Source organism: Cervus elaphus, chromosome 5, assembly GCF_910594005.1.
Source record: "Cervus elaphus chromosome 5, mCerEla1.1, whole genome shotgun sequence".
In the NCBI taxonomy this organism is placed as follows: domain Eukaryota; kingdom Metazoa; phylum Chordata; class Mammalia; order Artiodactyla; family Cervidae; genus Cervus; species Cervus elaphus.
The window spans coordinates 108,720,073-108,860,852 of record NC_057819.1 but is presented as its reverse complement, the minus strand read 5'-3'; the positions used below and the strand labels follow the sequence as shown (position 1 = coordinate 108,860,852).

General features: G+C 50.4%; 4 protein-coding genes across 8 annotated transcripts; 2 read left to right on the top strand and 2 right to left on the bottom strand.

Moving 5' to 3' along the window:
• Positions 1–51,261: 51,261 nt before the first annotated feature.
• On the top strand, positions 51,262–81,317 carry ITGA3 (integrin subunit alpha 3). 2 transcript variants are annotated; one of them, XM_043904221.1, is made up of 27 exons: positions 51,262–51,441; positions 51,858–52,086; positions 59,365–59,492; positions 59,817–59,893; positions 61,627–61,876; positions 63,398–63,484; positions 63,833–64,040; positions 64,500–64,696; positions 66,354–66,442; positions 66,568–66,704; positions 66,868–66,954; positions 67,848–67,915; positions 67,990–68,126; positions 68,702–68,851; positions 68,944–69,041; positions 69,319–69,466; positions 69,725–69,793; positions 70,374–70,453; positions 70,559–70,636; positions 71,142–71,244; positions 71,352–71,534; positions 71,681–71,803; positions 72,476–72,589; positions 73,510–73,608; positions 76,628–76,753; positions 77,089–77,230; positions 77,980–81,317. In XM_043904221.1, the coding sequence occupies exons 2-26, from the start codon at positions 51,881–51,883 to the stop codon at positions 77,197–77,199; spliced, it is 3,153 nt and encodes a 1,050-aa protein (XP_043760156.1). In that variant the 5' UTR covers positions 51,262–51,441; positions 51,858–51,880; the 3' UTR covers positions 77,200–77,230; positions 77,980–81,317. The 2 variants fall into 2 exon arrangements, with proteins under 2 accessions (XP_043760156.1, XP_043760157.1); XM_043904222.1 differs by lacking the exon at positions 51,262–51,441 and adding an exon at positions 51,481–51,593.
• A 2,283-nt stretch (positions 81,318–83,600) lies between these two features.
• PDK2 (pyruvate dehydrogenase kinase 2) lies at positions 83,601–99,497 on the top strand. Of its 2 annotated transcripts, XM_043904229.1 has the most exons (12): positions 84,087–84,255; positions 85,049–85,106; positions 85,677–85,818; positions 93,043–93,114; positions 93,448–93,632; positions 94,107–94,196; positions 94,399–94,476; positions 96,597–96,673; positions 96,765–96,863; positions 97,032–97,139; positions 97,815–97,928; positions 98,484–99,497. In XM_043904229.1, exons 2-12 carry the CDS (start codon positions 85,052–85,054, stop codon positions 98,622–98,624), a joined length of 1,161 nt encoding a protein of 386 aa, XP_043760164.1. In that variant the 5' UTR covers positions 84,087–84,255; positions 85,049–85,051; the 3' UTR covers positions 98,625–99,497. The 2 variants fall into 2 exon arrangements, with proteins under 2 accessions (XP_043760163.1, XP_043760164.1); XM_043904228.1 differs by lacking the exons at positions 84,087–84,255; positions 85,049–85,106 and adding an exon at positions 83,601–83,874.
• A 234-nt stretch (positions 99,498–99,731) lies between these two features.
• On the bottom strand, positions 99,732–117,830 carry SAMD14 (sterile alpha motif domain containing 14). 3 transcript variants are annotated; one of them, XM_043904226.1, is made up of 10 exons: positions 117,114–117,830; positions 113,423–113,477; positions 106,086–106,252; positions 105,370–105,658; positions 104,436–104,523; positions 104,280–104,354; positions 104,015–104,190; positions 102,454–102,573; positions 102,216–102,371; positions 99,732–101,345 (listed from the first exon to the last, which is right to left on the bottom strand). In XM_043904226.1, the coding sequence occupies exons 2-10, from the start codon at positions 113,432–113,434 to the stop codon at positions 101,193–101,195; spliced, it is 1,236 nt and encodes a 411-aa protein (XP_043760161.1). In that variant the 5' UTR covers positions 113,435–113,477; positions 117,114–117,830; the 3' UTR covers positions 99,732–101,192. The 3 variants fall into 3 exon arrangements, with proteins under 3 accessions (XP_043760161.1, XP_043760162.1, XP_043760159.1); XM_043904227.1 differs by having other exon boundaries at positions 104,015–104,174; positions 106,091–106,252; positions 117,114–117,828; XM_043904224.1 differs by having other exon boundaries at positions 104,015–104,174; positions 117,114–117,816.
• Positions 117,831–120,804: 2,974 nt separating this feature from the next.
• PPP1R9B (protein phosphatase 1 regulatory subunit 9B) lies at positions 120,805–137,273 on the bottom strand. Its single transcript, XM_043904223.1, has 10 exons — positions 135,283–137,273; positions 131,338–131,470; positions 129,948–130,068; positions 127,985–128,089; positions 126,827–126,962; positions 126,092–126,244; positions 125,928–125,981; positions 122,996–123,225; positions 122,569–122,665; positions 120,805–122,411 (listed from the first exon to the last, which is right to left on the bottom strand). Exons 1-10 carry the CDS (start codon positions 136,651–136,653, stop codon positions 122,358–122,360), a joined length of 2,454 nt encoding a protein of 817 aa, XP_043760158.1. The 5' UTR covers positions 136,654–137,273; the 3' UTR covers positions 120,805–122,357.
• Positions 137,274–140,780: the final 3,507 nt, after the last annotated feature.

The following is a 140,780-nucleotide window of genomic DNA, read 5'->3' as shown; positions in this document are numbered from 1 at the left end:
GTGTAAAACAGATATTCAGTTCAGTTCAGTCGCTCAGTCGTGTCCAACTCTTTGCGACCCCATGGACTGCAGCATGCCAGGCTTCCCTGTCCATCACCAACTCTCAGAGCTTGATCAAACTCATGTCTATTGAGTCAGTGATACCATCCAACCATCTCATCTTCTGTCGTCCCCTTCTCCTCCTGCCTTCAATCTTTCCCAGCATCAGGGTTTTTATGAGCTGGCTCTTTGCCACTAGATGCAAAGAGCCAGCTCATTAGAAAAGAGCTTTAGCTCAGTATTGGAGCTTTAGCTCAGTCCTTCCAATGAATATTCAGGACTGATTTCCGTTAGGATTTGCTAGTTGGATCTCTTTCCAGTCCAAGGGACTCTCAAGAGTCTTCTCCAACGCCACAGTTCAAAAGCATCAATTCTCTGCACTCAGTTTTGTTTATAGTTCAATTCTCATATCCATACACAACTACTGGAAAAACCATAGCTCTGACTAGATAGACCCTTGTCGGCAAGATAATGTCTGGGCTTTTTAATATGCTGTCTAGTTTGGTCATAGCTTTTCTTCCAAGGAGCAGATAGCCAATGAGAATTTGCCGTGTGACCCAGGGAACCCAAACCAGGCTCTATAACAACACAGGGGGGTGGGATGGGGAGGGATGTGGGAGAGAGGCTCATGAGGGAGGGAACATATGTGTACCTATGGCTGATTCGTGTTGGCAGAAACCAACATAATTCTGTAAAGCATTTATCCTTAAATTAAAAAATAAAAAATAGTCCAGGTTCGATGCATGAGACTTGAGTGCTCAGGGCTGGTGCACTGGGATGACCCAGAGGGATGGGATGGGGAGGGAGGTGGAAGAGGGGTTCAGGATGGGGAACACGTGTACACCCATGGCGGATCCATGTCAGCATATGACAAAACCACTACAATTGTACTGTAGTGTATTGTAAAGTAATTAGCCTCTAATTAAAATAAATAAATTTATATTTAAAAAATAAATAAAAAATAGAATGGAGAAAGGTAAGCATGCCAATATTAATCAAAAGAAAGCTACAGTAGCTATATTAATTTCAGACAAAGCAGACTTTAGAACAAGAAAAGTTATCAGGGATAAAGAGGAGTATTACATAGTGATAAAGCCGTTAATTTTCTAAGAAGACATAACAATCTTTGATGTGTATGCACCTAACAGGTGTCAAAATATTTGAGGCTGTAAGGAGAAATAGACAAATTCACTATTACATTGATGTTGAAGACTTCAACACACCTATATTAGTAGCTGAGAATGAATTACTAATGGGTTTGAAGAACAGCAGGCCCTGGTGGCTTAGATGGTAAAGAATCTGCCTGCAATGCAAGAGACCTTGGCTCAATCCTGGTTTGGGAAGATCCCCTGGAGAAGGCAGTGGCTACCCACTCCAGCATTCCTGCCTGGAGAATTCTATGGACAGAGAAGCCTGGTGGGTTACGGTCCATGGGGTCACAAAGAGTCAGACATGACGGAGTGACTAACACTTTCACTTTTCTTTTGAAGAACAACAGGGAGACCAGTGTGACAGGAGAAGGAATGAGGGAAAATGCTAGCAGATGAAGTCAGAGAGGTGATGTAGTAGAGATGGTGGGATTATGAAAGACATCACAGGATATTGAATTTTACTCTAAGTGAGATGATGGGCCATTGCAGAATTTTGAGCAGATGAGTGAAACAATTTGTCTTGTTTTTTGTTACAATGTGTCTCAGTTTGGATCTTTTCAAGTTTATCATACTTGGAATTCTTTGAGCTTCTTGGATGTGTAGATGCATGTCTTTCATAAAGTTTGGGATATTTTTGGATGCTGTTTCTTCAAACATGCTTTCTGTACCCATTCTATTCCTAGAACTTCCATAATGTTGGTATGCTTTGATGGTGGCTCAATGTCTCTTAGGCTCTGTTCACTTTTCTTCATTTTTTCTTTCTGTCCTTCAGCCTGGATAATTTCAATGGACTTTTATTCCTTGACTTTTTTTCTTGCTCAGAAATACTCTTGAGCCCCTCTAGTCAGTTATTCATTTCAGGTGTTGTATTTTTCAGCTCCAGATTTTCTATTTGGTTCCGTTTTGTAATTTCTGTCTCTTTATTGATACTCTCTGTTTGTTCATACTCCATTCTCTTGGTTTCCTTCAGTTCTTTATTCATGCTTTTGTTTAGCTCTTTGACTGTATTTTAAAACAGTTGATTTAAAGTCTTCGTCTAGTAAGTCTAATATCTACTTCCTTAAGATAAGTAAGTTTAAGTGAAAGTCGCTCAGTCGCGTCTGACTCTTTGCAACCCCATGGACTATACAGTCCATGGAATTCTCTAGGCCAGAATACTGGAGTGGGTAGCTTTTCCCTTCAGTTTCTGTCAGTTTCTTTTCCTGTGACTGGGTCATGTTTTCTGTTTCTTTGTATGCTGTGTTGTTGAAAAGTAAACATTTTTAATTTTATAATGTGGTAACTTTAGAAATCAGGTTTTTTCTCCTCCCCAGAGTTTGCTGTTGTTGCTCATTGAGGAATATAGTCATCCATTTGCTTAGCGACTTTTCCAAACTATTTTTGCAAAGATGATATTACTCATCATGTATTGTCACTGACATTTCTGTTCTAATATCTTAGTGATAAGTCAGTGACTTGATCTTAAATACCAACATCAGCAGCTCCTTTCTTTTTTATGCACTCCTCTGGTATCTGTATGTTTTTCACTAGATTCAGGTTCCAAAAAAGTTGATTCTGTCAATTGCCACTGGTTGCTTCAGTGGAAGAGCTGATTTTTGGAGCTCCCAACTCTACCATTTGCCATGATATAATCCCCTAACTGCAATTTGAATCTTACTCTCTCCAAGATACATTGTTAAGTAAAAAAAATAAAGATGGAGAGAAATGTGTATAGTATGCTGCTGCTGCTGCTGCTAAGTCACTTCAGTCGTGTTTGGCTCTGTGCGACCCCATAGACAGCAGCCCACCAGGCTCCTCTGTCCCTGGGATTCTCCAGGCAAGAACACTGGAGTGGGTTGCCATTGCCTTCTCCAATGTATGCATGCATGCTAAGGCGCTTCAGTTGTGTAGAACTCTGTATGACCCCATGGACAGCAGCCCACCAGGCTCCTCTGTCCACAGGATTCTCCAGGCAAGAACACTGGAGTGGGTTGCCATTGCCTTCTCCAGTATAGTATGCTACCAGTTACCTAAAAATAGGGGGTATATTTGCTTATAAACAGTGAAAAGACAGGCTATAAGATTAAAAAAGTATAGTTTTAAAATGAATTCTTAATGAATATAGGTACAAAAATCTTTATCAAAATATTAGCAAATAGAATTCAGCATTGGGCCTCTCTGATGGCTCAGTGGTAAAGAATCTGCTTGCCAATGCAGGAGACATGGGTTCAATCACTGGCCCAGGAAGCTCCTCATGCTGTGAAGCAACTAAGCCCATGTGTCACAACTACTGATCCCATGCTCTAGAGCCCAGGAATTGCAATTACCGAGCCCATGCACTGCAACTATTGAAGCCCGCATGCCCTAGAGTCTGCTCAGCAGCAAGAGAAGCCACCACAATGAAAAGCCCATGCACTGCAACAAAGAATAGCCCTTGCTTGCTGCAAGTAGAGAAAGGCCTGTGTAGCAACAAAGACCCTACACATAAATAAATAAATAAAATTATTTTTAAAATGTAAAATAAGAAGTATTATTGAAAAAAACTTTTAAAAAAGAATTCAGTATTATATAAAAAGAATTATACACCATATCTAGGTGGTACTTATTCCAAGAATGGAAAGATAATTCAATATTTAAAAATTAATCAATATAACCTACTATATTTACAGGTTAAAGAAGAAAAATCACATGATGATCATATCAATTAAAGCAGAAAAAAGCATTAAAAAAAATTAAACACCCATTCAGATGAAAATTCTAAGTGACCTAGGAGTAAAGGAATCTCCTAAACCTACTAAAGAATATCTAAAAAAAAAAAACTGTAGTTAATATCATATTTAATGATGAAAGGCTGAATGTCTTATCCCTAAGATAAGGAACCAAGTAAGGATGTGCACTCCATCAATGCTACTTAACATAATGCTGGAAATTCTAGCCACCTCAGTAAGGCAAGAAAAGAAATTAAAAATAAATACAGATCAGGGCTTCCCTGGTGGCTCAGTGGTAAAGAATCTGCCTGCCAATGCAGGAGACATGATTTTGATCCCTGATCCAGGAAGATCCCACATGCCTGCATGCCCTAGAGCCTATGTTCCACAACAAGAGAAGCCAGCACACCACAATGAAGAGTAGCCCCCACTCACTGCAGCTAGAGAAAAGCCTGTGTGCAACAATGAAGACCCAGCAGAGCCAAAAATAAATAAATAAAAGAAAATGCCTTTGTGTAGAAAGAAAGGATTAAAAAGTTATTTCAAAAAAATGGCCATACTATTCAAAGCAAGCTGCAAATTTAATGCAATCCCTATCAAACTACCCATGACATTTTGCACAGAGCTGGAATAATAAAAGTTTATATGGAACCACAAAAGACCCAGAGTTGTCAAAGCAATTCTGAGGGGAAAAAAAAAGCTGGAGGTATAACCTTCCCAGACTTCAGACAATAATACAAAGCTACAGTAACCAAAACAGCATGGTACTGGCACAAAAACAGACATATAGACCGATGGAACAAAATACAGAAACAAACCCATACACTTATGTTCAATTATTCTTTAACAAAGAAGGCAAGAATATGCAATGGAGAAAAGACAGTCTCTTCAGCAAGTGGTATTTGGAAAGCCAGACAGCCTTATGTAAGTCAATGGAATTAGAACACTCCCTGACACCATAACAAGCTCAAAATGGTTTAAAGACCTAAATATAAGACATGACACCATAAAACTTTTAGAAGAGAACATAGGCAAAATAGCCTGACATTGTTGTTATTGTTCAGTCGCTAAGTCATGTCTGACTCTTTGTGACTCCATGGACTGCAACATGCCAGGCTCCCCTGTCCTTCACTGTCTCCCAGAGTTTGCTCGAATTCTTGTCCCTTGAGCTGGTCATGCTATCTAACATAAATCTTTGACATATTCTCTGACATAAATCATAGCAATAATTTCTTAGATAAGTCTCCCCTCCCTAAGATAAAAGAAATAAAGGCAAAGATAAACAAAAATAATCTAATCAAACCAAAAACTTTAGCATAGCAAAGAAAACAGTCAACAAAATGAAAAAACAACCAAAGATTGAGAGAAAATATTTGCAAACCATGCAACCAACAAGGGGTTAATTTCCAAAATATACAAAGAGCTCAGAGAGCTCAATATAAAAATAAAAACTGGGCACAATACCTACATAGACATTTCTCCAAAGAGAGCACACAGGTGGTCAAAGACACATAAAAAGATATTCAATATCACTGATTGTTAGAGAAATGCAAAACAAAACCACAATGAGGTATCTTACCTCATATTCAGTAAGAATGGCTATCATCAAAAAGTCTACAAATTATAAATGCTGGAGAGGGTGTGGAGAAAAGGGAAATCTCCTACACTTTTGGTGGGAATGTAGTTATGCAACTACTATGGAAAATAGTATGGAGGTTCCTTAAAAAACTAAAAATGGAGCTACCATATGATCCAGCAACCCCACACCTGGGTATAAACCCAAAAGAGACAAAAACTCTAATTCTAAAAGATATATGTTCTCCAATGCTCATAGCAGCACTATTTACAATAGTCAAGACCTGGAAGCAATCAGTCTATCAACAGAAAATGGATAAAGAAAACATATATATATAATTATTAGATATAGTATTTAATATATTATATATATTTATAAATATAAATATATATTTATATCTATATTTATAAATATATAATTTATATTATATTATAATAATTATTATATATAACATATAAATTATATAAATATTATATAAATATATATTATAATATAATATATAATATATGTTTTATATATTATATATTACATAATATAAATTATATATAAATATATAATATATAATGAATATATATTATATATTTTATATTCATTATATATATTATAATACAATATATTATAATATATATTATAATATATTTATATTTATTATATATAAATATATATTATAGGTTTATATATATCATAATATATAAAATATATGTAATATAAATATATAATATATTGCTATATTAATTATTATATTATTAAATATTATATTAATACACATTATATTTTATATATGTATATATTAAATCTATATTATACATATTTATATGTATATATTATATATTATCATATATTATATTATATATATTGTAATTATTGTTATATATATAATATAATATATAATATATGTGTATAAGCCCATCCATGTTGCTTCAAATGGCAATATTTCATTCTTTTTTATGGCTTAGTGACATTCCATTATATATATAATATCTATATATATTATATATGATGTATAATATATAATATATACATATAATATATATAATATATTATATCATACTATATACTATATAATTGTGTATTATATAGTATATAATATTATATATAATTATGTATATAATATATAATTATATATAATATATAATTATGTATATTTATATATAATTATATATATAATATATATATAAGCCCATCCATGTTGCTTCAAATGGCAATATTTCATTCTTTTTTATGGCTTAGTGACATTCCATTATATATATATAATATGTGTATATATAGATAGATATATAATATATATAATAATTATATATATCTTATATATATAGTTAATATATAATTATCATATTATATATATTATTGGTATAATAATTATATATTTATATCTTATATGTTTATAAGATATAATTAATATATAATATATAATTATATATAATATAATCATACATATTTAATTATATATAATTATATGTTATATAATTAATATATAATATAATCATATATAATTATATGTTATATAATTAATATATAATATAATCATATGTATAATTATATATTAATTATATATTATAGTATAATTATATATATATTATATAAAATATATATAATTATTATATATACTATATCTCTATATATAGAGAGATATAATATATATATAATGGAATGTCACTAAGCCATAAAAAAGAATGAAATACTGCCATTTGAAGCAACATGGATGGGCCTAGAAGTTACCATTTTAAGTAAATAAGACTGACAAATATTATATAGTATCATTTATATGTGAAATCTAAAAAATAGTGCAAATGAATCTATTGATATTTACAAAGCAGACTCACAGACATAGAAAATCAACTTGTAGTTACCAAAGGGGAATGGAAGAGGTGGGAGGGATAAATTAGGAGTATGGGATAAACAGATACACATCACTATATAAAAAATAGATAAACAACAAAGATTTATTATATAACACAGGGAACTAGATTCAACATCTTGTAATAATTTAGAGTGGAAAATAATCTGAAATATATATGTATATAGATATGCATATATATATCTATCTGAACTACTTTGATTTGCACTTAAAACTCACTATTTATTATAAATCAATTATACTTCAATTAAATAGATACATATATACATGCAGGTCAGAAAGTAAGAAATAGAGCTCTTCATTTTTGCAGGTAACATGTGTTACAAAGAAAATCCCAAGTAATCTACTAAAATAACTCCTAGAGCTAGTGAGTGAATTCAGCAAGATCACAGGATGTAAGATGAATATATACACATCAATTGTACTTCTATAGAATAGGAATGAAAATATAAAAACTGAAAGTAAAAATACAATACCATTTACAGTTGCTAAAAAAGGAAATGCAATAGGTGTAGATCTAACCCAGAAAAAAATTAGATATAAATTTAGCTAATGTTGTGTTGTCAGCTGTGATTTGTGGTTCATGCTAAAGCATCATCGCCATAACATCACTGCGAATGATGGCATGGAAGCATGTAACTTAAGTGACTTTAACAGTTCGCCTTTGACTTGACCTGTGGATTGAGATGAGATAGCGATAGTCTAATTTTTAACATTGTGAATATTGTGACCATGTATTTTAAGAGTTCAGATAATAATTACAATACAATACCAACGACATCACCAGGGGAAAAAGGCTAAAGGACCGTGTTTTATTCTAATTAGTTTTTCAATTGAAGTATAGTTAACTTACAACATTACGGTAGTTTCAGGGGGACAGCAGATTTGGTTATACATATATATGTGTGCATGTGTGTGTGCTAAGTTGCTTCAGTCATGGCTGAGTCTTTATGATTCTGTGGACTGTAGGCCGCTAGGCTCCTCTGTCCATGGAATTCTCCAGGCAAGAATACTGAAGCGGGTAGCCATGTCCTTCTCCAAGGGATCTTCCTGACCCAAGGATTGAACCCGAGTCTCCTTCGGCTTCTGCATTGCAGGCAGATTCTTTATTGCTGGGCCACCGGGAAAGCCCATATAAATGTATATATCTATATTATTTTTAAAATTCTTTTTCATTATAGATTGTCACAAGATATTGAATATACGACTATATACAATAGTGCTATATAATAACTCTTTTTGCTTATGTATTCTATGTACAGTAGTTTGTGTCTGTTAGTCCCATACTTCTAATTTATCCCTCCCCATCCCTTCTGCTTTAGTAACCATGTTTGTTTTCTTTTTTAAAATTTACTTTTACTGAATAATAATTGGATTACAATGTTGTGTGATTACTACTGTATGGCAAAGTGATTCAATTGTACATATATATACACTCTTTTTCATATTCTTTCCCATTAAGGCTTTCACAGGATATTGAATGTAGTTCCATGTGCTATACAGTAGGACCTTGCTTATCCATTCTATGCATACTAGTTTGCATCCACTAATCCAAACTCCCAGTCCAGCCCTCTCCCATCTCCTTCCCCCTTGGCAACCACCTGTCTGTTCTCTGTGTCCCTGATTCTGTTTCTGTTTCATAGATACATTCATTTGTGTCATATTTTAGATGCCACATAGCAGTGATATCATATGGTATTTGTCTTTTTTTCTGACTTACTTCACTTAGTATGATAATCTCTAGGCCCATCCAGGTTGCTGCAAATGGCACTATTTCGTTCTGTTTTTTAGTTGAGTAGTATTCCATTGTATACCTTTATACAAGTCCATTATGTATCCTTATGCACATCTTCTTTTTTTAAAATTAATTTATTTATTACAATTAGAGGCTAATTACTTTACAATATTGTGGTGGCTTTTACCATACATTGACATGAATCAGTCACGGGTGTACATGTGTCCCCCAAAGCTGAACCCCCGCCCCACCTCCCTCCCCATCCCATCCTTCTGGGTTGTCCCAGCGCACCAGCTGTGAGTGCCCTGTTTCATGCATCGAACTTAGACTGGTCATTTATTTCACATATGTTAGTATACATGTTTCAACGCTATTCTTTCAAATCATCCCACCCTCACCTTCTCCCACAGAGTCCAAAAGTCTGTTCTTTATATCTGTGTCTATTTTGCTGTCTTGCATATAGGGTCATTGTTACCATCTTTCTAAATTCCATATATATGCGTTAATATACTGTATTGGTGTTTTCTTTCTGACTTACTTCTTTCTTTCTGTATAATAGGCTCCAGTTTCATCTATCTCATTAGAACTGACTCAAATGCTGAGTAATATTCCATTGCGTATATGTACCACAACTTTCTCATCCATTCGTCTGGCGATGGACGGCTAGATTGCTTCCATGTCCTGGCTATTGTAAACAGTGCTGCGATGAACATTGGGGTATAAGTGTCTCTTTCAATTCTGCTTCCTCGGTGTGTATGCCCAGCAGTGGGATTGCTGGGTCATATGGCAGTTCTATTTCCAGTTTTTTAAGGAATCTCCACACTGTTCTCCATAGTGGCTGCACTAGTTTGCATTCCCACCAACAGCATAAGAGTGTTCCCTTTTCTCCATACCCTCTCCAGCATTTATTGCTTGTAGACTTTTTGACAGCAGCCCTTCTGACCAGTGTGAAATGGTAACTCATTGTGGTTTTGATTTGCATTTCTCTGATAATGAGTGATGTTGAGCATCTTTTTATGTGTTTGTTAGCCATCTGTATGTCTTCTTTGGAAAAATGTCTGTTTAGCTCTTTGGCCCATTTTTTGATTGGGTCATTTATTTTTCTGTTATTGAGTTGCATGAGCTGCTTGTATATTTTGGAGATTAATTCTTTGTCAGTTGCTTCATTTGCTATTATTTTCTCCCATTCTGAAGGCTGTCTTTTCACCGTGCTTATAGTTTCCTTTGTTGTGCAAAAGCTTTTAAGTTTAATTAGGTGCATTTGTTTATTTTTGCTTTTATTTCCATTACTCTGGGAGGTGGGTCATAGAGGATCTTGTTGTGATTTATATCAGAGAATGTTCTGCTTATATTTTCCTCTAGGAGTTTTATAGTTTCTGGTTTTACATGTAGATCTTTAATACATTTTGAGTTTATTTTTTATACACATCTTTGTCCATTCATCTGTCGATGGACATTTAGGTTGATTCCATGCCTTGGCTCTTGTGAATAGTGCTGCTATGAACATAGGGATTCATGTGTCTTTTTGAATTACAGTTTTGTCTGGATCTGTGCCCAGGAGTGGGATTGCTGGATCATATGCTAACTCCAGATATTCGATCTGGATTTAGAAAAGGCAGAGGAACCAGAGATCAAATTGCCAACATCTGTTGGATCATGGAAAAAGCAAGAGAATTCCAGAAAAAAACATCTACTTCTGCTTCATTGACTACACAAAAGCCTTTGACTGTGTTGATCACAACAAACTGTGGAAAATTCTTAAAGAGGTAGAAATACCAGGCTACCTCACCTGTCTCCTGAGGAACCTGTATGCCTGTCAAGAAGCAACAGTTAGTACTGGACATGGAACAGCAGACTGGTTCCAAGTTGGGAAAGGAGTACATCAAGACTGTATATTGTCACCCTGCTTATTTAACTTATATGCAGAGTACATCATGTGAAATGCCAGGCTGGATGAAGCACAAGCTAGAATCAAGATTACTGGGAGAGATATCAATAACTTCAGATATGCAGATGATATCACCATTATGGCAGAAAATGAAGAGGAACTAAAGAGCCTCTTGATGAAGTTAGGAGAGTGAAAAAGTTGGCTTAAAACTCAACATTCAGACAACTAAGATCATGGCATCTGGTCCCATCACTTCATGGCAAATAGATGAGGGAAAAATGGAAACAGTAACAGACTTTATTGTCTTGGGCTCCAAAATCACTGTAGATGGTAACTGCAGCCATGAAATTAGAAGATGCTTGCTTCTTGGAAGGAAAGCTATGACCAACCTAGACAGCATATTAAAAAGCAGAGACGTTACTTTGCCAACAAAAGTCCACATAGTCAAAGCTATGGTTTTTCCAGTAGTCATGTATGGATGTGAGAGTTGGACCATAAAGAAAGCTGAGCGCTGAAGAATTGATGCTTTTGAACTGTGGTGTTGGAGAAGACTCTTGAGAGACCCTTAGACTGCAAGGAGATCAAAGCAGTCAATACTAAAGGAAATCAGTCCTGAATATTCATTGGGAGGACTGATCCTGAAGCTGAACCACCAATACTTTGGCCACCTGATGCAAAGAGCTGATTCAATAGAAAAGACTCTGATGCTGGGAAAGATTGAAGGCATGGGGAAAAGGGGACGACAGAGGATGAGGTGGTTGGATGGCATCACTGACTCAATTGACATGAGTTTGAGCAAGCTCTGGGAGATGGTGAAGGACAGGAAAGCCTGGCATGCTTCAGTCCATGGGGTCGCAAAGAGTCGGACACGACGGAGGGACTGAACAACAGCAACAGTGGTAGTTCTAGTTTTAGTTTTCTGAGGAATCTCCATACTGTTTTCCACAGTGACTGCACCAACTTACATTCCTACTAGCAGCAGAGGAGTGTTCCCCTTTCTCCACACCCTCTTCAGCATTCATTTGTAGACTTAAATGATGCCCATTCTGACCAGCATGAGATGGTAGCTTGCTGTAGTTTTGATTTACGTTTTTCTAATAATTAGTGATGTTGAGCATCTTTTCACGTGCCTATTGGCCATCTGTATTTCTTCTTTGGAGAAATGTCTCTTTAGGTCTTATGCCCATTTTTCAATTGGGTTGTTTTTATTGTTGAGTTTGTGTGAGCTATTTGTATATTTTGGAAATTAACCCCTTGTTGGTTGCATTGTTTGCAAATATTTTCTCCCATTCTGTAGATTGTTCTTTTTAAAACTAGGGTCTTTTTTTATAGGTTTTTTTTTTTTTTAAAGATTTATTTGGCTGCCCCATGGCTTAGTTGCAGCATGTGGGATCTAGTTCTCTGACCAGGGATTGAACCTAGGCCCCTGCATTGGGAGCACACAGTCTTAACCGCTGGACTACCAGGGAAGTCCCTCTTTTTGTTTTGTTTATAGTTTCCTTTGCTGGGCAAAAGTTTTAAGTTTTATTAGGTCCCACTGGTTTATTTTTATTTCTATTGCCTTGGGAGATCTGACCTAAGAAAACATTGGTACAATTTTTGCCTATGTTCTCTTCTATGAGTTTTATGATGTTGCATGTTATGTTTAAGGCTATAAGCCGTTTTGAGTTTATTTTTGTGTATGATGAGAGGGTATGTTCTAATTTTACTGTGCTGTCCAACTTTCCCAACACCACTTGCTGAAGAGACTTTTTCCCATTGTATATTATTGTCTCCTTTGTTGAAAATTAATTGATCATAGGCACATGAGTTTATTTTTGGGCTTTCTATTATGCTCCATTGATCCATATGGCTGTTTTGTTCCAATACCATGCTGTTTTGATTACTGTAGCTTTGTAATATTGTCTAAAATCAGAAATGGTTATGCCTCCTGCTTTGTTCTTTTTCTTCAGGATTGCTTTGTTAATTATGGGTCTTCTATGCTCCACATGACTTTCAGGATTATTTGTTCTAGTTCTCTGAAAGAGGCCATGGGTAATTTGACAGAGGTAACACTACATTTGTAGATTGCTTTGGGCAGTATGGCCGTTTTAACAATGTTAATTCCATAAGTTTGTTTTCTATGTCTGTGAGTCTGTTTTTGCTTTATTCATTTGTACAACTTTTTAGATTCCACATAGAAATGATACCATATAATATTTGTCTTTCTCTGAATAACTGTGATATTTTGATGACAGACAGACACATACAACTGGATCAGGGAGGTAAATAATTAAAACAGAGGACTGCACAATATGCAGAAAAGAATTTGGGCTTGAAGAAGGGGCCATGACGCATACAGGGAGACTTGCATAGATGGAATCTCACAAATTTGGGATGAGTCACGCAAGTAATTATAAATCGATCAAAAGTTTTTCATCTCCTAAAAGACACCAATCCTCAGTCACAAATAGTGGCTCAGGCATCCCACACGAATGATCAAGCATCCTTATATTGTTTCCTTGATGGCTCTGTGAAACTGAGTGAAGTTACATTTCCTGATTCAGAGGGTGCAACTAAATGTCCCATGGAAGAGCAAAAGGAGATGTTTCAATAACTTGGCCTCCGAGAGTGGAGAACTGATTTTTCAGATCTCACTAACAGTCATGCTGTGTATATCAAGTCTGAATCATGGCAATGAAAAGATGTTTCCCCCAGGTCTTAGGTACTTTATTTTGAAAAACAGTTTCAAACGGTCATCTTGATTTCTATGAAGATTTTAACACATTCACGGAAAACACAAAACTAAAGGTTGTTGATATCCTATCCAAATGCAAGCTAATCTTACTCCTCTATCTTGGATACTCAGCAGACAGGCAAATGTAAACTTTAGCAAATTCCATTCAGTCTGTAAACTTCTCACTGAAAAATAGAAAAGATCTAATCTGCCAAATGTCACGAACCTCCGCCCACAGTTCATCAGGCACTCTATCAGATCTAGTCCCTTAAATCTATTTCTCACTTCCACTGTATAATCATTAGGGATTTGATTTAGGTCATACCTGAATGGTCTAGTGGTTTTCCCTACTTTCTTCAATTTAAGTCTGAATTTGGCAATAAGGAGTTCATGGTCTGAGCCACAGTCAGCTCCCGGTCTTGTTTTTGCTGACTGTATAGAGCTTCTCTATCTTTGGCTGCAAAGAATATAATCAATCTGATTTATGTGTTGACCATCTGGTGATGTCAAAGAATGCTCAAACTACTGCACAATTGCACTCATCTCACATGCTAGCAAAGTAATGCTCAAAATTCTCCAAGCTGGGCTTCAGCAATACGTGAACCATGAACTTCCAGATGTTCAAGCTAGTTTTAGAAAAGGCAGAGGAACCAGAGAAAATTGCCAACATCCGCTGGATCATCAAAAAAGCAAGATAGAAAAACATCTATTTCTACTTTATTGACTATGCCAAAGTCTTTGACTGTGTGGATCACAATAAACTGGAAAATTCTGAAAGAGATGGAAATACTAGACCACCTGACCTGCCTCTTGAGAAACTTGTATGCAGGTCAGGATATAACAGTTAAAACTGGACATGTAACAACAGACTGGTTCCAAATAGGAAAAGGAGTACGTCAAGGCTGTATATTGTCACCCTGGTTATTTAACTTATATGCAGAGTACATCATGAGAAATGCTGGACTGGAGGAAGCACAAGCTGCAATCAAGATTGCCAGGAGAAATATCAATAACCTCAGATATGCAGATGACACCACCCTTATGGCAGAAAGTGAAGAGGAATTAAAGAGCCTCTTGATGAAAGTGAAAGAGGAGAGTGAAAAAGTTGGCTTGAAGCTCAACATTCGGACAACTAAGATCATGGCCTCTGGTCTCATCACTTCATGGCAAATAGATGGGGAAACAATGATAGACTTTACTTTTTTGGGCTCTAAAATCACTGCAGATGGTGACTGCAGCCATGAAATTAAAACACACTTACTCCTTGGAAGAAAAGTTATGACCAACCTAGACAGCACGTTAAAAAGCAGAGATATTACTTTGCCAACAAAGGTCTGTCTAGTCAAGTCTATGGTTTTTCCAGGAGTCATGTATGGATATGAGAGTTGGACCATAAAGTAAACTGAGCACCAAAGAATTGATGCTTTTGAACCATGGTGTTGGAGAAGGCTCTTGAGAGTCCCTTGGACTGCAAGGAGATCCAACCAGTCCATCCTAAAGGAGATCAGTCCTGGGTGTTCATTGGAAGGACTGATGCTGAAGCTGAAACTTCAATAATTTGGCCACCCGATGCAAAGAACTGACTCACTGGAAAAGACCCTGATGCTGGGAAAGATTGAAGGCAGGAGAAGAAGGGGATGACAGAGGATGAGGTGTTTGGATGGCATCACTGACTCAATGGACATGAGTTTGAGTAAACTCCAGGAGTTGGTGATGGACAGGGAGGCCTGGTGTGCTGCGGTCCATGGGGTTGCAAAGAGTTGGACACGACTGAGTAAATGAGCTGAACTGAACTGAATCTGCCAAATTGCCTGCACATCCTGTGCACAGTGCTGCTAAAAGGGTGTGATTTACTTACCTGTGATACTGAGGTTTTCACAACGAATTCTTTCAGTCACTTTTTAGTTTCCTCAAAATGTGCAGAAGCTCTTAATAAGTGTATTGACCTTGTATAAATGGAAGGAGATCGCTCCCTCAGACAAGTGCCCACAGGACAGCTATCAAGATTGCTGTCCATGGCAGAGATGTTAGAGTGTTGACCTGTTGTAAATTCATATTTTTAAAGAATGAATTTGGAAGTACATTAAAGATGAGAATGGAGAAAGGGATTAGAGTAAAACAAATGTTTATGCTATTTCTCCAAAACTGTTTGATGACCTTTACAGAGGCCATGAGGAGCCTAGAAAAGGATGAACCAACCACATCTGAGTTGTTCAATGTTATTTGTAGCTCGTGACAAAAACTCATACAGAAAAAAAAAATCTCATACTTTGGAAATAAGGCTGCTTCAAGACTTTCTTAATTTCTCTACTAAAACTTGAACTGATTTGAAATCTGTTAGTCTGGGTTCTGCAGACAAACAGAACCAATAGGACATTACATAGACACTGGGCTTCCCAGGTGGCGCTAGTGGTAAAGAATCCACCAGCAAATGCAGGAGACGCAGGAAACACGGGTTCAATCCCTGGGTTGAGAAGATCCCCTGGAGTAGGAAATGGCAACCCACTCCAGTATTCTTGCCTGGAAAGTTCCATGGACAGGCTATAGTCCATGAGGTCGCAGAGAGTCAGACACAACTGACCATGTTGTACTACATAGAAAGATATAGATAGATATGGGTGACCAGATCTGTCCATCTATATCTACATGTATATAGATACACACTTATTCATTTTAAGAATTGGCTTATGTGGTTTTGGTGGTTGAGAAGACTTCTGTATCTACGGTCAGCAAGCTGAAGACCCAAGGGAGCTGACAGTGTGGTTCCTGTCCATGTCCCAAAACCTGAGACCCAGGAGAGCCAATGGTATAAGTTGTAGTCTCAGTCTGGCACTCAGGCTTTCAAAGGAGTGGATGAGGTCCCCCATGTAGGAGAGAGCAACCTACAGACTCAAGTGTATTCAGTCTACTGATTCCAAGGCTAATCTCATTCAGAAACACCCTCACAGACACATCCAGAAAAATGTTTAACCAAATATCTGGGCACCCCAGTGACCTAATCCAGCTGACACCTAAAAGAAACCTTCACAGAAATCAACTTCGATTTCACAAATTCAAATTACCTCTGTGCTCTAAACCATTTTCCCGAAGAAAGAAGTTAAGCTTCTGATGACATCTGAGTATTTAAAAATTATGGACATTTTAGATACGGACAGTCTATATGATGAATTCATAGATGCAAAAGACTGGATTGATAAACAGCTGGTTGACCAAAACAGGTCTGTAGATAAAAGTGGACGGACATTTCTCAAGAGCTGTGAACTGATTTCCACAATCTGAAAATGCTGAAATGTTTTTGTTGAGAGGATTTTTAGTTCGTCATCATGTTGGACTGACACAAGGAATCAGTATAATGTGGGCTTGATATGAGCAGAACTGTAGGTCCAAGTGAATTTTACATTTGCCTGTCTGAAGTTGCACTATTACATAAAAGACAAGAAGGCCATCCTAAATAAAGACCTCAGGCAGTTCAGTTACTGGAAAAGAAAACAGAAAGAGTCAAATTGCCCTACCATGCCACAGGACAGGAAGAGAGATGTTAGTGCTCTTTTTAAAATTAAATACGGATAATATCTATTTCATTTGTCCTATTATATTTCTGTTCTCCTTTTAAAAGACTCTTATTTATGTATCTTAAGAATACACAGTAATATAGCCCACAGAATTTTAATTTCAATAAGGAGTTTCCAAGAATTAAAATAAATTTATAAAATTATATGAGGACAAAAAAAAAGATGTTATAAAAATATTGTTATATTTGTTTGGTCCTACTATCAATGAGTGCTAATCTCCTCTTTTAACTAATCCTATTGTTTTGTTTACATAACAGCATTTATGGACCAGAAAAGCAAATAATAGAGAATAACATATAATTTCAAATAGATAACTATTTTCATATATTAATGTTAAAGTCATAGAGCATGGATATACTATATATGATATTATTATGCTCTTATATGTTTTTCTGGTATGACTGTGTCCCAGGTTAACTTTAAAAAATCGGTCACGCATGTATGAAGTGATTCGCTGCCTTTGAAAGGCAGGGTCCGGACAGAACTCGGTTCACCGAGCTCAAATGATGTCACCAGTCCACTCTATCTCTCTGTTTGCTTTCCGTGTCCCCCCCTCCCAGCCTGCTCTTACATTATCCCCAACAGTCCAAACCAGGAAAGTGCTTCCCAGGATGCAGTCCTGGGATTGGGTTTCAGCGGGTGCCCTGAACCCCTTGCGTGGCCTCCAAAGGGAGTTGCCAGCTCCCACACACACAGGTTACAAGAGTGGAGAAGTGCTTCCCTAAAGGGAAATTGAGGGGCTCTTACCAGAAGGGGGAATAGATGCTGTGTGGGCAGAAGCATCCTCAGCTGTCCATTACCCGGCCAGCCAGGAGCCAGAGTGCTTTCTGCTAAATCGCTTTTGTCCAGATCCCTGGAGCCAAACAAACACACATTTATTTGATCACTTACCATATTTACTGAGATGATCTATCGATGTGTCTCTCTTACCGATTGGACAGTGAGTTTCCCAAGGTCAGGGACCATGTCTGATTCCTGCTCTGTCCTCAACGCCTCCCACTCAGCCAGGTGCTCAGGTCGCAGATGCTCAGTAATGTCCCTGGGATCCTGTTCTTGCATCTGTTCTCAGCTGTCACTTCACACAGGCCTTGCACAGTCTCTTCCACTTCTCTGGCCTTTCAATCTGCAGCTCCGGCACAGGCTGTTCCCCCCAAGTCCAGAACTGGGCAGATACTCTCTTCTGGACACTGTAACTGGGGCATCCCAAAGGCAGCTCAAACACCATCTGTTGGAAACGGAATCTTCCATCACCATCCTAAACCTTTTCCTTCACTGCTCCCCTTCTCGGCAACAGCAGCATGTCACTCAGTGACTACGCTCCCACCTGCCACAGTCACTCCCCGAGAGTTACTGAGCCAGTCTCCAAAATACCTGTCAGTTTTCCTGCCGTGTTCACCCCACTGCCCTGCCTCCCCACACAACCCAGGCCTCCCTCCCCTGACGTCCTACCCCAGGCCTCTCTCAACCCGGCTCTCATCGGTAACAGGAAGTGCAGCTCAAAGCCCTTGGGAGCATCATCTTCACCTTCAGGCCCACCCAGCAGCACTTCAGCCCTGCAGACTCCAGCCCTGCCAAGAGCCCTGCATTCCCTCGGGGCCAGCTGGGAGCATGTGCCCCTCTCCGAGTCCGTCTTCCTTTAGGTGCTAACCCCTTCTTGTCCTTGGAGACCAAGCTTACCTCCACGAAGCCCCCCATGAGCCACAGCCCAGTCCCTCAGCTCAAAGCCCCACCCCGGGCTCCTAGGACCTCTGTACTTCTCTCTTCTCTACCTTGTCTGTCTACTATTGTACTAGACAGCAATCTGGTTTCCTACGGTAAAACCTCTGTGGTTAGCAGGTGGTTTCTCTTCTACCAGTCTCTCCCTCTAGACTGTGAGTGCCAAGGGGGCAGGATGACACCCTTAACCTTGGACCTCAGTCAGAATTTATCACATAGTAAGTGCTCATCAGTCGTGACATGAGTGATCTGTGGACCAGTGACGGCAGGGTTTGGCAAACTTTGTAAAGGGCCAGATAGGAAATATTTCAGCCTTTGCAGGTCCTGTGGTCTCTGTTACAAGAAAGCAGCCACAGTCAACAGTAAGTAACACTGTATTTGCAAAATCAGGCTGGATTTATTCTGTGGACTGCAGTTTGCCAGCTCCTGCACTATATGGATGAACTCCCTCAGCGCTTGGGGCCAACTTCCGCCCAACTTTCAATGCTCAGTGAGACCTGGGCCTGCTTGCTGCTCTGACCAGCCTCCCTTCTCAGCCTGCCCAAAAGGCCCTTCCCCCATCCCCTTCTCTCACCGTCCCACCCCATTCCACTCTAAGCGCCTCATCACCCCCTTCAGGCTCCCAGCTACCTATGACTCAAGAGTTCAGCTTTCTTTCCCTGGGGCTCCTCCCGCCCAGCCACACGGACTCCCCATCATTCCCACCTTGACACAATGACTGGCCCTTTGGACAAAGGAATGACAAGCAGATATTTACCATGAATAGCATTTCCTTGGCTGATCAGAAGCACTTTCCTTCGCAAAGCAGTTTACCTGTGGTTTTCCATTCTTGTCAGCCCCTGCCTCTTACCTTTAGCTGGGTTCCCTGAGGATTTTCCCCTAAAGACTCAGCCCTCCTGGCCCCTACCCTGCCATTGTGTGGCAATCAGCAGTCTGAGCTGAGCAGCATCCTGGCACCCAAGGGCTGGAAGTTTGGGGAGCACTGGAAGAAAGCACCCTGGGAAGAACCCTGGTATTTCCCCCAGAGTACCATCAAGTCCCCTTGGAGTGGTTTTGTGGGCAAAATAGCTCAGCTGGGGGACTGGAGTGGCAGAGGAGGGCCAGCATGGGTGCAGCGGAACCACTGCTTGGGGACAGGTTTGCACTTATTCCTGGGCTTCCCCTTCGGGGACTCCAGAGATCCCTGGTGCCCCCAGTAAAAGTGGGGTCTCTGACTAAAAAGCAAGAAAAGAATGGATGTCAGGGATGGGAAACCAATGATCTCACCACAATGGGATGCTTCCTTACAAGTACAGAAAAGAAGGGAACATCCGAGAAGTCATGTTTGTTCTACAACTGGCCCTGAGGATGAAGAGCAGGACAGGGGATGGAGAGGGTGGAGGCAGTTATGGAAACTGGACCAATGGAGGGAGGGAAGATGTGGGCATCAGCCAGGTGTGGAGAGGCAGAGGCACCCCAATTATACAGATGGGGAAGCAAAGGCCCAGAGAGGGGCCGTGACCTGCCCACAGTCACACAGCCATGTCTCCCATCTCCAGGCTGGGCATTTCTCCAGGTTAGAGCTGTCAAGTTCATCACAGACCTGGTGGGTCTCCACAGTGTCCTGCTCGGTGAGGTGGACGGGCAGTGTGTCTCTGGGCCTGGGTGTCCATCAGGGATTTCCAGACCCCCACCCAGAGCAACCTGGAATCTGCCTTTCTTCCTCGAAGGAGAAAGAGGCCAAGTTTTCTCATATGAATGGAGAGGGAGGGGCCAAAAACCCACCCTGGCACAAACCAGCCAGCTCAATATGTTTAGAAGTAGAAGGAGAAACAGGCAGACAGACAGAATTCCTGCCAGTCCTTGGCCCCGCCCCTCCTGCCTCTCATCCTCTTAGTCTTTCTCTGTCTTGAAAAGAAGAGGTCAGACCATATGAGCAAAGGTGAGGGAGAAATCTCTTTCCTTGGAGATTTTAAAAAATAACACTGCCTAAGCGTGCTGGAAAAGACGGTCGTGACCTGGAGGCAGGAGGAGGGTCAAGGTCACCCTTGGATGAGTCTTTTTTTTTTTCCTTGAATGAGTCTTAATGGTCGCAATCCAGGCCTCGGAGATTGGAGAAGGGTGATGCCGGGCCCTGATCGCCGGCTGCAGTAAGCGAAATCGCCACCAGGTGGCAGGCCTGCCTATTTCTAACAGATGAGGACTCTGGCTGCTGGGAACTCAAATTGGTTGCCGTATTTGTTTACTCATCCGTCATTTATTCATTCACGGTTTTTATTCCCCAAGCACTTTGGACTCCTCATATATGCCAGCGGGCATTGTGCTAGGTGTAAGGAGGAAACAAAAGTGGCCGAGACAAGGGCTGTGTTAGAGGCACCTCTCACAGCTCCTCTCTGCTTAGCAGCCGGTCCCACACGCAGAGGAGGGTCCATGGGGCGGCCAGGTGTCTGTGGGTCACGTCTGCTGCCTAGGTTGGTTCCTACTGCAGCCACGTGGGATGGAGCCCCTTGCCTATGATCTGCAGAGAGAGCCAACGGGCTGTGGGCCCTGAGTGAGGTTTGGATGGCATCCCATCCCGGTGTCAGATCGCCCACAGCAGGTCTCAGGTGTAGCCGCACAGTGGTCCCTGGGGCTGAGGTTTTCTCCATCTCTGTTCCTCCTCCAGCCAGGACCAACCTCAAACCACCAGCCTCTCCCCCCGCCCTTCCTCCCTTCAACCGCTATGTTCTGGCAGCTTTCCTTAGAAATATCCATCCAGAGAGCCCAGAGTGGGCCCCTGGAGCAGACCCAGGGCCTGGATGCCCTGGGGCCACTGTGCACCATCTGCCTTCCTCAAGCCTGGCTCCTACCCCACCCCTGCTCTGGGCACCCAGGGCCAGTGTTCACCTCCAGAGCACTGGTCTCCCATGTGCTGGAAGCATCGTGTCTTGACTCCTCACTCCATCCCCACCTGAGGTACAGTCTCAGAAGGCCAGGGATCTCGACTTGCTCCCCATAGATGCCCCAGGACCTTGCACAGTGTCCAACAACAAATGTGGGCTGAATCACTCACTGGAGGTGAGGGAATGCAGCTATGCAAAAGCTTCGAGGTCTTCAGGGGAGGCCCCATGGATCCACAGGAAGGCAAGGTGGACAAGGGTAAGCTTGGATGCTAAGAACACACCTGAGACTTCCCAAGTAGCCGCCTTGAATTGAATTAGAGGAACCCCTGGACCAACCTCAGTGAGGACCACCAGAGCCCCAGTCTTCTCCTTATGCACCCGAACTCCAGACCCAGCAGAGTTGGGGTAGCATCCCCTGGGGTCACTCTTTAAACAGGGCCCCCAGATAGCTTCCTCAGCCAGCAGCCACAGAACCCTGTCCTCTGGAAGAGTGCCAGCCGCTGTTGTGCCTTGCTTCCTTCTCCCTCTCTTCCTGCCCCAGCTTCCCTGGCAACTGGGAACCCCCTTGCTCAACCCAGCCCTGTGCCTTCTGACTCACGGTGCAGCTCAGCTAGAAAGCATCTGGCCATGCCCATGGCTCTGGCATCTGGCTCATTGCCCTACATGAGGAACACCCCTCCCTCACATCCTCCATGTGTTTCCTCCATTAGAATTATGTCCACTGAAAACTTCCCCACTCCCCAGAAACCCTCTCTGATAAGTGGGGATGGGGCAAAGCACCCCAGCCCCAGTACTGGGTGCCAGGTGGAGTGGGAGTCCTGATCTTATCAGCTCATCACATTCCGAACATTCCCGGTGGGCAGGGGAGGAGGGAGGCCAGGAGAGGAGAGTGCTGCTTGACTGCAACATCCTGTGTCTCTGTTTGCTCCTGTTCTCCCCCCACCCCCACCCCAGCCCAAGCCCCAAGTCCCCTCTATGTGCCTCGCAAGCCCTCCTTGGACCCCATGTCTGGTTCCTTCCTCATCCTTTTCTAGTCTCTTCTGAGAGTTCCCCCAAAGCCCCCTCCCAAACTGTGCAGGACCAGAAGTGAAGGCCAGCTCCTCCACCCACCTCCCACATGCACCAGCCTTGGGCCCCCTTCCTCTCTTGCTGGAGGAGGGGCTGCCTGATCACATTTTTTACACAATGTCTGTGGATATTCAGACAAAGTTGTCCTTTTCCTAAACACTTGAACCCACATCCCTCTGCCTTCTGGCCACCTCCTAATTTCTAACCAGAGAGCAGTGACTGAAGGGGGAGCTGGGAGCCAGGAACCTAAAGTTCTAATTCTGGCTCCTGCCACTAACTTACTGACATGAGGCTTGTCACCACCCTGCTCTGAGCCTCAGCTTCCCTCAAGAATGACAAGGATGGACTGGTGGTCTCATGTTGTTCAGTCTAAGGGGAACACTCGGTGATTCCTTAGACTAAAATCTTGGTGGAGGACATGGAAGGGAGTCGTCAGGGAGGTGCTCCCTCTTTGGAGACAACTCCATTTTAGTTTTCTGGCGAGGAGCAGGCCATTCCTAGGGGTGCTGCTCCCCCAAGTGTTCCCCACCCCAGGTCCTCTTCTCTCATCAGAAAAATGTTTCCAACAAAGAAGTACCATAAAGACTATCACCAAGCGCGTGTGTGCACACACACACACACACTCACACATACACAGAGCCAACATCAAGCTTCATGGTGAATTACTGAAAACTCTTCTACTGAGGTTAGGAACCAGATAAGGTTCTCACTCACTATCACCACTCTGACCAGCACTACACTTGGAAGTCCCAGACAGGGCAATGAAGCAAAACATAAAAGCTATTTAAAAAAAAAAAAAAAGCTATAAGAACTGAAAAGGAAAAAATAAAACTAACAACATTTTTTGGGGGAAGAGTGAATCATATATCTTATTTTTTTCACTGTATGAAAGATTCTTTAAATTCTGTAGTGCTTTACAATTTTCAAAAGTTTCACACACATGATTTCATATAATCCCATGGTAATTTTTCCCCCTACCCCTATATTGCCTCTTCCCATTTCCCTCTCCCCATTGGTAACCACTAGTTTGTACTCTGTTTCTGTGAATTTGCTTCCATTTTGTTTTATTCATTAGTTTGTGGTCTTTTTTAGACTTCACATGTAAGTAATATCATGCAGCATTTGTCTTCGACTTATTTCATTTAGCATAATGCCCTCCAAGTCCAACCTTTGCTACAAATAGCAAAATTTCATTCTTTTTTTTATGACAGAGTAGTATTCCAGTGTGTGTGTGTACCACATCTTCTTTATCCATTTATCCATTGATGAACATTTAGGTTGCTTTCCTACCTTGGCAATTGTAAATAATGCTTCTACAAACGGGAAAACTGATGGTGCTAGTGGTAAAGAACCCGCTTGCCAATGCAGGACACATAAAAAACTCAGTTTCGATCTCTGGGTTGGGAAGATCCCCTGGAGGAGGAAATGGCAACCCACTCCAGTATTCTTGCTTGGAGAATACCATAGACTGAAGAGACTGGTGGGCTACAGTCCCTAAGGTCACAAAGAGTTGGGCATGACTCAAGTGACTTAGCATGCACACACCAATATTTAGATGCATATGGTACACAGAGAAAATCCAAAAAATATATAAACTATTAGAATAAATAAGTGGATTTAGCAAGGTCATTGGATATAAAATCAGTATAAGAAATTAAATGTTTTCCAATATATTACCAATGTACAATTAAGGAAAGGAATTTATTTGAAAACACCATTTATACACCATAAAATTATCAAATACCTGTATGCTAAGTCACTTCAGTCATGTTCAACTCCTTGTGACCCCATGGACTCTAGCCTGCCAGGCTCCTCCGTCCATGGGATTCTCCAGGCAAGAATAATGGAATGGATTGCCATTTCCTCCTACAGGGGATCTTTTGGACCCAGGGATCTAACCTGGATCTCTACGCCCCTTGCGTTGGCAGGTGGGTTCTTTACCACTTAGCACCACCTGGGAAGCCACAAACTAATCTCAGTGCAACCCAGATAGGACTCGAACCCACAATCCCCAGCTCTGGAGGCTGATGCCTTATCCATTAGGCCACTGGGTCAACACATCAAATACCTACCTAGAAGTGAAAGTGAAAGTGAAAGTTGCTCAATTGTGTTCGACTCTTCGCAACCCCATGGACTATACAGTCCATGGAATTCTCCGGGCCAGAATACTGGAGTGGGTAGCTGTTCCCTTCTCCAGGGGATCTTCCCAACCCAGGGATCAAACCCAGGTATCCTGCATTTGCAGGCAGATTCTTTACCAGCTGAGGGAAGCCCAAGAAATAAATCTAACCAAAACAGTGCAAGAATAATCAATATACAGAAAATCACAAAATGTAACTGAGAAATACTTTAAAATACCTAAATTAATGGAGGGATATACTATGTTCATGAATTGGAAGACTGAATATTGTAAAGGTGTTCATCCTCCACAAATAAAACTCAATGCAAACTCAATGCAAACAAATTCAATGAACTCTCAATCAAAATCCTAGTGGGAATGTGTATGTGTGTGAGTTTGTGTATGTAAATTGACATGCTGATTCTAAAATTTATGTAGAAATGCGAAAGACCAAGAAATGCCAAGACACCTTAGTAGAAGAGTAAAGCAAAAGAATTCCAATACCACATATATTAAGACAGTTTGGTATTCGTGCAAGAACAGACCAGATAGAACAAAATACAGAGCCCCAAAACAGACCCATACAAATGTGGCCACTTGATTTTTGACACAGATGATACAGCTATGCTATACTGGGAAAAGAAAGGTCTTTTCAGACTGGTGCTGGGTCAATTGGATATCCATTTGGAAGAAAAGTATCTTTTGAAAATTGAACTAGAATTGATATACAACATTATATTAGTCTCAGGTGTATAACATAATGATTCTTCTTTTGTATACCTTGCAAAATGATCACCACAGTAAGTCTAGTTATTATCTGGAAAAAATATATTTTGACCCTTGTTTCACACCACATCAAAAATAGATTCAGGATAAGTTTAGATCTAGATATAAAAGGTAAGGCGACTGGAAGAAAGCATAGAATCTTCATGTCTTTGGGGTGGGGAAATATTTCTTAAAGAGGGCACACAAAGTGCTAACCATAAAGGATAAAATTTTATAAATTATTCTACATTAAAATTAAGGACTTCTATTTATCACAAGTCACCATTAAGAAAGTGGAAACATAAGCTACAGAGTTGGAGACAGTATTTGTAATGCAAAGGGCTTGTATCCAGAAAATAGAAAGAACTCTTACAGATTAATAGGAAGAAGATGGACAACTCAATAGAAAACGGGCCAGAGGCTCGAACAGGAACTTCACAAACAAGGCTTTGGAAATGGCCTGTCAACATATGGGAAGATGCTCAATATTATCAGTCACCAGGGAAGCATATATACCATACAGAGCTAAAATGAAAAAGACTGACACTGTAAAGTATTGGTGGGATGTGAAACATATAGCACTCTTGTACCCAGCTGGTGGGAGTAAGTTGGTGCAACCACTTTGGAAAATTTATAGCAGCATCAACTAAAGATGAACTTATCCAGCCCCTGGTGGTGGTTTAGGTGGTTTAGTCACTCAGTCATTTCTGACTCTTGTGACCCCATGGACTGGGGCCCACCAGACTCCTCTGTCCATGGAATTTTCCAGGCAAGAATACTGGAGTTAGTTGCCATTTCCTTCTCCAGGGAATCTTCCTGACCCAGGGATTGAACCCAGGTCTCTTATATCTCCTGCATTGCAGGTGGATTCTTTACCAACTGAGCCACGAAGGAAGCCCAACTCCTATGGCCTAACAATATCCCATCTGGGTGTATATCCAACGGAAAAGCATACATTATGCCCCAAAAGATAGGTGCAAGAATATTCACCACAGCACTATTGTCAGCAGCCATGAATTTTAAAAGTTGGATGTCCATCAGCAGAATAGACAAATAAAAAGTGATGTGTTCATATGATGGCGTATTTACTTTACAGCAAAGCAAAGGAACAAACTACAGCTATAAGAAACAATGTGGAGGATCTAACAAGCTTAATGTTGAACAACAACAACAAAAAAGCCAGACACAGAAGAACATACATTGTTTGATGCTGTTGATCAGCTCAGTTCAGTTCAGTCACTCAGTCGCGTCTGACTCTTTGCGACTCCATGAACCACAGCACGCCAGGCCTCCGTGTCCATCACCAACCCCCAGAGTTTACCCAAACTCATGTCCATCAAGTTGGTGATGCCATCCAGCCATCTTATCCTCTGTCGTCCCCTTCTCCTCCTGCCCTCAATCTTTCCCAGCATTAGGGTCTTTTCAAACGAGTCAGCTCTTCGTATCAGGTGGCCAAAGTATTGGAGTTTCAGCTTCAACATCAGTCCTTCCAATGAACACCCAGGACTAATCTCCTCTAGGATGGACTGGTTGGATCTCCTTGCAGTCCAAGGAACTCTCAAGAGTCTTCTCCAACACCATGGTTCAAAAATGTCAATTCTTCTGTGCTCAGCTTTCTTTATAGTCCAACTCTCACATCCATACATGACTACTGGAAAAACCATAGCCTTGACTAGATGGACCTTTGTTGACAAAGCAATTTCTCTACTTTTTAATATGTTGTCTAGGTTGGTTATAACTTTCCTTCCAAGGAGTAAGGGTCTTTTAATTTCATGGCTGAAATCACCATCTGCAGTGATTTTGGAGCCCCCCAAAATAAAGCCAGTCACTGTTTCCACGGTTTCCCCATCTATTTGCCATGAAGTGATGGGACCAGAGGCCATGATCTTAGTTGTCTGAGTGTTGAGCTTCAAGCCAACTTTTTCACTCTCCTCTTTCATTTTCATCAAGAGGCTCTTTAGTTCCTCTTCACTTTCTGCCATAAGGGTGGTGTCATCTGCATATCTGAGGTTATTGATATTTCTCCCTGCAGTCTTGGTTCCAGCTTGTGCTTCTTCCAGCCAAGTGTTTCTCATGATGTACTCTGCATGTAAGTTAAATAAGCAGGGTGACAATATACAGCCTTGACGTACTCCTTTTCCCATTTGGAACCAGTCTATTGTTCCATGTCCAGTTCTAACTGTTGTTTCCTGACCTGCATACAGGTTTCTCAAGAGGCAGGTCAGGTGGGCTAGTATTCCCATCTCTTTCAGAATTTCCCACAGTTTATTGCGATCCAGAGTCAAAGACTTTGGCATAGTCAACAAAGCAGAAATAGATGTTTTTCTGGAACTCTCTTGCTTTTTCAATGATCCAGCGGATGTTGGCAATTTGATCTCTGGTTCCTTGGATGCTGTTGATAGAAAGTCCAAAACCAGGTAAAAGCACTCTGAGGCACTAGAAGTCAAGGTGGTGATTATCTTTGGGGAAGCAAAAATTAGCAGGAAGAAAGAGGAGTTTGGGGCAATGCTGGAATTAATCTATTTTCTAATCTTCATTCTGGTTACATATTGTGTTCATTTTGTGAAAATCTGTTTCACAAAAAAGAGCCCTTTTCTATCTGTGTGTTACACTTCAATAAAACATTCACGTTACAATAAAATTAAATGGTGGCTCAGAGAGACCAGTGAACTTGCTCAGGATCACACAGCTCTGAGACGGCCAGTTAGAAGTTCTAGGTTTCTACTCCTGCTTTGTTCTCTGACCTGGAAGGTCCTGGACAATTTTCTTTCTATTCTGGGGTTCAGTTTCCCCATCTATATGGAGTGGGAAGAAAACAAAACCACAGTTGCTATTATAAAAGCTGGCAGCAGAATTCCCCTGAGAGGAGACTCTGCCTGGGAAATAACTTGCTGGACTCTCCCTGGGCATGAAAGAAAGAGTGGTGAGGCCCCAGCTAATAGCCTTTGGCTCTCTGGGTTTCAGGGGAGAGTTCTTGAGGAGAGATGTGGGTGAGGCGGAAGGAGACAGAGGGAGGCGGAAAACCAGCCAGGTAACAAGATGGCGGGCGACGAGGGTGAGGTGGAAACGTGGCAGCTGGCCGTGAAAGGAGAGGACAGCTGTGGGGCTTAAAGACCAGACACTCACCTCTTGCTCCAGCACCCTCGCCCTGAAGGAATTTTTCCCCACCCTCACTGCCTTGAGTGACTAGAATTCAAGGAGGAATTAAGAAGGGGGGCGGCGCTGCATTCCATACCTGGGCTAACAAAGTGCAGAGCCAACAGCCCACAGGTGAGAGGCAGAGAAGTGGAGAATTCAGCAGAAGCTGGGACCCTCAGGGTAGGGGCTCATGTTGCTTCAGTATGATTTTTTTAATGCGAGAGGGGAAAGGTGAACCTGGAAGTTTGGAGCACTCGAGTTCCTTTGGTGACTGACCCTTGGTTTCCATGTGAACCAGACCGGGAGACTGGATATGGCTTAGGGCCCACTGCACTCAGCTAACTTCCCCCAAGCCCCTTCCTGCACTGGTATAGGGCTGCAGAAGGTCAGACCCTTTCAGCCAGATGTTACACAGACACACAGACACCGTGGAGAATGTCAGTGGCCAAACGCCAAGATGGCTGGAGGAAGCCATGGAGATGCACCCTGCTGACATCACATCCAAGAGCTTGAAGTAGCCCCCTTCCCAACCCATCTCCACCCTGTCCTGTCCAGGTCTGTCCTTGGGTAGAAGGACCCTGACACTCCCAAAGGAAGAGTCAGCAGCCCTGAGGAGCTGAGACTGAAGGATGGGGTGAGATGGGGGGTACCTTCAGCTCCTCCCAGGGTGAGCAGGAGGATGAGTGGGGTGACGCTTACCACAGCACCTCCATTGCCTCTCACAGTTGGGAAACCCCAGTCCTCTGCAATAGGTGCAGGGCCTCACCTCTCACAGACCTGTCACCCATCACCCCGGGTGAGGTGCAGAAGGGCAAGAAGCATGCTTTGCTTCTGGGGATAAAGGAGGTTCTAGGTCAGGTGGGAGTGAGGGGGTAGCAAGGGTGAAACAAAACCTCCTCATTAAGGCCTGACTCTGAAGGTCACCACCTCCAGCAGACCTTCCCAAATGTCCTCATTAAAGAAGCTGTCCCCACCCTCATCCCCAACTCCTACCTCTCAGAACATAGGCATGCCAGCTTCCCACTCCAGTGGGGGTCTGCTCTGGCTATCCCCCCACCACCGCTGACCGACTTCTGAACAGCTGGGGCTAGGGCTAGGGCTCCTCTGGGTCTCCCCCAGGCTGCCAAGGTGTGCTTTGCACACAGCAGGTGTTCACCAGTACTTCACCAGCATGTGTTCACACATGCCACCTGGAAGACTTACTGAGGGAGGGATCGAAGGAGGGAGCCCAGGAGGACCTTCCAGAGTTTAGGGGAGAAGTGGAGGGCTCAGATATCCTGGGATAGCCACTGCCCACTGAACCCTGATTCTAGGGCAGACATGCCCTTGCTGCCCTCGCTGGGGCCCCCAAAAGGCATGGAAGGACCAGCCCACCCCATAATCAGTCCCAGGTGTGGAAGCCCAGGTCTGGGAAGGAGAGGCCATAACTGGGCAGAGGGCTCGTCTTTTCCTGCAGCCTTGGCCCCACAGGGTCTGGAGTCTCTCAGGCCAACAGCCCCTCCCAACAGGGGTCAGGGCAGAATGAGGCTCCCCAGGAGGCAGGGTGGCTCCCCTCACTGTTCTCAGGGGTGTTTGCAGGCAAAGGGTGGCCTTCAGGGAAGAGGAGCAGGTGTTTACCTGGTTGGGAGAGGCTTGGCTGAAGTTCAAGTTGAGCTACTTTACCACGCCCTGGGGGAAGGATATGCTGTTTGCTCCTATGTTGCTGCCCTAAACCTCCTAGGGAAGGGTGGGGTTGGATGGGACAGAGAAGCTGAGTGTCTCTGTCGCGGCCGTGGAGATCCACAGCTACTTCTCCTAGCCTGGCCCCTCCTCCCACCAGACCTCTCTTGGGTGGGCGGATACTTGTTCCAGCATGTCTGGTAGAGATGAGAGATGAGGAGAGAAGGGACAGAGAGACAGAGGAAGACAGGAAGGACTCAGGGCAGCGATAGGGTGATAAGGGCAGAGGAGGGGGCAAGGGAGAAGGCTCCAGAAGGCACTTGGGCAGAGGCCCGGGGAGTGGGGCAGGGCTGCCCGTTTTCCTGGACCAGAGAGAAGGAGCCACACAGGGCTGGCCCCTGTACACTACCCAGAAGCGGCATCTTAGCTTTCCGGGGGCCCACGCGTGCCTCTAGTTCTAAGGGTGTGTCTGAGGGCTGTGGCGCATGATGGGATGGTGTGCTCTGGGAGGGGACTGCTTGTCAGCAAATCCCCCCTGCCCCCCTACCCCCTACTCCTGTCAAGCTCCTTGATTATTTTTTCCTGTCAGCTCTGTCTCCAGGGACCGCCTCCCGCCCAGGATGTAAGGCAGGCAGCAGCTTGTCTGATTCAGCCTGGCTCTGGGGAGTCCCTGCTCTTAGGGGGCTGAATAATCTGAGGGAGCGAGACAAGAGAGACTCTTCCACCGCCATTCTGGGAGCCAGGGAGGCCCCCCTCCCTGCCCCAGCTCTCTAACCTCTCCTCAGAGAGCAGGCCATGAGCCTTTGGGATGCAGCCAGATTCCTGCTGGCGGGTGGGCTGTGGGAGGATCAGCAGACAGGCTACTGTTCTCTGCATCTCCCATCCCCCTTGCAGGGTGAGCCAGGCTCCTGCCTCCTCCAGCTTCCCCTCCCTGTGTCCAGGGCCTGCTTGTCGGAGTGAGACAAGAGAAATGGAGGCAGTCAGGGCCTGACCCAAGGGCCTTGGCTCTGGGCCCAGTGCTAGGAACACAGTCCGTAAATATTTGGGGAGTGAATGGTGCCTGCCCCTCCCCACACAGCTGACTCCTGCAGCCACAGAAGGCCTGCCTCTGATCTGGGAGCAGCATCAAATATCTTGGGGTTCAGCCTGCTGGGCCTTCGACCAGGTCTGTCCATAAACAGAAAGCATCTTCTTCATTCATTACGAAGGGCGATGTCATGTCAGCCACGCTCCTGCTTCTAGGTTGGCCATAGGGTCAAGTGCAGCCTGGAGACCCCAAGCCTTCTCTCCTGGGTACAGAATGCCTTGCTGATGGATGCTTTTCTGAAATCCAGCTTCTGCCCTTCAGAGGCCCCTTTACTTGGTATTGGGGTGGACGTGAACCCGGTCTGAGCTTTGGAAAGTTAACTGAGGTCCTCAGCCTTCTCTACTGTGCCCCTCCTGGAGAGTTGTCTGCCTGCTGTCACCCTGTCTGGAAGGGCTCAGCCCTGGGTGGATGCCCCCAAACTCCTTGGGGGTCCCCTTGCTTGTCCTACTGTGACCCTGGAGGGGAACATGCAGCCCTCAACTCCCCCCTCTCCCATGGCCTTAGATCAAGACAACAGAAATGTCTTTTGAAGGAAGTCTCTGGACAGTTCCCGTGCCGGGCCGCTGGGAATTGGAGAGAACCACCGGCCACCTGCAGGGGGATGACTGAAGCAGTCTCAGGCTGCACCCCGCATGCACTTCTAGGGCCTTGGGACAGGCCGTGAAGCAGGAAAGCTGGAGTCAGGGAAGAGGGTGCTCGTGTGAGCTTTTCCAACTTTGCTCCCTTGGTCTACCCTCACTTCGTGACACTCCCTTGGCCCACTGTCTTGTCATGTAACATTGGGCAAGTGATCGTAAGCCTCCAAGGCTTAGTCTCCTTGTGTGTGAAATGGGGTTCATAACAGTATCTACTCCAGAGGATTGTGGTAAGGATCAGATGGAATAATGCATGTAGGGCACTTAGCATGGGATAGAGAATACAATAAATATTCAATAAATATTAACCATTATGACTAAGACTTTTAAGACTCAAAGGCCAAGTTTTCCACTTCCTTCAGCCCTGAGCTCTGGATGTGCTTCTCATGGCCTGGGGGAAGGAAGGCTGTGGAGGAAATAATGTATTTGGGGACTGGATGGACCCCTGCCCCAACCTGCCTGCCCTGAGCAGGCCGACCTGCTCCCATCCATGGTTGCCCTCCCCACTGGGTTCTCGTGGGACCCCAGATCTGCTACCTTCCCCCACACTCCTCCCACCTTACCAGCCTGGTGCCCACCCCATATCCAGGAAGAAGGACATAAACACAGCCAGGATGGATTAGAGCTCCCAGCATCCTCTCCGGAAGCACCAGGACGGTTGGGGCTCCAGGGAGGCCTGGGAATCCCTAGGGTTAGGGAGCCCAGAGGGTGCGGAGGAAGCACCCTTTCAGGAGCTTAGGAGAGAAGGAGCTAGGTGGTCCCAACTTATGGTGGTGTTCAGACCCTTGCCACCTCAGCCTGCATACATAGTGGGTATGAAGTAGTATCTCCTTGTGGTTTTCATTTGCATTTCCCTGATGACTAATGATGTTGAGTCTAGTGCTTATTGGTCATTTGTTTATTTTCTTTGAGGAAATGTCTATTCAAATGCTTTTAAACCACCTTGCTGGCAGCAAGTCACTGGTTTGTCCTGCCTACGCCCATTCTCCCCACAGCAGCCTGTCCTCTGCTAAGCGAGGTTCTCGCCAGGCCCTTCCTTGCTTAAATCCTTAATGGCTCCCCATTGCTTGCTGCTGAACTTGCCAAACTGTGTTCTGTGAAAAGTGTTTTGGGAGAGGTCAGGAGAGGTTCCTTTGAAGATAGTTCCACGGTCAAGTTATGGTCATAGTTTTGGGAAATGTTATCTTCTCTCACCCACGCCAGGAGTTTGCCAACATATGTTGGCCCAGAGAAGTCCCAAAGCACACACTGCCCCTCCTTAATCCAACATTTCCCAAATGAATTTGATAATAAATTCATACTCCCCTCACCTTTTATTTTCTTTTTGACAGATTTATTGAGATATAACTCACATATCACACAACCAACTCACTTAAAGGGTGCAATTGAAAGGTTTTAGTGTAGTCACAGAGACATACTGCTGCTGCTAGGTCCCTTCAGTCCTCGCTGAAGGTCGCTAACTTTCTGATCCTATGGACTGTAGCCCACCAGGCTCCTCTGTCCTTGAGATTCTCCAGGCAAGAATACTGGAATGGGTTGCTGTGCCCTCCTCCAGGGGATCTTCCCAATCCAGGGATCAAACCCATGTCTCTTATGTCTCTTGCATTGGCAGGCAGGTTCTTTACCACTAGCACCACCCAATGTGCATCCATCACTAGTATCAATTTTGGAACATTTTCATCATCCCCAAAAGAAATTCCATATGCCAACCTGCCCTCCTCATTCCTTCCTCTCAACCCTGGAAAAACTACTAATCTACTTTCTATTTCAATATTTGCCTGTTTTGGACATTTCATAGCAATGGACTCATACTGGATGCAGCCTTTTGTGACTGACTTCTTTTCACTCAGCAAAATGTTTTCATGATTCACCCACATTGTAATGTGTATCAGCACTTCATTCCTTTTTGTGGCCAAATAACTGTCCGTAGTGTGGATAAGCTACATTTTGTTTATTCACTCATCAGTTGATGGACATTAGTGTTGTTTTTACTTTGGAGCTATTTTGAATAATGCTGCTATGAACATTCATGCACAAGTTTCTGTGGGAACATGTGTTTTCATTTCTTTTGGAGTACATACTTGGGAGTGGAATTGCTGGGTCAAACTGTAACTCTCTGTTTAACTATTTGAGGAAATTCCAGACTATTTTGAAGCAATTGCATCATTTTACATTCTTATCAGCAGTGTATGAGAGCTCCAGTTTCTCCACAACTTTGCCAACACTTATTTGACTTTTTGGATCTAGCCATCCCAGCAGCTTCCCTGGTAGCTCAGTGGTAAAGAACCCACTTGCAATGCAGAAGACGTAGGTTTGACCCCTGGATTGGGAAGATCTCCTGGAGAAGGAAATGGCAACACACTCCAATATTCTTGCCTGGGAAATCTCACTGACAGAGGAGCCTGGCAAGCTACATTCCATGGGGTTGCAAAAGAGTCGGACACCACTTAGAGACTAAAACCAAAACAAAACAGAAAAGCCCTATAGGTGTGAAGGGATATTTCACTGCGGTTTGATTTGTATTTCCCTAATAATTAGAAATGTTGAACATTTTTCCTGTGCTTGTTGTCTATTTGGATATCTTCTTTGGAGAAATGTCTATTCAGTTCCTTTGTCCATTTTCAAACTGGGTTACTTGTCTTTTTATTACGGAATTGTAAATGTTATTTATATATACCAGATACAAATCCCTCATCAGATATATGATTTATAAATATTTCATTTCATTCTATGTGTTACCTTTTTGCTTTCTTAAAGGTATCTTTTTATTTATTTTTACTTTACTTATCTTGGCCATCCCATGTGGCATGCACAATGCTAGTTTCCTGACCAGGGATTGAATGCATGCCCCCTGCAGTGGAAGCATGGATTCTTAACCACTGTATTACCAGGGAAGTCCTGAAACAGGTCCTTTAAAGCACAATTTCGATTAAGTTCAGTGTCTCAATCTATTCAGTCTGCTATAATGAAATACCTCAGGCTTGGCAGCCTCTAAGCAGCAGAAGTTTATGTCTTACAGTTCTAGAGGCTGGAAGTCCAAGACCAGGGTGTCAGCATGGTCAAGTGAGGGCCTCTTTTGGGTCGCAGACTTCTTGTTACAACCTCACATGACAGAAGGGGCTAGGCAGCTCTGTGGGCCTCTTTTATAAGGATACTAATCCCAGTCATGAGGGCAAATCCTTCATGACCTTATAACCTCTCAGAAGCCCCACTTCCTAAAATCATTATCTTGGGAATTAGGATTTCAACATATGAATTTGGGGGAGGAGGACACACATCTAGATCAGAGCATTCAATTTATCTATTTTTCTTTTGTTGTTTGTGTTTTTGGTGTTCTATATAAGAATCCATTGCCAAGGAGAAGACCACAAGGACTAACCCCTATGTTTCCTTCTAAGAGTTGTATAGGTTTACTTTTTATATTTAGGTCTTTGATCCATTTTGAGTTAAGTTTTGCATATGATCTGAGGTAGCAATCCAACTTCATTCTTCTGCATGTGAATATCCAGTCCTCCCCTGGGCCTCCCTTGTATATTTACAAAACATCCAGTAGCATCTCATGGAAACCTGGTGCTTCAGGGAACAGCAACTGGGAACTGCCGACCTACGTGATTAGGTCCAAGTTTCTTAGCCTAGTCAAAGCCTCTCACCATCTGTCCTCAGCTGGCCTCTTGCTGTTCCTTAGACTTTCACTGGGTTTTTCTGCCTCCACAGCTTAGTATATGCTGTTCTAACACTTCCCCCAACACTAACACTATCACATTCACATGCACCGCTTATCTTTTTCTACTAAAATTCACTCATCCTTGTTGAGGTGAAGGGGCTTGCATAGCTCAATGAAGCTACGAGCCATGCCGTGCAGGGCTACCCAAGACAGATAGGTCATAGTAAACAGTTCTGACAAAATATGATCCACTGGAGGAGGAAATGGCAAACCACCCCAGTATTCTTGCTGTGAGAACTCCATGGACAGTATGAAAAGGCAAAAAAGATATGTCACTGGAAGATGAGCCCCACAGATCAGAAGGTATCCAATCTACTACTGGGGACGAGCAGAGGGCAATTACTAACAGCTCCAGAAAGAATGAAGTGGCTGGACTAAAGTGGAAATGACACTCAGTTGTGGATGTGTCTGGTGGTGAAAGTAGTCTGATGTTGTAAACAACAATATTGCACGGGAACCTGAAATGTTAGGTCCATGAATCAAGGTAAATTGGAAGTGGTCAAGCAGGAGATGGCAAGAGTGAACATCAACATCTTAGGAATCAATGAACTAAAAGGGATAGGAATGGGCAAGATGACCATTCATCTGATCATTAATTCAGACGACCATTATATCTACTACCGTGGGCAAGAATCCCTTAGAAGAAATGGAGTAGCCAACATAATCAACAAAAGAGTATGAAATGCAGTACTTGGGTGCAACCTCAAAAAACAAACAGAATGATCTCGGTTTGTTTCCAAGGCAAACCATTGAACATCACAGTAATCCAAGTCTATGCCCCAACCACTGATGCCGAAGAAGATGAAGCTGACCAGTTCTATGAAGACCTACAACACCTTCTAGAGCTAACACCAAAAAAAGATATCCTTTTCATCATAGGGGATTGAAATGCAAAATAAGAAAGTCAAGAGATACTTGGAGTAACAGGTAAGCTTGGCCTTGGAGTACAAAATGAAGAAGGGCAAAGGTGAACAGAGTTTTGTTAAGAGAACATGCTGGACATAGCAGACACCCTCTTCCAATGACACAAGAGATGACTCTACACATGTACATCACCAGATGGTCAATACCAAAATCAGATTGATATTCTTGCTCAGTCGTGCCCGACTCTTTGTGACCCCATGGACTGCAGTTCACCAGGCTCCTCTGTCCAAGAGATTTTCCAGGCAAGGATACTGGAGTGGGTTGCCATTTCCTTCTCCAGGGGATCTTCCCAACCCAGGGATCGAACCCCGGTCTCCTGCACTGCAGGCAGATTCTTTACCAACTGAGCTACAAGAGAAGCCCAGATTGACATTCTTTGTAGCCAAAGATGGAGCAGCTCTATCAGTCAGCAAACACAAGACCTGGAGCTGACTGTGGCCCAGATCACAAGTCCTATTGCAAAATTTAGGTTTCGATTGAAGAAAATAGAGAAAACCACTAGGCCATTCAGGTATAACTTAAACCAAATTCTTATGATTATACAGTGGAGGTGATGAATAGACTCAAGGGATTAGATCTGGTAGACAGAGTGCCTGAAGAACTGTGGAAGGAAGTTCATAACATTGTACAGGAGGCAGTGACCAAAACCATCAGAGAAAGAAACGTAAGAAGGCAAAGTGGTTGTCTGAGGAGGCTTTACAAATTGCTGAGGCAAGAAGAGAAGCAAAAAGCAATGGAGAAAGGGAAAAATATATGCAACTGAATGTAGAGTTCCAGAGAATAGCAAGGAGAGATAAGGCCTTCTTAATAGAATAATGCAAAGAAATAGAGGAAAACAATAGGGTGGGAAAGACTAGAGATTTCTTCAAGAAAATTGGAGATATCAAGGGAACATTTCATGCAAAGATGGGCACAATTAAGGACAGAAATGTTAAGGACCTAACAGAAGCAGAAGAGATTAAGAAGAGGTGGCAAGAACACACTAAAGAACTGTATAAGAAAGGTCTTAATGACTCGATAACCATGATGGTGTGGTCACTCACCTAGAGCCAGACATCCTGGAATGTGAAGTCAAGTGGGCCATAGGAAGCATCATTAGAAACAAAGCTAGTGGAGGTGATGGAATTCCTGCTGAGCTATTTAAAATCTTAAAAGATGATGTTGTTAACGTTCTGTACTCAATGTGTCAACAAATTTAGAAAACTCAGCAGTGGTCATAGGACTGGAAAAGGTCAGTTTTCATTCCAGTCCCAAAGAAGCACAATGCCAAAGAATGTTCAAACTAATGTAGAATTGTGTTCATTTCACATGCTAGTAAGGTTATGCTCAAAATCCTTCAAGCTAGACTTCAGCAGTATGTGAACCAAGAACTTCCAGATGTACAAGCTGGGTTTAGAAAAGGCAAAGGAACCAGAGATCGAATTGCCAACATTTGTTGGATCATAGAGAAAGCAAGGGAATTCCAGAAAAACATCTACTTCTGTTTTATTGACTACACTAAAGCCTTTGACTGTGCAGATCACGACAAACTATGGAAAATTCTTAAAGAGATGGGAATATGTCTCCTGAGAAACCTGTATGCAGGTCAAGAAGGAACAGTTAGAACTGGACATGGAACAACAGACTGGTTCAAAATTGGGAAAGAAGTATGACAAGGCTGCATATTGGCACTTTGCTTATTTAACTTCCATGCATAGTACATCATGCAAAATGCTGGGCTGGATAAATCACAAACTAGAATCAAGATTGGTGGGAGAAATGGCAACAACCTCAGATATGCAGATGATACCACTCTAACGGCAGAAAGTCAAGAGGAACTGGAGAGTCTCTTGCTGAGGATGAAAGAAAGGAGTGAAAAAGCTGGCTTGAAACTCAACATTCAAAAAACTAAGATCATGGCATCTGGTTCTATCACTTCATGACAAACGGAAGGGGGAAAAAGAAGAAGCAGTGACAGATTTCATTTTCTTGGGCTCCAAAATCACTGTGGACAGTGACTGTAGCCACTAAATTAAAAGATGCTTGCTCCTTGGAAGAAAAGCTATGACAAACCTGTGTTAGTCGCTGAGTCGTGTCTGACTCTTTGTGGCCCCATGGACTGTAGACCACCATGCTCCTCTGTCCATGGAATTCTCCAGGTAAGGATACTGGAGGGGGTTGCCCCCAGGGGATCTTCCCAATGCAAGGATTGAACCCGGGTCTCCTGCATTGCAGGCAGATTCTTTATCTACTGAGCCACCAGGGACAGTATGTAGAGAATGACAAACCTAGACAGTGTATTGAAAAGCAGAGACATCATTTTGCTGACAAAGGTCCATATAGTCAAAGCTATGGTTTTTCCAGTAATCATGTATGGATATGAGAGTTGGACCATAATGAAGGCTGAGTTCCAAGGTATTGATGCTTTTGAACTGTGGTGTTGAAGAAGACTCTTGAGAGTCCCTTGGACTGCAAGGAGATCAAACCAGTCAATCCTAAAGGAAACCAGTCCGAATATTCTTTGGAAGGACTGATGCTAAAGCTCCAATACTTTGGCCACCGATGCAAAGAACCTACTCATTGGAAAAGATCCTGATTCTGGGAAAGATTGAAGACAAAAGAAGAAGGGGGCGGCAGAGGATGAGATGGTTAGATAGCACCACTGACTTGATGGTCATGAATCTGAGCAAACTCTGGGAGATAGTGGAGGACAGAGGAGCCTGGCATGCAGCAGTCCATGGGGTCTAAAGAGTGGGACACGACTCAGCAACTGAACATCAACAACAATGCATTTTGTTGAAATACCAAGTTATCTAATGGGTAAAAGAATTAATAGAACTGCACTGACAGAGCTGGAAGGACCGCAGGCTTCCTGGAATGTGTGGTACATTTGAGGATAACAACCCAATCTGATGGACAGGGAAGCTCTATGACATACCCAGGGTCACAAGGTAGGGCAGAAACCAGGTCAGGACCAGGTCTCTTCCCCTCCTGCCAGTAGCTCTGACACCATGCCTGCTGTTTCTCCAACCAACACACATTTACTGAGTTCCTTCTCTGTGCCAGGCCCTAGTCTGAGCCCCATCTGAGGCAAAGAGGACAAGACCCCTGGGACCTTGTCCTGCCTCTCTGCTGGACACAGTGGGGCTTAGGGCTGGCGGGGCTCCTTCAGGGTTTCAAGGGCCATCCCCTGGGCTCCAACTCAGCTTTCCCTGCTCCTTTGGAGGAAGCACTGAGAATGGGGGTGTGACAGGCCGTCAAAGGCACAGGGCTGGCCAGGAGGAAGGGCCCCAGGTCCAGGTCATTTCCTGGCACCCTTGTTTGCCGTGTGCCCTTGACTTCCGGTGGCTGTTTCCGCCCCGCCCATAGCGTCCCTGGCTGAGTGGGCAGATGGCTTTGGGACTGGAATTCTCCCGCCATCCTCAGTTTGAGCTGTCTCTCAGCTGGGCAGTCCCCCAAAGCCCAATAGAGCCAGATGAGAATCCCGCTCTCTCCTCCAGCTGCATGACCTTGGACCTGTCACTTTGCTAGGCTGGGCCTTTGCTTCCTCTTCTGGAAAAGGGGATGATGAGACTGACCTCACAGGTTTATCATGAAGAATAAAGGATATACTATACATAAGGGGACTGGCATAGTGAGACTTCCAGTACAAAATGTTGTCCCTTTTCTCAGTCTAGCTGTCCCCAATTTTCTCCTCCAGGAAGACTTCCAGGATCCTCCCTTCCCCCTGTCTCCTCATCCCTGTGTTGGGGTCCCAGTCTGAGCCCTGGGGAAAGCCAACTGGGCTCCTCCATGATGGAGGTGCTATGATGGGATTCCCCAGATGCTGATACCTCCACAAGCTCTCGAGTGTCCATTTCACTCACACTGATGTGTCCACGTACCGTAAGGAATGGGGCTGAAAGGGACCCACAGGGAATTTCATGAGTTTTTCAATGTACCCGTTCAATTCAATGCACATTATTGATCTCCACTCCAAGCAGAGTATTGTGGTAAGAGCTTTTGGCAGGGTGGAAAGAGAGGGAGTCTGAGCTTGACTTTTCCTGGAGGACTGAGCTGTAGAGGGAGAGATAGCCACTGCCTCCCCACTCCCATCCCAATAAAAAAATAATATTTATTGAGCTATTACTATGTGATAGGCACTGTACAAGTTCTCTTTTACTCTCCATAATGACGCTATGTTTAGGGTGCAATTTGTAATTCAATCTTACAAATACAGAAATTGAGGCACAAAGAGCTTAAGCAACTTCACTCAAGTGAGTAAGTGGCATTTGGCCAAATGTGACAAACACTGGATCAGAGGCAGAAACAGGGTTATGCTGGAGCAGAAAGCATCCAGTGAGCTCCAGGGAGCTTGGGAAGACAATGGTTTTCAGTCAGTTTTGAAGGAAGGGGAACTGTCTACGGGCAGGAGGAGGCTGGAGCACCGCCTGTAGGCAAAGGCCTCAAGAAGGGGGTGAGCAGGCATTTGGGAGATGCAGATCTGCCTGGCAGCTGGGGCTGTGTGGGGAGGACAGGCGTGTGGAGGACAAGAGCAGAAGATAAGCAGGACAGTCATGGGGGACCTCAAGACCCTGCTGAGGACCTGGGCTTTGGGTTTGGTTCTGCAAGGCATCTAAGGTAGGGTTTTGAGTGGGGTCAGATCAGAGGAGAGGTGGAGGGCCTCCTGGGGCTAGGTGATGGTTGTCTAGGAAGAGAGAAGGGAAAGGCATGGTGGGTGGCCCACTGTCAGCTGCTCCCCATGTATGATCATTTACCCTTCCAACAGTCCCTAGAGTTGGGCATGATCATCACCCCTTTGCAAATAAATTGAGGCTCGGAGCTGTCCAGAGGTGGGTTAGAGGTGAATAACATTGGGGTAGGGGTAGGGGCCCCCTCCCTGGGGTGGGGCCAGGGCCCAAACCATGTTTCCCCACTAGTGGCAAGGGTGGGTGCGTAGTGCTCTGAGGTCTTCTCAGGGTGTCTGTGGGTACAGAGAGAAAGGTGATCATGGAATGAATGAAGTAGGGCCCCTGGGATTACAACTGGGATCACCAAGAGAGCTAGAACCCAGGGGGCTGGAAGGAAGGAAGGACAGAGCTGAGGGGCTGGAGCCCAGGGTGCAGATGATGAGAGACCTAGGGGATTAGGACCCCAGGGACTACCTTCAGTGAGCTTGCTATGGGCCCAGGCTAACCATGTGGAACCAGGCTGACATGGCCTGATCAACAGCAAAGCTCAGGCTGGTGCTCTTGAGGAAAGGCGCCAGAGAACTTTCCTCTGCAAATCTTGGTGTCACTTCTGGACTCTGGTCTTCTTGTCTATCTCTAGCCCTGCCCTGGGGCCTTGGGCAGGTTGCCAGCCAGACCTGACCTGCACCTCCACTTAGGAGGCCCTAGAGGTCCCCCAGACTCACTGGTTGTCCTTGTTGTGGATCCCGCCCATGACCCCTGCCTCCCACAGCCACCAGCCCACACTCCTTGCCCAAACATCTCACAAATCTACAGTGAGGCAGCTCCTCACCCCTTATCATTTCCAACCCCACATCCGCCCACAGATGGGTCTCCCTGACTCCTAACCAGAGGAAGCTTTTGAATCCACAAAGCCTGTCAGCTTACTCCAAAGCCTGAACCCGTCATTTCCCTTCAGTTCCAAGGCGGGCAAGCTGAAGCCCAAACTCCAGGCTCTAGTGCTTTCCTGGGCGTGTCCCTTACAGCCAGCTGTGCTTGTGGTTGCTGCCCACTGCCCTACCTACTGCATCTCCATGCCCCCTCCCCGCCACATTTCTGGCTCTTCCCTCCCCACCCCCACCCTCAAGTTCCCTTCTTCCTTCCTGCAGTGGGCTGTGGTCTCATCCTACCTCAGAGCTACACCTGTCAGCGGCGAGGCCCAGGGCAGCTCTGTCACTGAGGGAGTGGCCTTGACATCCCCCAAGCCCCGTCAGTTTCCTTCCCTCAGATGAGCCGCTGACATCCAGGACAATCCTCCAGAGGCAGAAGGCTATGCCTCTCAGGAAGTGTTTTACAGCAAAGTAAAATCTCCTTCATTGTTGACCTCATCATGCCAACACTTAACTGAAGAGGGCAGCGTCAGGGCCTGTCTGGAACCCTGCCTGCCCCGCCTGCCCCCACTAAATCATTCTTTGTCCCAACTCTTCCCTCAGCACCCTTTCCTCCCTCCCCCCACCCTCATGGCTGCCTGAGTCATTTATAACCCAGGGCCCTGGTTTTTGTGGGCAATGCTGTAATATCCTGCCTTATCCCTGCCAGAGAGCCCGCCAGCTCCCCTGCCAGGTAGGACTCCCTGTATTTCAACAGGAACCTTCAGGAAATAGGCCTTAAGCCACAGGTGGGTTGCCCAAGAGTGAGAATTTCTGTGATCTTGGCAGGGAAAGAGAGGGCCATGAGGAGGAGGAGGAAATTCTGCTGCCTCTCAGATCAGACTCCAGACAGGCGCCCTGCCTTGCACATCGGACTCTGAGTCCTGAGAGCAGGCTTGTGTCTCCCCCCTCAGTCTACCCTGTAATCTACTTTTTAGCTCGCTGAAACTTGCAAGCACTCACCAGCCCCACAGACCTTCTTGTCACTGCTGGCCGCTCCAGGGTGAGGTTAGAAGTGAGGGGCTTGGAGAGTTGGGGGGAGCACTAGGATGAGGGGCGAGAGCTGGGAGGAGGCTACAACCTGTGTTACTCAGGGCCTGGCCTGAGTATAATCACACTAGAAGCCCAGCCTACAAGTCCAGAGCGGCAAGGAGGAGGAAGTGAGTCAGTGGGCATAGCCATTCATGCCTCAGAGTTCTGACTTTCCTTTTCAACCCACTGAGCCAAGACATTTGTCCCAACATGATCCCATGGTGGGGGAGGGGCAGGGAGCAAGAGGGTATTTATGAGACAGAGCTAGGCTCTCACTCACTTCTACTAGGTTCTCTTTTTTAGGGTCATAAAGAATATGTGGCCAACTGAACTCAGACACACTGTGGCTGAAGATCTACTGAGTGTGAGGGACTGTCATGGGTGCTGGAAATACAGGTGTAATTGACATTGAGCACAACTATCAGTGAGATACTTCTGGGTCCCAGTTCTGCTGTTTTTCAACAAACCTCTGAGTCTGGTATCTTTATGTCCAACTCACAGTGAGGAGACTAAGAGGTGAAGAGACCTGTCCAAGGTCATAGTCTTATCCTATCACAGAGCCTCTTGATGAAAGTGAAAGAGGAGAGTGAAAAAGTTGGCTTAAAACTCAACATTCAGAAAACTAAGATCACGGCATCTGTTCCCATCACTTCATAGCAAATAGACAAGGGAAAAATGGAAACAGTGACAGACTTTATTTACTTGGACTCCAAAATCACTGCAGATGGTGACTGCAGGCATTAAATTAAAAGACACTTGCTCCTTGGAAGAAAAGTTATGACCAACCTAGACAGCATATTAAAAAGCAGAGACATTACTTTGCCAACAAAGGTCCATCTAGTCAGAGCTATGGTTTTTCCAGTAGTCATGTATGGGTCTAAGAGTTGGATTATAAAGAAAGCTGAGTGCAGAAGAATTAATGCTTTTGAACTGTGAGGCTGAAGAAGACTCTTGAGAGTCCCTTGGACTTCAAGGAGATCCAACCAGTCCATCTTAAAGGAGATCAGTCCTAGGTGTTCATTGGAAGGACTGATGCTGAAGCTGAAATTCAAATACTTTGGCCACCAGATGCAAAGAACTGACTCATTGGAAAAGACCCTGATGCTGGGAAAGATTGAAGGAAGGAGGAAAAGGGGACAACAGAGAATGAGATGGTTGGATGGCATCACCGACTCAACGGACATGAGTTTGAGCAAGTTCCAGGAGTTGGTGATGGACAGGGAAACCTGGTGTGCTGCAGTCCATGGGGTCGCAAAGAGTTGGACATGACTGAGCGACTGAATTGAACTGATAGTCTTATCAGTCTATAACCACACTATGAGCCCAGCCTACAAGTCAGTACAAGGCCTGGAAGATGCAAAAGTGATTACATCTGTGTGTGTGTGTGTGTGTGTGTGTGTGTGTGTACTCAGGGTTCAAGGGGGCAGGAGTGAAGGAATAAAGTGAAAATTCATGAAAGATTTTGAAGAACAAGTGGAGATTTTCCAAGTGGACAAGGAGGTATGGAGTATTCCAGGCAGAGGGCTCAGCTTATGCGAAGATCAAGTGGCACGGACCAGACTTGGAGTGTCCATGAAATCCTGCTGGGGGTGAGGCACTGAGATAGAGGCTGTCGAGAGGAGCAGGCGAGAACTGCCATATGACCCAGCAATCCCACTCCTGGGCATACACACCGAGGAAACCAGAAATGAAAGAGACACGTGTACCCCAATGTTCATCACAGCACTGTTTATAATAGCCAGGACATGGAAGCAACCTAGATGCCCATCAGCAGACAAATGGATAAGAAAGCTGTGGTACATATACACAATGGAATATTACTCAGCCATTAAAAAGAATACATTTGAATCAGTTCTAATGAGATGGATGAAACTGGAGCCCATTATACAGAGTGAAGTAAGCCAGAAAGATAAACACCAATACAGTATACTAATGCATATATATGGAATTTAGAAAGATGGTAACGATAACCCTATATGCAAGACAGAAAAAGAGACACAGATGTATAGAACAGACTTTTGGACTCTATGGGAGAAGGCGAGGGTGGGATGATCTGAGAGAAAAGCATCGAAATATGTATATTATCAAGTGTGAAACAGATCGCCAGTCCAGGTTGGATGCATGAGACAAGTGCTCGGGGCTGGCGCACTGGGATGACCCAGAGGGATGGGATGGGGAGGGAAGTGGAAGGGGGGGGGTTCAGGATGGGGAACACATGTAAATCCATGGCTGATTCATGTCAATGTATGGCAAAAACCACTACAATATTGTAAAGTAATTAGCCTCCAACTAATAAAAATAAATGAAAAAAATAGAGGAGCAGGCGGTGGGGACAAGGGGAAGTTGCTGAGCCAGATCTGGACACTCAGAATCTGGGAAACCTGTGGGTGGCCAGCTGGAGGTGGTTGACAAGATCTGAACATCAAGGCTGGGGCCTGGAGGCATTTGGATGGGGGTCATCAGCAGGGAGGGGAATGCTAATACATAAACAGTGATCTGGGGAGGCAGAGGGAGGAACAAGAACAGAAGCCCAGGGTGGGCTGAGGAGTCTCGCAAGGGGGTGAGGTGCTAGGAAGAGACAGAGAGGAAGGAGGACCAAGAGAGGGTGAAGAGGGAGGTCACCAGGGTTCCTGCTGCCACCCCAGAGGGGTCAGGGGCAAAGAACCAAAGACCACTATTGGGTGTGCCCCTCAGAGGAGGCGGGTGCCCAAGGAGATAAAGTTCCAGTGAAGGCAGAATCCCTACTTCAGGGACGTGACTTCTAAGTTGTAGAGACTTAGAACAGAAAGCAGCCAAGATGATTGGGGGATGGGGAAAGCAGGGTGCCTGGTACCTTGGGTACCTGAGTACCTTGGGCATCTCGGTATTTTCAGCTGTAAAGTGGGTGACATCTCCACCTCATAAAGCTACTAGAAGATATACATAAAGGCTGGCTACGTAGTAGGTGCTCAGTAAACAGCTCCCTTTCTGAATTCAAATGTACATAAAACATTCAGAGACAAATAGTCACATAGGCAAACATGTATAAATGTGTAAGGGATGACATGCACAGACATGTTCCAACCAACATGTGTGTAGGAATGTTCCATGGACAACCACACACACATGGCCCTCCACCCCTAGCAGAATCTCTAAGACATTAGTAGGAGTGGAAGGGGGGGTGCAGATGAAGCCCGGCACCTGTCCAGATTTCACACCTGAGCACAGAACTCTGCCAATGAGAAGGCATCTCCCCAAGGGGCCTGGTGACTCAGCTCAGCTGGGGCCACCAAGTGGCCTCTCAAACTTGAAGGGGCCACCTTGGCATGAAGTAGAGATGCTGAAGAGCCCATCCAAGTCCTAAACTCCCAGTCAGAAGGTCAAGGCATGTGCAGCAAGGCCTAGGCTATGGGGGACAGCAAGGGAACCATGGAGAGGGTCAGAGGAATTAGAAAGGCAAAGCGGTTGGCTAGCACAGAATTTTCATGTCTGGGGCCTACTCACCAGGCCCCTGTGGGAGTCACTCTGTTCTCTCCTTCCCCTACTCCCTGCATATCCACCCCCCCCCCCCCTCCACACACACACCTTTACCTAAGTCCAAGTCAGATCAGCACCTTGGGGCCTTCTCACTCACTCTCTCCCTCCCTCCTTCTGCCCCTTTTCATCCCACTTCACCCATTGCCTAAATCATTACAGCTGCCCTCCCAGCCCAGTTCCTCCTGGCAATGCCAACTTCATGCTATAGCCAGAATGTTCTTTCTAACAACCACCCATTGTTCCATAATCACCAGCCCTAAAATATAATGCAATGTGGATTTAGCCTCTTAAAATCTGAGAGCTTTCAGAATGTGAGGCCAGGATGAAACCCTGGCCTCCTGAAGATGCTCTCATTCATTTTTGAGCCTCTGGAGGTTCTCAGCTCCGTGCCAGTACATAGCAGGCTGTCAATGAACGCTTGAGACTGACAGATTCTGAGCCAGAGAAGTTGTTTGGCCTGGGTGCCTGTTCTGCCCCCATATCTGGGTCATAGGAGAAAGGAAATCTGATAAACCCATTCATGCTTCACTCCTCCCCTCTCCCTCCCCAGTAATTTGCATTTTCAATTCAAGTCAGAGACAGGGACCTGAGTCTTAATTCAATAGCTGAGATTTGGTCCACTTAGTTCAACAAATACTAGGAGCCTTGGGACACAGGGATGCCAGGTGAGGAATAATAAGGGATTTCTTCCAGCTGTTTCATTTCATAGATGGGGAAACTGAGGCCTGGAGGATGTGACTTCTAAGCTGTAGTGTCCTGGAAGAACAGAAGGCAGCCAAGATGATCGGGGCACGGGGGATGCAGGGTGCCTGGGGGAGGTACCTTGGGCATCTCAGTATTTTCAGCTGTAAAGTGGGTGACATCTTCACCTCATAAGGCCATTAGAAGATATACATAAAGGGGTGGCTACACAGTAGGTGCTCAACAAACATTAGCTCCCTTTCTGAATTCAAATGTACATAAAACATTCAGAAACAAATAGACACATAGGCAACATGTAACTTGTACAAGGTGAGAGGGCAGAAGATAGCCTGCATTCAGCCCTTTTGGCACCACAATTCTACTCCATCCATATCTCTCCATATACGTGCTGACTTTCCTGTGAGAAGTGAGTGAGCAAGTGGGATCTGGGAGAGTGAGATGGGGGCAAGCGGAGTGTTGCATGGGGCGGGGTGCAGAGGAAAGCTGGTATGAATATATAAATGGAATAAATGGAAGGTCCTTTACAGCATCTGATGTTTTCATGTTACAAATGGGAAACTGTACCCCAAGCTAAGCCCTGACTCTTCTGCTTTCCTCTCTCTTGAGGCTCCCTCTTGCTAGTCCTTTCCTTCTCACTTGTCCAGATTTTCCTTCTCCAGGAAGCCTCCCTCACTCTACAGCAGGACCCACAGTTTGTATGTTGTCATGGTCACCAAAAGAGACAGATGGACCCCCATTCAAAATTTGGTTCAATGTCAAGACTGATGATGTCACACCCACGCCAAGATGGAAAGAAAAGTTTTATTATTTATGTAATTGAGGTCTCTGGAGGAGCAGGGCTGGCTCCTCAAGCAGGTCCAAAATGGCTTGAGAGAGGGAAGAAAGGAGACTGGCTGGGGTTTTTACTGTGGTGAGGGAGTGAAATTGGTGGAGCATTTGTGAGGAAAGGGGCTTGCATGGTTCAAATCTCCCATGGACACCAAAGGAGGCAGCACAGCACTCAGGCTGAAGAGGGAGAGGGGACAGCTGAAGAGGTGTCAGCAGTCAGACATCAAAATATGGTCTCAAACTCCTCATTACACATGCTGTTCTCTGGGTCAACATTTCTAGTGGCTCCCTTCTCTACAGGAAGAGTTGGCCTGATAAAGTCAATTGAGGGGTGAGATGAGGCTGCGGATGATAATGCCACTGAACTGTGGATTTCTCTTTCCGCATCTCTCCAGCCCAGAGACCCTTCCAGTCCCTTCATCTCTCCACCTCCATTCCATCTCCCCCAGATTTGTCTGCTGTGCTGTGCTCAGTCATGTCCGACTCTTTGCAACCCCATGGACTGTTGCCTGCCAGGCTTCTCTGTCCGTGGGAATTCTCCAGGCGAGAATACTGGAGTGGGTTGCCATGCCCTCCTCCAGGGTATCTTCCCGACCCAGGAACCGAACCAGGGTCTCCTGCATTGCAGGTGGATTCTTTACCAGCTGAGCTACCAGGGAAGCCCCTAGATCTGTCTGACACTCCTCCAAATTCCTTAGCTTGGGCCCTCCCCCTACCAGATGCCCCCTGCTCCCACTTCCACATTCCCTCTGGAAACTCCCCCACAGTGGAAAAACCATCCCTCATCCCTTTCCTGCTCCCAAGCCTGGGATCGGACATGCTGGTCATTCCTGTTTGGGATGGCCAAAGAGATAACACCTGGCATAGAGCCCATCTGTCATGACAGAACTATCAAAGCTGTTTCAGGCAGGACCCCTGTCCACACTGAGTGTCCACCCTGGCCTCTGGGTTCCTGGTCCTGGCTGTTCCCCCTTCTCCAAGGATGAGGTGGAGGACCCAGCAGCCCACTGGAAGGACAGCAAGCTAACTATTCAATCCAGGTCAGCTTCCTATTGCTTAGTTCCACATCTCCTAACCCCTGGAGGCTCTGGACCACAAAGTGGTCCGTGGAGAGAGGCTGGGCAGTTCTGAGAGTCACAGCTTGGGAACAAATGCTGCTCCAAGGGCAGACAGGGACAAGTGTCCTCTCCCCAAACATTTTAGAGAAACTCTGCTATCACAGCTGCTTTTGTTCAGGCGTGTCTGGCTTTCCAATCAACATCTGCCTGGAATTTGTCTCTTAAAGACACAGCTGTGGCCAGTGGCCTACAGTTCTAGCTCTGGCCTCCCATGAGTTGTGTGACCTTGGACATCTAGTTTCCTCCTTAAGTTGAATGAGGCCAAATGACAATGAAATGAGAGTCTGTAGGTGAAAGGATTCATAAAAAGAAGTTCAGCTTGAGTCCCTCCCCATGCTCTGAATCTAATTTTGTACTCCTAATTCTTTATCCTTTTCCTTAGAGAGGGCTTCAAATTGTACAAGCTTCAGGCCCCACCAAACCTAGATGTGCCCTGTGTATGGTTTGAACGTTAATTATTAGCACAAGTAGTCACAAAGGGCTCTAGGGTCAGAAAGCATAGGATTAAAATTCAAGTTGCGTAGCCTTCAAGCCTCAGTTTTTTCACCTTACAACAGAGATAACACCTGAAAGATTGTTGTGAGGATTTAATTTACTAATATTTGTAAAGCAGGTAGCATAGTTTACGCTGCCCAAGCACTACAATATGGAGATCTTATTACCATAAACTCTCAGAGATAGGGGCTCTAAAATGAACTTTGAGAAGTAAGGTCTGAAGAATGAACTACTGTACCACAGTAAGAAAGCTCCTAAAGCCTAGAAAAAAGAATGCTCAGGGGAAGTGGGTCTTTGTGCTGCAACAAAAGAAATCTGAGTTAGACTCAAGAAAACAGAGTGATCTCTTCAAGTTCCCATTTAGTTAGATTCTTCTGCGGATAACCAGATCTTTGGACTCCGCCTACCTAACTGAACCTGGTGCCACCCACGACATACCTGTCGGGGCTGAAGTCCCTGCCCAGTCTCCAAACACTTAGTTAGAGCCTGGGTGGGAGGAAGGGACCTTTGGGATTCTGCTGGGCTGGGCCCTGAAGGCAAGGGTGGGTCAGAAATGGGTACAGTCTGGGCCTAGCTCCCTGGCTATGCAGGCACTCTAACGAGAAGGGACTTCTTTCCACATCGAATGGATATTCATGATACAGTAGATGTCAGAAGAGGTAGCCCGCCGGAGAAAACGCTGTCGTTGCTATTTATAATTAGCGATGCTTGGTTATTACCACTGGTAAACATCTGTCTGATTGTGTGAGACCATTCCCCGCCTGGGTCAAAGTGGGTGGGAACAAGTGGGTAAAAGAAAAAAATCTTGACAAGGAAGGCGAAGGGGCTGGGTACCAGGAAGAATGCTCAGAGACCGCTAACCTTCTCTCAGGGACTCACAGCGCGGCGGAGGAGAGTAGAGCCTTCCAGCCGGTGGCTTGCGGAAATTGGTTCCCAGATGCGCCAACGCCGGGGCTCTCCAGCCGGACCCACAGAGGTGGCCGCGCCCGGAACGGCCTTTCCAGCGGCCGCAGCAAAGCAGCGGGACAAATCCCACCCCCGGCTCCGCCCGTCCAATCCATCTTGCTCGGGAAGCGACGCTTCTCTGGAGAAGCAAGCGGAGGGGAGGGGAAATCCAAGCTTTTGGGGTCTCCCGACAGGTGTTTGGGGGAGAGGGCGGAGCCGGCTCAGGAAGGATGAGGGAGGGGCGGTGCTGCCCCTTTAAGAGGCGGCGGCCGAGCAGGGACCTTTTCTCTTTCCCCGGAAGGAAAGCTTAGCCCTGGCTGGGCGCGCAAGGTGGGGAGGTGCGGGCCTGGGCGTGGGGAGGCGGGGCGCGCGCGGGGGACACCCCCTCCTTCCAGTCTGCCTTGCGGTGGACCGGTCTGCCTGCTCAGATCTGCCGCCGAACCCGGATCGGAGGCGACTTTGCGGCCAAGTGGGCGCGGCCGGTGCGAGCTGGGGGGCAGGGTGCCCAGGGCAGGGGGGCGGTGACCCGGGACAGTGCAGGCGGGGGAACAGACCCTCGGACCTCCGAGGGAAATCTGAGCGTTCAGACCGTGAGCGGATGTAAAATTGACCAAGTCTGGGGGCCAGAAACTGATCAGCGCTGCGGGGCTTAACTACGCGGCCGGCGGGAGCGTTCTCCGGTAGCGCGGGGGAGCAGGTGAACAGGTCCTCACTCCCAGCTCCACGCCCTCACGCGCTCTCGCCAGGGGACAGGTTCCCGCCAGCAGCCATGGGCCCTGGCCCCAGCCGCGCCGCCGGCGTCCTACGCCCGTTGCTCGGCACGCTCGCCTTGATGGTGGCCGCAAGCAACCGCGCCGCCTCTGCCTTCAACCTGGACACCCGATTCCTGGTGGTGAAGGAGGCCGGGAACCCGAGCAGCCTCTTCGGTTACTCGGTCGCCCTCCATCGGCAGACAGAGCGACAACAGCGCTACCTGTAAGTGAAACTGGCCGGAGTGGGGTGGGAGGAAGAGTGTGCGCACAGGATGCGGATCTCGAGCTGAGTCCGAGCCCTAGGGCCCAGTGGCTTCCAGGCTCGCAGGCCGTCGGCTTTTGGGAGCTAAGATTGAGAGGGCGGGGACCTAGGCGGCTCTCCTGCTGCTGAAGTTTGGCGGGAAATAGAGGGATTGGAAGTGGGATGGGGGCAGCAATCATTTGCAAGTGCTGACCTGGCCAGAACCTGTCTAGACTCAGCCCCTCAGCCTTCTAAACCTCTGTTGAGAATAAAGTGGAGTCCCCGTTTCCTGAGACGCCTCCCATTCAATGAACTGGGAATTTAGTGGACCGAATGCCTCTTCTCTCCAGGGCTGGGAACTGGGGAAAACTGCAAGATAAACGCCTTTCTCCTTTCCCGGAAGGACCTCCGAGCACATGCACTTAAGCCCGCCCCCACCTCACACTAAGTGTGTGGCCCCGTCAGCCACACCCTGCGCAGAACCAGACTGGAGGGCCTTCTCAAGTGCTTGGTGGTTGAAGAGAGAGGTGACGGCGAGTCTGCGTGGTTGGAGCTGTCCAGGCGCCCCTTCAGACCCCTTGAGGATGCAGAAGTAGCAGTGAGAGCAGGAGCCGTCCCAACTCCCCCTTGGTTTCCTGCACCCCACCCCCACCCCCAGCAGTGATGCCCTCCCACTAGACGATTCTGTCTCCTCGCATTCCACGGATTCATGTTGAATCTTCAACCCTGAGTGTGTTTGTTTTGGTTTCAGGAGGGAAATAGTGTTTTTCTCTTCTGTTCTCCTTCCCCAACAGCTGCAAGGAGAAGGAGGGGAAAGAGCTAGACAGAGAAGAGAGATGGGAAGGAGACACATCCAGCTGCTTATGTTGTGCCCCCACCCTATATCATGCCCAGAGGGGCATGTCCAAGTTTGAGAAGTTTCTCTGCGTGGGCTCAGTGTGCTGAGGTTGGCAGGTGGAGGAAAAGGGCAGATGGGGAAGGTGAGGCTGTCCAGGAGGGAAGGCTGTTAGGACAGCACAGGCAGGCTCTTCTGTTTGACCGACTGAGATGTCAGACCCTGCTGAGCAAGAGGACGTGGTCAGGTAAAGGGTGTGTTGAAACCTTTCCCAATTCTGGCTGGAACCTGCAGAAACTTGAGGAAGTTGGAATGTCCAAAGTCCAAACTCTGCCTCAGCCTTGGCCCCTGCCCTGCTGGCCCAGCCCCTGCCCAATCTACCTGCCTACTTGGCCTCAATTCCGTCTGGCTTCTGCAGAGGTTAGGGCTACCACATCCTTCCCAGCCCAGCCTCAGCAGCTGCGGTCTGGCCTTAGACAATACTCCATCTTTTCGAGACTCTAAGTGACCATCAGCTTAAGTTTCTGTATTAGTGCTCTTTCTGCCCCAGCCCAGAAAAAGATTTTCAGATTTTCAATGCTGAATCAACATGATATAAGGCAATGTAGTGTAAAGAGAACATCAGAAAAGCAAGGGTAGGTAATGGAAAGCTGGAGGAAGTAATAGTTTCTGTAATATGCAATACTCCCTACCCACCCCCCCAGCCTTTTTCAATTTTTATTTTCTGCTCTGTGACCTTAAACAGGATATTTCTAGGCCTGTTTTCCCGAGAAAGGGGTTCAGCCTGGATCTATATATGCCTTCCTGCCTCTGTTGGTCTATAGAAGGCAACTTGGCATTGTGGAGAAAGAAGAGGCTCCCAATCCCATTACCAGTTTCCCATCTAGAATCTGTCACTAATACCTGACTCTTCACATATTAGGGCACTTTCTTCATGGGGGTAATATTGAGGTTTTAAGGAGATGATTTGGGTTAAATACTGCATCAGCTGAGGGCTCTTGTGCTAACCAAGGGCCTCACTCAAGGTGACTTAGTGGAGGAGTCCTACTTTTCTTCCTGGGCAGCTAGAGATGGCATTAGGCCTTTCAGGAGCCCAGAAGTTTCTAAAACTGATAAATCTCAGAGTGACAGGTAGTTCTAGATAGTGTTCTGGGTGACTCACTTGGGAATCTTCAGTCTTTCCAGGGGTGATTCTACATCTTGGCTCGTCTCCTCATCTCACTGAATTCTGCCCCATGACCCTTAGGGAGAACCAGCTGGGCTAGCTGGGCTTAGCTGCAGCCTGCTGTGTAGCCAGATGTAAATAGCTGCCTGAGTACACAGCTCAGGGGAACCAGCAAGTCAAGTGGCAGTCTTATATTCTGTTAGCTTCATAGTCCCTTTGGAAAATGGGGGAGGGTTCATGATCCTGAACAAAGTCTGAGCCTGGAGTTCCCTGCAGATTTTCAGAAGATACAGGGACCTTGGAAAGTGTATGCAAAGTCTTGCATGTCTGTGCATTATTCTAGAGCCAGGAGGACGGAAAAGCATAACTTTCATTATATTCTCAAAGAAGGCCTTATTGTAGTAATGGTTAAAAACGAAAGTGTGTCTTTGTTCCCCATCACCTTCATCTTTAGACTGTGGTTCCATGCCCACAATATCAGAGGCTTACTCTAACCCCGGCCCCAGTTTCCCAGTCTCTGGAATCTCCAGTTTCCTGGTGATCAGGAGCAGGGCAGGGAAGGGGAGAGGGCCAGGGTGCTTTGGGCTTGTTAGTGAGATACGTGAGGACCCCTGGGGAAGCAGAGGGACTATTCCTCTGGGAGATGGTCACGGACCTCCCCTGCTTTCCCCCGGTACCTGTTCTGTCATTCCCTCCTGGGAATCTAGGTGTCCTGGCCTGACCTGACCTTGTGGACTATGGGAGATACCTCTGGGGCCTTTGCCTGGAAACGAGGGTGTTTGGGAAGCCTGGGGCGGGGGTGGCCACAGCTCCAGGAAAATGAGGTCATACCTGAAGTAGGCAGGAACCAGGCTTACTTGTTCCCCTAAAACATGTTTCCCTGGGTAGGGCAGGCACCTGGCAGCCTGCAAAGCTCGTGCCAGAGGAAATGGGCAGAGCAGCTGTGGCTGCAAGCAGAAGGTTTGGATGCGCAGTGTCCTTTTTCTCTGGCTTTATCCAATGACCAGGCCAGGCCAAGGCACTTAAAACTGGGTGGGAGGTAGGGGCAGCCTGATCTTGTAGAAATGAAGTGAAAAGGGCTTGATCAGAACTAAACAAAGAAGGAAGAGGATGGTGGTTACAATAAGGGGGATTGAGGTTAGAGGACATGAAAAATGCCCTAAGGGATCAGATGTGGGGAAAAAGATACTAAGGAGCCAGAGAAAGGGAGAAGAAATGAGAAAAACAGTCTTGTTCTTTATTATTGGAGGCTTGAGCAAGGCCTCTTTCTCCTGTCCTCTCATTCTGTCATTTCCCCAGCTTGGTGCTCGGATTCTAGGCTGAGTCACCAGAGGGGAAAGAGGACTGGGGGCAGTTGGGGAGGACGAAGAGGCTAGTGTTTCAGCTAACACAGGAGCGGCCTCTGGGGACATGGCTAATTCAGGCAGAGGGTTGGCACACAGCTGGGATTCGGGCATCAGAGAGCTGCCCCCTACCCCTCCGCACCCCACCCCACCCAAGCACTCAGAGCTGGAGTGGAACCCTCCCCAACCGGCTTTCTGGCCAAAGGAGTAAGGCATGGGGGCCCATGGCCTGAGTGTGGACTCGCTGGCCCCTCAGTGTTAACTGAAGTCTTTCCACTGGGGCCACCCCAGTGCCTGCCTGAGGTGATGAGTCTGGGAAGCTGAATCTTACGGGCTGTTTCTCTGAACATCATCCCGCCCCAGTATGCCCCAGGGAGACTTCTCTAGGGTGAACCAACTGGTGCCCTGACACCCCTGGGCCCTGTTCCCCAGCCTCCTCTGATTCTGTTGCTTTCTACTTGGCTGTTGCATTAGCTTTGATCTGCCCCAGGAAGAGTGATGGGGTGGGGGGTGGGAGGGGCAGGAGTGAGAAAGGGCTTCTCTGGACTTAGACCTCTACAAAGGGCCTCTACAAAGGCCAGGAGGGGCTGTCTGGCTGGAGCCAAAAAGTAGGGTGAAGAGGCAGCTGCTTGAAAGCCCTTGAGAGGTCATTTTACTCATCTCCCTGCCACCCGGAGGGGCACCAGTCCCCACCCAGCCCAGCCTGACTCTAGGAGAGAGGCCGTCCAATCTCCTTTCTCCCTCGCTGCAAGAGCTGAACAGAGTATCCTGCCTTGCATCCCGCTTCTGACCGCTGCCAGGAGGGTGACCTCAGTGGTGGCCTGGGAGGGATCAGCTTCTGATCTGATCTGATCTGGACCAGATCCAACAGCAGGAGCAGTGTGCTCATTTGCTTAGTAACTTACATTCATTTACAACGGCAACAAAAAGATCTTTCCCACCCTCTGGATTTTCCCACACCTGACTGTGGCTGGAGGAAGCTAGACCCGGCCCTCTGCACACCCTCCTCCCCGCCATCTATTCCCAGTCCTCTGGCTGTGGATCCATTGGATCCTGGGCTGGGAGCCAGAGGGCCTTAAAGGGCCTCTAAGCGGGCCAAGTAGGAGCTAAAAATACTCCAGGGAGGTGGGGGGAGCACCTTGTGGAATCTCTGGGGAGGGAGGGGCCTGGGATGCAGGGCTGGGGTTAGGGTCTCGCCCCACTGCCCCTCAGTGGGGCACAGGCTGGTGCAGGGTGAGAGCAGAGAGGGTATAGGTAGTAAGGGGTTTTATGTCAGTCCGACTGCTCTTCATGCCCAGCTCTGCCTTCTCTGTACTGCAGGAGGCTAATAGGAGGGGTCCCTCAGGCCACTCCCTCTAAGATGAGGCAGCTGGGAGGGTGTGGCCACCTGCTCCTCAGCCATTCCAGTACTTAAACTTGGGCCTGGAAAGCAGCAGGCCTAGCAACACTTCCCTTGCATTGCTCGCCCTGGAATGCAGTGTGGGTTCTCCAGGGACCCCTTGCCCACTGAGGCCTGGACCCACCCCTCCAAGGTCATTGTAGCCAACCCCCAGCTGCTACCTCCAGCCAAATCTGAGCTCCCACCCTCGAATGACCAGCTGCCCACTGACCTGACTGATGGCCTGGTATCCTTCGGCCCCTGAAGTGTTACTTCCTCGTCACCCTCTGTCCCATCCACGCACCTGAACTAGTCTGCTCGGTGCACTCTGCTTTAGATGCCCTCACCTGGCAGGGCAGAAATTCCCGGGTCCCCAGAACAAGGCCTGGGGGTGTGCTGGGGCCATCCTGGTGCCGCAAGAAAGCAGAACCACAGTGCTCACATGGGTCTCGGCTTCATAGTCAGAAGGCCCTTCTAAAGAATGAACCCACTGTTCCCCCAGCAATCCTGGAGGCTGGTGGGGCAGCTGCTGTCCCATTTTACAGATGAAGCACTCACAGCTCAGAGAGGGGAAAGGAAATTGTCCTTTGAGGCAGAAGACACCTGGAACCAGACCCCTCAGCTCCAAGGCTGAAATATTCCCTTTCCACGGGCAGCAGCTCCCCACTCTCACCTGTCGGGCACACTGGGGGCAGATGTCTACAGGTGGTGAGGCCATGGGCTCACTAGGTACCCGCCTCAGCCCAGATCAAGGATGACTAACAGGGCCTGGCTGCCATGCTGGTCCCCTGCCAGCCCTTCTGTTGGAGTTGCCCGCCCTGCCCTGCATAGAGAAGCTGCACCCCTGCCCTCAGGAACTGTTCTCCAGGGTGAAGTCTGAGCTGAGGTGTGAGGTGCAGGCCCTTCATGGCACCCCCAGGCAGCACATTCCTGACACCCAGTGGGCGGAGGCACCCAGGCCCCGGCATGCCCAGGCCTGGCCCTGCCCAATCCCTGCTTCCCTCACTGTCAGGTCCCAGGCAGGAGCTACGGGCAGGGCTGTTGTTTTGCATATCCAGGCTCTGACAGGAGGCCTGGCGCCCCAGTTCTCAGCTGGGAGCCTCAGGAACCAGCATTGCCGAGGCAGATGGAGGAGTATCTGGGAGATGTCTGCCACCCAGGAGGCAGGGTCCAGCAGGATTGAGGAGCTGATCTTGGCAGAACGTCCAAAGGCTGCAGACAGATGATGCTGGGAGAGCAAGGGGTGGTAGAGCTGGGTTCTCAAACTGCGATGTGAATATTTGGGGTATATGTTAAATATGCAGGTTCCACGGCTCTACCCTCAGATTCAACTCAGGCTGTCTGTGACGGGCTGAGGAATTTGCCTGTTGAAAAAATATCGCAGGGATTTTTTATTCTAGTGGTCCAAGAATTACCTTTTGAGAGAATATGTCAAGGCTGATCAATGCCTTCCTCTCCTCTAGTCACCTGTCTGGTATGGGATGGACTGCTAGAGCCCTAAGAACCCTTGGAGAGACTTGCAGGTGGCATCCCTAAAGACGGGCTCCAGGCAGACTGGGGACAAGGTGACTGACAGTCCTCATCCACCCCCACTCTCATGCTCACCATTCCGCCCAAAGTGTCAGGTACCCCGCTCTCCTGCCATCACCCCCATACCTCATAAATCTGTCTCAATACGGTAGAAAGGGGGCCAGAAGACACCCCAGGGTCACTTAAGGACCCTGCTGACTCAGCTCACCCAGCTGTGGTTTGGGGTCGGTTGTCCTTTCCTGCCCACGTTCTTCAGACCACCCCAAGATCTAAGTCCTCCGATGGCTGAAAGAGGTAGGACCCACGCCTCCAACTATCCACCCCTCCCCACCACCTCACACATCCTTTCCTCGGATCTCTGGGAGTTTAAATCTTGTGCCAGGACAACGCTGCTGTCTTCTTTCCCATCTACCTTCATCTCAGAAGCCAAGCGTTCTTTCCCCAAGCCAGATCTGCTTATGTCAGTCAGATACCAAAACAGTCCTTCCGAAACCCAGATCTTGCCATGTTTCTGCCTTGCTTAAAATCCCTCCACAGCTTCCCTTTTCACCCTGCCCTCTTATTCTTCCCCATGTGTCTGGCCTCCAGCTGTACCGAGGGCCTGGCAGATGCCTGAGTCACCCTCTTGCTCACGATTCCTGGCTCTTGCACATGCCAGACCTCAGCCTGCAGTGCCCTTCCTCCCCTTCTTTACCTGGTGAGCCCTGGGCAGCATCCTCAGACTCAGGCCAAGGTACTCTTCTGTGGGCCTCCCTGACTGCTCCCCATGCAGAGTCGGGGCTGGTTTGCACCCTGCTTTCCTCTCATGAGGCACTGACCACAGGTGTCTGTCTCCTTGCCTTCCTTCCCCACCCTGGGCACTCCTCGAGGGAGGGGCACGGAGCCGTTCATCTCCCGCCCTCAGAGCCTGGCACAGAGCAGATGCTCGGTACATGCACACCAAGCAGTGAGCTGTCTGAAGCAGGCTTTGGCGAGTGTGAGCCTGAGTCTACTACCTTCTCGCCCCCAGGCTGCTGGCTGGTGCCCCCCGGGACTTTGCTGTGCCCAATGGCTCTACCAACCGGACTGGTGCTGTGTATCTGTGCCCACTCACTGCCCACAAGAATGACTGTGAGCGGATGGACATCAAGGAGAAAAGTGAGAAGAGGGCCTAGGCAGTGGTGCTGGGTCAAGAGGCTGGTGGAGGAGGTAGCACAGAGAGAATGACTAGAAGAGACAGAAGGCCCAGCTGGGCAGCTTCAGTGCTTTCTTGTCCACCTGGGAAGAGGGAGCCCTAGGGAAGAGTGGGACCAAATGGGGTTTGTGGAGCTCAGACTGTGATAAGCTGGGGAAGGCAGGGAGGGAGGGTGGCCCTGCTGGAGTGGGAGATCTGGGAGGGACCAACTCCTGCCCTCTGGAGGCGCTGGATGCCTAGAGGATGAGATGAGGTGCCCTGGCTCATGAGCCCTCTCATGCCCACAGGTAACCCTAACCACATCATTGAGGACATGTGGCTCGGCGTGACTGTGGCCAGCCAGGGCCCTGCAGGCAGAGTCCTGGTAAGTCAGATCCCCCTCCAGACGTCTCCTTTCATCTCCCGGGAGCTGCAGAGGGAAGCAGAGAGCAGGAGAAGGGACCTTGGTGCGTGAGCTTGCAAATGTCAATTTCTGCAGCTGTATGTCTCCATGGGCATGTGTGTCCCTTCATCCTGCACTTGTGGCAGGGGGATGGGGAGGGTGTCTGGCGCTCTCCCAAGGGCCAGCCTGGGTCCTTTCTGAATCACCCATTCCCCCCACCCCAGGGTAGGGGCGGTGCTCACCCTTTGTGGGAATCAGTTGAGGGGACTACGAGATGGAAAGGGCAGAGAGAGCCTCAGGCAGTGTGGCCTGGACGCACTCCTTCTGGGGAGGCCAGCTGACGGAAGAAGCACAGCCCTTCTGCCCTAGCTCATCCGGCTTGGGTTGGGGGCCACTCCCTGTTGTCACTTGTCACCTCCAGCCTGCATTCGTCAGTGCTGGCCCCTGGGATCTCAATTTTTGAGTCCCAGATAGACAATTATTTTTCATTTTTAAATTTATGTAACATTTACATACAGTGAATGTACAGATTTTAAGTTTCAGTTGCGTTTTGGCAAATTATAAACCCAAGTAATCAACACCCGTTAAAGAAGTAGAATACTTACATCAGTCTGGACGGTGCACTCCTTTTCCGTAACTTGTCACCCCCATAGTCATCACTGTTGTGGTTTCTGTCACCTTTGAACATTGTTGTAAGCTCTGGGTTTGACCAGCTCGCTGAAACACATTTTCTAGTCTCTCATTAAGGATGGTGGTGGGTCCTTCCACAGTCTTCTACTTGCCCGTCCACTCATTCAGTTTGTTTTTAGTGAGCATGTCCTGCGTGCCAACACTAGAAACTTTCCCAGTGACTCGGGACAGACTCGGGCCGGCACGAGCATAAGTTTGGTTCACAGGTGAAAAGGGACACAAAAGACAAGCAAACAAGAACTAGGCCTGGTTCTGGGTTTCCTCTGGCCCCTGGCTGTTTTACAAATACCCTATTCTTATTGATTTGCCCAATAAACTTTAATGGAGCACCTCTCATGTGCTGGGAGAAGCTTTGAGAGAGGCAGCACAGTCTGGTGCTTAAGAGCTTGACCCCAGAGCCCGACAGCCTTGGATTGACTATCCCTTGCCTTTCTTAGATGTGAGGTTGCTTATTTCTCTGTGCCTCAGTGTCCTTATCTAAAATGAGGAAGTGATTATCCCTAGCCCATAGAGCTGGTAGGAGGCTTAAGAGAATTAATATGCAAAAAGCTCAGACTTGTGTCTGGCATATACTTACTAAGTAAATAAGCACTCTTTAAATATTAGCCGTTGCTGCTGTGGTGGTTGTTGTTATTCTAATATTGATCCGTTTATTAAGAGGGCAGGATCATCAGGGGACAACAGAGAAGCAACTTCCTAACCTGCTCTGTGTCTAGTTCCTTTTAGACCCAAGAACCTGAACCCCACATCCCCTCATCCTTTTCCCTTTTTATTTTGCCGAGATCTCCAAGCCACTCTCAAATCCAGTACCTTCTGGTCTTCCAAAAAGTGTTCCTAACCTTCAGGGCAGGTTTTGGAATTCTGGAAAGGCAGTGCAGGTCCAGGCATCTCCATGGGAAGAGAGAAAAGCCGGAAGACCGCTTTCCACTCCTCTCCTGCAAAAGCAGAGGTGCACGGGGCCATGGAGACTCCGTTCCAGAGTCCCTGCTGCGGGTTTAGCTGTGTGTATTGGGGGGGGTCCCCAGGTCTGTGCCCACCGCTACACCCAGGTGCTGTGGTCGGGGTTAGAGGACCAGCGGCGCATGGTGGGCAAGTGCTATGTGAGAGGCAACGACCTGGAGCTGAATGCCACGGATGACTGGCAGACCTACCACAACGAGATGTGCAACAGCAACACCGACTACCTGCAGACGGGCATGTGCCAGCTGGGCACCAGCGGCGGCTTCACCCAAAACACCGTGTACTTTGGTGCTCCTGGTGCCTACAACTGGAAAGGTGGGGACCGTGGGGGAAGGGAAGAGGAGCAGAGACCACCACCCCTGTTAGGCCCTGAGGCAGCCTGCCAGAGCTTCCACACAAGAGGGCAGAGGAGAGCATGCCCTTGCCACCATCAGCAACCACCTTTGCTATTTTAAAGTGTTTTCTAGGTACCAGAGGTACACCTGTTATCTTCATTAATCTTAAAATGCAAGTATTATTGTACCCATTTTACAGAAAACTGAGCCTTGGAGAAGTAACATAAATTGCCCAAGGCCATAATAAGTCCTGAAATGTGTATTGGAATATAGGTCCATCTGATGCCAGGTTAACCATTTAAAAACTTGTTAAAAAATAAAACATATTTCTGGTACAACTACTAAATGGTACAGTAAAATAAACAGGAAGAGCACCCTTCTTCTCCCACATCTCCCTTGTCCCATTTCCCAATGTATACTGCTAAGTGTCTTGTGGGTCCTTCCAGACCTGTTTCAGAATATATAGGTATCTTAAGAAACACACATACCCACACAGAAAATCATTTTAAATGTATTGTTCTTCTACTTCTTCTTCAGGTATCAATAAAAATTGTGGACATGCTTTCATGTCAGTACATACAAGGCAATCTTTTGAGAGGGCTGCAGAGTATTTTCTTGTATCAAAACTCTCACTTGATTCTGCCACACCACACACTGCCTTTTAGGTGTCTGACAGCTCACACACCCTCCACCTGCCTCTCTCCACCACAGGCTATAGCAACAGCGACCTCTTTTCCCTTACTGCACCTACTACTGCAGAATCAACAAGCAGAGGGAGCTCAGAATCTTGTTTTTTTTTTTTTTTTTTAATTGCAGTATAGTTGATGTACAATATTATGTTAGTTTCAGGTGTATAACATAGTGATCAGCATTTAAGTACATTGTAAAATGATCACCCCTATAAGCCAAGAAACCATCTGTCACTCTTCAAAGTGATTACATTATTATTGACTGTATTTCTTATGTGGTATGTTACATTCCAATGATTTATTTATTTTGTCCTCTTGACCAACAGGTTGCCCAGGGCATAGTCACAGCTCTGGGCTCACCTGAGGCTGAGGCCTCTGCTCACTCTGCTAGTCTTACCTCCCACTCCTTGGCAGGGCCAAGGTACTCTCCAGCAGCAGCCTGGGGGACAGGGGAAAGTAGGTAGCCCGAGTCTGGGGACAGGATTAGGAGGAGATAATGGTGTGAGTCTGGCTTCTTTGTCTAGGGTGGGGGAAATGTCATCTATTGATAGTATGCCAGTACCCAGATGACTGGATTCCAGCCATGACTGGACATCCCTAAGCCTCCATCCCTGAGCCTCACTTTTCTCATCTGCAAAATGGGGGTCATCATGCTAGCTCAGAATTGTTAAAATAAAGAGTGAGTGATTTTCAAATGGCAAAGTACTCACAGATCAAAGGGGTTATTATTATCCTCATCTGGAGGGGGGGCTGGACATAGTGGAGAAAAGGAGTGGTGACTTATATACCCCCTTCCTCAAATCTTTGTGAAGGAAACAGCTACATGATTCAGCGGAAGGACTGGGATTTGTCTGAATATAGTTACAAGGACCCAGAGGACATAGGAAACTTCTATATTGGTAAGTCCAGTGGTAGTGGCCCTTTGGTGGGGAGGAGAAGGGAGCTGAGTCCCTGGCACACTGGTGCCTGTGGAGCAGAGAGGCCAGGCTGCACCAAGACCAGTAGCATTCAGTTCAGCTAGCACACCCTGAGCACCAGCTGTATACTCCCCCCAGAGGCAGAGTCACGACCCTCACGGAGTTCATGGTCAGGGTACAGTCAGGGCTTGGGGCTGGGCATCCAAGGTCCACTTTCTTGCCCAACTTAGAATAGAGGAATAGAAGATAACAGGGATACTGGGAGATGACCAGAGTACAAGGGGACCAACCTTACTGGAGTCTCAATTGACCACTTTCCCCCCATCCCAGGCTACACGATGCAGGTGGGCAGTGCCATCCTGCACCCCACAGACATCACCATTGTGACAGGTGCCCCGCGGCACCAACATGTGGGCGCTGTCTTTTTGCTGAGCCAGGAAGCAGGTGGAGACTTGCGGAGGAGGCAGGTGCTGGAGGGCACGCAGGTGGGAGCCTATTTTGGCAGTGCCATTGCCCTGGCAGACCTGAACAATGATGGGTGAGAATCCAGGGACATTTCTCTGTGGCCAGGGAGAATGATGAGTGGGTGGGCTTGCACGAGTGAGGGCAGAGAAATAGAGGTTTGCAACTGTACATTTTTTTTGCCTGTTGTTTGCAGGGGTGTACAAATCCGTTTTGCATGTTGATTTGCAATCAGACTTTATGGGATTTGGGGTGTTTGCATGACAATTTCATGATGCCTGCATCTCACTGTCTGTGCCTGTCATTCTTATGGCCCTAGTGGATATGAGCTGTTTGGGTGTGATCTGTGTGTACATGGCTTCTCCACAAGCTGTGTTTTCTATTAGATCGGTCACATTGACACTTCCATGTCCTTCCCACAACCTATGGCCAGAGGCATCACTTGTAGAGTTGTGTGCCCTGCCTGGCACAGTTGTGTCTGCTAAATAACAGTTATGCTGCGTGTTCCATCTCCCCCTCCTTCTTTCCTATGCAGGTGGCAGGACCTCCTGGTGGGTGCCCCCTATTACTTTGAGCGGAAAGAGGAAGTAGGGGGTGCAATTTATATCTTCATGAACCAGGCAGGCACCTCCTTCCCCAACCACCCCTCCCTCCTTCTTCACGGCCCCAGTCACTCCGCCTTTGGCTTCTCTGTGGCAAGCATTGGTGACATCAACCAAGACGGATTCCAGGGTATGAGCCAGCACTCCCGCCCCAGCACCCACTGAGAGAGAGAGCCAGCTGCATACCAGGCTTGATGCGGCCCAAAAAGGAGACAGACTCGGGCCCAGGTCTGGGGAGCTCACAGCAGGGCAGAGGGAGCCCCCAGGGGTGAGCTCAGTAGACCTCCGGGAACAGTGCACTTACCACTGGGATCAAAGGCCAGGCTGAGTGTACACAATGGTGGGAACAGAAGGGGCAAAATGGGAGCATGGTACATTTGGCATAGTATTACCTATGGCTGACTCATGTTGATGTATGGCAGAAACCAATACAATATTATAAAGCAATTATCCTCCAATTAAAAATTTAAAAAATAATATAATATTACTATATCAGGTGTGGAACTTCCCTGGTGGTCCAGTGGTTAAGAATCCATCTTGCAGTGAAGGGAACATGGGTTCAGTCCCTGGCCGGAGAACTAAGATCATGCTGAGGGGCAACTAAGCCCGCATGTCACAACTAGAGAACCTGCATTCTGCAACTAAGACCTGATGCAGACAAATAAATAAATATATATATATATATATATATATATATATACTATACCAGGTGTGGATGTTAAGCACAGGGACACAGTAGAAGTTCTGGATATAGGGGATGCCAGTTACTATTCTGCAGGACTTGGAGACCAATCAGACCTTGCATGTCAAGGAGAGGGATAAATCAAGGGGTTTAGCCTGGTTGCCATGGGAGCACCTGGCTTATCTGGAAGTCATTTCTCTGACAACCTCAATTTCCCAGAATATATCTAAAAACCAAAAGGAAGGCAGAGGAACCTCTAAAGAGCCAAAATAGGTGCTAGAAAGTTCAGTTAATGAAGCCCAAGCACTTACTGATCCAAGAGTTGCCCAGCTGTCACTCAAGACCTACTTATTCTTCCTTTGCCTACTTTTCCTACAAGCTTGACTTTCTAATTACCTAGGCCTTATCAGATCAAAAGCAGCAAACTAGAAAGTTTAAGAAGACAAAACATTTGGGGGTTATTTTGTGGAAATAATGGTTAGAAGTTAACAAGAAAAGTTATAGTGTTGTGATGAAAATCCCAGCCCCCACTGTTAGACAGACATAGGCTCAAATAGCCTCTTTACTCATTAGCTGTCCAACTTTGAGTTTTCTGAGCCTATTTCCTCTTCTGTGAAGTGGGGACAGTATTACCTACTGCCAGTACTTTCGTGAGGACTGGATGACGTGAGTGTTTGAGAACTATCCGGCAAAGTCACAAATGGGGAACACCTGCTTTTGTGACCCTGCTGGTAAATGTCATGAGAAGAACCAGGTGTCTGGAGGGGCGGTTGACAGGGGAGAAGGAAGGCACAATAATAAGGGAAAACAAATAGCCAGTGGTCAGGAATCTGGGGTCTAGACCTGCCTGAGACATTAGCTTGCTGTGTGACTTTAGTAAGTCACTTTCCTCTCCTGGGCCTAACTTCCCATATATAAAGGAGGCAGTTGGGTGCCTAATGGGCCCAGTTTTAATCCTAAGTCACAGAACTCTGTTCCCTGATGCTCTGAGCACTGCTTGACAGGGAGGTCACGCCATGCTGGGCTCTGTGGCCTGCAGCACAGGGCTGGAAAACCATGGGACCCATAGTAACCGGGGTGACCCTGAACTATCTCTCTTTCCCAGACATTGCTGTGGGAGCCCCATTCGAGGGCTCGGGCAAAGTGTACATCTACCATGGCAGCTCCAGGGGGCTCCTCAGACTGCCCCAGCAGGTACAGATGGCCAGGGACAGAGGCACCTTCTTCCTTTTCCTCACGCACTCCTGCCTATTCCCCATGGGCCCCGTTCTCTGGAACCTTCCCCAGAGCCTGTCCCCACCACCTCCCCCCGCCCCCAGGTAATCCATGGAGAGCAGCTGGGACTGCCTGGCCTGACCACCTTTGGCTACTCCCTGAGTGGGCAGATGGACGTGGATGAGAACTTCTACCCAGACCTGCTGGTGGGGAGCCTGTCAGACCGCATTGTGCTGCTGAGGTGAGCCAGGGCAATGGTGGATGGGGGCCTCTCTCTTCCACCCCTGTCTGCATGGAGCCACAGCTCTGTCTTCCTTCAGAATCAGGTCCATGCAAGCCTGAGCCCAGACCCTGGCCTGGCCTGGGGCAGGCCTGAGGCACTGATGTCTAGTTTTTCTATGTAGGGCCCGGCCTGTTATCAACATCCTCTACAAGACCTTGGTAGCCAGGCCGTCCATACTGGACCCTGCGTTCTGCACGGCCACCTCCTGGTGAGACCCTCTGGCCCCAGTCTGCCCTTTTCATTCCTCCTGATGTTTGGGAAGCCCAGGAGGGACCCTGGCTTTCAAAACCCTTCCCTGGCAACTCCTGATACCCCACCATTAAAGGGTTGATTCTTGGGAAAGCATTGCCCTCCCCACTCAACCTCATTAAAGAGCAAGATTCCTTGCTAGTGGGTGAACTGTGGGGGTGGGGGGGTGCAGGTAGGGCATGGTGGTTGGAGCTCTGGTCTGCTTGGTTCAGATTCCAGCTTTGCCCACTGCAATGGTAGGGATGGGCTCTAGGGAGTGCTAATAATAATAACCAATTCACAGGAACTAACACAACACTGTAAAGCAACTATACTCCAGTAAAAAAAATTTTTAATTAAAAAAAAAAAAAAACAATTTACAGGGTCGTTGTGATAATCAAATGAGATAATGTACAAAAAGCCCTTAGCATGGTGCTCTGTAAATCCTAAGTGCTCAAAAAACGTAGTTGCTAAGATGGTTACAATAATGACAGAGATGACCCCAAGGTCTGTTAGTGAATGAGGATAATGGATCAGAAAGCTGAGGGAGATGAAGTAGGGAAGCAGCAGGTGGTGGGGAAAGAGATCTGGACTGGGGATCCTGCCCAAGACTTGGCTGGGCCAACACCTGGCTTCAGGCAACTCCTTTAGTCTCAGGACCTCAGCTTCCCCATTGGTGCCTTCTAACCCTGTTTTCTATGGCTTGAAGAGACCAGGGACACCCCAGCCCAGCTCTGTAGACTCCTCAGTTTTGTCCCTGCCTTTCCCCCAAAGACCCTGCTTCCTCTTGCCCAGTAAACGGGGTGAGAGCTTGGACCTGGGTATCTGGGTCCACCGTGACCTGACCCTCTGTATGTCCCCCACCCTCAACAGTGTACAGGTGGAGCTGTGCTTTGCTTACAACCAGAGTGCAGGGAACCCCAACTACAGGCGGAACATCAGTGAGTGCTGGGCTGTAGGGCGAGGGGGGGGCATGCTCACCTGGTCACTTGCTGACCACCCTGTGCACCCACAGCCCTGGCCTACACGCTGGAGGCTGACCGGGACCGCCGTCCACCCCGACTCCACTTTGCACGCAGCCAGTCAGCTGTCTTCCATGGCTTTTTCTCCATGCCTGAGATGCGCTGCCAGACGCTGGAGCTGCTCCTGATGGTGAGGGAGGGGTGAGGGGCGGTACATTGACTCCATGGTCCCAGGAGGAGATAACTCCATGCACCCAGGAGAATCCCCAAGGTCAAGGGTGAGGGAATGAGTTCTCTCCAGAGACAGAGGTTGTGGATTGACCTGGAAAGTCATAGGTAAGTGGAGGCTACAGGGCTCAACACCCAGCCCATGGTAGAGAGCAGAGACCTTTGGAGCCAGGATGTGGGCCAAAGAGAAGTATGTGAGATTGTTAGCTTGTCTCCGAGGAAAAGGCATCCACAAGCCAGGACAAGCTCAGGCTCTCTCTGGGACATCAGAGTGAAAAGGGAAAACTCAACTTGGGGACCCCAGGAATGAAGGGAGGCTCAATCTTCCTCCAGAGGAGTCCCTGGAGAGGAGGAGCCACATCTTACCGAAGCGGGTACAGTTTGGTGAGCAGACCAGAGGGGATTCAGCCTTACAGGGGTTTTTTAGGGTTGAGGGAGAGGGGCACAGCTTCACCCTAGGGGTTTAAGTTTGTATGAGGATACAACTTGGTTTGGAGGGCAGTGCAGAGCTGGGTTCAGCTCACCTTCCTTTCCCAGGACAACGTCCGCGACAAACTCCGACCCATCACCATCTCCATGAACTACTCTTTACCTTTGCGGTTGCCGGATCGCCCCCAACTGGGGCTTGGGTCCCTGGACGCCTACCCGGTCCTCAACCAAGCGCAGGCTCTGGAGAACCACACGGAGGTGGGTGGGGCTGGGGCCAGGGCCGGGGCCGGAAGGACAAGGGCCTGGAGAGCTATAGATGGTGGGCCCTTCACAGCTCCCCCCACCCACAGGTACAGTTCCAGAAGGAATGCGGGCAGGACAATAGGTGCGACAGCAATTTACAGATGAGGGCGGCCTTCGTGTCTGAGCTGGGGCAGCGGCTAAGCAGGTGCGCTCTGGGCGGGGCTGGTTGGCCAAGGTGGGCCGGACTTCATTGGCTATCAGAAATTGAGGGGCGGGGCCCTATTGGTCGGAAAGAGTGGGGAGAGCTGTTGAGACCTGAGGGGAGGGGTCTCAGAGAGGCAAGTCGGAGAGGAGGGATTTTAATTAGCCAAGAACTATAGGATTGGCCTTCCCTGGCCAGAAGGGGCTTTCTTCTGAGGGGCGGAACCTAACAGTTTGGGGCAGGGCTTTGGGCTCAGTCTGAGGCTCTCCTCCCCTCTCAGGCTCCAGTACAGGAGAGACTTCCGAAAACTGCTCCTGAGCATCAACGTGACCAACACCCCAAGCCGGAAGCGGGCTGGGGAAGATGCCCACGAGGCGCTCCTCACCCTGGAAGTGCCTCCGTCCCTGCTGCTGTCCTCAGTGCGCCCCGTGAGTGCCCTCTGCATCCTCAGAGCCCAACCACGACCCAATGCATCCTTCGTACATGTCATATACATGTGTTGTCATTTGCCACGTGTCCCCCCCACCCTAGTCCTCTGGGCTGGGCTTCCTCAGGTGCCTCCAGCGTCTCTGTTCCTAGGGGAACCCAGTTCTCAAGCCTCAAGGGCTTCAGGCCCTCTGCCACAGGAGAGGGGTGGGACAAGCCTTAGTCTGACCACCTAGATCTGATTTGTCTTCTTTCTTCAGCCTGGAGCCTGCCAAGCCAATGAAACCATCGTTTGTGAGCTGGGGAACCCCTTCAAACGGAACCAGAGGGTGAGTGCCCAACTGTACCCTCCCAGGGCTGTGGGTACAAGGCTCCTCCTGTGATGAATTCCTTATCCTTCCTCTGCCTGCCTGCTTCCCAGGCTTCCTTGTATCAAAGAGCTAGAGTTGGGGAGGAGGGATGCAGTAGAGGGTGGGGAGAGACCCAGAGACAGAAAAATGGAGCCACTAGGGAGCTATGCACAAAGCTAGAACAGGTGGAGGTGAGGAAACTGATTTTGCTGAGCACCTGCCATGTGCCAGGCCCTGAGCCCAATTCTTCTATATATTTCTCACAACCTTCTGAGGAGGTTGGTGCTGATTTACAGAAAGGAAACATAGGCTTCGAAAGCTTGAGTGATTGCTCAAGGTCATGTAGCTCAGAAGTATTGAGCTACATGAGCTGTTACTAACAGAAAAGAATGGGAAGAGGGAGGCAGATGAGGCTAGGAAGATGGAAGAGTGGAGACAGGTGGGAGGTGGAGACCAGAGAGCCAAATTCCTAGCACAGCACTCAGCCCCTCTCTTCCCCATGGCATCACCCCTGCCTGGCCTCAAACACCCATCTCTGCCTCTCCTGCCCTTATGGCAGATGGAGCTACTCATTGCCTTCGAGGTCATCGGAGTGACCCTACACACAAGGGAACTCCAGGCGCAGCTGCAGCTGTCTACGTGAGTGACCTCAGGAAACCAGTCTATATGGGAATTGAGGTATTCTGGGTGCCCCCCAGCCTCAGCTGACATATTCCTCCCCTACCCCCTGCATTCCTTCCTCAGGTCAAGTCACCAGGATGACCTACGGCCCGTGACCCTGCCTCTGCTGGTGGACTACACACTCCAGGCCTCACTCAGCATGTGGGTACCGCCCTGAACCTCAGCCTGCTGAGGAACCTGGGTCTCCCTTCCCTAAGGTGTCTCCCAAGCTCCTCTGACACACCTCTCTTGGCCTGGTATCCTCAACATCACTGTCATTATTGTTACTATTATTGTTCTCCTTGCAGAGCAGCTAGCAGTGGAGGAATCAGCAACTTTGGGGTGAAGGTGTTGGTGTGGCCCTACCATTTCATGAGAGCCCATTGTGCTAATGATTTTATATACATCATCTCATTGTCTTCTCAAAATGGCCCCATGATACAGTGACCCCACTTAAGAGATTAACCTTACTTTACAGTTGAAGAAACTGAGGCTAGAAAGGTTAAATTATTTGCTCGAGGCTGTACAGCTAGTAAATGCTAGAGCTGGGGTTTGTCTCAGGTCTGCTTGCTGTCAGAGGAGCTGTACAGAGGAGTTAGCCTTGGTACCCACCCCCTGCAAGGGCCCCTACTGTCCCCTATCACTCCAGCCTCTTTCTCACCCCCAGGGTGAATCACCGGCTACAAAGCTTCTTTGGGGGGACAGTGATGGGTGAGTCTGGCATGAAAACTGTGGAGGATGTGGGAAGCCCTCTCAAGTACGAGTTCCAGGTAAAGGGACCTCTGGGTCCAGGGTCGGAGGGTGTGAGGATTGGGGGTCGGTGAGACAGAGGTGGTTTCCCAGGAGAAAGTAGCCGTGACATCCCTTGTCCTCACAGGTGGGCCCAATGGGTGAAGGGCTGTCAGCCCTGGGGACCCTGGTCCTGGGGCTGGAGTGGCCCTATGAAGTCAGCAATGGAAAGTGGCTGCTGTACCCCACGGAGATCACTGTCCGTGGCAATGGATCCTGGCACTGCTGGCCACCTGGAGACCTTATCAACCCTCTCAACCTCACTCTCTCTGTAAGGACACCAGGGGGAGCGTTCACTTGTGGCCCATTTCCTTTGCTAGCTGCAAGGCAGAAAGGCCAGCATCTTCCTCTCCCTACCCTTTCCTCCTCTCCTCACCTCTGCTCCTTCCGCCAGTAAATCGCCTCTACCCCCTTCAGGTTCCTGGGGACAGGCCGCCATCTCCACAGCGCAGGCGGCGACAACTGGACCCAGGAGGAGGCCAAGGCCCCCCGCCTGTCACTCTGGCTGCTGCCAAAAAGGCCAAGTCTGAGATCCAATTGGTGAGTGGCCAGGGCAGGGTTGGGGGGAGTATGCCCACCTATCATAGGATGAGTGGACACCTCAAGACATACGAAGCAAGAGAGATAGGTGCTACTCTCCAGGAGACCCCAGTCTGATGTGGAGATGTGGCCCTTGCCTTGTGCTGGGGAGCAGCTGGTATGGTGAACCAAAATCACAGGCCCTGATTCTATTTCCAGAAACCCCAGCCTGTTGGGGGTTATATAGCTGTTCAAAACTTTGGACATTAGAACTAGCGATGGGGAGACACAAGATGAAGACAGGGTGCAGGGCGCCCTCTGTCGGAAGGGAGGGGGTAGCAGACCTGTGCAGCAAGTTGGAGCCTAGCTGGGTGGAGAGGGAGGAGTAGCCTCCCAGAGGAGGAAGCCAGCAGGAACAAAGTCCCATTGTGGGAAGGTGGTGTTCAGGTTTGGGCCCCATGTACATGAACAGGGACCAGATTTCCTGTTCTCCATATCGCTGGCATCTATATATGCGTGGTCCAAAAAATGTGCCTTAAACATGTAAATGCAGGGTTGGTGGGGAATGTGCTTGAGTGAAGGGATGAGGACAGGCCCCTTCAGTTTCAACCATAGTTGGGACAAAGCCTGGAGCGAAGTCTGGAGAATCTAGAGACCCAGACTGTCTGGGTCTGTGTTCCCTGCCTATCTCAGAGCTGTGGCAGTGACCACACCCACTGTGTGTGGCTGGAGTGCCCCATTCCTGATGCCCCTGTCATCACCAACGTGACCATCCAGGCACGAGTGTGGAACAGCACCTTCATCGAGGTCAGTGCCGGTCTCAACTGCCACCCACCCCGGGCTGGGAGAGCAACAGGGAGCGGGTGAGGCCAGACCACACGTGTGTACCTGAGTGTTGTCGGTGACTGCATGGAGATGGATGCATGCTGGGTTCTGCACCTGTTACTGTGTGCCCTGTCAGAGTTAGTCCTGCATCCATGTGTGGACATGACATCATTTTGTCTCCATAAAATAACATCTCCCGTGTCCTTTATTCTGTTGTGTATCCATTACTTTCTCACCTCTCTGCGTTAGCCTGTCCTGCTCCTTTTCCCTGGATGCCAGCTCCCATCTGTTACCTCTGCATGTAAACTCCTGTTCAGCCTTCACAGTCTCCCTCAGAGACCACCAGCAAGATCTTTTCTGATTTTTGTAGCTGACAATGACCTTTCCCATCTAGACACTCACAGAACTTTCTCAGAAGCCACACATGCCACTTAGCACACTCTGCTCTGGGTTGCAGTGCCAGCCGACCTAGACCAAACTTTTTCTGTGAATGACTAGATTAAACATCTCTTTTCAGCTTTGTGGGCCACGCGCTTTCTATTGTAGGTACTCAATTCTGCATTGTAGCATGAAGCTACTACAGACAATACACTGGTGAATGGGCGTGTCTGTGTGCCAGAAATACTTTATTTACAAAAGCAGCTCTTGGGCCAGATTTAGCCCGCAGGCCAGACCTAGACTGTGACCTTCACTGTCCCTGCTGTCCCCAGAATCCAGCATAGGACCTGACACAGAGATGAATGAATGATGTGCATCTGTGTGTAGAGGAGAGGCCCGGTGTCAGGTCCTTTGGAGTGCTGCTTAAAGATGCTCTGTGGAGGGAGAGTATCCCAGGGGCTGGTCAGGAAGAAGGCTCAGAGGGACTTCAGCTGCTTCTTTTGACTCACCGTTTCCCCCTCCAGGATTATAGAGACTTTGACCGAGTCAGGGTAGCCAGCTGGGCCACCCTGTTTCTCCAAACCAGCGTCCCAACCATCAACATGGAGAATAAGACAGTGCGGGTGAGTGAGCGTGTTAAGGAGACAGCAAGACCTGGCCAGGGCATGGGAGCGCAGGGCATTTTTCAGAGCACTTCCACATACTTTAGTTATTTGGTCTCAGTCTTGGCAGCACATTGGAATCCCCTGGAGAACTTCTAGTGTCTGGACTACACTCCTAAGTGATGAAATCTGAGTCTGTGGAGGTGGGACCCCAGTACTGGTATGTTTAAAAGTACCCCCAGTGATTCTACTGTGCAGCCAGGGTTGAGAACCTCTACTTGAGCTCATTTGATCTGCATGTAAAGATGTTGCATTTCTGTGCTAACCTGAAAAAAAAGTTCCCAAACTTGATTCTAAGTTATATATGGAAAAATAAATACCACAAAATTGCTAATAATTTGTTATGAAAGGTTAGAAGGGAAATGTATAGGAGGTGAATGAAGGATTGGTTAAATACATTATCGTACATTTCCTAAAATAAACTAAAGTAGCAGAGGAAGGGCCAGGAAGATCAATGGAACAGAATAGGAATTTACTTTTATTATACAGATAGCATTTTAATCAGGAGAAAAATATAGATGATTAAGTAGTATTGGGAGAACATACTTGGAAAGTAAAGACAAACCCCTGCCTCACACCATAAACAAAAACACATTTGAGTTAGATTAAATATTTAAATGTAGGAAATGAAACCTAATATACCAGAAGAAAATTCAGGAAATAATTTGATAATAATCTTTAATTATGGGGAGAGGGAGTTATTTTATTAAACCCAGAAATCACAAAAAAGTTTTGAAAAATTCAACTCTGAAATTTTAAATCTGTATATAGCAAAAGAGATGGTAAAGATACTAAGAGGGCAAAAGACAGCAGACGAATAGATAAGGAAGCTGTGGTACATATACACCATGGAATATTACTCAGCCATTAAAAAGAATTCACTTGAATCAATTCTAATGAGATGGATGAAACTGGATCCCATTATACAGAGTGAAGTAAGCCAGAAAGATAAAGACCAATACAGTATACTAACGCATATATATGGAATTTAAAAAGATGGTAACGATAACCCTATATGCAAGACAGAAAAAGAGACACAGATATACAGAACAGACTTTTAGACTCTGTGGGAGAAGGCGAGGGTGGAATGTTCCGAGAGAATAGCATTGAAACAAGTATACTATCAAGGGTGAAACAGATCACCAGCCCAGGTTGGATGCATGAGACAAGTGCTCAGGTCTGGTGCACTGGGAAGACCCAGAGGGATGGGATGGAAAGGGAGGTGGGAGGGGGGATCGGGAAGGGGAACACATGTAAATCCATGGCTGATTCATGTCAATGTATGGCAAAAACCACTACAATATATTAAAAAATAATAATAATAAAGTATACATAAATGAAAAAAATAAAAAGTTTATAGCATATATGACAAAATATTGATAGACATATTTTTAATGTGTAAAGAGAAAGGGTGGCATGCATAGGCATTGTACGTATGGTGAAATATAACAGCAGTAAGACTTTTTTCATATCATATGAGAAAACATTAAAAAGAAGAATGCTATCTTGTTCCAATAAGGTAGAAGGAAATGCTGTTGATTGGCATATAAATGGACGAATTCTTTTTAAAGATGAATTTGTCAATATCTATTAAATTTTTAATTATACATTTCTTTTGATCTTGCATATGATAATATATCAAGGAGCTAATAGGACAAATTTGCAAACATAAATATATGGGGATATTTTAAAGCATTGTTTATAATGGCAGAAAATTGGAAACAATCTAAATGTCTTTCAGTATGAGATTGGTTCAGTAAATTCTGACACATTTCCTACAATGATGTGCAGCCGTCAGAAGAGATTAGGTTGATCTTGATTAACTGACATCGAAAGATGATGAAAAAGGTCACAGAAGAGTGTGTATAGTACACACAGATCCCATTTATGTGAAAGAAAAAAAAATATGCTTATTTAAAAAAAATTTTTTTGTACATTATTTTTTCATTTATTTTTATTAGTTGGGGGCTAATTACTTTGAAAAATATATATATGTTTAATATAGACATTTAAAAATATGAAATAATAAAAGTAACTTTTTAAGAAATAATCATGTACAGTCAGAAAAATATTTTTCTATATATAAATATATATGCAGGGGCTTCCCTGGTGGTCCAGTGGCTAGCACTCTGCACTCCCAATGCAGGGGGCCCAGATTTGATCCTTGATCAGGGAACAAGATCCCACATGAAGCAATTAAGACCAAGCACAGCCAAATAAGTAAATATTAAAGACACACAAAGGAACTTTAAAAAATATATATGTGTATATATATGCAAAATATGTATAATAACTATATTGTAAAATTTGTAATATAATAATATTATATATATATCTTCATTTTAGGGGAAGAAAAAATGGTACTATATGCTATGTATTCTATTTTTTTGTAAATATTTGTGGGAGTGTTGCTCTGTACCAGGTTATTTCTCAAAGCAGTTTACTCTTATCAAACACATTTAATCCTCCCAGCAACCTATGATACAGATAGCATATTCCCTATTTCACAGATGAACAACAGAAAGGTTAAGTGACTTGCCCAAGGTCTCACAGCTAGTGAATAACATAGTTAGGACTTGAACCAAGGTAGTCTGGCTCCAGAACCCATACTTTTGGCCACTCTACTATACTATGAGGTAGGCATTACGATCAATGGAGATTCAGAGAGGTGAATTTACTTGTCCAAGGTCCCACAGCTTGTGAAGGATGGAGCTGGTACCCAAGCCTGGATGTGTGGGTCACAAACCAGACTCCAGGGTGCCTCCCAGATCTGAGATCTTCGTGTCCGCCTCTAAGGAGAAAGGGGAGGATAGAGAAATCTGCTCCTGTCAATGGGCTGGCAGGGGCTTTTCCAGTCCCTGTGTGCCCCCTACAGGTGGTAAATCAAACAGCAGGGTCCAGGGTCCAGCCGAAACAGGAAGGATGAGCTCAGGGCCTGAGGGGGTGGACACATGGCTGAGCCCCTTCTCACCCCTTCCAGTTTTCCGTGGACATTGACTCTGACCTGGTGGAGGAGCTACCAGCTGAGATCGAGCTGTGGCTGGTGCTTGTGGCTGTGAGTGCCGGGTTGCTGCTGCTGGGGCTGATCATCCTCTTGCTGTGGAAGGTTAGAACACCCAGCCCGCCACTGGGACTCCCACTCTGGGACCCCCTGCCAGCAGACCCTCACCAACTCTCCCTTCATCTCATTCCTCACGTCCATCTCACCCAACCATCACCCAAGTCCTCCCCACTTTCTCTCCAGCTCCCAGTCCTGGGTTAATGGGGGGACTTGCAAGCTGGAAAGGGGAACCAGGAGCTCTGGCTCCTGCCACATCACCAAGCTGGGACTGGGAACCAGGCATCCAGGCTCCCCAGCCCTAAGCCCCAGTTCACGAGTGCTGCTGGCAAGGACCCCCCAGCTCCCCCTGATGGCCCCTCCCCACCTCCTCCCCTCCGCAGTGCGGCTTCTTCAAGCGAGCCCGCACTCGCGCCCTGTATGAAGCTAAGAGGCAGAAGGCGGAGATGAAGAGCCAGCCGTCAGAGACGGAGAGGCTGACGGAAGACTACTGAGGGGGGCAGCCCCCACCCCCGGCCCACCTGGGTAACGCGGCCTCCGGGCCCCCTTCCCCAAGCCCCCAGCTGGCTGGGGCCTCTGACTCTCTCTATCTGCTCCTCTTCCCTTATGGGCCCTGTCTGCACTTCACTCTGTCCCCAGCACCACCCCCAAAGAGCAGGTTAATCTGTCGGTCTCCCCTCCATATCCTGGGAGAGCTCGTGGCGTCTGCTCTCACCAGCCTCCCCACTGAGTCCCTCAAGGACTTGGGACCTCAAGAGGCAGCCATAAACCCTCCCTGTGCCCCTTATGCTTTCTGGGGATTGGAAAGGGTCAAGGCTAGGCCCCATGTTTGTAGGCCACAAGACAGAATTCAGAGTGATTCCATACCCCCATCCCCACCTCCACAGAAGGAGGGAACTAGTAGAGCCCTTACTCCTGAGATCCACCACTTTTCCTCTTGGGAGTCTCTTGGGCTGACAAACTGACCCCTCCTGACTTTGTGGTCACTGTAGATCACCACCTCTCCTAGCCATTCCATCTGCAGTCTAGGTGACTGCCCCTCTGACTCCATCTGCCTCTCCCTCTCCTCTCTGCCTTCCTCAGCTCCTCCTTCCTCTGGGGTCTGGGGTGGGGAACCTTGTCCTCTTCATCTCAAGGCAGGGAGATGGCATTGTGTTTGGGTAGGGGTCCTGGCTTTGAGGACCTCCTGGTGAAGAAGGAAGGGACTGGGCACATCTTCCCGCTGGTTGTAAATGCTTTCTTCTGAAGGCCTCCCTCTTCTCCCCTTCCTCCAGTGTGACTTCTTTAAGCGGACCCACTATTACCGGATCATGCCCAAGTATCACGCAGTGAGGATCCGGGAGGAGGAGCGCTACCCACCTCCAGGGAGCACCCTGCCCACCAAGAAGCACTGGGTGACCAGCTGGCAGACTCGGGGCCAATACTACTGATATCCTCCCTGATTGCACCCTGCTCCCCCAGTGTCCCCTTCTTCTATTTATCATAAGTTATGCCCCAACAGACCACAGGGGCCGCTGCCTTTGGCTGGCACCAGCAGGCTCGGGCACACACACCTTTCAAGTGCATGCACGTGCTATGTGGCCGTGGCCTTCTCCCTGAAGGAAGGCTGGGGCTGTGGCCCGTACATTGCTGAGCACTGCGGCCCTGTGCCCTGGACACATATGAGCACATGTGGGTCCCACTGCTTGTAGACTGTGCTTGTGCACCCCGAATGGTGCATGGCCATGCATGTCCCAGCCTCTACGAGTGCCAAAACCAAGCCAAAGGCCTTCTTCCAGAGCCAGGAGGAAGAGGCCCCCAGTGGGTGACCCTTCCTCTGTTCACACTGGACCCATCATGAGCCACAGGCACTGGATTGACCCTGACCTCGAGATGAAAACTACTGACAAGGAGCAGACCACCAGAGCCCCAGTGCAGCTCCTAGCACCCATGGCAAAGAGTGGGGACCCTGCCTGAGGTCGTCCAAGGAGGTGTTCACAGGATCTGGCATGCTCAGACCAAGAGCAGAATGAACTAGAAAGAAGGTCCCCAGGGTGGCTTTCTTTCATGAATTGCTGAGAAAACCTCTGAACTCAGCCATGGCCATCCCGCGCGCTAGTAGGAAACGCAGCCGGAGGAAACAGAGGTGGACAGGCTGCTAGGCAGCCGGGACATGCTGTGCTGGGACCGCTCTGGAGCATGATGGAATCCTCAGTAGAGTGGGGACCGGTCTTGGGCCAAGGAGATGATGGACGGGTACAGAGCAGATACCACTTCTCACCCACATTACCATCCTGGCCTTGAAGGCCTGGAGGGATCTCCACGCGACCACAGAGGGAGCAACACTTGAATGTAGAACAGGGAGGAAGCCCCATCATGCCCCATCAGCCAGACTCCACTCTGCCCTCTCTGACCGTGGGTTGGAGACCTAGAAGTGGAGCTCTTGGCTATCCTTGGCTTTTGGAGCCAGTTCAGCTTTGCCTTCTCACCTGTGGCCCATTCTAGAAGTTGAGCTGTTTCCAGAAAACCTGTCCTGACCCCGGCCTGTTGGCGGGTCCCCTCCTCAGCCCCTCCCCCCTTCCATGGTACTGTAGCAGGGGAGCCCCCTCCCCCTCCTTGTGCCTTCTTTGTGTACAGGCTTCTCACGGCAACCAGTAAACAGCCCCCTGTTTGTACACACTGCATCTGCCTCCATCTACCCCCACGTCTTAGCAACACCATTCAGGCTGATGGATCATGATACCTAGCTTATCCCCCAGTGGACAGAGCCGGGTGCAGGGCTCTGAGAGGTTGGGAGGGTGAAGTTCTATGGCCGAGATAACTGCTCCTGTTCTCAGGGGTGCCCCAGACTTAAGGGATGGTCACCGTCACATAACTGAGATTCAGAACATCAGATGAGGAAAAGCCCTGAGTAGACTGTATGGAATCCAAGACAGCTTCTTGGTGGACACTGTGTCAGCCTGGGGAAGGAGCAGGAGTAGAGATGGTGGCGTGTAGGGTCTGGAAGAGGCAGGAAGCTACTCTGCTGTAGAAGCAGGCAGTCCTGGGTAATGATAGAGTGACGCTGTGTGCACAGGTAGAGAGCTGAGAGCCCTCATCTGGTGGCTACATTCAGATAAGAATCTGTGTTACTGCCTCAGTTTCCCCACAACCAGCCTTAGATACCATGATGGGTAGATCAGATGGTGAACCAGTGACCCAAGGGTGGAAACACTGAAAAGTCCTAGTATCCATTCCCTAGCTCTGGGAGGGAGAACCGGGAGCCCTAGCCTGCTGCAGCTCTTCCAGACACACTTCTGTCCTGAGTTCACAGGCGCAGGGTTGGGTCAAGCTCTCTGCTGCCTCCTCTGTGCTAAGGCTGCAGACTGTGCTTGTGCACCCTGAATGGTGCGTGGACATGCGCGTCCCAGCCTCTGCTAGTGCCAAAACCAAGCCTCACAGACCTGGGGGATGGACCAAGGCTGCTTACCCTGTGACTTCTCTGTCCTAAATTGTGTCACAAGTCCTTCTGTTAATTGTTCTCAAGGACCTTTGACAAGAAGTATTAGTTGCTTAGTCATGTCCAACTCTTTGTGACCCCATGGACTGTAGCCTGCCAGGCTCCCCTGTCCATGGGATTTCCCAGGCAAGAATACTGGAGTGGGATGCCATGTCCTTCTCCAGGGGATCTTCCTGACCCAGGAATTGAACCTGAGTCTCCTGCATTGCAGGCAGACTCTACCGTCTGAATCACCAGGGAAGTCCTTTTGACAAGGCTGGAAATTACTACTCAGAAAAGCCTAGAGGCAGATCTTCAATTCAGCTTCAGCTGCCTCAGACGGCCCCCCTGTGGCAGCTGTCTGCCCTCTACCCTCTCTAGGAGAGCCTGCTGCCTCATTTTCTGTGCTGGGATTTGTCATTGACAGTGAGATGTCTAGTTCCTCCAGGAAAACCCCAGCCCCTACCCAGAACTTCCAGGACCAGTAACCAGAGACCTGAGTTTGTTCTCCAAATCTGGGTTATTCACTAGGTCAGAAAAAACACACATGTAGGTGGTCAAAGCCCAGCTCAAGTTGATCAGAGTTCAGTGCAGCTCAGTCCAGTCCTTTGCCACCACTGAAGAATGAAGTGGGATCTATATATCTCTCTGACCAGTGCACGGGCCCAGCCTCCCATCTCCTGTGAGCACTTGTTTGGATGAAAACATACCATCTGTCTCACACACACTTGCAAAAGTAAGTAGACATTTTCAGGACTGTTGTAGCTATACTTTCATGAAAGAAACATACTGGCAGAGATCCAGCAATGCCCACTTTATAGAAAAAAACCCTGTATTATGCCAAGCTTATTGAGTTCCTTGGAGCTGCAGTACCTCCAAACACTTTAAAAGAAGTATCTTGGCTCTTGTATCAGTTAAAATAAAACAAAACAAACCATCAGATTATTCTCCCTCTCCTGAGCACAGGGCTGGATTGCACTTCCTAGGTCCTCCTGGTTGGATGATGCCATTCTGGCCAATGAGTTGTCACCCGGAGGGAAAGGGATCAGTTCTGGGCTGAGACAGTTAATTGCTGGGTGAGACTCTCCCAGTTCTGCTGCTTCCGGCTCTGATGCTGTGGATGCCTGTGTTGAAATAAAGCTTCTGTCAGTCTGAGTCCCTGAGAACTCCCTACCAACCCAAGTTGTACATACAGTGGAAAATTTGGGGATTTGTGAGTTTTGTTACTTCTCATCACCTAACCTAACTTGATTGATACACCACTCCACGCCACTCCCATTACCACTCTGCAGGAGAAGTTTGATCCAACTCAGAACCCCCATTAGGAAGTCCAGCTCTAAAGAGAAGATCATGGGAAATCTCTGTCTTTTACACATAGCCTCAGAGGTTACAGCCTTTTCCTTGTTACTTTAATTTTGACAGTAGTAGTAATAGTTGCTATTTATTATTTACTGTGTGCCAGGCACAGGGCTCAGCTTTTTACATATAGGATTTAATATTCTCTTCTGGGCAACTTGAAGACTGCATTCACCAATATCGTCAATGATCTAGTTGCTAGCTGGATGGATTTTGGTGGTCTTTGATATCTCTGTGGCATGTCTTCCCAGTGACTCCAACTTCTTGTTTCACCTTCTTTTCCCTTCAATGTCCTGTATCTGGTACTGGAGACAGAGCAGTGAATAAGACCAACACAGGCCTGCCCTCACAGAGCTTAAAGCCTAGCTGGGGAGACAGATGAGTCAGCAGATGATTACCATGCTGTGTGTTAAGAGCTAAAATAGTGCTAGATCAGGAGGCCTGAGGAACCTTTGGAGGGAGCCCATAACCCAGCCTGGCCAATGAGTTGTCAGCCGGAGGGAAGAGGACCAGTTCTGGGCTGAGACAGTTAATTACTGGGTGAGATTCCCAGTTCTGCTTCTCCTGGCTCTGATGCTGTGGAAGCCTGTGTTGAGATAAAGCTTCTGTCAGTCTGAGTCCCTGAGAACTCCCTACCAACCCAAGTTGAACATATAGTGGAAATGTTGGGGATTTGTGTGTTTTGTTACCTGTACTCCATTCAGCTAGCATTTAGGTCATTGATGATTTTGGTGAGTGCAGAAGAATGGGTAGGTGACAGAAGAAAGAATGATCCATGGGTAGGAGACATCATTTGCAACAGTGGGGAGATTGAAGTCTGGTTCAAGGCACTAGATAAGTATGGGTGGGACTTGAGCAGGGGAGTGTGGAAGAGATGAGGCCAGAGAGTTAAACCAAACCAGATCATGTGAGAACTGGAAAGGCTCCAGTAAGAAGTGAAGGCCAAGGCTGAGAGCAAGGGAAGTAACACCTTCAGATTTGCAGTGGAAAATGGTACCTGAACCTGTTTCCTCAACTGTAAAATGGTGGTAACAGTAGCACGGTAGAGCTGTCTAGAGAATTCAATGAGATGATGCATGCAAAGAGTGCCTGGCGTATGGGATAGTATTCATTCAGCTAAGAGTCCCTTCCATTGTGAAGACTTGCACATAGCTCTGCATTGGTTATAATTGCAGTCTGTTGTAACTATTTAGTTATTTACTTACGCAGCTCTCTCAAACTGAGAAATGAAATAATCAAGGCAAAAGACCATGTCCCAATCCTGTCTGTGTTTCCCGTTCCCAGCATATAAGCCTGGCAACTATTTGGCACTTGATGAGTGTGGGCCAAAGACTGAAGCGAAAAACACCTCAAGTGGGTGGGATGCGGGGACGGGGACGGGACATATCCGGCCAAGAGGACGAGCTATGTTCCCACGAAAAAGGTTGCTTTCTCAGGTCAAATGAGTAGAGAATAATAAAATAAAGGTGGTTTTAAAAGTTCATTGTAGCCGCCGCTAGGCGTTAGTGAGGGGGTTGACTCGGAGTTTTTTAACTGGAAAAGCAAAATGCTGCCTTGTCCTGAGCTGCTTGGATCTTTGTGGAAGTAGGTGTGTTACACGTCTATATTAGGGATTAGCATGGGGTCGCATCCCAATCCATCCACAGTCCGAGTCACTGTCTTCCAGACTGGGAACCCACCAGACGCCCTGAGGGAGAGCAGGTGGGTGGAGATCAGGACAGGTGGATCGGGCCCTTGTGGGCGGAAAAGGATGCGTTGAAAGCTCCCGAACAACCTTGGGGCAGGCAAGTGAAGGAGATTCGGGGAGGGATCGGGGAAACGGAGTGTACGAGGAAAGGGAATAACGGGCCTTTGGGGAGGGAGGGGTTAATCCGGGCTAGGCCGGGAGGAGGAACGCGCGTGGTGACGCCGGGGAGGCGGGCTCTCAGCGCGGGCTCTCGGCGCTGCCTCTCGAAAACAACAGGCCGCTCCAGGCAAACACTGGGTTAAGGGGGCGGGCCCAGGGGGTAGCCACGTGCCGGGGCGAGAGGCTATTGGCTCTCCTGGAGTTGTTTGTGAGACGCCATTAGCGACGTCGGGGCGCTGCAACAAGCCAATTGGCCGGGACTCGGAGCCTAGCTGGGGTAGAGGTGGGGAGGAGGCGGCCGCCGCGGCGCCGGGCCGGGCTGGGCTGAGCCGAGCACCAGCGCTGCTCGCGCAGGGTCCAGAGCCCGAGCCCGAGAAGTTGTCGCCACCGCCATGCGCTGGGTCCGCGCGCTGCTGAAGAATGCGTCCCTGGCAGGGGCACCCAAATACATCGAGCACTTCAGCAAGTTCTCCCCATCCCCGCTGTCCATGAAGCAGTTTCTGGACTTCGGTACGAGTGAGCGGGAGGCGGCTGGCCGCGGGGGGTCTGCGAGGGGCGGGAGTGGGGGTGAAGGAGTCCTGGTCAAGAAGGGTTAACTCGGAGGCTAAGGGAGGCCGAGTGACAGGGAAGGTTTGCTTGCAGGAGTTCAGACAGGAAAGAGTTAACGGGGAGGCCGGGGCCGGTTGTGCTTGAAAGGGTTAAGGGCACCCCGGCTGAAGACTGGGCTGTTAGGGGGAAGTGGGGGCCACTGAGAAGGGGGAGGTCCACGGTGTCTTCCTGGGTTTTGTGAGGAGTCTTGGAGAGGAGGAGAGGCAGTGCCATTGGAGCAGGAGGTTGTATCCAGGCACTAAAGGGTTACTGGGGATTGTCCTGGCGATTCCAAGAGTAAAGGTCAGAGAGGCAATGGAGGGTGTTGTGGGAGCGACTAGGGGGCATTGCCCGCCCTAGGGGTCTGTTAGTGGGAGGGACTCTTTCAGATGAGTCAACAGGAGAGAGGCCCTGACTGGTACACCTCCCTCCAATGAAAGAGCTGGCCCCCAGCTGTCCTGGAAAGCAAGGACACTTGAAGATCAAATCTACTGTGGCCTGGCCATCTGTCCCCAGCTGGGTAGGGGTCCGGGGCACCGTGAAATGGAGCCAGACAGCTTGTACCCATCCTTAGCTGCCCCTGGGTTCCTGGGCCAGGGTCACCTACCACCAGTGTTCTGGGAGTGGCAAGGCTGTGCCAACACGGTGACTGAAACAGGCATTGTGTGGACAGTGTCTGTCCACACGGAATTTCTATGGTGCCAGCTGGGGATTAGAAGGGGTTGCCCAGGTCTCTCAAGAGTTGAGGAGACAGTGCCTGGCTCAGGTTACAGCTGCGTCACTGATGGCAGGGGGCGGGGAGGTGGCAGCCAGGACACAGGGCATCTGTTGCCCGATACTTGTTCACCTGCTTCCCTCCGTATCTGAGCTCCTGCCATGTAGGAAAGCTTCCTGAGCCCACTCCCAGCCTCCAGCAGTTGTTTAGTCCAGACTGGACCCCAGTTAATAGATCTGTCACAGCAGGAAGGCACTCACAGTAGAGTGGTCCACTTGGAGTCCAGTGGGTAAAACAGTTCTTCAGAGGGATAGTGACACGCCCTGGGTGACAGAGTTAAAGGCAGAACCTGGACTTAGAACCCAGGTCTCCTGACTCTAGGCCATGACCTCATTCAGTCCTCTACCTGCTCTTCATCTTCGAGCCAGACCAAGAGTCTGTAAGTATTTGGGCCCCAGTTCCCCAACCCTGTCTACCTCTCAGGTGGGTGGGCATTAATGTAGGGGCAAGTCTACTGTGGACATAAAGACCACCTGGGCCAAGATGATGCCCGGACCCTATGGCTGTAGTGGTCTGAGCATAGCTTCCCTCAGCCAGGGAAGCTCATCTCAAGGTAGGATGGGTTTCCCAGGCTCCTCTGCCCACCTGGCTCAAGCCCCGCAAAGTGAGTGTCTACTAGGAGGGAAAAGAAAGAGAAGAAGTGAGAGAACTTGGGCCAGAGGCAGCACCCAGTGGGCCCAGGGTGGCCCTGTCCCCTGTGGTTGAAGGCAAGCAGGATTCAGCTGGAGGTGGGGAAAGGACACAACCTCCCTGAGGGTTAGGCTGGGTAGTGTGGCGGTCACTGCTTGGGTCAGGAGGGGCCCTTATCCTGTGCCTCCTTGTCGTCTTGTCTCTTCTGAATCCTCAGGAAATGAAGTATTTAGTGACCTGACCCCCTTCCCCACCACTCAGAGGTCTTCTGGCTCCAGTGCTTTGTAACTCTTAGGCTCACCTTTCCCTCTCCCACCAGGGTCCAGCAATGCCTGTGAGAAAACCTCGTTCACTTTCCTCAGGCAGGAGCTGCCTGTGCGCCTGGCCAACATCATGAAGGAGATCAACCTGCTTCCTGACCGGGTACTGAGCACACCCTCGGTGCAGCTGGTACAGAGCTGGTGAGACCCTCGGCTAGATCCCCGTGCCCCCCACTCCATTGTCAGATGCCCGATGCTCCCAGCCTTGCAGGAGGTGGGGCAAGAGGAGAGGCACGGGGACTTTTGAGAAGTAGGGGAGTTCTCACAGTCAAGTGGGAATCGTAGGCCGTAGCAGGGACTCAGATCAAGCTTCCAGCCTCCATGTCTCTGAGACAGCCCTATACCCACCACCCTCCATTCTCTGGAAAAGGAAATCATCATTTTCACACCAAAACCCAAATCAGGCTCATGGCAGCATTTGCCACCGGCCCTGACCCTGAGAATCTAGCACCTGTTGGATAACATCTAGCTGGGGCAACTTTGTGGGAAACAGGAAGAAGTGAATCTTCAAATTGTATGATCCAAACAGATCAGCCTGTTTGGGATGTTGGAAAACACTCAAATAGACACAAGCTTGGCACAGTACCAACCCCAAAGAGCTTTAGACGGGCAAAGACCAAAAGTTTATTGCACACAGCAGCAGTAGCAGAGAGAAATTCTCAGTAAAGTTTACTCAAAAACTTTGTCCAGGGATAAGTATTAAAAACTGAATGACATTAACCAAAGGCCAATCACATGAAGAATAAACAAAAATCTGCTCTGTAACTGGGGGTGTGAGTAGCTAATCGTGGTTAATCTTCAGTGGCATGCATGCAGAAATCTTTTGCCTGTTGTTCTGGCTATGGCAGGTCTGGTACTACTGTGGTTTCCTTTTCGATTCGGGGCATCCACACCTACGTGGAGCTCAGTGCTGTGTTAGGTTAGGGAAACAGCAGCAGCAGCTGCTGCTCAGGAGCCATCCTCTCATGGGGAGAATAAAAGGGGCAAACTTAAGAGCTCCGTAGTGGCCGGAAGTAAGCGACTGAAGAGTTTGTTTTATTTAAATTAATAGCGAAATAATGTTGCTTTGAAATAACATTGGTTTCTTCCCCTCATTGCAGAATGCTCACTTTGACATTTGGAGAACACAGAAAAGTAGATAAAAGAAAATGTCAATTATTTCCCTCCACCCTTTAACCAAACATTCAGGTTTTGTAAGTGCCCTTTATTGATGCCCTTCCAGCTTTTTTTCTGCGCATGAATGTGCTATAAATGACTTATTCTAACTCAATGAGGATAAAGTAAGAAAAGACCAGGCACATGGTCTCTGCACAGTGAATTTCAGTTGAATCAGAACACTGTGGGGAAGTTGAAATGGAGGCAGAGAAGAGGTGACATGTCACTGGGCCTTATAAGTTGCCTAAGTGAACTTTGACCTAGAAAGGAGGGAAGAGCATTCAGACCAAAGGAACTGCTTGTGCAAAGGTGTGGAGGCAGGAGAGAGCCTGGCTAGGGCATCTGAGCACTCACTTTATGGACAGAGCACTGTTACTGCAAGTGATGAAGGTGGGTGGGGGGACAGAGGGCAGAGCCTGATTTTCACGTGGCACAATGAGGTCACCGCTCACTGGGGCCTGTCCCTTAGAGGTCCAGGACCTCTGAGCCAACCGGCATTTCCTGCCATGGGGCAGCGTGGAAGGCATGGGGAGGAGACAGAAGGTGCCATCTGTTCTCTCCAGCTCTCCTCCGGCTCTGTCCAGCTGAGTGACCTGGCTGCCTCTCCAGCTGGTCCTTAACTCCAGGACAGGGCTTCTTGGGCCCCTCCTTGGACACTTGTTTCCTTGAAGAGTCAGGAGATGTGGGGACGGAGGGCAGGGAGGTGCTGATTGCCCGTGATGCCCCCAAGGCCCATAGAGCCCCTTCTTTTTTTAAAAAATATTCATTTATTATGTGGCTGTGTTGGGTCTGAGCTGTGGCATGTGGGATCTTCCTTGTGTCATGGGGGATCTTTCATTGCAGCACGTGGATTCTCTCTCTATTTGCAGTGCAAGGGCTCAGTAGTTGTAGCACACAGGCTGAGTTGCTCTCTGGCATGTGGGATCTTAGTTCCCTGACCAGGGATCGAACCCATGTTCTTTGCATTGCAAGGCAGATTCTTAACCACTGGACCGTCAGGGAAGTCCCAGAGTCCCTTCTTGAAAATCAGTTACTCATGTCTGGGCTTGGCCTGACTTAATTCTTCTCTCAAAGCTAGGAAGTAATGACCAGCAACAGCAGGAGAGAGCGAAGTGAGACAAGAGGGAATGCTTCCCAGTGGATGATTGATTTAGAGGAGAGCACACCAAGGTATTGCTAGAGTGTGCTGACACAATGAAGAGACAGCCTGCTGAGACTGTTTCCAGAGAATGGGCATCAAATGCAGCAAGAGAGATTGTGGTCTGAGGCAAGGAAGAACTTCCTGAGACAGACCTCCCTCTCCATGGGAACCCCCTTGCCAGTTGGATGATGGAGGTGGTGAAGGTAGGCAGTTCCACAAGAGGAAGGGGAAAACCTACCAGAGAGCTTGGCAAGAGGGCTACTAGCCTCAGAGACCGATGAGTGAGCAGTAAAACCTTTCCTTTGGAAATGGACAAGACTTGTGCACATGCTCTCGGTAACAGTGGTGGCAATAGTTAACACGTGGCAACAGCTAGCGGAGTTTCTACTCAGCTGGGGAGAGGGTCTAGGCAGGTGAGCAAGTGGAGAATTCCTGTTTCTAAACAAACCTGATGTATTATTTCAACTGGACTGACTTGAGGTCATGGGATCCTGTTTTGGAGGTGACTGGAAGGTGAAGGAAAGCCCTGAGTGTGGCACCAGCATGCCTGACTTTGAGGCTTGGCTTTTGTGCCTGCTGGATACTTAACGTTTGGCCAACCACATGGCCCCTCTGAGTCTCAGCTTCCTCATCTGTAAAATGGGTGAGATGCCACTGCTGGATGTGGAAGTACATGAACTCTACACACGAGTGATGTCTGTGATCTTCTGGCAGCGTCACCTTCTGGCCAAAGATGATGTGCTGTGGCAGAGGTTCTCTTAAGAGTGTAGTCTTGGTGGTGGACGACAATGACAGAGGCAGACACCCCTGGAAGGCCTGCTGGCCATCAGGAGCTGCTCTGAGCATGTCCTTACTCATTTACCCTTCACAACAACCTTGCAGAGTAGGCCTTTTTATCATCCCTGTCTTGTAGATGAGGAAACTGAGGTTCAGAGACATTAAGAAACTAGCCTGAGCTCATCAGGTAGTAAGTGGTAGAGCCGGGATTCCAACCCAGGCTGTGTGATCTGGGGGCTGTGCTCTCAAAGGAAAGGGAGTGAGCCGTGTTCTGGAGGAATCAGATATTTCTAAGAAAAGCATGTCAGCGGAAAAGTAGATATTCTTTACAGAGATTATTTGATGGCTAGTGTTGCGGGGGCACAGAGGGGTAACCTTTACATCTCACAGGGGAAAGTGACAGGCTGACAAAGGGCATGGAGTTTGGGGATGTATCTGGAAAAATGGAGGGTTGAGTGAGAGTTGCAGAGTAGAATCAAATGACAGTGAGTCACTCCTGTGGCTAGTAGTGCCTTTGCAGGGGTGTAGTATGGGAAGGGGGTGAGAGTGGATACGACGGCACATTCTCATGAACCTCCCTTGCCTCAGCAAGGTGTGTGGACACCAAACCCAGTAGTCTTTGCCCTTGAAAAGAATGACCGCCTCACTGGTTCCGGGCACCCAGGGCCTGCTCTGCGCCAGGCCCGGGGCTGTAGCCAAAACCTGCCATTGAATCCCTCAGCCATCACTTATGTAATCCGAGTGGATCGGCCACCAGCATCGCCTCCTCTGATCTACTCCTGCTGCTGCGAAGCCCACTTCACACACTGGGACCGGAGAGCAGCACTGTCAGCAATGGGGCCCAGGTCAGCCTGGCTCAGGGCTGTGCCCAGCGCCCCTCCACAGGCAGCTTCCAGATACCAGCACGTCTCCACCTCTCCCCTCCTCACAGGGCCTTTTCCTTGTTTACACCCTGGTCCCCAGCGGCTGTGGACACACACCCCCACAGGCATCCAGACTCACACAGGCTCCCCACTCCTCTGCCCACACAAGCCCTGCGTGTGCCTCTTCCCACTCTGCCAGGTATTCATTCCGACATCCCTACACCCAGGCTCACCCACACACACTCACACAGGCATACACATGCTCCCTCCTCTCACCAAATTCTACCCCTCCCACCTGCCAAATCCAGGGCTCTGGATTGGCTGGAAAGTCCCAGAAGGCAGGGTTTGGGGTCTCCACATGACTTGGTAGAGGGGAGGGGAGGACACACCAGATGTCACCCAGGAAGTCCTGGGCGGCCTTGCTTACTGCTGAGGTCACCAGGCCAGGCCTTCCCTAGTGCTTCACGTTGGCTCCACTGCCTGTTCTGCCAGGCCCAGGGCAGGTGACACATCTATCATTGCATCACTGCTCCAGACTGTCCGTGTCTAAGCCCAGATCTTTCTCTGACCCTCCAGGGTGGGCCGTTTTGGAGCCAGCATCACTCCCTCCTTTCAATTTTCAGGACCACGGGTAAGGTCTGGTCTGCCAGACTCTTGAGGGGTTTCAGGCCCAGTCACGGTTCCCCTGGGAGAATTCTCATCATCCTCTCCTCTCCCTTCCGGGAGTACACCCAGGACCACTCCCCTGATGGAATGTCTCCCAGAGGAAGGCGGGCAGAGATTCTAATCCCTGCTTCACAATCCAGGAGACTGAGGCCTGAATGAGGCTGCAGCTCTCCCCAGAGCCCTGCCAGCTGGCGCTCCCACTGCCAGTCCATCCTGGTGCCCTTTGTTTTACTTCATGCCACCCCCCTTGGTGGTTCATTAGGCAGCCACAGGGGGTGGGGCCAGCAGCGAGAGCTCTCATCCTGTCACCAACCCCCAGTCCTGGCCCAGCTGGTCAGAGCCCTGTAGTTCCAACCTGCTCCCTCTCTGTTTTGCCCCCTGGGTCTTGGGAAGGGGTTCCAGGGCACCTACCCCCCAGCTGGTCTCCTTTCTCTCCTGTCTCTGTCTGTTCCTACCATTACATACTTGCAGGTCCTCCTCTCAAATCCCCTCTCCCTCTAAGAATCACATGAGCCTGAAGCTTTCTGTTGGGCATGGGATCCAGGGATCTGGAGTAACACAGGCCTGTGAGAGAGCATTCCAGCTCCGTATGTTGACTTCCTCATCTGTAAAATGGGTCCAGCAGTAGCATACCCTCCACAGGGTCATTGTGGAGGTTTAATTAGGGGAGCATAGAGCAGAGCCCTAGCACAAGGCCAGCACCGGTAGACACTGGTTGCCCTCACCATGGACATTAGCAGCATCACTGTTAGGACCGGTGTAGACAGTAAGCACTTGGCCATGTGGTGTAGACTTGGCATCAGACAGACCTGGGTTTGAATCCCAGTGTGAATGCGTACTATGTGACCTGAAACATATTATCTGCCCTCTCTGAGCTGATTTCCTTATCTGCAAAAGGGGGAAATAGCACATGCTCATGAAGGCTCCTGGGAGAGGAAAGCCCCTGCATAGACTCTGAGCACAGGTGAGCACTGATGGTCACTGGGTAAGCGGCAGCTATTGTTATTCTCCAGGAATTCTGAAGTGAGGGCGTAGGAGGGCCGCTCTGACTGTCTGCTGGGGCTCTGAGGATGGTGAGGGGGTTCCAGGGAGAGCTGATCATCTCTGCTATGAGTGACTCTGCCACCTCCTGCCAGGCGCTGTGCTGGGCCCTGTGTGGGGAGGGCAGGTGGCAGCAGCAGGGCTGGGAAAGCCCCATCTGTTCTCCGTGGCTGTCCAGAGCATGACAGATTCAAACATGGTGTGATTCAGAGCCTGTGCCCAGTGTAACCAAGAGGAGTGTGTCACGTGCCACCTGGGGACTAAGAGGGTGCCCTCAGCTGTTGACAGTGTCTGAACCACTGTTCATAACAAGAGCAAGCATTTAGAGTACTCACTATTTGCTAGGCACTGTGTTGATTATCACACTTCATTCTCACCAAAAAGCAGTGATAGCAGTAGGTACAATACCCTCCCTTTTTCTGATAAGGAAACTCACGCCCAGAGAGGTTCCATGACTTCCCAGAGCCACACAGCTCAAAGTGGAAAAGCCCAGGCTGGGACTTGGCAGATGGCTCTGCCAAGAGCTAGCCTCAAAGCTAGCTCTTTCACCGTCTTCTCTACTGGGTTAAGCAAGAGAGAGGAGAGTGGCAGTAGGTGAAGGGAGCAGGATATTCCAGGCAGAGAGAACCACAGGACCAGGGGGCTGAGCCCTTTTGAGCAGCCAGCACTGTATAGTGGCAGGAGCGCTGGAGGCCTGTCTTCACTTTATCACCTCCCAGCTACGGAACTGCCTCAGGCCTCAATTGAGGAGACTGTGAAATGGGGCTGAATTCTGCTGTTCTTACTGTTAAGGTCAAAGCCCTGCATACATGGGACTTTGGATTATGGTGGGACCTCTTCTAGAGGGACTGTTAGGCCCCCAGGGCCCTCCCTGGTCAGACTCTAGTGACCCCTCTTCCTGCCAGCCCAAGTGTTTCTGCCAGAGAGAGGCTCAACTGTCTGCCTTCCCCAAGAGAGTGAGCTGCTGCGGACTGGGGCATTAGTAGGAAAGCAGTGGCTCCCTGCCTCACAGTGGGGACGGGGGGACAGTGGCTCCAGTTTGGCAGCATCTAGGCAGCTGGGCCCCTTCAGGCTCTCCATGGGCTCCAGCCCCACCCCATGTCAGAGCTGGGCATGCCCAGCCCCCACCAACTCCCCCCCAACCTCGTTTTTCCCACCCACCATTTAAAATCCACTTCCCTAGGAACTGCGAACAGGATGACAGCTCCTGGTGTCCAGAGTCAGCGTGTGAGGTTGTCTCCTTGAACCCCTGCTCTGTGAGAGCGCTGGGCTGGCCCCTGGGATATAGCAGCCACCCTGCAGGCAGACACTCGGTCTGTTTCCATGACGGCGGGGGAGGCTGAGTGCCTTGCTGTCACCGCTGGTCTTGGGCAAGGCCCCCTCCCCAGTCTGGGCCTCAGTCTTCTCACCAGGAGCCCCGTGGGTGGGGTGGCCACCAAGCCCCTTCGAAGACTGCTCTTCTAGGACAGCAAAGCAAAGGCCCTCTGAGAACCAACAAATTAGAGATTTTCTTGCACAGTACGTTTACTGTGTTGTCGGGAGGAGTCACAGATGGAGCAGAGTGAGGAAATTTGTGATGCAGCTTGTCAACCTGTGTAGCCCATTGCATGCTGCCCACTCTGGCTGCCCCCTGGAGTCACAGGGCAAACGTTGGGTCAGCAGAGTCGGGTGGGCAGGGGCCTGGCCCTGAGCTAAGGTGATGCCCCCTCCCCTCCTGCACAGGTATGTCCAGAGTCTCCTGGACATCATGGAGTTCCTGGACAAGGACCCTGAGGACCATCGGACCCTGAGCCAGTGAGTGAGGCCCTGGCTGGGGGCGGGAGGGCAGGTGTGAGCCGCAGCCCCAGGGGCAGAAATGCCCGTAGGATGACGGAAATGTCCCTGTCCTTGGGTGTATCCAGGGTGAGCGGGGAGACAGCGCTCAATCCTGGTGTGTCTGATGTGGGGGGACCCAGGACCCACCCGGTGGAGCTCCCAGACTGCCAGGCAGGCAGTGGGAGGTCTGGGCGGCCTTCAGGAGGAATGGGCTGGGAAGAGTCGAGTGGGTGAAGGCAAGTGTGGAGAGAAGGGCAGAGCAGGGAGAGTCTGAGGGTGTCCCAGAGCCAACATCTGCCCCCCACCCCACAGGTTCACCGATGCCCTGGTCACCATCCGGAACCGCCACAATGACGTGGTGCCCACCATGGCTCAGGGCGTGCTGGAATACAAGGACACCTACGGCGACGACCCCGTCTCCAACCAGAACATCCAGTACTTCTTGGACCGCTTCTACCTCAGCCGCATCTCCATCCGCATGCTCATCAACCAGCACAGTGAGCGGGCGCAGGGCCGTTCAGTGTTCAGAGGTTTACAGGAAGCAAAACTGTGTCACTTCTTTCTGTGGTACTCATAACCATCTCGTTACACTTGGAAACAGGTGGTTTTCTAGAGTTTCTTATTCTAGGAAAATTAACTATGAGTGTTGCGAAATCACAGCCAATCATTAAATACACAAGATGGTAAAAATTATTTTAACGTATAGCAAAAGATAAGAATTAAATATAATGTAGAATGTGTGGGAACGAGACTTCTGAGAAGAAGAATGTTTCAGGCCTGCAAAGGTCCAAAACTGGCCTGATTCGAGGTTGTAGGGTCTGGTCAGAGGAGAGAGGGTAGGAGGGTGGGGAGACGGTGTTAGGGTCAGAAGTGTTAGAAATAGAGGTGGAGTCCTGGAGAGCCAGGGGAAGGAGGGAGGGAGCGCTGAGGGACACGGCCCCGCCAACTGCGCCCACCGTTTCTGCCTGTAGCCCTGCTCTTTGATGGCAGAACCAACCCTGCCCACCCCAAACACATCGGCAGCATCGACCCCAACTGCAACGTCTCTGAGGTGGTGAAGGGTGAGTCATCCTCACTGTGCCTGGCCCACAGAGGAGCCCCAGTGAACCCCCACGTTTACCTGGCCAGAGGGTGACCCATTCCCCAGTGGGTGGGGGCCACATGCCCATGGGTTTAATGTTGGTGACACCCACTGTTGATACCAAGAGAATTGCCTGCTGGGGGGAGGCCACCCATTCCCTGATGACCCCCTGCTTCTTTCAGATGCCTATGACATGGCCAAGCTCCTGTGTGACAAGTATTACATGGCCTCTCCTGACCTGGAGATCCAGGAGATCAATGGTGAGCGAATAAGGCTGTGTGTGTCTAAGGGCTGCAGACATGGGAGAGGGAAGTGAGGTAGGAGTCAGGAAACGAGGGAGATGCAGAGCTATTATTATATTACTATTGCTAATTTATCTAGTAAATATTTATTAAGCAGTAAACACAATAGGCAAGGTCCCTGTTCCCATGGAGCTCACATTCTTGGTGTTGGGGCGGTTGGGGAACAGGGCCTTTAACCAGTGAGTGAATAATAAACAAGCTAATTTCAGGTCATGATATGAGACAGGAAGGAAACAAAATGAGATAACCTGACAGTCATGGGTAGGAGCAGTGTATTAGATGGGATGTCAGTTTGGCTGTCTTCCCGGAATCCAAAAATGCTTAATTTGAGAGACAGGTTTTCCTCTCGCTAGCCCCTGGGATAGAATGGTCAAAGTCAGCTATACCCCCTCACGTCTCAGTTCCAGCCTGGCGAAGTTTTGGGAAAGAGGATGTGGACGGCAGGGCCTGGGAGTTGATCACACCACTTCCCTAAGTCTGCCAGCTGCAGAGGAGGCTGAGAATTTAGTCTCTAGCTGAGCAGTTACATGCTAGTTAAAACTTTGGGGGAAGTAGGCGTCTATTACTAAAAGAAGAAAGGGAATGATGAACACAGAGGATGGCTACAAGGGTCCTACTTTGGATGGAGTAGTTGAGAACCAGAAGGACCAGTGTGGCTGGGTTAGGATATTGAAGGAGTGAACAGCGGGAGAGAGAGGCTGGGCACGCAGGGCCCGTAGGCTACAGACGGGAGCTGGGATTTTGAGAAACCACTGGAGGTTTGAGGCATAGTCATGACAGGATCTGAGAAACATTCTAAAGATATTTAGAGGTTGGAGGAGGCAGGAGAGGACCCAGGAAGACCAGTTAGGACGTCACTGCAGATTTAGGCAAGGGGAAGGGAAGGCAGCAGAGAGGAAAAGAAGGGGGTGAATTGGATAAAGACCTTGGAGGTGGAGGGGTGAGGAGGACCAGAGACCTGGAAGTTACCTCTCCCCTTCCCACCACCACCCTGCTCCTCAGCCACTCTGGCCTGTGCACCAGAAACCTAAGGCGTTCATGCCTTATGCCTGCAAGTCACGCTGCCCATATCCTAGTCTTCCCTTAAGAGCCCATTCAAGTCCAGCTCCTCTGAAAAGCCTCCCCAGACCTCCCAGAGAGGAGGTAGGCCCTGCCTGCCTCAAGTGGACCTCTAAATTGCACTGTTTAAATTACTTGGGGGCAGAAACCAAAGGGCAGAGACAGGCCACTTTACTTCCGGATCCCCAGGGTCAGGCCCAGAGCCCTGCACACAGCTCTGGGTACAGCACCTGATGTGAAAGTGAGTTGTGCATTTCTCTGTCTAGACTTGAATTTCTGAGAGGGTAGGTCTGAATTTTATTCAGCTTTTTGTCTCCACTTGCCCAGCACAGGGCCTCAGATTCCCTCATTCATTGATCCATTGCACATTTACTGAGCTTCTGCTACATACAGAGCTCTGTGCCAGGCACCAGGAAGATATGCAGTCCCTAAAACCAAGAAACTTTCCAGGTTAGGATGATTCTTAGGAAGTAGGATGCTGGTGTCAGGATCACGTGGGTAGCCCCCTCCCATCTCCCCTGGGTGAAAAAGCTCTCCAGGGGATTCTGGTATCAAGGTGAATGCTAGTAGGCTAAGTATAGCATAGATAGATAGATACTATTTGAGTGGATAAATGATGAATAGATGGATAGATAAACAGTGGATGAATGGAAGGATGGATCTGTACTCTGAATGAATGGATAGATGGAAAAGATAGACATTTGAACAAATGAATAGACTGAAAGACATCGGATGGTTGGATGTGTAGATAGAGGAATGAATAGATGTTGAATGGATATGATCGATGAATGGGTGGATACTGGATGGATGGATGGATGGATAGACACTGTATGATGGATGGATATTACATGGAGAGGTAGATGGATGAATGGACACTGAATGAATGGATGGATGAATGAATGAGCAGATGGATGGACAATGGATGGTGGTTGAGTGCTGGGTGTTAGATGCTGGTGAATGAATGCTGAATGGTGACCTCTTGACAATCTCCTGATCTTTGGTCTGGACTTCCCTGGCAGCATCCAACTCCAAACAGCCAATTCACATGGTTTATGTCCCCTCCCACCTCTACCACATGCTTTTTGAACTCTTCAAGGTGAGGAGACTGGGGGATGTTCCTTTGTGAGGGTGGGGGGTGGTTAGGTCTAGGCTGCTCTCACTGTATCTTATCATGTTTTCCACTACAGAATGCCATGCGAGCAACTGTGGAAAGCCACGAATCCAGTCTCACTCTTCCACCTATCAAGGTCATGGTGGCCTTGGGCGAGGAAGATCTTTCCATCAAAGTATGTGACCTTTGACTTTGAGGGCCAGAGAGCAGTGGGATGGAGACTTCCCTCCTGCCAGGAGATGGGCTTAGGGAAGACGCTGGGGGTGAGGAAGACCTGAGAAGATCAGGGATGGGGTGTGGAGAAAACAGATCTAGAGACCCTGACACGTCCTGTCTCCCCCAGATGAGTGACCGAGGTGGGGGTGTTCCCTTGAGGAAGATTGAGCGACTCTTCAGTTACATGTACTCCACAGCTCCCATGCCCCAGCCTGGCACCGGGGGAACCCCACTGGTGAGCTGGCTTCACTCCAGTTCCCCCCGACCTCCTGAAGAATGCGCGTCAGTCTTCTTGTCTCTTATCAAATTGTCACTCGTGCCCATCACTTGCTTCCCTACTTCCCTTGGTACCTCCATGGGAGGCTGTAGGCTGTGTGTGATGTCAGTCCCCTCTTCGGAGTCTGGGCTTCCTTGTTCCTCCTCCCTCTCCCCAGCCTGCACCTCCCTACCTATCTGTGGGTGTCTGTCTGTCCCCTTTCCTCAGTTCTCCCTGTCCTCTCTCTCTCTCCACTAGTAACTACCTCTCTCTTGGCATTATTCAGCTCACCAGCACCTCCGTGTCCATTCCCAGTGGAATAGGCGGGGCTAAGTGTGGGAAATAGAGAGAAAGAGGTGCCCGGTGACCTGTGCAGACCCCTGACTACCAGAGCCAGCCTCCTCTCCTGCCCTGCCCTGCTCCCCACCCCCACCATGCCCTGCATCCTTCCTCCCTCCACTGGACTGATCCCCTCTCCCCACCATCCCCATCTTGTCTCCCAGCTGTCCCTCTCTCCTGTCTCCTCCTCACCCTGGTGCTGGGAGCCCCCTGTACGACCCCAGCTGAGCCATCCTCACTCCGCATATAGGTCCCTGCAGCTCCAGGGAGCCCAGGCCCAGTGTCTCACTGTGCTCCCTTCTCGCCTCCTTGCAGGCTGGCTTTGGGTATGGGCTCCCCATTTCCCGCCTCTATGCCAAGTACTTCCAGGGGGACCTGCAGCTCTTCTCCATGGAGGGCTTTGGGACCGATGCTGTCATCTATCTCAAGGTGAGGGCCCCTGCCTGCAAACCCCACCCAAGGGGCGGGGGTGGGTTGCTGACAGGTCGGGCCTGTTCTTAGGTTTCTTTTCCATCCCTCCAATCTTTTCCTGATTTCAGACTCAGAATCAGAGCAGAGCTATAGTTCCCCAGCCACCAGGCGCTCCTGAGTTGGCAGGCAGTTTCAGGGAGTCTGTGGTGCAGGAGTAAAGACCCTGTTCTGGGAAGCCTTGACATGTGAGGAACCATGGAGAATCCATTCAGCTTGGGGCGACTGAGGCCCAGAGCTGGTGACCTTGTTCAAGGTCACACAGCCTGCCTCCTCCCTCTCCCTCCCTGACCTTTAAAGTGAACAGCCTTTTTAAACGGGCAGGAGCAAGCCACAGAAGGGACGGACGCTTTCATGGGTCTTTCTGGTTTAGTCATCTCAGCCAGTGTGGCGCCTGGCTGGGCTGACGTGGGCCACAGTTAGTGGCCACTGGAGCCCACCGTTGGGAAAGGGTGGTCTGCCAGGGAGTGGGCAAGGTGCAGGAAAGCAGAAGAGGCTGACCCTGATGCCCCTCAGGCCCTGTCCACGGACTCAGTGGAGCGCCTGCCTGTCTACAACAAGTCAGCCTGGCGCCACTACCAGACCATCCAGGAGGCCGGTGATTGGTGTGTGCCCAGCACGGAGCCCAAGAACACGTCCACGTACCGTGTCAGCTAGAAGCTGCCCCACTCACCTACACCCAGGAGAATGGACTGCTGTCTCTGGGTCCGGCCACTGTGGTGACCCTCCCCATTCCCAGCCCCCCCAGGTGCAGGAGGCTCTCCCTGTTGACCAGCTTCTGTCTCTTTGGAAATCACTGCAGTGACCAGTCTGTGGTGGCCCCTAAGTGCCAATCTCTGTCTCCATGGAGACTCCTTGGTGGTCTCCCTGGGTCCAGTCTCTGTGGGCAATGCCTGAGGATTGGAGGATGTCTCCATCCTGATGGGGTGTTCCAGAGATACGTTTCCATGGCAGTCTTCCTCTCTGAGCCCAGAGCTGCCACTTCTCTGCCAGGGACCCTCGGTCCCCCTCACTGCCCACCACCGCCCTGGCCTTCCAAGTGGACGCCCCTGCTTGCCTTACTGTCCTGGCCCATGCCGGTACCCTGGCACTGGTCTGGTGTCAGTGTCGGGAAGGGGCCAGGTGCCTGCCACATCTGGTGTAGTGGGAGGGGATTCTCACCTGGGGCTCACCCCTAAAGCCGAATAATCTGGGAGGACACAGAGGTCAGCCGCCCAGCCTCTCCTCCCTGTCGGTAACCCCAGCAATGTTTCTGCTACTTCCAGAGCCCTTCCCCTGCATGTCCTCATGTGCATACACCTACCCATCGCCCACGGTCCCCCCTGAGCAGACCCCAACTCCCACTGTGCCTGGACATGGTGTGTGCTTGGGGTGGCTTTCTCCCTAGAATGTTGTGTGTATATAGCTAGTTTTATAGCCCCGGATGCCCCTATCCTTCCCCTTAGCACACAGGGGGTTAAAGTTGTGTGCTCCTCCCAGTGGCTATGATGGTGACAGTGACATCTACAGTAAAGAGGAGATGGAATGAGACTGCGGCCCGTCTGCTTTCCTGGGGGAGGGAGATCCTCTTGTACAAATGTATGCAGACTGCAGTCCCTGTGACCAACACGTGACATGCTCCGGACATGACCCAGTGCATGCCAAGCGCAACAGTGGCCACAGCCGTCCGTTCAGAACGCTTGACAGTGCAGCTCCCACTGACAGACCTGGGGCCCTGCCACACTCAGAGCCCAGCCCACCCCCCAGCTGGGGCAAACAGGAAGGTCACTGGCACGTCGTAAGTGTTTATTGAAAGAAACTAAGTACCGCCTCCCCCTTCACATGCAGGTGGGCACCCAGATAGCTCCTGATGGCTTCAAGGACTTGGGAGCTTTCCATCCTCCCCACCAGCCCCTCTGGGGCCCAGGTGGTACTAGTGCCCCCATGTCCAGTCCCCCCTCTGAAGCCCCTCTCCCAGCACAGACAGCGGAAAGGAAAAAAGAACTAAGACCCAGAGAACAGGGGTCACAGCCACAGCCCTTGGGCTGGATTGAGGGGAGTGGGTGTATATGGGGGCCTGTCTGCTGCTCCAGGCTGGTGGGAGGAGGTGAAGGAAGGTTTCTTGTCTGAGGCCTCTGACCTTACTGCTAACTCTGGCCAGTGCTGCAAAGGCTGGGCTAGCCACTGGCCAGCATGATGCCTGGACACTGGACACACTCACCCTAGGACAGACATCTTCCCTGGGCTGCTGGGATGGCTTCCACCCCCACCCAGGGAGCGGGCCCCACCCCTCCTGTCTGCCAGTTCTGGAGCCCACTGAGGTCCTGTTAAGAACCAGGACAGGCCGGGGAGGGCTGATGAACCTTTTCGGTTTAGCAGCTTTCAGGGGGCCTCCCAGATTTTGCCTCTCTGCCTGGCTGAGGTGAGGATTCACCAGTTAAGGGCCATCTAGGCATTGATGGGGGTGTCATTTGTCCCCACCAGTTCCCAAGTTTGCCATCTTCAGGGAGGGTCCAGGTGGCCTCTGCAGGAGCAGCAGAAGTGGGCCCAACTTGGAGAGTCGGTCAAAACCCAGGCTTTGGGCCTCAGGAGGGGCAGACCTGCAAGGGCATCATTTTACCACTGAAACCCCTGCCTGCCTTCTAAAGCCCTTGCAAAGATGACACAAGATAATCGTGCTGCTTTCTCCTCTCCTGTTGAGGAGTGCAGACTAGGAGTCTGCTCTGAGTGCAACTTGCTGCAGGCCCACCAGCCTCCTGCAGAGCTCTCTCAACACGCAGTCACCTGGGAGAGCTGTAAAGGAACTACTTTATCCACCTGCTGCTGCAGAGAGGCTCAGCCCATCTGTCCTGAGCCCAGGGCCTCTGGAAAGTACGCAGGCCTCCTAGTTCACTGGCAGCCCCAGGACCCCCATGGCCTGAGGGAACAGGGTCAGAATCACTCAGGCATCTCTGGGCTCCCTGATTTGCTTCAGCCCTGGCCTCTCTGCCCATAATCTGCCACTTCCCCCAGGAACTTTGTGCCAAAAAGTCCTTGCAAGGGGATTTATTACTGGGTCCTCTCCCCTGGGTCTCTCTTTCTGAGGGATCTGGGTTCAGACAGATGACAGGGTGAGGGCTGTTCCTCCTGAGAGCATGGAGCCAGGCCAACCCAAGCCTGGTGCCCAGGCCCCGCCTCCTAAGACGGCCTGTGCCCGCAGAGCCCAGCAGCTTCGTGCTGGGTGCCAGTGGCTGCCCTCCCGTCTCCCTAGCTCTTCTTGGCCTCCTCCCTGCGCCGGAGTTTCTCACGCTGCCGTGCAGCCTTCTCCTGGGCCTTGCGCTCCTTCTCAGCGGCCGCCGCCAGCTCCTTCAACTTCCGCTTCACCAGCGCCCGATCATGCGAGTTGCTGAGCCCCAGACTCTGGGGGAGGAATCCAAGGGTGAAGTGAAGAGCCCCAGAGCCCCACACCTGGCCAACCCAAGCCCGGGGTTCTCTGTGCCCCAGGTGTATTCTCGCTGGAGCTCTGCCAGCCCTCAGCCTCCACCTCCCAGGATTGCTGACGGATCAGGACCCTCAGGGCAGAAATTTTGGAATGGGAGTGGCTGGGAGAGAGGAGGGTAAACGGTGCAGGGTTCCAGGCCCTTTGCCCCTTCCCCACCCTGATCCTTGGCTCCCATCCCTCCACTCAGGATTTCAGCCTTGGAATAACCCTGCCTGGTTCCGTGAGCCCAGAGATGGGAAGCGAGTTTGTCCGAGGTCACACAGCCCGTCAATAGCTGAGGCCCCTTCCTGTTCCAAAGACTTCTGGAGGACTCTCCTCACCACTGCTTCCCCAAGCAACTCAGCAGATGGTGCAAAACAGGCCAGAAACCCCCAGAACAGAGATTAGAGCACCACCTCTGACACCCTCCCTCCCTCCCTCCCTCTACTTGCCTCCCACAACCACCAGCCTCCAAGATTTTTAGTCTTAGAGATGAAGGCTCCAAAATTCAGATGAGATGACCAGGGGAGGCTCATTAGAGTCAAGAGTCAGATGATAGGCTAGTCCTCAAGATCAGAGGTCAACCTGAAGACTTTGGCTGGAGCTCGAAGGTCAGACTGAGGAATTGGGCTGGAGTCAAGACTGGGAGGGGATCCATGCTAGAGAGCAAAGATCAAGGATCTTGCCTAGAGGTCAGAGGTCAGGGCAGTGGCCTTAAAGGGAGTGGAAAGGTCAGGATGAGGGGATCCCAATCCTTGAAGGCTGCCTCAGGGGTCCAACTGGGTGGTGGTCCCCCCACCCCAACCCACCTTCAGTTTGCTTCCATCCAGCTGCAGTAACTGCGGCCCATCTACCTGCCGCGCGGCAAACTCAGCAGCATACTGCTCCAGGTTGAGGCTCTGTAGCCACTGGCCCACCTGCTGACTGGTCCAGTGGTAGACGGTGGGAAGAGGCTCATCCAGAAACTGGGGTGGAGACCAAGGAGAGTGAGGGGCAAGGTGTGCCCTGTGGCCCACCCACCTGTGTCAGAGGTCAGGGCCTGCTTACCTCATCGGAAGACTGGGACAGAGTGTGGTAGGGGTAAGAACACTTGGCCGCCTGCCGAGGACCACTTGGGATCTTGGGGCTGCTGCTGGGGGGTGTGGAATCATCACTCAGGGTGGATTCCTAGATGGAAAGCGGGCATACCGCTGAGGAGAGAGCTCACCTCAAGCCCAAGGCAGCAACCCACAACCCACCATCCCCATTCAGATGAAGCTGAAGTCCAGGGCCAGGCACCAGGAGTTTCTCAGGGCCCTTATATGTGAACCAGGAGCTGGGCAGGCACACAGAGCAAGGCAGCTTAGGGGAGGCGTTGGGATCTGAGGTCTTTGGGAGGCGGCAGGGCTAGAACTGAGGAGTTAGCAGGAATGGAGGTCAGACTGGTGTTGCTTCCTTGATAGCTGACCGGGATTCCCCTGGGCTAGGTCAGGTGTTCCTGCCTTGAGCCTCTCCAGCATGGCCTCCAGCACCCTGGCTTACAAAAGCCTGGTTAGATGTGGTGTCTTCACTGGACTTTGAGCTCTATGAGGGCCTGGGCTGTGTCTGTTCACCAGGGTCCAGCACAATGGAAGAAAGGGAGGGAAGGAGGGAGGGTGTGGAAGAGTGACCCTTTCTCCCCTGAATTTACAGTTTTCTGATCTTCTCTGACCTGGCTGCACACAGGAACAGAATCACAGAACAAGCACAGGGCTGGAGGTCATTAGAGCCTGGCATCTAAATCCAGTTGAGTCTGTAGGCAAATCCTTTCAATCCGGGCCTGCATTTGCCCATCTGTACAATATGAGCTTCCCTGGTAGCTCAGTCGGTAAAGAATCTGCCTGCAGTGCGGGAGACCTGGGTTCAATCCCTGGGTTGGGAAGATCCCCTGGAGAAGGGAATGGCTACCCACTCCAGTATTCTGGCCTGGAGAATTCCATGAACTGTACAGTCCATGGGGTCACAAAGAGCCAGACACGACTGAGTGACTTTCACTTCACTTCACTTCACAATAGGGATGAGTGTGCCTGCCCTCCCTACTTCACTGAGCCTTTGTGAGGGTAAACAACAATGCTTTTGGAGCTTTATAGGCCACAGAATCCTAGTGAATGTAAATAGGTGCTCATTGTTGCTTCTGTTCCTTGGTCTCACTTCACCCACAGGGTTGTGAACTTTCCAAGCACTAGCTAAGTTGTGGTCCTGTTCATCTCTGTTCCCCCCAGCCTCACTGTACCACATGTAGTCCAGCTCCTAATACAGGATGTGGAGTCAGAACTGAGCCAGGCAAAAGAGTTAGCAGGAAGAGAAGAGCTCTCAGGCTGGGTGTGTACTAGGGGATCATAGTGCTCAGTTATGTGTGTTGAATGGAGACAGCAATGACTGAATCAACAAAGGAACCACTCTGCATACAAACAAGTGAACAAGTGAATGCCTGAACTCAGAGACTGGATGAATTAATGATCATTGAATGGCTCCTTGGATGGACAAATGGACTCCAGGAATGCCTGGATCCAGGCCCAAGCCAGAGTGAAGTGTGTCCTGTGACCTGAGTCTGGGGGCCAGTATGGAGGCCAGAAGGCCACGGACTCACCTGAGAAGCTGACTTCTTAGGGCTGAAACCCTCGCGTTTAGGGGAGCAGGACGGGGAGGTGGTGCTGCCAGAAGATGCGGAGCCCTTGCCACTGTCTGTGAACCAGGAAAAGGGCAGGAACGGGGAGCCCCCTGACCTGCCGGACCCCTCCACCGACTCCCTGCAGAGAGAGCACGCTGCATGGGTGTGGGCACCGAGGAGAGGGCTGGAACCACAGGGAGTTACGGGCAGAAGCTGTGGCTGAGGGGCTGTGGGTACCTCTCACCTGCTGCCCATGGACAGACGGTTGCTGCCCTTCTCCTTCCGGCTCTTGCTAGTGGATGCTCGGCGTAAGGTGACCCTGTGGGGAGGGCAAGGGGGAGTGGAACAGCGCTGCCCACTGTGCTACCCAATCCCCAAGCCTTTGTTTCTGGTCACTCACCCCAGGTCCAGGAACTTTCGGCGAGTCTTCTTATCCAGGCCAATGGTAGGGCTGGCGGGCTCAGGTGGGCTGGCATCTCGGCTGTCATCTTTTGAGGAAGAAAAGGAAGGAAATAGCCTATGTGGTGGCTTGTCTGCCTCTTCCAACTTCCAATAAGGTGATAGAAATTCTCTTGACTTAGAATCAGGCAACCTTACTCTGAATGCCCTTCACTAGCTGTGTGACCTAGGACAAGTCACTACCTCTCTGAGCTTCCTGCATCTCATATATGGGGCTAATAACACTGCCTATTTCATGAGACTTAATAGGATGAGATAGTGAAGGACAGGGAAGCCTGGCATGCTGCAGTCCATGGGGTCGCAAAGAGTCAGACACGACTGAGCGACTGAACTGAATAAGATGTTTATGAAAGCCTTATACAAACCGTAAACCACTCTGAAAACGTAGAGATCACTACTCTTTACTGTTAATTTTATCTTGGCCAACTTGTAACCAACCTTCTAATCTTGGCTCACATGTCACTTCCTCAAGAAGCCTTGCAGGAGGCTCCCAACTGCTCCCAGGATGTTTTCAACCTGATAAATGCCCTCCCGCCCTGCGTGCCCTTTCTCGAATAGCACTCAATACACCTTGTACCTATACTTTTAATTAGGGGATTGCTTCCCCTCAAACTATAAGGAGTTATTTGACTGCTTCCCCTAGAACCTATAAGCCTCGCGAGGACGAGGACAGCATCTGCTTGCTCTTTTGTGTGTCCCAGTGCCCAGCCAGTGTCTGGCATACATTAAGGCTCTCTGGAAATAAGTGAATGAACTGTGGTCTTTATTTTCCATCTCCCCTGAGCCACGCGGTGCCAAACCCGAGGTCCGGGCAAGTGCTTCGGCGCCCGAAGGAGCGCTTGCCGGCAGGGGGCGCCGCGCCGGCCGACGCTCACCTTCGCTGTGCGGCTCGGCGCGAGGGTGGCGGCGCACGAAGCTGGGCGAGCTGTCGGACGAGGCCGCGGAGCGGGGCGGCGAGCAGGAGGCGGCGGCCAGACCCTCGTGCGAGGCGGCGTTGTGCAGGGGCCGGTAGCGTGCGAGCGGTGAGGGCGGCGGCTCGTCCTCGTCCAGGCTGCGCCGCAATCCCGGGGGCTCCAGGCAGAAGGAGCCCCCCGCTGGGGACCCCGGGCCCGAGTGCAGAGGCGAGCGCAGCCGGTGCAGGGGGCTCCCGCAGCCGTCGGTTCCCTGGAGGAGGGGCAGCTGCTCACCGCCTACCCTCTTCCCCTCTTCCCGGAGGGGAGCCCAGGCTCCTAGGGCCTTCCCGGCCTGGAGGGAAGGCTTCCTCGTGCCTAGGGCCGAGGGGTGACTGGGCAACGAGCAGTGAGAGATGCATCTTCTGGTCACAGAGGCAGGGGCTGCATCCGGCCTCCTTCACTTACTAACTGTGTGACTTTGATAGTGAACCTCTTAGAGCTTCAGTTTCCTTGTCTGGAAAATCGGGTAATACCTTCCTTGAAAGGATGAAATGAGCCAGAATTGAACTGCAGCTAATATTTGTCAGCCTTGTTATGTGAGAAGTCTAGGGGTGTGGTATCCCTGGAAGAGTGCTTTGGAGGGATTATCCAGGGGCAAGAAGGGTATAGGGTATGGTGATTGGGGGGATTGCCCCAACCTTGCCTCCAGGCCCATCGGAGCCTTCACCATCCTCTGCAGAGCTGGCACTGTCCCGAAGCCTGGAGCGAGAGGGCCGATGTCTCCGGCCCTTGGCCAGTAGTTGGGCCCGGGCCTTGTGTAAACTGCTGTCCAGTCTGACGGTTTCTGGCACTGCCAAGTCCAGGTCTGCAAACCAGGGAAGAGGGACAAAGACCAGATACATAAGGACAGCAAGCCCAGAGGCCCACCTCAAGTGGCCACCAGCACTCACACCCAGACATTCAACAATGTCTCTGAGTGTTGGGCACTGGTAGTCCAATGAGATAGAAAACTGTGTCTCTCACAGGGACATGGACATGTCAGCTTGTACATACAGTGTGTGATAGACCCTCTCACAGGCAAGAGGACAGGATTGTCCTGTTTGGAGGAGGCAACACCAAAGCTGGGTCTTCAGGTCTGTCTGGGAGTTTACAAGAGAGGAGGCTGGCAAAACTGGTGGAGGCTGGCAAAACTGGTATATGCTATGCTGAGAGGAAGGGAAGCTGGGGGCAGGATACCTCCAGAGCAATGAGAGGACAGGTTTGTGGAGGGAAGGACTGGAAGATGAGGCTGGAGAGAGCACACTTGTAATGGCTACCACTGAAGAAGTGCCAACTACGTGTCAGAATGTATATTCATCACCTTGTCTACTCAGAACAACCCACAGGCTAGGGATAGCTTCTATTCCCATTTCACAGCTAAGCAAACTGAGGATCAGAAAGGTCAAGTCTCATGCCTGAGGCCCGCAGCTAGCAATAGTCTGCAATTTGAGCCTGGCCAGTCTAGCTCTGGCTCCAGGTGGTGCAGTGATAAAGAATTCGCCTGCCAATGTAGGAGACACAAAAGACACAGTTTCAGTCCCTGGGTTGGGAAGATCCTCTGGAGGAGGAATGGCAGCCCACTACAGTATTCTTGTCTGGAAAATTCCATGGACAGAAGAGCCTGGTGGGCTACAGTCCATGGGATCACAAAGAGCTGGACATGACTGAGCGACTGAGCACCCTCACACAGTCTTGCTCCAGAGACTGGCCCTGCTGGGGATGCTGGCTTCCTGTGCCATGCTCAGGGTCACACTCAGAGACAACACTGCTGAGCAGCTAGGTGACTCGCAGTTAACTAGAGGGACCCCTATAAGCCAGTGGCAAAGAGGAAAGCCCACAGACCCCTGAAGCCTGTCTCTCCCATCCTGGGGTACATAGCCCAGGGCTAGGTCCTGGATGAGGACATGGTGGAAGAGTAGGTAAACCCAATAGATTACGCATAAACCCCACAGCTCCGAGTTTCACTTTCCATTTGTTCCACCCTAGAATACAGACCTCTTTCTGCAGTGTCCCTGAGTTTCTCCAGGCAGAAAGCGTTCTTCCCAGACCATCACGGCTTAAGACCTTTCTTCACCACTCCACCCTCTGTGATCTCAGGGACCCCATCCCATCACTCATGCCTGCCCTGCTTTGCCTGCTCCTCTTTCTCTTGTCTGTAGACACCCCTTAAATCACCCCCAGTGGCTGAACTACCACCTATATCTATTTCCAGCTCTGATTCCTTCCCTGAATCCCAAGTCTGAGCACCTCAACACCTGCCACATCTGAAGCACCCAGGCACCTCAAACTCAGTCCATCAAACGAATCACCACCTTGCCTCAGACTCTGTCCCTGGCTCCGTGAAAGACCCCACTGTCTACCCAGTTTCCTTCTCAGACCTACCAAAGTGAGTGAAAGTCACTCAGTCCGACTCTCTGTGACCCCCTGGACTATACAGTCCATGCAATTCTCTAGGCTAGAATATTGGAGAGGGTAGCCTTTCCCTTCTCCAGGGGATCTTCCCAACCCAAGGATTGAACCCAGGTCTCCCGCATGGCAGGCGAATTCTTTACCAGCTGAGCCACAAGGGAAGCCCTCTTCAGACCTAGACCCAGTTGGTAATTCATGGGTCCAGCTCCCTACTTGACACCTCCACTTGGATTCCAATGGACATCTTCAATGTACATGTTACAGTTGGACTCCTGACGTCCTCACCCCGCAAGCTGCCCAGTCTACCCATCTCGATGAATGACAGCTCCATTCTTCCAGCTGCTAAGGCCAAACCGTGGAGTCACCCCTGATTCCTCCCTTTCCCTCCTACCCTACAAACTGATCCAACCCCAATTCCTGTTAGCTCTACTTTGGAAATATATATAAACATGCTGAAATATTTATGGTGAATGACATGATGATTTAGATTAGGTTCAAAATAATCCAGGAAATTAGGCGGGAAGAGAGGAAAGGGATGTAGATGAAATAAGACTGTCCATGAGTTGATGATCCTTGAGGTTGAGTGATAAGTACATAAATGTATGATGGGGTACTTTGTGCTAGTCTCTACTTTTGATTTCCCCCAATAAAATATTGTGTATATGTGTCTTTGTAAACACAAACTTACATACATGCCTACATGTGGGGAGAAAGAGGAGGGGAGAGGAAAGGAGTAGGAGAACACACAGCATCCCTGGTCTGGGTCACCATCACCTCTTGACTCCATTATTACAGATCCTCCCAGCTAGTCTTCCCTCTGCCTCCCTTTCCCATTTACTGTCTATTTCGAGCCCAGCAGCCAGAGTGATCCTGATAAAACATGTCAGCTCATGTGACTCCTCCCTCCACTCAGAACCTCCACTGACTTCCATCTCACACAGAGGAAGAAACAGTTCTCAGCATGGCCTTTAGACTCAGGCTGTTCAGAAACGCTCTCCCTCTTCCCTCTCTCCAGCCACCCTGGCTCTTCCTTATATAAACTATCCTGCACCTCAGGGCCTTTGCACTTCCCCTTCCCTTTCCTGCAAGGCTCTTGCCATAGATTTCTGCACACTTCCTTCTTTCAGCTCCTTCAGGTCTCTGCTTAAATGCTTTCTCTCACTGAGAGACCACTCAATTTAGAATATCCCCAAAACCCACAGCTAAATTTTTTCCATATCATTTATCATTCTCTGGCATACCATATAGGTTATTTCGTTTATTGTCTCTCTCCACCAATCAAAATGTCAGCTTCATGAAGGCAGATGTTTCTCTATTTTGTTCATTGCACTAACAGACATAGAACATTGTGGGTGTGACAGTGTGTGTGTGTGTGTGTGTGTGTGTGTGTGTGTACAAGTGTCCTAAGTGTTTTATAACTACTAGCTCATTTAAACCTCCCCACAACCCAAGGAGACTCCAGGAATTCTCAGGGCAGCCTTAATTTGCCTGAGGGTATAGAGCTGGAAAAGCGATGACAAACCTAGACAGTATATTAAAAAGGGGAGACATTACTTTGCTTACAAAGGTCCATCTAGTCAAAGCTATGATTTTTCCAGTAGTCATGTATGGATGTGAGAGTTGGGACCATAAAGAAAGCTGAGCACTGAGGAATTGATGCTTTTGAACTGTGGTATTGGAGAAGACTCTTGAGAGTCCCTTGGACTGCAAGGAGATCCGACCAGTCGATCCTAAAGGAAATCAATCCTGAATATTCACTGGAAGGACTGATGCTGACGGTGAAGCTCCAATACTTTGGCCACTTGATGGGAAGAGCTGACTCATTTGAAAAGATCCTGATGCAGGGAAAGATTGAAGGAAGGAGGAAAAGGGGACGACAGAGGATGAGATGGTTGGATGGCATCACTGACTCGATGGACATGAGTTTGAGCAGGCTCCGGGAGTTGGTGATGGACAGGGAGGCCTGGCGTGCTGCAGTCCATGGGGTCACAAAAAGTTGGACACGCCTGAGTGACCGAACTGAACTGATAGGGCTGGTGAAGAGCAAGCCAGGGTTATAGGCAGTCTGGCTCCAGAGGCTCAGCGAGTAATTACCAAGCCCTCCCTACCTCCCTACCTGAGGCAGAGATGGAGAGACTTGTGTGTTCAATCCCCTAGTTTACAGGTAGTCTCCTCAGAGAGCAAGGTTTGGCCCAGAGTGCAGAGGGAGCGAAGGACAGTAGGCAGGACTGCTGGTGGGCAGCTGATGAGCATCCTCACCAGTCCAGTGTTAACTGGTCCAGCGTTAACTGGTGCCCAGCTGCCCTGGGCCAGAGAAGGCCCTCTGCGCCCGAATCTGGGCCACATCAAACCATGGTCATCTTACTGTGGAGGGTCTAGGGAGCAAAGGGACTCCTGAGGGGCTTGGGGATTTCCGAGGCAAGATGGGGTCAGCTTCTCTCCTGGTGCCTTGCTCTACCAGGCCCCTCTCACCTCCTTCCAGCCCTCCTTCCATCTCTCTCTCCCTCTTCCTCTCCCCCTGGGAGTTAGCCAGCCCTGGGCTGTGGGAAGTCATGAATATTTCATCACCTTTCTCTTCAGGAAGCCGGCCAGGCTGGCAGCTACCTCAGCAGGTTGGGGAGAAGGAAAACAGGAAGGGTTGGGCTGGGGTTGGTGGCTGAAAAGCCTAAGGAAGGAGGAGTTCACCTCTGCCAGGCCGGGAGTCAGGCTGGACCTGGGTGAGAATGGACAGATTCAGAGTCTGAGGTCCAGAGGCTGTTTGAGACTGGGGGAGTCCCCAAGGCAAAGCTTTCATGCACAGACCCTAGGGAGGCCGGGGCGGGAAGCAGTTCCTCAGGAGCCGGGAGGCAGCAGCAGTTCCAGGCATCGCCGGGATCTGCGGCAGCCCCAGGGGAGAGTCAGTTGAGCAGGGTTGGGGGAAAAGGAAGGGCAAGGAAGGTAGAGGTGAGGAGAGGCAGGGGAGGAGACGCTGGAGGCCCTATGGCATTCCACACCTAGGAGCCTTTCCCGGCTTGAGAGCCCTGACGGCTGCATACATGATAGAGCTTTCTGCTTCCACCTCTCCCGCCATGTTCCTCCACCTTCTTTTGCTCACTGACTCCTCCACTGAATCCAACTGGGAAACGGCCTTTCCACCCCGGTGCATGCTGGGAACTCAGTCCTCTAGTGGTCTTTCTCTAATCCACACAATAAAAAGACTGCAGGAGGCAAATAATAGGGTGTGTGTGTGTGAGTCCACACATCTCAGAACAGAGGGGGTCGATCCTGGGTGCCCCGGGAGTATAGACGCTAAGTGTGTTATGCATTTTTTATTTTCCTGCACATCATGTAGATGAGGTCTCTTATTTATGGGACTTGGAGGTAACCTGTGTTGCCTCTGCTGGGTATACAGAGCACAGTGTATCCTGGTATACAGCACAGTGACTGCCAGCAGGGAACTGGGCAGTCTGGAGTTCTTGTCCCAGCTCTGCCACTAAACTGCCATGTGATCTTTAAAGCCAGTCACTGCAGCGCTGTGTCCTAGGCTTAATGTCTGCTATATGGGTACACTTCTTAGGATTATTGTGGGGTTAAAGTGATACATCCCCTTCATGGATCACAGCCTTGTCATGACAAACGGGCTTGTGTAACTCAACGATGTTATGAGCCATGCCATGCAGGGCTACCCAAGATGGACAGGTCATCGTGAAGAGTTCTGACAAAACGTGGTCCAGAAATGGTATGGACCTAACAGAAGCAGAAGAGATTAAGAAGAGGTGGCCAGAACACACTGAAGAACTACACAAAAAAGGGTCTTAATGACCTAGATAACCACAATGGTGTGGTCACTCACATAGAGCCAGACATCCTGGAGTGTGAAGTCAAATGGGCCTTAGGAAGCATTACCATGAACAAAGCTAGTGGAGGTGATGGAATTCCAGCTGAGCTGTTTAAAATCCTAAAGATGATGCTGTGAAAGTGCTGCACTCAATATGTCAGCAAATTTGGAAAACTCAGCAGTAGTCACAGGTCTGGAAAAGGTCAGTTTTCATTCTAATCCCAAAGAAGCACAATGCCAAAGAATGTTCAAACTACAGTAAAATTGTGTTCAATTCACACGCTAGCAAGGTTATACTCAAAATCCTTCAGTACTACATGAACCAAGAACTTCCAGATGTACAAGCTGGGTTTAGAAAAGGCAGAGGAACCAAAGATCAAATTACCAACTCTCTTTGGATCAGGGAGAAAGCAAGGGAATTCCAGAAAACATCTACTTCGGCTTCACTGACTACACTAGAGCCTTTGATTGTGTGGATCACAAGAAACTGTGAAAAATTCTTAAAGAGATGGGAATACCAGACCACCTCACCTGCCTCCTGAGAAACCTGTATGTGGGTCAAGAAGCAACAGTTAGAACCAAACATGGAACAACCGACTGGTTCAAAATTAGGAAAGGAGTACAACAGAGCTGTATATTATCATCCTGATTATTTAACTTCTGTGCGGAGTACATCATGTGAAATCCAGGCTGGATGAATCACAAGCTGGAGTCAAGATTCTGGAGAGACACAGCAACAACCTCAGACATGTAGATGATACCACTCTGATGGCAGAAAGTCAAGAGGAACTAAAGAGTCTCTTGATGAGAGTGAAAGAGGAGAGTCAAAAAGCTGGCTTGAAACTCAACATTCAAAAAACTAAGATCATGGCATCTGGTCTCATCACTTCATAGCAAATAAAAGGGGAAAAAGTGGAAACAGTGACAGATTTTATTTTCTTGGGCTCCAAAATCATTGCAGACAATGACTGCAGCCTTGAAATTAAAAGATACTTGCTTCTTGGAAGGAAAGCTTTGACAAAACTAGACAGCATATTAAAAAGCAGAGATATCACTTTGCCCACAAAGATCTGCATAGTCAAAGCTATGGCTTATCCAGTAGTTATGTACAGATGTGAGAGTTGGACCATAAAGAAGGCTGAGTGCCAAAGAATTGATGCTTTTGAATTGTGATACTGGAGAAGACTTCTGAGAGTCCCTTGGACTGCAAGGAGATCAAACTAATGAATCCTAAAGGAGATCAACCCTGAATATTTATTTGAAGGACTGATGCTGAAGCTGAAGCTCCAATACTTTGGACACCTGATGTGATGAGCTAACTCATTGGAAAAGACCCTGATGCTGGGAAAGATTTAAGGCAAAATGAGAAGCAGGTGGCAGAGGATGAGATGGTTAGATTGTATCACCAACTTAATCCATATGAATCTGAACAAACTCAGGGAGATAGTAAAGGACAGGAAGGCCTGGTATACTGCAGTTCATGGGGTTACAAAGTGTCAGACAGGAGGTAGTCACTGAATAACAATAACAACAGATGGGATACAGGGCATGTGAAGTGGCGGTGCTAGCCTAGTACCTGGCATGAGACAAGCACTTAATAAATGGGGACCCTTACTATCATCATTGTTGTTGTAATTGGATATCTACTCAGATAGTGGTGACAAAGACTCAGACTTTAAGGCCAAAATACACACACACTGAAGTCCCCCGGACTGCCCCTCCCTCAAAACCTCTTAGCCTTGGCTAGAGATAGAGTCAAACAGTACTTACCAAAAACCTCATCCACAGGTTCTTGGAGCTTTGAAGAAGCCATGACTCGAGAGAGCTGGGAGGACAAGAGAGAGAGAAAGAAGAACCATGGATAAGAAGGAAATAGACCATGGTTGGTGGAGGTAAGGGAGCTGCCAATGGCTACCTGTTCCTGGCCTTCTAGCCCCTCACCTTCCCTTACAAGTCTTCCTCCAGCCCCTTGAAGAGAAACCATCTAAACCACACCCCAGATGGTGGGCTTGGGCAGGAGACAGAAGCAAGTCCAAGGTGTAGACAACAGGCTCTCCCGTGGTCCCAGTCCGAGTTGATTTGTCTCCACACAGGTCACTGAACATCTCCCCTTCACCGTCCTGAGCCTTTCCATCACTGGCATTTTCTTAAAATGTTTAATTATCATAAACTGTCCAACATCAAATCTGGGAGAAATCTTGAAGACTATTAAATCCAATCCTCTCATTTTACAAATGAAGAAACAGATGGGAGAATGACTGACCTAAGATCACATAACAAGTTATGGCAAAATCAGAACCAGAACCCAGGTTCTTCCATCTACTCATCTACCTACCTCCCTACTTATCTGTGCATCTACTTGGCTATTCACCCATTCATTCAGTCAGTCATCCACCATCCACCTTATTCAACCATCTACCCATTTTTACATCCATCAATTTACACCATCCACTCAGGCATCTTCCCACCCATCACCCAGTCCTGCCTCCCTCCAATGTCATCAAGTCACCACCTGTCTTTCTGAACATGAGCTGTTCAGGAAGCTGGCATCATCAGCAGGGCCTCTGTTCTTAACAAACTCACAGTTCTCACAGTTCTAGACAGACTCACAGACGCAGAAGGGTATAAAGAGTACCCACAGTAGAACAGTGGATAGCCAAATCTCTATGAAGCATCATGCATGTTCTGGCAAGAAGTTGGATGGGTAGGGGTTTTGTTTTGTTTATAGGCTGTAAGAAAGGAAGGGCAGGTGGAGAAGCAGGATATATGTAGCTGAAACAGTTTGGGCAGGCTTCCTAGCAGATGTAGGATTGCAGCATCCCTAAACCAAGGCCTGGGTGTTAGAGAGGCAGGTGGATAGCAGATGAGGGGAGAAGGAAGAAGCTCAGGGTCAGGAGCACATTACATGGCTGGGACATGATCTCCAATTATTTCTAACTCTCAGGTCCCCACGAGAAGGGCAGAGCACTGGATTGGACCATACATTTGACACATTTAGGAAAGTTAGGACACATGCCTGCTGGGTTCTTTTCCAACTCTCCTCTTCTGTTATAACATAGATATCATCTCACTGCGTGCTGGCCGGGCTTGGGATTCTTAGTATCTCCACTTTACAGATGGGAAAACTGCGATGCAAGAGGTAAGAGGCTGAAGGCAACCTTGATCCCCTCAGCTCTATCCTGGGTAGTGATCTGCAGCTTTGAAACCCACTCATAAGGACAGAACACTGCTGGGAGAAGGCACAGGATGGGTAGAGTAGTGGAACTGATCCATACTCACTAAGACTGGGTACGTCAAAACTATGTCCACCCCAGGCTCCATGGACACTTGGGGCTACAAGCAGGAAATGAGGTGTAAGAAGGGGCCAGGGATATGGAGCCTCTAAGAACTCTCTTCCATTTTTGAACTCTGGGCGCTAGTAACAAAGAAGTTCTAGACCTTCTCTTCCTGTCCTGAAGGCAGATGGGAGAAGAGGCTGCTCCAAAGAATGAACCAGACTCCCTCATTCAGTCGCAAAATCTCATCTGACCAGGACCCAGCTGCCACCTCCACCAGAAAGCTGTCCTAGATAGCCATTACTCCCCTCATTCGTTTATATAATTTCTAAATCCACCCTTTCCTGCCACTAGGAAATGAGTAATTTTTCATACTTCATTGATTCCCTAAGTAGGTCACATCTCCCCCACATCAGACAGGAGCTCCTAAGGAGAGGGGCCAGTGTTCCCATCAGTAGGGACTCTCTGAAGAGAAGAACTGCTTCTCCCATCAGAATGGAGGCTCCCTGAGGGCAGCAGTGCTGCTGCTTCTTTTAGACAACTTGAGAATGGAAAGCCCGCGTGTGTATGCTCAGTCACTTCAGTCACTTGATTCTTTGCGACCCTATGGACTGTAGCCCGCCAGGCTCCTCTGTCCATGGGATTCTCCAGGCAAGAATACTGGAGTGGGTTGCCATGCCCTCCTCCAGGGGATCTGCCCAACCCAGGGATTGAACCCACATCTCTTATGTCTCCTGCATTGGCAGGCAGGTTCTTTACCCCTAGTGCCACCTGGGAAGCCAATGGAAAGCCCATGTGCTCTTTATTCAAGATCCCAGTCTAGGAACAAGACCCTCTTGTAGATGCTGCCCTCTTTTAGATACCCTCTGGGGTGAGCTGGGGCTTCCAGCTCACACCAGCGCCCAATACATTCTGATTCAGCACAAACTGCTTTCTTCAACAAATAACTCCCTGAGGTGTGTATGGGAGACCCTCCTTGCACTGTCCCATGGGGAACCCTGGGAAGCATGACATCAGGATGTCTCCAGGCCCCTCCTATACCACCTTTCAAAATTGAACCTTGCAAAATTAGAGAACCCCCCATTTACACTCCTACATCTCTACACTCCTACACACACACACACACACACACATTCACACACCATACTCACATTCAAACCAGGTAAGCACTACAAGGTGGAGATGAACTTGTTCTCTGGACACACTATGGGCTCTAACTCTTGCAGGCCACTCCTTCCTCCCCAAACTTCCCAATTCCCGGAGGAAGAACACCAGTGCATTTGTCCCTTCCCTAGGAGAAAGGGGGCAGGTGAACTCCAAGTTCCCTGGGACCCAGGGGAAGGAGAAAGAGAAATAAAGTGTGCACAAGTCCTGAAGAGGGAATGGAGTGTAGGACAGAGACGGACAGGTTGGTGGAGTGTTAGTCCATAGAGCTGCAGAGAGGAGGAAGAAAGAGCAAGAAAGAAATGGCCCAGAGAGCAGCAGCAGCAGGGGCAGGGGAAGCAGGAGAGACTGGGCTCCGGCAGCCCTGAGTGAGGCCCTGGGGAGGGGTGGAGAAAGCTGCCAGGAGAGGGGCAGCCCCCAGTGGAGCAGGAAGGAGGGAAGGGGCCCTGGGAGAGGAGAAGGAACCCAAGAGGGAAGTGCAACTGGAAAAGCCTGAAGAGGGGTGGTTGGGAGAGGAGGCTAGGGCTCGGGTAGCAGTGTGGAGCTAGAGAAAGTGATGACCCCCTCCCACAAGGCCCAGGCTGGGGGCATCTGGCAAGAGTCCATCCGTCCCCTCACAAGCACCGCTGGAGATGGGGTGGGGTGGAGAACAGGGCATCTTCTGTACCCCAGGGACCTTACGCTCCAATCAGAGCCAAGTGGCTACTTCTGTTCAATCCATCAGTCCAGCTCCTCACCAGGCAAGAAGGAGTTAAGCTTCACCCCTCCCCCAACACCAGTTTGTTTTTTTAAATTAATTTCTCCAGGCTGCGGGCTGAGGGAGAGGATTAGGGACACAGATCCTATCTCCACCCCCTCCCCTGGCAGCCCAGCACCCTACCTCCGTGCAGGCCCCCCTAGGGAAGAGGGAAGAAAGGTCCTTGTCTCTTGGCCCCATCCAACCCCACTAGGGTTCCCACTACGAGCCCAAGTGACCCCGCATCCTCGTCTACGTTAGGGATCTTGGGGTCCCAATCCCTTACCTCCAGCATCTGTCATCTTCAGCGTCTGGCGCCTCGGAAACCCCTCAGGCCCATGGTGCTTGGGGCAGGGACCAGGTGGGAGAGGGGCAAGGGGGTGGGGGGCTGTCACCCCGGCCGCGGGGGGCTCCTGGCTGGCTCCATACGCTCCATCCCAGGAATAGGGGTAGGGGTCAGCGAGAGGGGTCCTGGAGCCGGAGGAAACGTGGCGGGGTGGGTATTTCGGAGAGAGGTTTGCAGGAAGCAGGAGGCGAGGCGGGCGGGGCAGGACCAGGAGACCTGACGGGGAGGATGCTCCCGTGCGTTGTGTGCGTGCGTGTGTATGTGTGTGTGTGTGTGTGTGTGTGTGTCTGAGAGAGAGAGAGAGTGGAGGAGGGGGAGGGAGAGAGAGAGAGAGAGAAGGAGAGGAACCACCTCCCGCCCCGCCAGGCCCGGCTGGATGCGGGGGTCCCCCGCCCGGCAGGCAGATACTCGTAGCGTCGCTTCTGCGGGGATCCGCGGGGGTCCCCAGGGAAGAGGCAACGCGGGGGTCGCGTGGCGGCGAGGCGGGAGACAAAGAACGGGTGGAGGGCGGGAGAGTGGAAGGGAGGGGCGGAGGCAGCGGGAGCACGGGGGAAGGAGGAGGCGCCCCGGTGACGGGATTCTAATTGCCGAGGCTCCTCGGCCAGTGGGAGTCCGCGGGTGTGAGCGACCAGAGAGTCGGCCCCATCTTAGGACCCACGGGGCTTCTGACTCCTCTGCAAGGCCTATGAGGGCTCCTGATCCATTCAACGGACGACCACAGAGCAACTGGGTGCGCTGAAGCGGGAGGGGACCGTGAGGAACAGAATCAACCTGGTCCTGGCCATCGTGGCTCACAGCATTGTCAGAGGGACAGACGAACAGAGAGGCCCTCAGGAGAGCGGGCTGTGAGCCTGGGTTCACAGAGGACACTTCAGCGTGGGCAGAGCCCACCCAGGGAGCCCCTCCTTGTCTGTGGGTGGCTGAGGAGGTGAGGCAGGGGCTGTGTGTGGAAGGACTGCTGAGGAGGTGACACTTAGGCTACTTCTGCAGGCCAGGCTAGGGCAGAAGCACTAGTGGCTAGTGGGGGGAGGAAGGAAAGGGGAGGAAGACGAAGGATGCAGGGGGTGGGAAGACTGGACCTTATCCTACCAGCCATAGTGGGAAAAGTAAGAGTAGTGAGGGGCTCCGATCTGCATATTAGGAAGAACACCTTGGTTCCTTTGGAGAAGGCAGCCTGAAGGCTGTGGCACGCCTCATGAGGCTGTTGAGTTGATGGTGGTGGGCACAAAGATCAAAGATCACCATGAGAACTATTAAGGATATAGAACTGAAGAAACTGACAGGGTTTGGGGACTGGCTGGCCACTGAGGGAGAAGGGGGATCTCGATGACTGCAGGTCTTGGCTTGAGGCCCTGGACATAGAGGGGGGTGGGGGTGGATGAGATCAGACTTGGACCTGGAGAGCTGGAGGTGGTGGTAGGCCAGCCAGGGGAGACAAAAATCAACTAGCTACTGTACTGAGACGGCATGCTCTTGGCACTGTACTAAGCACTTTTCTCAGGTTATCAATGTCACCCTCATGATAAACCCATGAAGTGGGTGTTTCTATTGCCCCCTTTGTTTGTTCAAGAGCAGGTGGTAAGGTTGGACAAGTGGGTCCAGAGCTCAGGGGAGAGGTTGCACACCTCTGTCCCTCAGTCTGGAGGAGAAGAGTTGCCTGATGGTCTGCCAGAGTCGCTGCAGTCCCAGGTCTCTGAGGGGCTGTAGGAGGTGGCATGTTGGGCCCAGATGGTACCTTGGGACCATAGGTGAGGATGATAAATTTTAGAGGGTAAGATCCAAGGAGATCTATGGGACTTTGGGTATCTCTGTCTTCGGAATCTGCTGGCAGCTGTGGGTTGCTGGCTAGATTGTGGAGATCTGGGGAGGTCCTACTGGGTCTGTCTGGGGTCTTTAAAGAGAACATGGTTCGCAGGCATTTGGTGAGATCTGGGTGGTAGGCTGGAGTGGGGGATTGATTATATCGCCCCCATAGGGAATGGAGAGATGATGGGTATGTGAAGTCAGGGCTGGGGCAGGTTCTGTGGGAGGGTGCCTATAGGCCATAGGACCCCCTGTTCCTATAGGCCATAGGACCCCCAGATGAAATCCCCCTCATCTGATTTCCCTCCCTTGTGGCAAGTGTTGGGCTGTGGCAAACCTGCTCAAGCTCCTAGGAACTGGGAAGGGGGCAGGGCTGGACTGGGGTAATGCCTCACAGAGGTTTGCCCATGGCCACTTGACATGTCTCACAGGTGAGTCACATCTCAGGCCTGAGAAAGCTTGCAAAGCTATACTCACCATCCCCAGCCACACACTATACTTATATTTGGGGGTTACTTTCTGAAAGGGTTCCACCTTTTGGAACGTAGTGTGCAAGCCCCTCATCTAATACACAGGACAGACAGGCATAGGACCCTACCCTGGATGCTCAGCTCTGATCAGATTAGATCAACAGAAGCCTTCATCACAACTCCCATGTCTGCCTCAACACCCAGAGAGGTCCAGCCACTTCACTTCTGGGAACCTGGTTAGGTTGCCTGAGCAGGGCCTAAGTCACCTGTAAGTCAGGAGATATGACCAGTGACCTTGTGGTCTGGTGGTTTCTGATCCTGGAATTCAGCCACCTGAAACTGTCTTCCCTGAAGTGTTCCAAGGAAGATCCACTTGTAAAAGATGGCTCTCATGAAGATGCATGACCACCATCTCCAGGTTGCCAGTTGATTCTCAAGTGAGTGGCAGAACTGGACTGGTTCTATATGGCCCTGAGGTGTAGAACTAGGATTTTTGAAGGGAAGCTATTGGAAGCCAGAATTTGGCTTGACATGGAGACTTGTGTGACAGAGCCATCCAGAAGGGAGTGGCCAACACAGGAACTGACTACAACTGGGAGTTCTGGTTGAGGTCCCTCATCTCAGGTTTATCAGGGACCCACCAAGGTGATCCTGAAGGGTCCTAATTTTGGGACTTCCATTCTTTAGGGCAGAGAAGTCTGTGAGAATCCTTTTGGGGGCCAGGCCACTGAACACAAGTGCCTTGTGGTTCAGTTTTTTCACATACAGCACACAGCCTCCCAAAGCAAGGAAATGCTAGTGTTGAGGGTGGGCCCCCTGCTCTCATCTCTCTTCGGGACTTGTCTTTGGAACCCTGGCATCTGAACTCCCAGACCCATTGGTATTAATTAGAACTGGTGAGTTAGCAACCAGAGCTGCTGGCAGGACAGAGGGCTAGGACTACTTCAGTTCTCTCTGGCCACCCCCAGGGGGATTCTCTAGGACCCTGGGCACAAAACTGCTCTGACGTATCATTTCCTATCCCCAGCTACCACCTCCACCATTAATCCTTCCTGTACCTTCTACAGGGTGCCTAGTGGGAGAGTAGGGGCTGGGTATCTCCATTACCGTATCTAACCCATCCTCTGAATTCCATTGGAGGCCTTGTAAAAAGAGCTGAAAGTGATGAGCCTAGGGAACGCTCTGGAAATCCCAGCCCTGCCCAGAAGGGATGGGAGCGGGGATGGCAAACGGAGTTTGCATGAACAAGCGTTCTCGGCATAAAGCTCCTCAGGGTCAGAAATAGCACTGGCAGACCACCTGACCCAGACTGGCATCCCTCACCCCCTCCCGCGAATCAAGAAACCAGGCGGCAAAGCTCTGGGGACTGCTTTTATGGGGGTGACCTGACAGAGGGCATGATCCGTACAAAACCGGGAACAATACATACATATATATATTATATACAGAGACGCAGTCCTGCAAAAGGCGGGGCGAGGGTGGCCCTCGGCTGGAGAAACCGGAAGCCTCCCCAACAGCCCCGCCCCTGGCCCCGCCCCCTCCGTCTGCTGAGGCCGAGGAGGTGAATTGCACGGGCCCAGGCACTGAGACAGCCAGCTCTTTCAGGGGGTAGGCGCACATCTGGGGGCAGGAAGAGATTGCTGAGAAATACTGATCGATGGCATGGCCTATTTACAGGGGACGAGGAGAAGCCAAAACGGATGGTACAGGGGTTTTTTTTTAAAAAAGAACAAAAACCCAGGCTGAGGCAGGGGCATGAGGAAGAGGCAAATATGAGATGGTTTCTGAAAGGGGAGGGGACCTGGGGTAGGGGTCTCACCTCCCTTGGTCCAAGCCCCGATTTGGGGTTAAAGTGGGGAAACAGAGTCGATTTCACTTAGAAAGCAGGCTGCCAGCAGCGCAGCCCTGGTCTCCAAAAAGAATAAAAGTAGTAAAATTTTGCCCTCCAGTCAAAACACTGGAAAACTGTGGGTGTGGGTGGGGTGAGGCTGAATCTCTGTGATGTTAGTACAAGGCTTCCAGGTGTGGCCCTGCATAGGGCAGGACGGGACTTGGTTCTCCAGTAAATGTTCCCCTTGCCTAAAACCAGGCCCTCTAAACTGACCTCTTCTCCTCCCTTGCACTGCCAGGCTTGGCCAGGACACCTGGACCCCAAAGAGGCCGCAGAATGGTTCCAGGAGGAGGTTATGGCTATTTGGCACCTGGGGGAGGGGAGGCACAAGGAGAAATTGAGGGCTGCTGCCCCAGGAGAAGGGAGAGCTGGACACCACATGTCCTGGACTCTCCCCTTTTCATGAAGGATACATGAGAAATCAGTGCAGGGTCAGGCCCAGCCTCCAGGCTCTGAGTGGACTCTATCCCTCCTGGGAAGGTGGACAAGGATGGGAGAAGGTGTGGAGACAACCCTTCCCAGCAGGAGGATAAGAATGCAACAGAACAGCACAATGATTAGGGGAGGGGGGAAGGGCCAAGACGGTAGAATCTCAAGTCAAGAGGCCCAGGGACCACCTAGGAGCAGGAGGCAGCCTCCAGGTGGTGAGATGCTGGGAGAGCCCCCAGCCCCGTTCCAGTCCAAAGACAAAGGCTGGAGGTTGTAAAGTCTGGCAGTTTGGTCTGCAGGTCCTTGTGTCCATCCACCACCCAGGCCAGCCTTTGGCATTCCACGGCCTCTGTGCCTCAGTCCCATGGGCAAGGAGGCCATCCTTCCAGCCACCTGTCTGCCTGGGCCACCTTAAGGGGCCTATATGATGTGGCCCCTCTGGTCCCTGAAGCTGGGTGAGGTGAGGTGGAGGCGTGGGAGAGTCGGGGCACCTGTCCCCAGGCTGATAGGGGGCGGGGTCAAGTATTGAGGACAGGGGAGGGAGGACAATGGGAGGGGATTAATTATTGTCCCGTTAAGGAATGATTCCTGTTAAGTAGAATTGGAATTCCTCAGTGTTTGCAGGTTTCCTTCCAGTTCTGAGATCTGAAAAAAAGGGGGAGAAGGCGTCAAGACTGGGCACTGGACTTGGGCCCTGCCCCGCCTGCCCCCCTGCTGGGGACATGACCCTGAGCTCCCAGCCAGGATCCACAGGGTGACTGACCTGCTGCTCCCTCCTGCCCCTGGGGCATCCAGGGCCTACCTTGTCCAGGAGCTTGTCCATCTCCTCCTTCCTCGCTAGCTCTGACTCCTCCAGAACCCGGCGCTGTGCTGTCTCCTTTTTCAGAAACTCAATCTCCCTGGGGATCAGTGGGAGACAAACAGTGGGTAAGGGTGTGTGGTCTGGCTTCCGTTCAGAGTCTCAGGGTCTTCAGCCCTGTCCTTGGCTCTACCTGGGCAGCTCTTGCCCACTCCTTGTTCTCAGGTCTGGAAATCCCCAGTCTTCCCAAAGCCTCTGGGGCCCGGTTTGTTGGCTCTGGCACCCAATCATTACGAACCCGGGCACCCCCCCAACAGGACCCTCCAACTTCTGCGCTCCTGGCCCCCCTACTTGGCTGGGGTGGGGCGGGAAGGCCACCACAGGCCTCTCCATCCTCCTGAGGTCCAGGGCTCCCAGCCCCCACACGTACTTCTGCTGGTAGTCTTTGATGAGGCGCTTGGCCTTGCTGTATTTGCGCTCCAAGGCCTGGTACTGGGCCTGGGTCTCCCGCAGGTGCTCGTCCACAGCCTGGCACAGGCTCTGGGCCTCACCCCAGTAACCCTCCAGTTTTTCCATGCGCTCCTTGTTCTCCTCCACGCTCTGCTCCAGCTGGGCCTTCTCCACCCGCCACCGCCCCTTCTCCTGCTCCAGGCTCTGCAGCTGAGAGGAAGGAACAGCCCTGGGTTGGTGGGGACAACAGTCTCCGGATGATTCCTGCAGATATGGAGCCCACTGCCCCCCAACCACTGCCTCTCCTTGGCTGAGTCTGAGAACCGAAACCTGGAGAGGGAGGAGGTAGGACCCCATCTGTCCCAGCCAGGAGCCCTGACATGTGCTACACTCTTAGAAGGCAGGCCGCCCGGATTCATCACTGACTATCTCCGTGACTTGGGGTAAGGCCATGTTTGTCTTAAGCTGTCCTCCCCCATCTGTAAAGTGGGACTGATTCCTGCCTTGCCAAGCTCACAAAGGCTACAGTATGATGGTAGATGGGTGAGAAGAGGGCACCATTGCCCTCCGTTCCCTCTATATAGCCCTGGCTCCTGTGGCTTCCTAAATAGTCCTGCTGCTCTCCCAGCGCCCTGCCACCCCAGTGCAGACCTCCTGGCTCCACAGCCCAGTCATAGGGCCTCTGTTCCCTCTGCACTCACTTTCTTCACCACCTCTGTGCACTGAGCCCCAGATCTCCAGCCCAACTTTACTTCCGGCTCCTCAGAGGCACCCTGCCCCAAACTTGGCCCCACCCACGAAAACTTATTCCTCCTTTTCCGACTATCCCACCTCTGTCCAAATGTGCCATCAGCACTGCCACCCCAGTGCTGAGCTTCAAGCCCCTGACTGCCCCTCCAACCTTGCTAGCTGCAAACACCCCTTGCCCTCTGTGTCCCAGCCACACAGGCCTTCCTGCACATCCTTGGACCTGCTACATTCCCTCTTGCTGCAGGGCCTTCGCCTTGCCGTTCCCTGTGCCTGGAATGCTCCCATCTACCCTCCCACTGCCTCATCATTTCCCACTAGCTCAGCCTTCAGCTGAGCTCAGTATACCGCTTCCCCAGAAGTCTCCTGTGATTCTCTCTGACAGCACAGCGCCCCCCCCAACCCCAGCTTCATCAGGTTCCACCAGCTCTAGGAGTTCAGCGACCCTGTCCTCTCCTATAAAGCCTGTGTCAGCTTCTATGTACAAATGTTGGTGTGCAGACTCTAAGACACACAGGGCAAGGATCAAGTCTGCTTTTGCCCATCACATGAATTGGATGGTGCCGCACATCTAGAAAGAAAAGTGAAAGCTGCTTAGTCGTGTCTGACTCTTTGCGACCCCATGGACTGTAGCCTGCCAGGCTACTCTGTCCATGGAATTTTCCAGGCAAGAATACTAGAGTGGGTAGCCATTCCCTTCTCCAGGGGATCTTCCTAACCCAGGGATTGAACCCAGGTCGCCCACACTGCAGGCAGATTCTTTTACCACTGAGCCACCAGAGAAGCCCAAAGGTATTTATAAATTGAAAGACCTTTGACTTGTTCCTCCCCTTCATGCTCTGCACCTACTCTAAGAACATGAACTGTCACCTCAACCTGGGAAATGCAACTTGAATCCGTTGCCTCATACCCTCTGCCTGTGCCCTGGGTAGCCCTGCCCATACCTGCCAAGGCACCACTTGGGCCTCTAACTGGTTCACCAGCCTCCAAGTCCTGCTCACCCTCATGCCTCCCACTTTGGGGGTAGTGAGCTTCCTCATGGTCTCATATGGCCACAGGATCCAGGCCGGAGTCCTCAGTGGGGAGTCAGGATACTGCTACAGCCCATCCTGGCAATCCAGCTCTACCTCCCACTCCCCCACCCCCCTCCGGGAATGGCCGCCATAGCCTGCAGGTCTCTTTCCAAAGTCAGCCTCCCAGCTCATGTTTGTCTCCCTGCCAGGAATGCCCTTCCTCTGCCTCAGTCACCTAAACCCTGTCTTCCCTCTGGGGCTCAGCTTCACACTCTCCTGTCTCCAGGCATGTTGGCCTAAGCCCACATATGGGAATGCACCTGTGTGTACCTGGGTGCACAATGTCTGCAAAACCCCTGTGTGCCTCTGCCTCTCCCTGCCACACTGGAAGCTCCTAATGTCCAGGCCCAGTAGGGGCCCGGTACAGACTGTGCATCAGAAGTCTGTATCTCTATGCCTGTAAGGGTGTTGGCACCCAGTGTGCTTGTGCGGGTGTCTACACGGCATCTCCATGAGAATGCGCGTGTTCCATGAAACATCCTGTATCTCACAGCAGACAGACACACAAGCAGACGGACACAAACGTCTTGCTTGTGAAGCATGGGTCCATTGTCCTCATGTTATGTCTAAGCAGAGTGGGTGTCTCTCGGTGTCTGGGTGGGTGGGTCTGTGGGTACCACGTACCTGGGATCTGGGCTGGTGTTTGGCTCTCTGGGTGGTTTGCATTTAGGCTAGGCTAAATGCTAGGCTTGTATGTAGAAGACACGCGTGGGACTATGTGAACGTGAAGACATCCACATTCAGCTATTAGAGGGCTGACAGCTAATAGCTCAACTTTTTATTAAGCAACTATTATGTGTCAGACACTGTACTAAAGACCTTACATGTATTATTCTGTTTTATCCTCACAATGGTCCTATGGTCCTGGCACTATTATCAAATCATTTTATGGAGAATGAGGCCCAGAGCAGCAAGTGAGTGGTGGAGAGATGGTCTAGAGCTTGAGCTCTTAATACTACCCTCCCTTACTTCAGAGCAGCTTGTTTCCCATGTGCCTGTGGGTGGTGGACAAGGGTCAGCATGTACAGCTGTGAGGGTGGAAGACTGTCCCCCCCCATAGCCTCAGCCTCCCCCACTTCCTGCCACTCTTACCTTTCTCTTCAGCTGCTGGATCTCTGCCTCAGTCACAGCATGCTTAATCTGGAGCTGTGGGGGCGAGGGCACAGACACTCAGCTCTGGCTGGGGCAGGCAGGGCTGCAGCACTAAATACTAGCCTGCCCTTGCCCTCCACCAGCCCAGGGACCCCTCTGCGCACCTCCTTGAACTTGTGCACCAGCTTCTCGGGCTCCATGTCCACAGGGGACAGGGCATCCTCATTCTCCGCCAGCTCGAACACCTCGATGGCCATCTCGCCCCCTGGGAACGTGGGGCTCAGCTCCTCATCCTCGTCGGTGGCATACTCTCCCGTCTGTGAAGGGAGACAGGAGGCTGTGTTTTCCTGCCTGCGCCAGCCTCCCTCAGCCCTGATGATTAGGGCTGAGACCAGCAGTGGTTGGTCCATGGCAGACTGGGAGCGACCCAGGGGTGTGGTTCATGACCTCCGCCATCAGTCAGGGGGGCCCACGCCAGGGGCATGGTTTGTGACTTCAGGAGAGTCTCCTGAAGGCAGGAGTTATCCCCTAAAAGACTAAGACCCCTGAAGAAACAGCCTTTGCTTTCCCCTCCTCATGCAGCAGGTCCCCTGAGGTCTAGAGCTGTCTCCTTCCTCAGACTAGTTCCCTTTAGAGTGCGGGCTCTTAGAGGGAACTATGTTTTCTTTGTAGGACCAGGAAGGCTTTCTGAAGACATAGGGTGTGACTCCTCCATCAGACTAGAGATTCTTTAAGGGAAGGATCTGCATTTCCTCTCAGATTAGGGGCTCCCCCAGGATAGGAGTGGTGCTCTGGGGTTCTTTACAAGGCCTGGGAAAGTGGCAGAGGCAGAGGATAGCTGTAATGCTCCATCAAGCCACCAGGGGACGATGGCGCTCCCAGCCAAGTGGAGTCCCTACCTCCTCATCATCCTCGCCGTACTGGGAGTATCTCTGCTCCATCATCTCCCGCTGCCATCGCTCCTGTTCCAGGGTCTGCTGAATTAGCTGGGCCACCTCACTCTGCTCACCGGGCCGCTCCCGGCCAATCATAAACCTGCAGGGGCACCAGCATTGTCTCCTTTTTCTCTGTCCTTAACTGGAAACGCCACCATCCTCCCTGTTGGTACTCCCCTCTCAATACCCAGGTCCTCCCAGGGGAGGTGAAATGAGAGGGCTGAGTCCAGAGACTGCAGAGTGTTAATAATGAATGGGGGAACAGGGGGCCCTTATTGGGTTTCTTTCCCAGGAGTAGCAGAGACTCATTAGCCCTCCTGGCCAGTTTGGGGGATGGGGAGATGTCAGCCAAATTTCGGGTGAGGCTGCAGGGGACATGAATTCAGGAGGTGCCAGTATAGGAGCTCTTCCCTCACCACATGGGAGAAAATGAGGCAGGGGACTGGCAAAGCTGACCCTGAGCTGTGGAGGGGTGTCTTATATGCTCTCCAAGTCCTTGAGCCTCAGGAAGGGGCGGGATGATGGCGACTGGAGATTAGGATGGAAAGGAAATCGTGGAACTTCCAGGCACCAGCCCCTCCTCTCCGTGGCCACCCACATCCTGTTTCTCTCTACCACCCTTTCCTGGGGGCAGTACCCCTTTTGGAGGGGGCAGGGAGTGGTCCCTGAATGTTATGCCAGAGATGAACATAGGGAGCCTCTAACCCAACCTCCTCAGTTGGCAGACCCAAGGAGGAGAGTCCTCACAGACTACACCAGGCTAGAGGGGAGCGAGGGATAAACCCCAATCTGGATGGCATCCTCCCTGCGCCTCTTGGGATCTTCAATGAATGAGTTAGGACAGACGGGGAAAGACGACCAAGAGGCCAGTTTGGAGGCATGGTGGACAACAGGCCTGAAGCCTGAGTGCTGGTGGCCAGCAGTGGTCAGGGGCTGGAGATGAGAAGGGAGACGGAGCAAAGGATAAGCACACAGCAATTCCTTTCCACAATGGAAACTTCTCGGTAAGTTGGGCCACAGAGGATCTTAACTGGGTGTGGGCAGGTGGGCAAAGTGGCCAGATAAAGACTGAGCCTCCTGTCTGCTCCCACTCCCCACCGCCCCCACCCTCCTGGGCCTCACCGCACGCGGCCCTTGGTATTCCGGAGCACGGAGGCTGCAAAGCTCTGGGTCACTCCCACCAGACTCGTTCCATCCACCTCCACCAGAAGATCGTTCACCTGGATCCTGGGGACAGGCGAGGGGGAGGTGAGTGACATTGGTTAGGGGATCCTGAGGGGAACTGCGGAGCTGGGGTAGACATGGCCCCCTTCCCATCACAAACTCAAGGCTCAGTCCCCACAGGAACCTGGTCCTTTGTCTACCTAAATAAGATGCGTGAGGCCGGAGGATCAGGTATCAGCCAGGCCCATGGGCTGTGAGACCCAAGCAAGTATAACAGACACGGGCATCCGGAACCAGGAAAGGTGGCAAGCACACTTCCCAAGACAATCACACACTAGTCCCTTCCTCCATCACTCGACAGACCAGTGTGACATCCACAGAGTTCATCGTGGCCAGGTACACCAGCTAGGGCCTCCAGCACACACATGACGTGCAGCCAGCCCTCTTACACACCCATTCTGCACAGACCTGAGCCCACAGATTTCTTCCAAATGCCTGAGATCTGTGTTCACTACAGTCCCACAGGGTTAGTCCCCCCAGCACATGTGCACAGTCCCCAGTACGCTCCAGCTATGGCGCTGGAAGCCCTGTTCCCCACACAAGGAGAGATGGGAGTGGCCCAGCCTGACCGCAAGGGGGATGAAAGCAAGGGAGGGACACTCGGCCACCTCCATCCTCCACTCCCACCTCCCTCCAGAGTGCCAGGCCTCCTCGCAGGGCTCCCACACAGAAATGGAGGAAATGGTTTACAGTAAACAGTTCACCCCCACCCCACACCGGGACACTCTCACATGCACACACACTCCCCAACTGGCCAACAGGCAACCATGGGAGAGGCTCTGGGAAGTTCAAATAAGGGGGTAAGTAAAAGAGCAGGGGTGGTCACCGTTCTTTTCTCTGCCCACCCCCACCCCTGCCCATCATGCCACCTGGGCGGCAGCAGACAGGAGCTTCCTGAATGAGGCAACTTCACCTCTAGCAGCATGACCCTAGTCCTCATAGGAACACCCAGTCACCTCTGTCATATGGAGGGATCTGGGCTTAGAGGTACCCCAAGGCACACTGATATCAACCTTTAACTTACAACCCGGGGGTGCCCTAAAGCCATTCCCACTTCCCCTCTGCAATTCACACACAGCAGGAAGGCTCCAGAGGACTCACTGGGCTGCCCAGAACCCCAGGGGATCTTTCCTGAGCCCTCTGACCCACAGAACTCACACCCTCCAGCCTCAGGGGCCAAACGTAAGCACACAGGCAAGGCGCAGCCTCCTCCCCAGCCCGCCCCCAAGGGCTCGTCTAACCTCATAAGACACCTGAATCCCTTGTGATCTCTAGCTCCAGCCATACCTGCCTGCTTTCGTTGCCCTGCCTGGAACACTTTGCACACCCCACTCCCGTTCATGCTTTAGGTCTCAACTCCAATGTCACTTCCTCCAGGAAGACCTCCCTGAAACCCAAAGAGGTCAAGCCCTCCTGACTTAGGCTTTAGTGCCACCCTGTGCTTTTGTCCATTTCACCAGTTTCTGCGTGCCCTCTTGAATGTCCATCTGCCTTACTACACTACATGCTTCTTAAGGGCAAGGCCCTCATCACGGACTCCCAGGGCCTGGCACCAACCCTTCAACAGTGTCACAGGCTCAATATTTCCTAAATGAAAAAGACAGCGCATGTGTACTCTACCAGGCACAGAGCCTCCACACCCACGCTCTCCTCACCATGGCCCGAAACACAACACCTACACAGCATGCAAGTGCCATGAAGCCAAGGGCCCTGTCTGTTCTTCACCGCTCCCTGGGGGAGTGGAGCAGCAACAGGCACAGTGGTCTCCACGAACGTCTGAGCCCCACACGGGTAGTGGCCTGTGCCCTCCTCAGTGACCCACCCCCCAGGTGATGGCTGATAAAGGAAGGGGAGGTGGTACCTGCCGTCCCGATGGGCCGCACCGCCCTCAGTCACGGTCTTGACGAAGATGCCCAGCTTCTCAAGGCCCATGTCCGCCCCGGCCCCCATGCCAATGATGCTGATGCCCAGGCCCTCGGAGTCTGTGAAGCAGAGGGTGATGAGAAGCCAGCGGGGGGAGTGGGGTGGGGGTAAGGGGTGAGGATTTGCAGGGACACAGTGAGAGAGACTCATCCCCAGCCCTCAGAGTGGGGCACAGCCTCACCTCAAGAAGCAGTCTCCATGCTGAGGGGATGTCCCACATCTGGTTCTGTCACTCCCTCTTTGCCAAGCCAACTAGGATGCTCTTGGGTCACTGTCTGCCCTCTGCCCCATCCAAAGAACTGATGGGCAGCAGGGCGTGCTGAGGGGGCACTATCTGTACGTAGATGAGGTGTGTGGTGGCCACGTGGACCGGTGGGGGAGCCACGAGGGGGCTGATCTTCCCCCTCCCTAAGCAGTCTCATCCCTGCTCACAGCCTCAGCGACTCAAGACCTCCTGCTTTTCTTTCCCGCAAGACCCACTCCTCTCTCCGCAGCTGCCCCCATCTGTCTCACAGGCCTCTGACATCTGAACGAGATCTTCCCCCACAAATAGGCTTTTCCAGCCTCCGCCCCGCCGCCGGCTTCACAGGGCCTGGGAGTCACCTGGATTCCTCCCTCCCCCTGCAGCCTCTGTGGAAGCCAAGTAACCCCCGAATCCCGTCAATCCCACCTTCCAAGAATCCCTCAAGTCCACCCCCTTCCCACACGGCCATCACCTTGTCCACACTACAGGGGCCCCTCTCCAACCATGTACAACCCTTTGCCCCACAGCACAGCTTGGTATAATCTCTCTAGACAACCTTTCTCACACCTTGCAAGGCTCCCAGTCCATCTTAGAAAAGTGGTCAACAAGGTCTTGTATGCACAGCTTTCTCCCCCCACCCTCCGAATCTACCAGGTCTCGCTCCTCTTTCCCACAGACTCCCCTCATCTCCTCTTCAGAGTTCACCTCAAGCGTCCCTTTCCTTGGGGATCCCCCCAGGTCTGGTCAGGCCTCCTGTTAAATGCTTTTATAGTGGCCCCTCCTTCCTTTCCCGGCACCCTCACTGTGCAAAGGACGCAGTTAGGTGTGACCGTTTCAGCCATGCCTGCCGTCTCCCTCCTCCATCATGGTCCCATTGTGGCTTGGCCCACAGAGCCCAGAGCCCAGCCCACAGTGCTCCTGCGGGGCCAGGTGGTAGTGGGGGTCTGGGCTGGGCTGAGTCTGTGTGGCTGTGGGGTGCTGACTGAGGCCCAGTTAGAGGAAGCAGAACATCTCAGTGGAAGCCCTGAGGGTCCACCCAGGGCGGAAGTTGGCACAAGGCGGAGGCCCAGGTGGCCCAGCTCACCCTTCTCCAGCTCCACAGGGAACAGCTCCAACCTCTCCACCCGCTTCTCCAGCTCGTACTCAGCAGAGGCTGCCATGGGATCCACGTCCTCGTTGCGACGATCGTAGTCCTCGTTGGAATAGGTGCTGAACACCTGGGGGAGAGGCTGCTTGTCAGAGGTGCCAATAGGAGGGCAAGGGCTAACCCAGTGAGAGCAGGCTGAAAGGGCAGGCTGCGCCAGCCACTGCAATCCCCTCCTGCCAGAGGCCTCTCCCACCCCCAGACAGGTTGAGGTAAGGCCTTCCCCAGTCCGTGCTGATCCCAGCTCAGAGTGGGGCCCTTCTAGTTCTGAGTTAGGGGGCAAGACAGAAAGGGACCCAGCCTCGCCACATCCACACCGTGCCTCTCCTGTAGCCCTGACCACATAAGCATGGCCAGTTAGAGGAGGAAAGGAAGGTCAATGCTGGAGAAATTGTCACACTCATGAACCCAGGTTCCCAGGTCAGAGAGAGACCAACAGACAGCCCCCATCCCAGACAAAGACGAGGGTGGACACAGACGGCAGGAGAGAGGAAGGAACACGCTGAGTAGAAGAGGGGAAGAGGAGGAGGGATGAGGAGTGGAAGAGATGCTGGAGGATGCCAGATGGGGAGGGGGGGAGCGGATGTGAGACACAGAGGGGGGGAGGGGAGGAGAGAGAAGGGTAGAAAGAGGAAGCAGGGCACCCAGGACCCAGCTAGCCTGGACTTGAAGCTTCCAGGGTGGAGGAGAGAGGCAGAAGGACCATTGGTACCCCCATGGAGAATGGTCAGGCCCTCCTCCTGAGGGGCCCCCATGGCCTTGCCCATACTGCCAGACCTCAATCGCCCTTCTGAACTGCAGCTCTCTGAGGTACCCCCCTTATCCCCAGGGCACTAGGAGGCCCGGACAGAGGTCCTGGACCCAATACATGCAGAAAGCAAGGACAGCAGGGAAGTGGCAGCCTCCGACACTGTCCACAGTGAACCTGGCCTTATTGTCCTCTGTACCCCTCTGCTGGCTCAGGGGAAAAGAGGAATCCCCAGCCTGACCCTCCTCCAAAGAACAGAGAAGGTAGGACAAGGGGTCAGCGGGAGTGCCTAAGTCTGGGTCCAGGCGGGGTGCTCCTGGTGGGAGGTTAATGAGCACCATTTGGGGCACCATGACGTGTTCCTGCTTCACTGCCTGCAGCGACAGGTTGGCACCACTTGGAGCCAAGCGGGGGCGATGAAGGGTAGCAGCAGCTCTATCAGATGGCTGGGCCTGAGGCCTGAGCAGCTGGAGCGGGACACTGTCTCCCCCGAGGCCCCTGCCAAGGTCCTTCTCCTCCAGAAGCAGGCGCTATGGGCGCCCAGGCCAGCAGCTCTGGTGTCCCAGCCTTGGTTTAGGGTCACCCCCCAAGCACCATGGCTCCCACAAGGGGGCTCCTAGCTGGGAGGGGCCTCCATGGTCACTTAACTCACTGCCCGCAACTTTACAGCATCAGAGAAACAGTGCAAACCCTTAGAGTTCTTTGTTGATGGTGCAGCAGTCAGACTGCCCTCTTGACATCTGGCCAGCAGCCCCAAGCTCCTGGGAGAAATGGGCCACCTAGTCTACATACAGTGCAAGATGCTAGGCCCACTGCCCAAGGTTATGGGAGCTAGCCCATAGCAGGGTGGGATGAGACTGGTGGGTGGGTCACTGGGACTTTGTCCCCATTGCACATAGGTCCCCAGCCCCGGGATGGGGCCGGCATGCGCCTAGATCTGGCAAACTGGCTTTGACCCACTTCTGCATCTGAGTCCCTTGACCCTCATCCTCTATCCCAGCAGAGAGGGTCTCTTCATCCCTCAGTCTATGTGGTAGCCTGGGTCAACCAAACTCCTCCCCACCACGATTAAGCACATGCAATTACACACAAACACACACACTGTGACCTCCAAAACACCCTCACAGCCTGTCCTGGGCTTTGTCCTCCCCTTTTCTCAGATTATTAAATCCTGCCCCCTGCAGGAAGCCCAGGCCGGAGGGTCAGAGGCCTCAGACCACCATTCACACTGCCCACCTCCATGTGTCCAGCCTATTTGAGGGCCCTGGATCCAGTCCCCCTCTCCAAATAACCATCCAGAATTGAGGTTTCTGTCCTCAGCAGAAGCCTCTATATTATGGCCAATAATTGGGTCATCCGAGGGGCACAAGACCCTGGACTTAGTATCAATGCAGGGGTGGGGGCAGAGAAAGGGAAGAACTGGGTGGAGAGGAAGACATCCCCAGCAAGGTCAAAAGTCACACACAAAGGCAGCACTACACACCACAGGCGAGCAACTGTCACCAGGGAGTCAGGGAGCACTGCTCCAAATCATGTGCTATTTTTTACCCAAAAATCAGGGTAAGGTGTCAAATATAGACAGCCAGAGGCTCAGGACTAAAAGACCAAACTCCACCTCTGAGGGGATCAGGCAGCTCAGAAAACTGCTGTGGCAGGGCCGTGGGGTGTCCTGACCCCCTCAGTGGTCCCCACTTGCATCCTCAGTGTCCCAAGAAACACCCCATATTCTTCAGTTCTCTGCCTCCAGGATCCCAGCACTTCAGAAAAGGAGAGGAGAGGCAAAAGGCTTGTGAGGTCACAGCCTGGGGGAAGGGGCTGGCCTGAGTGGGGAGTTGCATTTCCCAGGCCCCCTGGGGTGGGAGGTGGAAGAGGAACAGAGGTTAAGATGCTGGGGCAGGTGGGAGGAAATGGGCAGCTTCAGTGTCCAGGAGTAGTTATGGAAATTTCAATCAAACAGAGGGGGGGTTGACTGGGGAGGGGCAAAGGCTGAACTTTCCTTGGCCTGGACAACCCCATGAAGGAGACTTGGGAGTTGGGCACAGCTGAGCTTGGGGTGGTGAGAAAAATCGTTAAGCTGAATGTGCCAGCCAAGAATAGAGGGTAGTACACTGCAGGCGGATTCTTCACCATCTGAGCCACCAGGGAAGCCTCAGGAAACTGGGGGCTGGGGTTCTTAATTCTCCCAGGGATCTCTCCCATCATTCTCCTGAGGATCTGAGGGCACTGGCACAACCCACAAACCAATCACCAATCGTGTGTGTGCCCCCCAAAAGGGAGGATCTCCTGTCCTTTCAGGGTACCCAGAGAATGAGGCAAGAGCGCTTGGTGCCTGCCAAAGCCAAGAGCAAAAGCAGGAGGCTGCTGCCAGGCACCTAGGAGTTTCCCAGCCCCACCTCCTTCTCCTCCATACCCTGCTGAAGGCCTAGCCTCCTCAAAAACCACAGAAAGTGCCTGCCTGTGTAACCTTGTACCCCCACCTTGGGAGCTGGCCCAGCACAGACCCCAGGGAACAGGGCCCCCAGTCACATGGCCCCAGCTTAGCTCAACCTCAGAGACCTGCTTCCCTCTTTCACTTCTGCAAAGTTAGGGTGAAGGCTACAACCAGTTTGAAGGAAGGGCTGCACCTTCGTTTTGGGAAGTTCCTGGCTCCTCCACCCCCGTGTGCAGCTCTGGTGCAGGAGGAAAGCAGGGGTGTTTCTAAGCTCCTCATGCCCCTCCAACCCAGAGCGGAGCAAGGACCAAAGTGGGGGTGCTCTCCTGAGGTCACAGGTACACATAAACACACACACACACCTTTCCACCACTTAAGCCCACGCCGTCGGCAGTCTCGGGAAGGAGAATGTCTGGGAAAGGAAGGGAAAGCAGGTGTCCCAGGACCGGCGCAGGGCAGGGTGGGGCAGCAGGCAGAGGAACCCGAGGGCAGGTCAGGGCAGGCCACCTCATCTCAGGCCTAAATATCCTCCCCCTCTGACAAACAGCTGGAAGTCCCCCACGCCCCCCTCAGGGAGGTAACTTCTGGGAAGGGGGCTGGGTGACAGGGCTGACTCAGCCTGCCAAACCCGGCTGGCTGGCGAGGCGGGGGCGACTGCGTGCACGTGGCAGGGGCGGCGAGGGGGCGGGAAGGGGGGTTCACTTACTTGGATGGGCGCTGTGCTGAAATGGATCTTTCGGCTCGGGGCCGGGTCCTCTTCTTCCGAGAGCCCTGGGATCTCCACGCACCCCGACTCGGGCTCGTAGGGGGGCTCCCCCTCCTCCTCTTCTTCGTCGTCCTCCTCCAGGGCACTGCCCCCAGAGTCCTCCCCCAGCCCACTGTAGGCGCTCACGTCCACCAAGTCCGCCTCCGAGAAGTCCTCCTTTTTGGACTCGTCTACGTCCTCGGGGGCCACGTCCGGGGCCCGGCCATTGCCCACCCCCTTTTCAGGCACCGCCACGGTCGCCGCCTCCTCCTCCGGAGCCGCCTGAGCCTTCTGCTCCTCAGGCGCCGGGCTAGCGGTGGTTGCCAAGGCGCTGCCATTCTCCAGGGCCGCGTGGACTGTCACCTCCGCCTGGATCACCTCTGTGGGCGCTGCCTCGGCCTCCGACTCCCCGCTCTCCTCCACCTCCACCGGTTTAATCTTGCGCACCTCCCGGGGCTTGGGGGGCGGCCGGGCGGGGGCCACTCTGTGCTGCGGGGGCTGTTGCCCTCCGGGGCCGCGCTCCTTCTCGGCTGGGGCATCCCCCGACGGGGCGGGCGGCGGCGGGGGCGGCTGAAACACTCGGGACCGCTTACTGACCAGCTTCGAGTTGACCTGGGGAATCCCGGCGGCCGCGGCCCTGGGCAGCCCGGGCCCGCGGTGGAGGCCGGTCCTCGAGTCGGCCTTCTCAAAGACGGCGCTTAGCTGGCTGACCGTCGGGGACACGGCGTCGGCGTCCAGCTTGTCCAGCGCCTCGGTGCTGCCGTTGAAGCGCACCACGACGTCCAGCTTCCGGTCCTGCAGGCCGGCGCGCTCCTGCCTCAGCAGCCGCCGCGCCGCGGCCTCCTTGTCGCCGCCCGCGGCCGCGGGGACGCTCCGTTCGAACAGCTTCCGCGTCTCCTGCAGCCGGGACGGCGGGTGCGGCGGCGGCGCGGGCTGCGCAGAGGGCGCGGGCTTGGAGTCGAAGCGGCTCACGCGCTCCGATACGCTGGTGCCCAGCTTCAACAGGGCGCTATGGTCCACGTTCTCGTTCAGGCTGCTGGCCCGCGGCAGCGACAATCGCACGCCGCGCTCGGGCGCCCGCAGGGCCTCGGTGGGGCCCGCGCCGCCGCCCGCATCGCCCGGCGCGCCTGCCGTCGTGCCCATCTGCAGGAACATACTTTTGATGCGATGGACGTTGGAGCCATATTTCTTGTGGTGGACTGCCTTGGGTGCCTCGTCGGGCCCGGGCGCGTCGGGCGGTTTCAGAGCCTGGATGCCCGCCTCGTAGGCGCTGCGGTGCGGGGAGGCGCTCCGGAGGGGACCCCCAGGGCCCCGTGGCTCCGTCTTCATCATAGTGGGGGGAGCCGGGTTCGCATCCCAACGCTTCCCGCTCCCCCCTTCCAACAGGCGGCGGGCCAAGTCGGGACCACCGCCCCCTCCCCCAGAGAAAAGGAACCCCGAAAGGCCTTTTTAAAGCCTCCCCCCAAAACTAAGCTGCCCAAAACAGTTAACCTCGCTTTAAAAAAAAAAAGAAAAAGAAAAAAAAAATCTCCGAGCGCCCTGTGTGGATCGCCTCCCCCAATCAAGCTGCCAAAGACAGCCCGCCCTTCTACCAAAGCCCGAGCGGCCTGGTATGGTCGCCCCCACCCAAATTAGAAAAGGGGCGCTCGGAGCCGGTGGGACCGCTCGCCCTGCAGCAGCGGAGGCGCCCGCTCACATCGTCCGAGGCGGTGTCAGCGGGGCTGGTAGCCCCGGCACCCCCAACCCCGGCCGGGGGCCTTGGCTCTCCAGGGGCCCGGCACCCGGGCGCCCATAGCTGCTCGGCCGGCCCGGGCCGCTCCGCCGCCGCCGCCGCGCCACCCTCCCTCCCTCCCTCCCCCCCGCGCCCCGAGCCTCGGTCTTTCTCTGGCTCTGCCCGAGCGGCGGCTGCCGGAGACCGAGCGGCTGCCCTTCTCGCCGCCGCCGCTGGGGGACTGGCATCTCTGGGTCCTAAAGGGATCGGATTTCCGGGACCCGAGCCTGTGAGCCCTCCCCTTCCCCTCCACCCCAGTGTATACTCCTCCCCTACCGGCCCTCGCCATAGCCGGCCACTGACCCAGAGGTTGGCCAGTCTTCTTCAACCCTTCCATGCCAACCTCTGACTGTAGCTTTTCACAACATATATAACCTCACCCCCCATTAAATATTAAATAAGTGTTAGTCGCTCAGTCGTGTCCGACTCTTTGCGACCCCATGGACTGTAGCCCACTAGGCTCCTCTCTGTCCATGGAATTCTCCAGGCAAGGATACTGGAGTGGTTTGCCATTTCCTCCTCCAGGGAATCTTCCTGACCCAGGGACTGAACCCCGGGCTCCCGCATTGCAGGCAGATTCTTTTCTGTCTGAGCCACCAGGGAAGCCCTCCACTAAATATGGGGGGAAGGTACTCTGGTTTCGTCGTGGCCCTCCTCTACTCAGGGTGTGGAGGGGGAATTAATGGGGGAGGGACAAAGGATCATTTTCTTCAAGATTCTTGGAGCTGCCTAGTTTGAACTTTTTTAAAACTCAGATTTCTGGATCCTCCCCCAGACTTTGTGAAGCAGAATCTCAGAGGCTGGCCTTGGAATCTGCATTGTAACAATAGGGAACCTTTGTACTTTTTAAGGTGTGAAGCTTTGGCCCAATGTTGCTGGTCTCATGGTGGGGGAGAAAGGGGAAGAAAGGAATGGTCCTCATCACCCAGGTGGCCGCCTGAAGCTGGCTTTTGCCCTCTGGAATTCTGAAGAGGGTATGCTGTCAACTGCCTGCACTGTGCCCACGCTGGAAATGAAGGGTGGAATCCCTGTCTTCGGGGCCTTACTAGGGCACTCCTGCCTCTCAAACAGGAAAAAGGAGTTTTGGAGGAGGAATTCTGGAGGCCTGGGGCCCAAGTTTCACCAGTGAGAGCTCTAGCTTTTATCTCTCATCTAAAGGATTCTGGCCACTGTGTACAAGTGTGAATGTAGGGAGGGAGGGGGAAGGGTGGCAGTGACATCTACGTCCGCTGTCCTGGCAGCTGTTTTGATACTCCCCTCAACCCCCCATACATATCAAGGGGCCTGGGATTGCCCTGGACCCTTGCTCAGGGCCTGGGAGTGAAGGTCCACCCCCCCTGGTCATGCCAGATCCAGATGAGGAGCCTCACTCCACAGATCCCAGAAAATAATGAACATTGTGGACCCTAGGACCCAGAGAACACCTCAGGCACAAAGCCTCCCCCCACTCCCAGCTGCTTCCTGCATCTCAGGCCTTCCTGCAGCCTCTGCCTCCTCCCCCTCCCTCTTCCCTTCCATCCTCTTCCTCTTCTTTCCGATCTCCCACTACCCGCCCCCCTTGCTTAGAAGGGCTGTTCAAAGGAATTCTCTCATCCCTCCACTGTCGGGATGTGTGTGGGTTTTGTGGGAGATAAACTGGGTAGCACGTGCAAAAGCTCGTGGGGGATGGGGTGTGGGAAGCCTCCTGGGAATCCTGAATATTGGGACAGGGAGGGGCCAGGAGCCACAGGACTGATCTTGAGGCTGGCAATCCTGAGGCTAAGGGAAAGGGAAGATTTGGGCACTGAGCAGGAGCTTCAGTGACTTGGATTTCCAAGCCCAAGTCTGGGACTTGACCCTCCCCACCTACAGGCCCCACCCCCAACCTCATTAGGGAAGTTAGGTGAGACAGAAGTCTCACTAGTTGGGGGTTTGAGCAGTGTCCTCAAAAACTCCTGTGTGGATTGAGGGAGGGCTCAGGCCCCAGGGTATTCTGCCCAGAATCTCCCACAGCCTTTGATGAGTCATTCTAACTGGTCCCAGCCCAGGGGTCTGTGCCCACGCTTCTGGCCAGGTGGGGAAGCCAGCTTCTAAGGATGGGAGGAGGAGCCAAGAGCCAACTGTCAGGCCCTGCGGACACCTCTCCCCCACCCCCAGCCCCAGCCCCCAACAACATCTCCAGCAGCAGCTTGGGTTGAACTCTAATTGTTGGGATGCTTGGGTCTCCCTTGTCCTGAGACTTCCAAGAAACCCTTTTGAGTATTTTGGGATGCAGGAGGGTTGGAGCCAGCCCAGAGCTCAGATGACTGAGGCTAACGAGAGGGATCATTATTTCCTGGGCTCCCAGTTAGCTTAGTGACCCTCCCAGCCAGAATTCCCGAAGAAGCTTTTATGAAGCAATGAGTGCTTTAGCATGTCCTTCCCTGGGGTCAGGCGCCAGGCAGGCTAGCCTGTGAGAGGGGTGGGGAATGGGGTGTTATCTTCTCCACCCATCCCTGCCTGCCTGAGGCAGTAATCACACCTGCAGGAAGGGGAGGGTGAGGAGGACGGTTACTTTGGGAAGGGTTACGCCCAAACTGAAGGGTTTGAACCTAATTTTTATTCCTCAGGCTGAGATCCTCACTCAGCTCCGGGAGTAATTTAACCTTTCTTTCTCTCTCTTTTATCCTTTGTTGCCTGATGGTCTTCTAACCCTTCCTTACCTCTGTTATGAAATAGAGAATGAATGGTTCCCAAAGCTGGCCCTGGAGCCAGGTTGCCAGAGTTCAAATCCTGGATCCACTACTTACTAGCTGTGTGACCTTGGACAAATCACTTAGGTTTTCTGTGCTCAGTAAGGGTAAACTGAAGTGAAAGTGGATGGAACACAGAAGATAGGGTGTGTGCCTCTTCCAGCTGTTGCTAAAAAGCCTGGAGGCTTCTTAGGGGGAGATAATTCACACCCAACCTTCCTCCAGATAAAGCCCCTCTTTATTTTCCCACCTACCCTCAAATTTGAGGGCCTTCTGAGACTGTTCTTGAGGCTTGTGTTTTAAACACCAGGTGTTAACTGCAAATACAGGTGATGAAGGCAGAGAGAGAACTGTTTTGTGATAAATAAATCTGGAGCTTTTAGTGCCCTGGACTCCTGGGGTGAGCAAGCCAAGGTTGTCTTCTCTTTCCAGCCCTGGGGTCTTGAGATTCAGCCTAGGAAAGTGGTATTTCCCTGGCTAGCGTCACCTGAGCAAAGGCTGGCCTAGACCCTGCTCTCTGGTCATTTTGTGGTGAACCAGTGGCCCCTGTTCCAACCACTCTCCTTTTGTCCTCCTCTGCCAGAGATTTGGGCTAATTTGAGGATGCTAGAAAGACTTGCCTGTGAGTACATTTTACATACAGGAGAGCTCAAATCCAGGATGTCAGTGTTGAATGGGCTTTAGTGGCTCTTGGCTGACCTCTTCCCAGGGGGAATGAAGAAGGCTGAGACATGAAGTGGGAAATGACTCCAGTTTTGGAGGAAAGAAACAGAGGTTTATAAGGTCTGAACTGAGCCCTAGCTCCACCCATTTAGAATCTGCCTGCAGTGCAGGAAACTTGAGTTGATCCCTGTGTCGGGAAGATCCCCTGGAGAAGGGAATGGCTACCCTTTCCAGTATTCCTGCCTGGAGAATTCCATGGACAGGGGAGCCTGGTGGGCTATATAGTCCATGGGATCAAAGAGAATTGAACACAA

Excerpts from the sequence above, each read along its gene's own strand:
- PDK2 (XM_043904228.1), top strand. The coding sequence starts at position 83,757 with ATGCGCTGGGTCCGCGCGCTGCTGAAGAATGCGTCCCTGGCAGGGGCA. Across the intron at positions 93,633-94,106 it reads CATGCTCATCAACCAGCACA|CCCTGCTCTTTGATGGCAGA; the intron begins GTGAGCGGGCGC and ends TTCTGCCTGTAG. Across the intron at positions 97,140-97,814 it reads GCACCGGGGGAACCCCACTG|GCTGGCTTTGGGTATGGGCT; the intron begins GTGAGCTGGCTT and ends GCCTCCTTGCAG.
- SAMD14 (XM_043904224.1), bottom strand. Across the intron at positions 104,524-105,369 it reads CGCCGAGCCGCACAGCGAAG|ATGACAGCCGAGATGCCAGC; the intron begins GTGAGCGTCGGC and ends CTTCCTCAAAAG. Across the intron at positions 104,355-104,435 it reads CGAAAGTTCCTGGACCTGGG|GGTCACCTTACGCCGAGCAT; the intron begins GTGAGTGACCAG and ends CCCTCCCCACAG.
- PPP1R9B (XM_043904223.1), bottom strand. The coding sequence starts at position 136,653 with ATGATGAAGACGGAGCCACGGGGCCCTGGGGGTCCCCTCCGGAGCGCC. Across the intron at positions 130,069-131,337 it reads CCCTGTGGAGCTGGAGAAGG|ACTCCGAGGGCCTGGGCATC; the intron begins GTGAGCTGGGCC and ends TCTGCTTCACAG. Across the intron at positions 126,963-127,984 it reads AATACCAAGGGCCGCGTGCG|GTTTATGATTGGCCGGGAGC; the intron begins GTGAGGCCCAGG and ends GTGCCCCTGCAG.
- ITGA3 (XM_043904221.1), top strand. The coding sequence starts at position 51,881 with ATGGGCCCTGGCCCCAGCCGCGCCGCCGGCGTCCTACGCCCGTTGCTC. Across the intron at positions 66,955-67,847 it reads TTCTGCACGGCCACCTCCTG|TGTACAGGTGGAGCTGTGCT; the intron begins GTGAGACCCTCT and ends CACCCTCAACAG. Across the intron at positions 71,245-71,351 it reads CTCTCAAGTACGAGTTCCAG|GTGGGCCCAATGGGTGAAGG; the intron begins GTAAAGGGACCT and ends TTGTCCTCACAG.